This window comes from Microtus oregoni, unplaced genomic scaffold (assembly GCF_018167655.1).
Source record: "Microtus oregoni isolate MIOR12 unplaced genomic scaffold, Mior012 000064F_ref0000363, whole genome shotgun sequence".
In the NCBI taxonomy this organism is placed as follows: Eukaryota; Metazoa; Chordata; class Mammalia; order Rodentia; family Cricetidae; genus Microtus; species Microtus oregoni.
This window is the reverse complement of record NW_024543874.1, coordinates 8156600-8300778: the sequence shown is the minus strand read 5'-3', so window position 1 is coordinate 8300778 and position 144179 is coordinate 8156600. Positions and strand designations below refer to the sequence as shown.

The 144179-nt window shown below is 42.6% G+C and overlaps 2 protein-coding genes and 1 long non-coding RNA gene across 7 annotated transcripts in view; 1 reads left to right on the top strand and 2 right to left on the bottom strand.

The window, feature by feature from the left end:
* The window catches only part of Shh (sonic hedgehog signaling molecule), a 9125-nt gene extending 7313 nt beyond the window's left edge, over nucleotides 1-1812 (top strand). The window contains exon 3 of the mRNA XM_041640773.1: nucleotides 1049-1812. Within this exon, the coding sequence (XP_041496707.1) occupies nucleotides 1049-1812 (764 nt within the window). The remainder of the gene's footprint in view (nucleotides 1-1048) is intronic.
* Nucleotides 349-1336, bottom strand: LOC121440055. Its single transcript, XR_005973322.1, has 3 exons — nucleotides 1206-1336; nucleotides 999-1104; nucleotides 349-691 (listed from the first exon to the last, which is right to left on the bottom strand). It is a non-coding gene; the product is annotated as an uncharacterized LOC121440055 (long non-coding RNA).
* Nucleotides 1813-23067: 21255 nt separating the features above from the next.
* Nucleotides 23068-133551, bottom strand: Rbm33 (RNA binding motif protein 33). 5 transcript variants are annotated; one of them, XM_041640538.1, is made up of 19 exons: nucleotides 133008-133550; nucleotides 119782-119860; nucleotides 114277-114325; nucleotides 108051-108127; nucleotides 105648-105960; nucleotides 102408-102527; nucleotides 94985-95156; nucleotides 89344-89552; nucleotides 86190-86472; nucleotides 78861-78919; nucleotides 59954-60086; nucleotides 59276-59616; nucleotides 57373-57687; nucleotides 55713-56000; nucleotides 52327-53001; nucleotides 35853-36062; nucleotides 33400-33588; nucleotides 28978-29066; nucleotides 23068-28723 (listed from the first exon to the last, which is right to left on the bottom strand). In XM_041640538.1, the coding sequence occupies exons 1-19, from the start codon at nucleotides 133048-133050 to the stop codon at nucleotides 28675-28677; spliced, it is 3693 nt and encodes a 1230-aa protein (XP_041496472.1). In that variant the 5' UTR covers nucleotides 133051-133550; the 3' UTR covers nucleotides 23068-28674. The 5 variants fall into 5 exon arrangements, with proteins under 5 accessions (XP_041496472.1, XP_041496473.1, XP_041496475.1 ...); XM_041640539.1 differs by having other exon boundaries at nucleotides 35853-36059; XM_041640541.1 differs by lacking the exon at nucleotides 35853-36062 and having other exon boundaries at nucleotides 133008-133551.
* Between the last annotated feature and the right edge of the window lie 10628 nt (nucleotides 133552-144179).

Below are 144179 nucleotides of genomic sequence, written 5' to 3'. Positions count from 1 at the left end.
GTGAGCCTCCAAGAGCTACAGAGGGCTGGGTAAAGCGGGTAGTCAAGGGGCCTTGAGAACCCGCGCTTCCAGCGCTCTGAGCAGGCCTGGCCATTTAAAATTCAAATATACATCTCGAGTGCTTGGAAGAGAGGCCGGGCTGTGCAAATAGTGCCTTGTGAGGCCCGGGCTTCTGGAGAGTCCCTGTGTGTGAACTGCACGAGGGGGAGGAAGGTTGCACCTGAGCAAATAGGGAGGGGGCGGCCAGCGAGCTGGAGAGTGAGCTGAGAATGGGGAGGAGGGAGAAATGGAAGTGTCCCCTTTTCCCATTTATCCCACAAATCACAATGACAATACCAGGCTCTTTATTGGATTTTAATTAGAAAATCCACACAAGTCTTGGGCTTTCACACCTCGGGCAAACCTCTGGAATGTTTGTCCAGTTGCTACAACGACTATAGCTATTTTTCGCTTCCCACCCCCTGGCCATCCACTGGCCAACGCCAAGGCCTTCACTGGTGAAGCGGGAGGCGGGGGTGGTCTGGGTTCCCCGGGCGCAGCCTCCTCACACCGCACACTGGGAGGCGCCGCGCCCTACTGTCCGGGCGCGAGAGAGGAGGGTGCGCCCGGCGCCCGCGCGGGCTCAAGGAGGCTTCCTGAGGAATCCAAGTGGAGAGTAAATATCCTTCTGGGTTCGCGGCGAGGCTGGGTGCTAGAGAGGGGGATGGGACCAGAGGCAGGAGGAAGGTTGGGAGTGTCCCCCGCCTCCTGCAGGAGATGCCAGCTAACTTTTCTTGGTGCGGGTGCAATCTTGAAGGGTCGTTTAGGAATGTGCCTGCCTCTGAATTCACTTACTGGGGCGCTGGCGCAGGGCGGTCTGCGCTAGACCAGTCTGGATCGGCAACAATCACCCTCCACCACGCCAGCTCCCCAGTCTCTCTCGCCCCTGGTCCGACCCAGTGGGGCCCGAACGTGAACCGTCAGGCACGCACGCACGCACGTAAACACCCCGGGCGTACCTGTCTCCTTTGGCACTCAACACCCCGTCTCTCTTCTCTCTTCCCGGCAGAGAACTCCGTGGCTGCCAAATCCGGGGGCTGCTTCCCGGGATCCGCCACAGTGCACCTGGAACAGGGTGGCACCAAGCTGGTGAAGGACCTGCGTCCAGGAGACCGCGTGTTGGCGGCTGACGACCAGGGCCGGCTGCTGTACAGCGACTTCCTCACCTTCCTGGACCGCGACGAAGGCGCCAAGAAGGTCTTCTACGTTATTGAGACGCGGGAGCCGCGCGAACGCCTGCTGCTCACCGCCGCGCACCTGCTCTTCGTGGCACCGAACAACGACTCGGGAGCCGCGGGGCCCGCACCGGGATCGGGACCGAGCGCGCTCTTCGCCAGCCGCGTGCGCCCCGGCCAGCGTGTGTACGTGGTGGCCGAACGCAACGGGGACCGCCGGCTGCTGCCAGCCGCGGTGCACAGCGTGACCCTGCGTGAGGAGGCCGCGGGCGCGTACGCACCGCTCACGGCGCACGGCACCATCCTCATCAACCGGGTGCTGGCCTCGTGCTACGCCGTCATCGAGGAGCACGGCTGGGCGCACCGGGCCTTCGCGCCCTTTCGCTTGGCACACGCGCTCCTGGCCGCGTTGGCACCCACCCGCACGGACGCCGGGAGTGGGGGCAGCGTCCCGGCACCCCAACCCGCAGTGGAGGCGAGGGGCTCAGGTCCGGCCTCGGGCATCCACTGGTACTCGCAGCTGCTCTACCAAATTGGCACCTGGCTGTTGGACAGCGAGACCTTGCATCCCTTGGGAATGGCGGTCAAATCCAGCTGAAGTCGGAGGGGACTGGGTAGGGGGTGTGGGGGCGGGCGGGGCGGGGAGCGACTGCGAGATAAGCAACCGACGCGGGAAAGCGCACGGAAGGAGACTTTTAATTATAAGAATAATTAATAATAATAATAATAATAAGTAGGACAGTCCAAAGTAGGCTATAAGAAAGCAAAGACCCCGGGAAGTTCTGTTGTTGTGTTTAGTTTATATATTTTTTTGAATTTTTTTCGTTATTGTCTTATTTGGGTTATTTTTTTCTCCTCTCCTGGCTATTTATTTGTTTGCTATGAATAGATGTTTTAAATAATATGAACGGACCTTCAAGAGCCTTAACTAGTTTGTGTCTTGGATAATTTATTATCGTGTGAACTGTTCTCACAGGGGGGGGAAAGATTATTTTGTGAGGCCAAGCAACCTGCTGAGAATCTATTTTTCTACACTCCCTCGCCCTGCGCATCAGAAGGCAAAACTCCGCATCCCTCGTCTGCTAGGCTCCTGCTTTGCGGCTAGCATAAACTAAAACATGCTCCATGGGGGTCCACAAATTATATTTTTATACACAGAATTGTAAATTAGATTTTTGAGAGATCAATACTTAACTGAATGACATTTCATTTTTTGAAATAGTGTAAAATATGAAAATATATTATTTTAATTTAACTATTTTCCAATGTAACAGCTGTCTTCTGTACTGCCTTCATGGTTTGTATTTGCTTTGTATCCGCCACTTTGGTCACGTTCTTGGAAACCAAGACTGTTAACGCACACATAACACACTTTTTTTTTTTGACAAACTGGAAGAACTCTGTTATTTTTAACTTCAAAGAATTTATTAGAAAATAATATTTTTTAAAAACGCACATAGCGGTCAGCCCATGAGGATGGAGCCTGTAGTTTGTACAGAGAAAAAAGGATGTTTTTGCATTAATAAACTGAGAAATAACTGCTGTAAATTTACTAAAATGTATTTTTGAATATTTTGTAATAGTTTTATAGAAATAAAGTGTGCCACGCACCCAGTGGTTAGTAGATATTTCCTGAGAATTCCTGTTGCCGCCCTTTTTGTTTTCTTTTTTGGCTTCATTTTCTGGGAAATCTGGAGCCCCAGTATTCTGTGGAATTGTAGTGCTTCTACTATGAATTCAAACCCTCTGGCTTAGGAAACCAAAGTCAACAGAACAAATCCACTGTCTGCTCCCTGCCATGGAGAGACCTCAGTCCTGTACTTGCCATGCAAAGCTCTGTCCACACTCCCCAGAGCTGGTGGTGTTTGGGGGACAGTCTTACCCCAACCCCATCTCTTCACCAGCAAAGCCTTCTTTGTAGGCAGAGAGGAGATGCCCAGCATCCACATACTCCTTTGCGTGGTAACCGGGAGCCTTTCTCTAGCCTTTTGGTCTCCCATCTACATGTAGGGAACAGGCTTAAGATGCTGTGTCCTTTCCAGGCAGGGTCCCACAGGAGCTTAGCTCTTTCAGCCCTCCTAGCATGGCCCATCTGGGCCTGGTAAGCTACCTGCTAGAGGGTGGATGTTGCCAGGGACCTCGGGCCTCTTTAGTATGGCGGGTCCATGTCTATCTGTAACAATGGCAAAGCCTGTAGTTTATTCTCAGGGCTCAGTGTTAGCTAGGTCTGATGGGAGGATCCCTTCCCGTTTACTGAAGCCCAGCCTTGTGTTCAAGAGGACTCTGCCCTTAACCAGGGCAGGGTCCAGGCCTCGGATCACTCCTGGTTCTTTAGTTTACCAAAATAAGTCCTACCGTGTGACTTGGAGAGGACTATCTGAAAAAGCTTTGACCAGATGGAGAGGTCTCTGGGCAGATGGAACCAGAGCAGGAGCTGGCCCTGGTTTAAGAAACTGTACTCAGTGAAGCTTCTAAGCGCCTGGCCAGCCTGACTCCCTGAGGAGAGGCCTTCATGGGTGCCTACAGCCCTGAGGAGCTTCTTGATGAGAGCCTAACCTCAGAGGTTTGCCCTGGAGACTGTGCCCACTATGGTAGCCTGGGGCCAGGGGTTTGTCCTCTGCCTGCATTCACAAGACCAACCAACCCCCTGGGCAGCAGCAAGCCTTGGTTTCGCTCCACAGAAGATTTTTCTTTGGTCTCATAGGTGGTAAACAGTTTCAAGGCTGGTGTTCACAGTGCCTCTTGGACTTGGATGTTGCTCTTCTTTTGTCCTTTCTGATTAGTCCATCAAAGGCAAACCAGAATGACTGTGCACACCAACCACCCTGACTCTGCCAAGCAACCTGACCAAACTACCCAGGTAGCAATCAGTCAGAGGCAGGAGCTGGACATCCACCCAGCCCAACAAGTTGCCATGACCTAAGAGGAATTCTGCAAACAAGGGCACCATGGACTATTAAACTCCCATCAGTGCCCACGCCTGGAGGGTCCAGGTGGCACAGTCCTGCTGCCCACCTCCCAAGTTCCCTCAGTCCTGAACCTGAAAGATCTTTCTATAGGCATGAAAGAAAGACATCACACAGGGATGACAAGTTGAGGTCCTGAAGAAAGTACAGGCCACCCCACCCTGGCCGTGCACCATGTCTCTCTTCAGGATTGGTGGTGTCAAGAATTTGTGCAAAATGCATTGTGGAGCTTATTGCCATCCCCTGACGCAAGTGCTCATCTGTTCTTACAGAAAAACAACATCAGGATGTTCTCAGAACTGGCATCTTTGTGCTATATGGTTTGAATAATTGGAGAAATCATAGAGACTTCCTCGCACTGTTGTTATGTGTCGGAATTCCTGCCCCATGCTGTCAGTCACATTCCTCACGTCCCTCCACGGGAGCAGGCTGCAAATGTGAAAGAAAAATCCCATTGAGAAGGTGGGTGTCACTCTCTCAATGGGTGGATTGAGTCAAGCTGTGGGGATTTCTCCTGCGCAGGAAGGCGTGTGAATGAGCTACTGGTAGAGGGGGACAGAGTGGTCCTCCCCAGTGGGAAATGCTGGGCACACGTGCCAAGAATGCTGGTTAGCTGCAGGGTTTGGCCAGAAAGCCCAAAGTACCTGCCAGGGACTCAAGCTGACACAAGGAAGCTGACCTGTACTCAGCCTTCTGTGCTTCCTAAGGCCCAGGAAAGCTTGGCCACCCTTCCCTGTGGTTGTCCAGGGATGTGGCCGGCACATCATGAGTCCGTAGGAACAAATCACAAGCTGCTTCTCAGGTCTTGGCTTGGTTCAAGCACTCTGCTGGGAATACATTCAAAGACAGAGGTAGCAAGCTGTGGCTCTGAGACAGATCTAGTCCACGGCCTACTTCTGCATAATTCATGAGCTTAAATTGTTTTTAGCACCTTGAAATGCCTGAAACAGAGACTCTAAAGGATGATATTTCATGGCGCCTGAAAACTACATGAAACTCAGCCCATCAGTACAGTTTCACTGGGACACACCAGGCATGCGCACAGCACACAGCCCAGGGCCTCCTCCCTGCCTGTGTGACAGAGCTTCTGGATACAGCAGAGATCATGATGCCAGTGGAGCCCTGGGTATGTACTGCTCCAGACAAGGCTGTTCCTAGTTCTCTTTGTGGGTTCCACACCAGGGTTGAGACTGTGGTTTGGTCAGTGAAGTGCTTATGGGACAAACTTGAGGAACCAAGTATGATCCCAGCTTTGCCCACTCTTTCCTGTGATTGCAGCCCTGGTGCAATGAAGACAGGAGAATCCAGGGGTTTGCCGGCCAGCTAACATGGCCAAAGGGTGAGCTTCAGCTTTAACTGAAAAAAAAAAAAATTGGGACTGGAGAGATGGCTCAGTCATTAAGAGCAGTGGTTACCCTTCCAGAGAACCTGAGTTCAATTCCCAGCACCCACATGGTGGCTCACAACTGTCTGTAACTCCAGTTCCAGGGAATCCCACACCTTCACACTAATGCACATAAAATAAACTAAAATAAAATCGTTTTTAAAAATTTGGCTTGGGGGCTAGGGACCAGGCTGCAGAGGCCTGCTGTCATCAGAAGTAGGGGTATCTTTCACTAGAATCCACAGGATACATGATACCTTCCTCCCTGAGAGCAAGAGAGGACCTCAGCGGGTGTGTGTGGGTGCAGGGCAGTGAGCAGCCACCCCACCTGGTGGTGAGACAGCAAAACTAAATGCCAACCAAAGGTGGGCTTGGTCAGAGAGAACAGCCCAGGCCCAGAGGCACCACTCCCCCAATCACCCCAAAACAGGAGGCACCACTCCCCCAAAGAAACTTCCCAAATCACCCCAAAACAGGAGCCTGGTATTAGGAAGGAAATACCTGTTTTCCCTAGAGCTTGATCCTCAAGTTAAGAAAATGTTTCACCAACACACATTTTTACCACATTAAAAGTGCTGGGCCTATTGGAAGGAGGCGTGTCTCCGACATGGAGTTCGCCGTCATTGTCCACTCTGGTGTTCAGCAGGGCAGCCATGCCTCCAGATGGGAAGCTGGATTGACCTTAGCAGGCCGAGGAGTCCATAGAGGGAGAAACGATAACACAACATAAATTACAGAAAAAAACCTGCCCCACCCAAAACTGATTTCTTAATGGAGTCTTGTGTGCAAGGTGAGGACCGGTGTGTGGCTTCTCCAGAGAAATGACACTCTTTCTCCTGACTCAGCCCCATTCCAGCCAGAATTGCTTCCAGCTAGCCCAGTAGTTCAAGGACTGGCTTTTAGGTCCCCGTGGCCTAAAAGGCTAACCCACATCCTTGAGAGGAGCGTCAGGGCCCAGACCCATGTTGATGTCTGCCTACCAAGTCCATGGGGCTCCAGCTGACAACTCCTGCGGCCACCCATCTCTGACTAAGAGGGCAGATGAGGCAGTGGGGCAAGGGAATGGGACCCAAGAGATTGACAGCAACCATCTGAGCTGTTCACATCACTAGAACAAATAGACTCAGAGGTTCCTAAAAGACATGAATGGAAAATAAACAGGAAGATATCTGGTGTACCGTTTCCCATACACACACACACACACACACACACACACACACACACACACACACACATGACTGTCCACTGCTCTGGACCAAAACCCCTTTGAGGTCCTTTCTTGTTCTCCGGGAGGAAGGCATTGCATGCAGCCCTGTGAATTCAAGTAAAAGATACTCCTACTTCTGATGGTAGCCAGCCCCTGAAGTCCAGGCCCCGTCTCCAGCTCCCAAAGCCAATTTTTGCTTTTAGTGAATTGACTAATCTATTTATTTTGAGTATGTGGCAAATGTGTATCTATATGTTTGTTTCTGTGTTCACTGTGTATGGGGGTGTGTGTGCATGTGAAGGCCAAGGTCAAGATCAGGTATCTTGCTCTATCTGCTCTTCATCTGCCTTCTAGGAATCTCCAAGTCTGCCAGGTCAAACTGCACGGTCAGCTGCAAGTAGCCCTACTAATACCACCAACGCCTGCGGAGACAGGCTGTCCAAAGGCAGCCTTGGAGGGGATTGCAGGAGGTTCCGTTTCTCCTTGTAAGTTCACAAAGCTGACTTTCTGGGTGCTCCAGCCACCCTCCTTCAGACATAAGTGTAGAAGATGCTCGTTGCGGAAGAATTGGCGCTGGGTCTTTTGCTCACATATATCTAGATCATCTTCCTTTTCTGACTCTCATTTGTCCCAGGAGCATAAAGCATGGGTGAGGGTGTGCTCTTCATTTTCTAGGTGCTGTGAATTCCCTGCTGTCCAGTCTTGCCTATAGCTAGGAGGGAAAGGAGACCCAAATTAAGACAGTACTTTCCTGCGTGGAGGCCGCGCGCCCTCTGCTGGCCAAGTTAGGGGAAAGTCTTATGGACAGCGGCATGGCCAGGCACTGAGCAGATATATACTTAGTTACACATAAGTAAAAAATGTAAAAAAAAAAAAGCCAAATTAGGAGCACTGTACTGACCCTTCTCTGTGACAGTGGACATGCGGGTCCTTGTCTGTCCAGCCATATGGGTTCAGCATTGGCTGAGATAAGCTGGGCTGCCAATGACTTCAGACCAGGTAGGGGAGAGTAAGGTACCACTTCTGCACGGGACTCGAAAGTCTTGAAGGGACCCTCACTATTTCAGTTTCTATTCGGAAGCTCTGACCAAAAGCAACTCGGGAGAAACGGGTTTATTTCAACTCACAGCTTACAGCCCATCATCGAGGGAAGTCGGAGCAGAAACTTGAAGCAAAACCCACAGAGAATGCTATTGCTGGCTTTCTCATTGGCTCATGCTGTCCTGGCTTCTACATGCAGCCCAAGACTATGTTCCCAAGAACAGTGTTGCCCACAGTGGACTGGGCCCCTGAGGAAGGAATATGGAAAGGTCCAAGGTCATGCTAGCCATGAAGACAAGCAAGGAGGAAAGGCGCAATCTAGACATGGAAGCCACCTACTGACCAAGGGTGGAGGACAGAGATGCCCACACAGCTGTAACATATAGAGGCATTCACAGAGGGCAGAGGTGCCCACAGAGCTGTAACATATACAGGCATTCACGGAGGGCAGAGATGCCCACACAGCTGTAACATATACAGGCATTCACAGAGGGCAGAGGTGCCCACACAGCTGTAACATATAGAGGCATTCACGGAGGGCAGAGATGCCCACACAGCTGTAACATATACAGGCATTCACGGAGGGCAGAGATGCCCACACAGCTGTAACATATACAGGCATTCACGGAGGGCAGAGGTGCCCACACAGCTGTAACATATACAGGCATTCACGGAGGGCAGCGATGCCCACACAGCTGTAACATATAGAGGCATTCACAGAGGGCAGAGGTGCCCACACAGCTGTAACATATACAGGCATTCACGGAGGGTAGAGGTGCCCACACAGCTGTAACATAGAGGCATTCACAGAGGGCAGAAGTGCCCACACAGCTGTAACATATACAGGCATTCACAGAGGGTAGAGGTGCCCACACAGCTGTAACATATACAGGCATTCACAGAGGGCAGAGATGCCCACACAGCTGTAACACATACAGGCATTCACGGAGGGCAGCGATGCCCACACAGCTGTAACACATACAGGCATTCACAGAGGGCAGCGATGCCCACACAGCTGTAACATATAGAGGCATTCACAGAGGGCAGAGGTGCCCACACAGCTGTAACATATAGAGGCATTCACGGAGGACAGAGGTGCCCACACAGCTGTAACATATAGAGGCATTCACGGAGGGCAGAGGTGCCCACACAGTTGTAACATATACAGGCATTCACGGAGGGCCCAAGCTACTGTACCTGTCAACCCTCGCACTCTATTGCAGCTCCTCCGCACACCCGTGAGCACAAGACCCTTGTTTTTATGCCAATAGAAAACCATATGGGTACAAGTGTGCAGAGTCACGTGGAAGGCATGGGAAAGACATGCTCAAACACCACAGGTGAGGCCCACACCTCTCCTGCCCACTGGAAATCTCCCAGCCACATCAGAACCAGTGCCTACCTTCAGCACCAAGTCACCAGAGTGGAGCTAAGAGCGCTCAGGACCCACCAAGTGAGAGCAGTCACTTGTGTGGGTGGCAAGTGCTGTCAACAGGGCTGGGAGGAAGAGAGTAAGGGACAGACTGCCCTCTTAATCTCTCCAGCTCTTGCAGAAGCAGTTTTGAGAGTCAGGAGAGACCAGATGAAGAAATGGAGGAAAGCCAGGAGCCTGAGCTACTGGACCCAGAACGCTATCCTACCACATAAGATGGGCCATTGAGGAGGCCCAGCCCTGATTGGGTAGCAACCTGAGACCCACCCCAGGAAAGACCTAGTCCTAAGCAGCAGGACTTTCTGTCCCTAGGTAGTCAGGACCTCCTGACACATTCCACAGTGGCAGACACTCTCTGTGACACCAGCATGTCAGCCCATCTTTTATGTCCTGGAAATAAAGAATCAGCCTCCTTTCCTTGTTTGTGTTTGTTGTTTCCATGTTTGGGATTGTTCCTGCATGCATGCAGTGTCTGAAGAGACCAGAAGAGGGCATCAGATCCCCTAAACCTTGAGTTACAGACAATTGTGAGCCTCTTCTGGGTGCTGGGCATTGAACCTGAACACCCTTGGAGCAGCAGTCTGTGCTCTTAAAGGTTCAGCCGTCTCTCAAACCCTCCTCCCTTTCTTTTAAATGAACATTTATTGTCTCTGTCTCCTTTCATCACCTGATGAAGGTTAATATTCAGGAGGATGCATATATTTTTGTCTTTGGATTCACCTTATTTGGCTTCTCTAGGATCGCAAATTATAGGCTCAATGTCCTTTATTTATGGCTAGAAACCAAATATGAGTGAGTACATCCCATGTTCCTCTTTTTGGGTCTGGCTTACCTCACTCAGGATAGTGTTTTCTATTTCCGTCCATTTGTATGCAAAGTTCAAGGAGTCCTTGTTTTTTACTGCTGAGTAGTACTCTAATATGTATATATTCCATACTTTCTTCATCCATTCTTCCATTGAAGGGCATCTAGGTTGTTTCCAGGTCTGGCTATTACAAACAATGCTGCTATGAACATAGTTGAGCATATACTTTTGTTGTATGATAGGGCCTCTCTTGGGTATATTCCCAAGAGTGGTATTGCTGGATCCAGGGGTAGGTTGATCCCGAATTTCCTGAGAAACCGCCACACTGCTTTCCAGAGTGGTTGCACAAGTTTGCATTCCCACCAGCAATGGGTGAGTGTACCCCTTTCTCCACAACCTCTCCAGCAAAGGCTATCATTGGTGTTTTTTATTTTAGCCATTCTGACAGGTGTAAGATGGTATCTTAAAGTTGTCTTGATTTGCATTTCCCTGATCACTAAGGATGTTGAACATAAGGTGATGAAAGGAGACAGAGACCCACAATGGAGCACCGGACTGAAATCTCAAGGTCCAAATCAGTAGCAGAAGGAAAGAGAGCACGAGCAAGGAACTCAGGACCGCGAGGGGTGCACCCACACACTGAGACAACGGGAAGGTTCTATCGGGAACCCACTAAGGCCAGCTGGCCTGGGTCTGAAAAAGCCTGGGATAAAACCAGACTCACTGAACATAGCGGACAATGAGGACTACTGAGAACTCAAGAACAATGGCAATGGGTTTTTGATCCTACTGCACGTACTGGCTTTGGGGGAGCCTAGGCAGTTTGTATGCTCACCTTACTAGACCTGGATGGAGGTGGGTGGTCCTTGGACTTCCCACAGGTCAGGGAACCCTGATTGCTCTTCGAGCTGATGAGGGAGGGGGACTTGATCGGGGGAGGGGGAGGGAAATAGGAGGCAGTGGCGGGGAGGAGGCAGAAATCTTTAATAAATAAATTAATTAATTAATTAATTAAAAAAATGAACATTTATTGAAGGGAGACAACAGAACAGGGCATTGGTGCCCCCTTTCTGCTAGAATCTGACACAAGTGTTGCCACCAAGCCTCATGCAGTTCCATCCTTCCAGGCTGGCACCTGTACACATGACCCAAGACCAAGCATGCGTATGCCCAGCTCCCCTGGCTCTGGCTTTCTCTCAGCTCTCTCCCTTGGGTGACGGTCTTCAGGACCTGCTCGTGGACTGTGGGAACTGCCTTCTTCACACTTTTTATTTTGAAACAGAATTTCAGTTATCTCCTTTGGCCTTGAGTTTACTCTGTAAGGCAGGTAGGCCTTGAACCTGGCAATGTTCCTGCTGCAGCCACTTCAGCTAGGTTTACAGGCCTGTACTGCCAGGCCCTGTTCCTCAAGTCCTATTAGACGTGTAGTGCCTTATGTAGTCAGACACACACACACACACACACACACGACTGTAGATGGCTGCTGACTGATCAGGGTGGTGGCTGTGGAAGGCTGAGATGGACAACGTGACTTTTTATCTTATTGAGATAGTGGCGTGTACCACGTCTGCTCACGCCTCCCACCAAGGCACTCCCTGCAGATTGTGACACATTTCTCTCAATACTGGAGCAGTCCTCTCCAGCCCTGTTGCCACTTTTTAAGTAAGTTATGGGATACTGTGACTCATCTTTTGTCACCTTGTCACAGGGGTGGATTTCTTCTCAAGAAGCCTCCTTCCTGGAGGCTGAGGAGGTGACTCCTCAGTAAGGCAGTTGCCACAAAAGTGGGAAGACCCCAAGTCTGGATTCCCAGAAACCATGTGAAGAGTCAAACTTGGGCTGGGGAGACGGTTCAGTGGATAAAACATTTGCCCTGAAAGTGTGACAATGAGGATTCAAATGCCCAGCACTTAGATAAAAAAACAGACGCGGGCAGCAACTACCTATAAGTCCAGCACTCAGGAGGCAGAGACAGTATATTTCCCGGGCACACTAACCACACTGGCCCAACAAGCTCCAGGTTCAGCAGGAGTTCCTGCCTCAATAAAAAGTGGAGAATGCTGGAGAAAGACACCTGATAGCAACATTTAGCCTCCATGTGTGTTTGTGTATGCACATAAACACACACACACACACACACACACACACACACGAACACCAATAAACCCACATACACATGGAAAAAATGAGCTTGCGTGATGGAGTGCCCTTGACCCCAGTGATGGCATGCTATGAGACAAAAACAGGTAGATGCCTGCAGTAAATGACCAGCCAATCAACTCAGCATTCTGGAGGGTGGAGGCTGGGGCCCTGGCCATTGAGAGACCCTGTCTCAAACAAAAGAGAAAGAGACCCCGAGGAATGATGTCTGAGGTTGTCCTCTGACCTCAATATGCATATGGACATGCAATTGCTTTCTGTTTTAGCTTGCTTTCTATTGCTATTATAAAACATTATTACCAAAGCAACTTGGGGAGAAAAGGGTTCATTCAGTTTATACTTCTACATCACAGTCCAACACTGAAGGAAGTCAGTACAGGAACTCCAGGCAGGAAGCTGGAGACAGGAACTGATGCAGAGGGCATGGAGGAGCACGGCTTACTGGCTTGCTCTCTACCTGCCCAACATGGCACCACCCATAGTGGGTTCGATCCTCCCACAGCAATACTGGTCGAGAAGGTGCCCCCCAGATGTGCCTACAGGTCAGTCTGAAGGAGGCGGTTCCTCCGTTGTGGTTCCTTGTTCCCCGGTGACTCTCGCGGGCCAAGCTGACACATGAACAGAACAACTAACACTCACACAGAAAGAAACTACTCCCTTGTTGACAAGGGCCAGAAAAAGGTAGTGGGGCAGGGTTTGTTCTTACAAATGACATGAGTGTATGAAAATCTCATAAGGAAACCCATTATTTTGAATACTAACTGGAAAATTAATTACAAAAATAAAGTACAGGAGCTGCAGAGCTGGCTCAGCGGTTAAGAGTACTTGGGTCCTCTTCTTCGGGACTCAAGTTCAATCCCCTGCACCTTTATCAGGCAACTTCCAACCATCTGGAACTCCAGCTCCAGGAGACCCGAAACCTCCATTCTCTATGGACACCTGCATTCTTGTGCACATAACCACATACAGACACACATTCTTTTCAAACGTGCATAAGGCTCTTGCAAGAACCTGAATTCAGTTTCCAGAACCCATGTTCAGCAACTCACACCCCCCCTATAACTATAGCTCCAGGGGGTGTCTGACGCCACTCATGAAGTCATAAGGAAACCCAGTGAGTGTACACACACACATACACACAAACACACACACATCTGTGTACATACATAAATGTGCACACATAATTTTTTTTAAAAAGTCTTTTAAGAAGTAAAGTACATACAGGATTTATATAATTTTTTAAATTTTTAAAAGAAAGAAGTACCCTCTTGTGGTCAGCCCTAAGCCCAGCTCCTCAGCTATCTACAGGCAATCCAGACTTTGGCCCCAGGTCAAGTCAAGCCTGCCTGCTGTTCCAAGAACTGTAGCCTCCTCCTCCCCTGTGGGCTACAACTGCCTTCCAAATGTCTGCCAGTGCAGAGACTCTGTCCTTCCAGGAATCGGAAACATTCTAAATGGTGTCTAGAAGGGCAGGTTCCTTCCAGAAGGCGGTCGACTCCCTTTGCTCAGATCTATCAAGGGAGCCTCTGCCCACCAGAGAGACATCCCTGCAAATGGGCTTCTCATCAGACCAGAGTCGCGATTCTTCCCTATTCTGTGGGCTGCATGTGACCACAGACATGGAAACACGACCTGTGTGCCTCTACCTATGATAGTGTCAGTATTTTATTATTTATCCATTCTGAATTTTGCTTTACCCAAAGACACTTATACTCAAGAATATTTTGTAGGTTGAACAGATTCCCCCATTTTGTTCCACTCTCTTCTTTCTCACCCCTCCTGTTTGTCCCCCTAGGTGGTTTCACTTCTGTTTTTCCATCATAAATACACACAACATGGGTAGATAATCTCGGAGTGAGACATATTTGTCTTTCTGTGGCTGACTTAATTCACTCATGTGATAGTCTCCATTTGTGTCCATTCTCCTGCAGATAACATACCTTCATTCTTCTTTGTGAAAAAACAATATCCATTGTGTATGACATTCTTTTTGTACATTTTAAATTTTATTTATTCTTAATTTAGTTTTGTTTTGGGTGGCACACGCTTGTCCAGGGGGCATGTGTGAGAATCAGAAGTCACATTTGGGAGTTGGTTCTCTCCTTCCACCATGTGGGTGGGTTCCAGGGATTGGCTTGGCTGCAAAGCCATTTAGCTGGTCCTCATAGTAACACATTCCCATTCCTCTGTTGCTGATGTAGGAGTGTCTTCTATCTATCTGTTGCTTTCATTGGTTAATTAATAAAGAAAACTGCTTGGCCTGATAGGTCAGAACATAGGTAGGTAGGGGAAGACAGAACAGAATGCTGAAAAGAAGGCAATGAGGCTGATGCCATAGCTCTCCTCTCCAAGATGGACGCAAGTTAGAATCTTCCCAGTAAGCCACCACCTCATGGTGCTACACAGATTATTAGAAATGGGTTAATCAAGATGTGAGAGTTAGCCAATAAGAAGCCAGAACTAACAGGCCAGGCAGTGTTTAAATGAATACAGTTTCCGTGTAATTATTTCAGGTAAAGCTAGCCGGGAGCCAGGCCACAGCTCGCCGCTCCTATCACTACATGTTGTTGGACACTTTACTGCTTAGCTATTGAGAGTGGTGTGGAAATCTCAATGTGCCAAGGGGAGCCTTTTGTCTGAGCAGTAGTCATATTAGTCACATGGTTAGCAGAGGTGGGCGTGGTCCTTCTGGCTTTGCTGTTATTCTGCTGTTCTCTCCTGTTCTATCAGAGAACAGGCCGTCCATCCATGATTCCTAAGAACCATGGCAGCTCCTGTCAAGTGTTTGTCTCTCCTTCTCCAGGCACTGGCTTCTCTCCAGCCTTGAATGTCCTCAGGAGAAGCTTTATCCAACAAAAGACGGTTTACTCTACACTGGCAGCGTGTCATTGAATGTCACCTCTTCAGCTGCTCTCCGTGAGCCTCTGCAGCTTCACCACATCTCTGACCTAGACCGAGAGCATCGGAACGCTCTCCAGGTCATGCAGTGACCGGAGGGAAAGCCGAGGCTGGATTGACCTCTCCATTGTGACTCCTCATCGGCAACATGGCTGCTCCACTTTCTTATCACTAGTGTGCTCAATGGAGCTGCACTTCAATTGCCTTCCAGGTTTCCTCAGCACTAAGAACTTGGCTATCCACTCGGGTGCAAGAGGCCTTGCTTTAGGCTGACCTTAGCCCTCTTGGCTAAGCCCAATCATCTCAGCTTTTTATTTAACCTGAAAGGCTCATGCTTGCACTTGGATATTTAGATGCTAATAATCACACAGTGATTAACTGGTCTGATTTCAATATTATTATCTCAGAAAATACAAGGTGAAGATCAGAGAGATGCCTTTGACAGGTAAGCCAGATGACCTGAATTCAACTACCAGAAACCACATGGGAGGAGAAAATAGCCTCCCATCCCCAAGTTGTCCTCTGACCTCCACAGGCATGCTATGGTATGGACATTCAAACACACACACACACACACACACACACACACACACACAAATATGTTCGATTTTAAAAGATTTAAATACAGGAATAACAAAGGCTGCTTATTACAGACCACCATAATGGACAGAATAACGAAAGAGCAGTGGTAATGGACTCCTGCATGCAGGATGTCACACACCCTACAGACAGCCCAGCACCTGTAAGGCACACTTTGAGGTGGAGGGTATAGAGGACTCTGCTCTTTCTGCCCGGTCCTCCTGGCTTCAAGCAAGGAGTTCCTTGGGACAAAAAGAATAGACTTACTTTGGTCTGGGGAGATGGCTCAGTCAGTAAAGTGCTTTCTATGCAAACATAAGGACCCGAGTTCAATCCCTGATACCCCCATGAAAGTGGCATGTACCAGAAATCCCAGTCCTGGGGAGGCAGAGACAGAAGGATTGCTGGGCCTCACTGACCAGTTAGCTTAGCTGAATCAGCGATCTTCAGGCCACTGAAAGACTTTGTCTCAAAAAACAAGGTGGAGAATGATTGAGAAAGACACCCAGCCTCCACACATGTATATATCTACACACACACACACACACACACACACACACACACACACACACACACGGAAGGAAAGGAACTACTTCAAAGTGTACAGAGTTCAGCACCCAAGCCATCCCACATGTGGTAGCTCTGGGTCCTGCCCACACCTCATTTTGAAATCCCCAGACTCCTTGCAAGTCCCTGCACTGTGAAGTGTGTCTTGGATACACCTCTGGGCTTGCTCAAAAGAATGTAAAACCCAGAACCATCTCACTCTGTCCAGTTCTGGAGTTCAAGGCAGGGTGGCTCTGGTTTGTCAGGCTGCAGCAGCCTTGGCTTCATGCCCTCCATCTTCATTCTAAGATATTTATAGACAGTCGTCCCTAGTCAGTCTTCCAAGACAAAGTATTCAATCAAAAACATCCTTTTTAGGTCAGGGAAATGAGTTTTAAAATGCTTTGGCCTGTCTACAATGTGTCAGATGGAGGGTGGGGGATGGGGAGACTTTCTGTCACTTCCCTACCACAGAGCTTCCACTAACTGGCCACTGTTGTCACAAACACCACAACTGCTACATTCTGGGGCAGAGTCCCCAGAAGTCTTCCGGTACCTTTTGTGGTCTGTGACCTCTACACTCATGAAGGCCAGGAAGCCCTTGACCTTAGAGGTTCTCCAGCGGTGACTTCGGCTAGGCTGTTTTCTCCCTATTACAGAGAACGTGGGCTTGCTGGTGACCACACGGGCTTTGGCTGATGTGAGAGGGAACTGTGTTGTGGGAGGTCCTCCCACTCCTCCAGCCTATCACCGCTGAGATACCAGCCCATTGGGGCGTGGTCTCTCTCCCTTTAAAAAAGCGGCCACTTCCCTCTCCTCTCTCTCTCTTCACTTCCTGGTCCGCCCGGCGACTAGACTCCTTTCCTGGTTGCGTAGAGGGCTGTTGCCTGGGACAGTGATCTGTAAGTTTTTTCCCCTTTAAATAAATACCACCCTAATAATCATAACCCCAAATTGGTGTGGCATTGTTTGTGACTTACGCCTTCAGAACTGTGTAAGTATGTTCTTACTTATCACCTGGTGTGCAAAAGTGCTTGAACATGGATGTGTGTAGAGAAGTGGGACCATGTTTGTATGTGCCTTTGAATATGTGCTGTTTGCATGTGGGTCTCTTCATGTGCTACATGCCACAGTGAGCTCATGTGCAAATACTGGATAGAGGTGGGGCAAGGTGTGAGCGTGCCAACAGAGGCCATCACTCACAACCCAATCCTCCCTGGGCAGTGATTCTGCGTGGTGCTGGCCATGGAGGGTGTGGAACCTAGCAGTTGGGGGCAGGGGTTAATAACAGTTAATAACAGCTGGGACCAGATGCAGTGAGCATCCTCTCCCCCCATTGCTGGGAGGGCCCTTTGGGAGTTCCCACTCTCCCCTCCAGCTTCTTTTTAAAAATTTTTTTCTAAGATTTGTTTACTTATTTTATGTATACAAGCACTCTATCTGCATGTATGCCTGCACACCAGAAGAGGGCACCAGATCTCATTACAGATGGTTGTGAGCCACCATGTGGTTGCTGGAAATTGAACTCAGGACCTCTGGAAGAGCAGTCAGTGCTCTTAACCTCGGCCATCTCTCCAGCCCCCACTCCAACTTCTTAATGTTTCCGAGGCAGCCACATGGTAAGCAGGAAAGAGGCCATGTCTGCTTTGGACCTTTCACCCCATCACTAGAGAAAGGCCTTGTGTCAGCTGCTGGCACTACAGGCAGCCACCAGAGCCTTGGGCCAGAGCAACCCAGATAGTGGCCATAGGTGAAAGGAGCCTAGATGGGAACATTCTAGAGCAGTGGTTCTCAACCCTTGGGGTCGCATACCCCTTGGCAGTTGAATGAGTCTTGGTGGTCGGGGGCTTGATGCTGTGAAGAGGTGGGATCTGAGGCCACTACGCTGTGGCTTTGAAAGGCCCCATCTAAGGTTCTTAGGAGTGTGGAGCTGCCACCTGACACCTTTGGTAAGTAATTGCTCTCTGGAGGGAGTTGCCCTCCACGGTGAATTATCCTATTCTGATAGCATTGTTGGGGAGTGGTAGAAATGAGGATGTTGGGCCTTGATGAAGGGAGGAGGTTACTGGGTGCTGTCCTTGGAGCCACATATTTTCCAGTGCTCCTCGTTGCCTTGGCTTCCTGGCTGTCACAAGGGAGGTGACTTTTCCCTGACCACAGCCTTCAGCCATGATGCTCTGCCACACAGGCTGCCAACCAGGGTCTAAAACCCTAAGATCGTGAGCTCAAATCCTGCCTCTGTCACAGTGGAAGGGACAGCCTAGCCAAGAGCGCTGACTTTGTTAATGAGTTACCCCAATAATGAATTAATACTGAGCAGGAGGTGGGACCTGGTTTCAGGAAACAATCATTAGGGAAATGCCTCTGAAGGGTGTTTCCCATCCCAGCTAGCCCGGTCTCCTCTTGCTCCCTCCCTCCCCACACATATATACACGCAATAAGGATGACTGAGACTCAGACTGGCTGAGCTCCCTGGAAGAAGCAGAGACCAGCTGAGCTGACTGGAAGAGGCTCAGACCAACTGAGTCACCTGGAAGGGACACCCGCCAACCTGTTGAGCTGTCTTCAGGCTGTGCAGTGAACCCGAAGTTCCCACCCATGCTGGGGAGGGGGCTTCTGGTGATGCAATTGTCTTTGAGTCATTTCTGGCCCTGTATGTAACCCCTCACCCACCCATATTCCTGTAAGTAACCCAATAAAACTCATTGCTTTATCAACTGGACTTCAATAGTGTCTTAGCTTGCTTTCTATTGCTTTGCTAAAATTCCACAATCAAAAGCAACTTGAGAAGAAAGGGTTTACTTGGCTTGCAGGTTACAGTCCATCATCAGGGGACACCAGGACAGGAACCTAGAGGCAGGAATTGAAGCAGAGACCATGGAAGAGCACTGCTAACCAGCTTGCTCAGCTGGCTTGCTTATACAATCCAGGACCACCAGCCCAGGGGTGGCACGACCCGGAGGCTGGGCTCTCCATCATCAACCATTAATCAACAAAACATCCCACAGACTTGCCTGTAGGCAATCTGAGGCAGGCATTTTCTCACTTGAGGTTCCTCTTCCCAGATCACACCAGCTTGTGTTGGGCTGATAAAAACAACAGATCCCTAGGTAGGACAGGTGGGATCTGTATTTTGGTCTGTTTCCAGTAACCTATCGGATGGTCAGATGTTTAGTATGTCTCTCTGGAACATTGACACACAACACCCTCTCTCATCATTCTAAGATACTTTGATCTCAGATGTCCAGCCTTCAGGATTAGGAGACAGTTAGTTTCTGATGAAGCCCCAGGCTACAGTGGGGCCCCAGGCTTCTTCTTAGCAGTTCTAGGATGCTGCGGTGACTGGTGTGCGCTGTCAGCTTGACTGGACTGAGACATATCCAGTCATGTCTGTGAGAATGTCCCAGACAAGCTTAACTGAGGAAGGAAGACCCACCCTGAAGGTGGGCAGCACTGTCCCTGGGCACCAACCCCAGACAGTAAGGACAGAAGCCTTCTCTCTGCTTCTCGAAGGCATTGGGAGGTAACCAGCAAGTAGCCCCATGTTGTGGGAGCTCTGTTTACGCAATGACATCTGGGGGTGACTTTGCCATGGGTGTGATTTTCTCTGGATAAGGGTCATGCATCCTCTTGTGGGTGGTTGGTCCTCATCTCCCCTGGGAGAGCAACGGGACAGCAGCAGCTAGACCAGAAGCGTCTTTCTTGTTCTGTATTCATGAGTTTGCTTTTCATTGCACCCCTTAATAAATTGTTAAATGGATTTTTGTGTCTCACTTCAGCCCCATGGTCCCATTGCCCAGCTAGCTCAGCTCTTGCCAGCATGGTCCTCCTCATGGACCACACTCTCAAACTGGGAGCCTCTTCTTACCTTAAGTCACTTTTATCAGATATTGTGCCGCAGCAATTAGAAAAATGACACAAGGAGCACAGCTTGCCCCCCCCCCCCCCCCACTACCCACACAGTTGATGCTCTTCCCTAGTGGGCCCCATGTGCATGCACTGCCCTTCTCTCTGGGCTGTGGCTACAGCTGTCATGGCATCGCTACCATGAGGACATTCTGTGACTGCAGTGTACCCTTCCTCCACGAGTAAGAAGCTATAGGAAAAATCTAAGTGGCTTTGGGAGCCACAAAGGACACTCTGCGAGCTTTATCACCAGCACTCACATGCCCACGAGAACCATGGGGTTTCCAAATGTGTTCCACGAGGATCTTTGTTTTCCAAATGTGTTCAGTTTCCCCAGCGTGAGCAACGAACTTCCTATCATTTGTTTCCTGCAGTTAGTTACTCGCTCTGACACATGGGTTGGCGACTAGGCCCAGGGATCAGAAAGCCTGCTCTGCAGGCCTCCACACACGGCTGGGTCTGCTCCCAGGCATTCCAGTTTGTCTGCCAGAGGCTTCAACTAGTTTCCAGGGGAAGGCTTCAAAGTCCAGGCAATGGGGGCCAATGCATGAAACTGTGAGGCTGTGATGCCCAATCCAGACTGCTCGAAGATTCCAGGACTCTGTAAAAATCTGCTTTGAAAAGCAGACTCACCTATCTCTACCTCCCCCACCACTGGGATTACAGATGTATGCCTTCACAGTCAGCTTTTTATGTCTATGCTGGGAACCCAAACACAGGTCCTCATGCTTGAACAAAAAATACTTTACTAAGTCAGTCATCTCTCCCAGTCCAGTATCGTACTTCTCAATGTAGTATTTGGTCTCGGGTACTTTCTTTAGGGTTTCTGTTGTACTGATAACCAGAATAGTGATGGGTTGATTTGTGTGGACACGGCTGCATCTCCATTATGTCATCATGCTGCTGCTCCCATAGAGAACAGTTCAAGCTAGATGTCCACTGTGACCTCTTAATAAACTGGAAAATGTCTGTATCATCCATATTTGTATTTGCACAGATCTGCAAAGCTGGCTTTGATGACTTTATTCCTAACACAAATGGCCATGAGCACAAAAGGGTATTCAGCTTCATCAGAATGCAAATCAAAACTACCAACATCACTGCCTACCTGACAGGACCAGCTGTCTGTAAAACATGCTGGCGAGAAGCGGGTGGGAGTGCCAGACACCACTGATGGGACTGTAAGATGATGAAGTCTCTACAGAGACCAAGACAGTGGCGCCTCAAAACTTTAACAGAGTTACCATGTGATCCACCATTCATTGCTGGATGCACAGCCAAAATTACTGAATATAGGATTTACAGACATCTAAATGCTCATGTTCATGTCTTCACAGTAACAAAGTATAAGCTACCCGGAAGCAAGGTGTGGCTAACTAGAGACTACAAAGGAATTCCTAAAATGATCTGCATGAATAGACCTTGAGGACAAAAATGTCACAAAAGAAAAAATTCTGCATGATTCCTTAGCCATGAAATCCTTACAGCGCAGAATAGTAACAGCTGGGAGTCAGGTGTTGAGTGGGGACAGAACCAAGTTGACCAAGGATGAAAAGGGTTCTGCACCATGGGAGGGCTGCAGAGGTGTGAAGCGATACCTCCGAGGACAGAACACACGATCACAACCACACACAAACCTAAGGATACTCTCTACTGCGTCACCAGTAACCTGTCATGCTTCCTCTTTTTTTTTCTTAGCATACTTTGACTTTTTGAGAAACAGGGTTTTATTTTTACTTTATTAAAATGTTTTCTTCTTGACCAAGTCCAAGGGTTTCTGCACTTGTTAGTAAAAGAAAATGCAGCCAAATCAAACTACCATTCTCAGCAATGACTAGAAGCTGAGAACACCCAGGCTCTCTGCAGAACATGGTGGATCTCCACTCCAAGTGCTTCCTTTGAGTCATCTGCCCTGAGGGCAAAGGGAACATTTTTGCAGCTGGCTCACCAGCATGACTAGAATGGGCACACTTCAGAAACATGTTTGGAATGGGTCTCTGGTCCTGTCCTCTGGCTGACGCTTGGATATATAGCCCTTTATGAACCCCGGGCTATTTTGCTAGCCAAAATTTAAAATATGACCCACAACTCGGCTATGTGGGATGTAAGGCTGGACAGGGTTTTCTTCCTGCTTAGATAACTGGAGCTTGGCCCCAAGTCCCCTCCTATTGACTGCCAACACATAGCCTTGGCCTGACAGACAAGGCATGGCTGCATGTGTACCGCCTGTCTTATCCTCACTCACAGCCACTGACCGATGAAGGTCTGTCTGGGTCAGGTGCAACGTGTACTCCTTCTCAAGAAAGTCAAGGAGCAGGTATGAGTACTTCTGTGCAGAAGAGCAGCTAGCCCAGACAAGGGGAGAGCTACACAGGGTAACGGGAGAAGGGAGATGGCCTGGGCCAGGATGAAGCCTAGCCCCATGGCACAGCACTGTCTGACTACTCTTTGAATCCATACCCAGCAGCAGTGTAGCTTTATAAGGCTTCATTCTCAAAACAGATTGGGAATACAAGATCTGCATGGAACAAAGCTAGCAACTGCAAGGAGGGGTGGGACAACGTGGTGCTGTGGCTGATGTCTCCATGTCTCGGCTCTTGAGAGCACTGCGACAAAATATGCATTTCTTGCAAGCTGTACAATTACATATGAATGTATTACTAGTTCTAAGGAGAGATGAACTCCCCAACTTGCCCAGCAAGGTCCTGTCATCGTTTGGTCAGTTCCAAGTCCTGCAAAACAGGACAGTGGAGAGCAGTTACCTGATTTCATGGTTCCACTAAGGAAACACCTATGATGCAGCTTTGGGCTGTGCTGAGAGGCACCTCTCCCCAATCCCACCCACCCCAGGACAAGTCAGTGCCCAGAACATGGTGTGGGGCCCGACAGACGCAAGAGGAAGTAAATTCTTCAGTCAGGAGAACCTCTTAATATTTTATTGACAGACTTTTTGGTTACAGTACAGTTCAAACACATTGTTTGCTATGAAACCACACAAATGATACACAAACAATACATTTTCTTTTCACCTATGTCACTACTATTTTTCACATATACAGCCTGCAAGAGTTCCCAAGTGGTTAATGCCAAGGAAAACCGAAGTAAAGCACAGCAGTGTCACTCATATGGGAAGAGCACGTGACTGGCAGAAACAGTGAGGCCAGAAGAAAGCAAGGCGGTGTCTCGTGGTTTCTAAGCAGCCAGCGCACTTCCAGCAACATAGCCCGCACTCCAAGCTGCCTGCACAGCAGGGAGGCGCACACACATTACACGACGACGAGGGCCATATCAGCAAGGGCAGTGTAACGGCCACACGGCCACCACTTCCAAGCGAATGAGAGCACGCTACCACTAACACTGACCCACGCCCTGGGTCCTGCAAAGGTAGAGGAGTAAAAACAGAGAGGGCTGGTTAATAACATGCAGACCACAGCTGAGAGGCACTGGCATCTTTAGGCCCAGAGTCAAACTGCAAAATAACAAGCAAAAGTCAGGCTCTCCAATTCAGGTTCTGGAGGAGCAAATCCCAAGGAAAGACCTGTTGAGGCAAAAGGGTTAGAGAAACTGGAGATGTGGCCCTGGTGCAGACATCCACAATGTTCCCTCCTGCCAGAGGGAACCTGACTCAATTATCAGTGGCCACTGCAAGCGTGGAAACCATGGAAGTGGAGGGAGAGAGCATGCAAACAGGAGAATCACTGGGAGGGGAAACAGTGACAGTACCTCAGGTGTGAAGAGGGAAGAAAGCAGAAGGTGAGGAGGGAGCCAGAGCCCTTGCCAGGGCAGGGGAGTAGAGCCAAGAGTGGAGAAGAGAACACAACATCAGACACTCTTAAAGCAAAAGGAAACCACTCTCCATCACTGCTGCACCTGCAAATTAAACAGCAAAATTAAAGCCTAGGAGGGAAGTCCTCACAGAGGACACAGCTCTGGATCCCACACCTGTGAAATGTAAAGAATGAGTGGTTATGTGCTCCTCAGGGGCCAGTCAGTGTGGTCTGGGTGCAACATGCTGTCTACAGTGTGTTTGTTCTAAGACAACAGTGCAGAATGCAAAAGGTGTTAGTCCCCAAACCAGCCTCCGCTGCACGTGTCCTTAAAATAAAAAGCAGTTTAGCAGGAAGTCATGTAAGAAGGTCAAGAGGTCTACTGTCTAGAGCACACTAAACTTCCAAACACAGAACACAATAACATGCACCTGCCCATCCCACCTGTGGGACTTGTGAGACAAAAATTATACAGGTTCTCTCTAAATCGCCTGCCTTTCCCCACAAACCTTTTCAAATCAGTAAACTGAACCAGGGAGAACACTTAGAACCTCTCCCTACGGTAGGTCTAAGGGACAAGGAGAGAGCTGCTCAGTGAAAATGCCTGTCCTTTCAACTGTCCTACCATCACACAACAGAAAGAGTAGATGATCAGCAGTCTCTAGGGAAGTCAGGCGAGGTGCGTTAACAAGTGCCCCTTCCTGACACTTGATACCAACAGAAGGTATACCTGGGATCCAATATGAATCAGTGGATTACTCTGGTTCCAGTACACAAAGCCATGGGTTTGTGTACCTAAGAAGTTAGGCATTTCAAATGACAAAACTAAATAGGTTGCAAAAAACCTTACAGAAAATCCTTAGGATTTAATAAGTCAAGGCTAACTGCCTTTCAAAGTTTATACTTAAGAATATAAAAATAACACTTGACAAATTTTAAAATTCCTAAACCATCATGGCAGTATTATTAAACATGGTAAAGTATCTAAAGACTCTCCCATAACTGAGCTAAGCTTCTAATGGCTTCCCCTGTGGGGAGGGGTCTTGTTCTTGCCCACCCTGTGCCCCATTAGTTAGTTCCTTTGCAGAGTGCCTCAAGATACAGTCTCAGATGGCCAACACCTTCCCCACTAGCTCTCCCAGGCCTTTTCTTCCTCTCTGAGAAACAAAAATAAGTGGGCAGGAGATTAAGGATGCAAAGTCAAAGCTGGGTCGAACAAGTAAGAGGCAGGAATTAAAGCTGATTCCCAGGAAGGGAAACAGCAAGCAACGGAGCCGCCCTTTGTGGCCCAAAGCCTGGCACAGGGATGTGCTTACTGACTCGTTCATTTTGTCTTGGGTCAAAGGACACAGAGAAAAGAGCCTCGGAACACCCAATAATGACCAAGAACAATACTTAGCTACTGCATAGACCTCTTGTGCTAGTGCCTTTACATCACTAGGACCTATCTTCGACTAGCATCGAAGCCAATGGTCTATATCAAGCTTACCTTCCCAATATTGCCACAAGGAGATAAAAGACAAACAAAACAAAAACCAAAAGACAGAAGACAGGTATAGTCTTTAAGCCTAGTCCTCCAAGAAAGACCCTTCAACTGGCCTATGTCACTCCAAAAATTCCCTCACATGCTCATCTGTAGGGCTCTTCGCCTTACTGAAGGACCACCCTTGGGGTCCCATCGGAGGTGTACATCACTGACATTCCCATCCTTAAGACTCGATCCTCGCCGACCAAACCATTGTCCAGTCCTCCCTCCCATGCCTTTTAGGTTCCCTGACAGCTTCCGTGAGCAGCAAAATCTTCTTCTACCTGCTTCAGGCAGAATGTTGCTTGGGGGGGGCGGGGGGGGAGACACACCCCTGGGTGCAGGACCTAAGCTCCATCCTGATTCAGACAACCATTCCGGACCTTTGCACATCACATGAGAGCTATCCAGATGAAAATGGTCATGGAAAACCCACCTCCCACCCCATTCACCACACTCCTCCACGGCAAGGTATGGGCACAGGACCTGCATAAGAAGCTGCCTATTTGGATGGGGGTGGGGGCAGGGTGGAAGTTTACCTCAGAATCTCTTTTGAAAAAGAAAAGTTAAGATTTTCCCCCTCAAGAAGAGTTTCAAAATAAGGATTTAACAAATGTGGCCAAGCCAAGGGCAACACAAGGTTATGTTGAGGTAAGCAGCTAAGTGAACTCACAATCATTACAGCACAAAATAAACAAGGCAAAGAGGGAAAGTTATTTGTCCCCTCCCCCTACTCTCCACCTAAGGACAGATGCGAGATCATTCCTTCAACCTTCTGGAACTTGTGAACAAATAATACACAGATGAGGGTTAATGTATTGACTTACTACCATCTTTATGAAAATCGAATGTACACAACAACAATTATGAAAGTGTCTCCATTAAACTTTGATAAGACAACAAAAAAAAGAACTAACAAATAGCTAAGATGTTGCTGTTTGAGTTGAAAGCATCTCCAAGAACACTTTAATCTTAAAGGTCCATATTTACACAGTATGCTAATGCTTTTCCTTCTCATTTTAAATGCATGATAAAGAAAGAACAGAGATAATGGTTGCAGCAGATCTTCCACGGGTTGAGTTCGGGTGGTGGTTTGACTTCACTGTGAGAAGTGCACTGCAAGTGGGGAACGTTCTTTCTAATTCTGCTTCTTTCACTTTCTGTGGTTTCCTTCACAGAAGTTTAAGCCTTTAAGGCTGGCCCTCCTGGTCTGACAGTCCACACCAGGTGGATGTGTACCAAGGCCAGAGTGAGCAGCTGTTCTAAGCAGTACTTGGAGCTGGTCTCTCAGGACACTGCAATATAGAGAAAGCTAGCTCATGTGTGTAGACTGTTAAGGGACACACATGCTCCTGGATACCTCATCGCACACAAAGTGGCCCTGGGGCCTGAGGTGAAGAGTGCTGCTGATGAGGTTGTTTCCTTAAATGACTTCAAAGCGTCAGTGCCTACGTTTCAGACAAATAAAAAAAAAAATGTAGATTTGGGTTTTAAAGGCCCAGCATTCAAAACTATTTCAGAAAGAAGCAAACATCTTGAACTTCTTTTTCTGTGTCCTAATCCTCAATCTCCTACATGGCCTCTAACTTGTCCAAATAGAGCTAACATATTATCAAACTCACCAATTTAGTGAAATATCTTAATGACCCCTGTGTCTAAGAGAAATGAGTGGGAGAGACAGTGGGGTGACCAGATAGCACTTGGATGGACTGGGCAAGCTTGGTAAAGGCCCAGTGGGGCTGGCCCTCAATGCACCTGCCAGGGCTGAGGCAGAGGCATTGTGGTCAGAGGTGGCACCATAGCCACAAGGTCTTCTAGGACATCTTATAAATGCCTCACCTCAATTGCCTGGAACCCAAGTAACTACTATATTGCCCCCAGTGCTCCTTGCTAGCATATAATATCATCTCACAATTGGCCCTATGAAGTTTCACAGGGCCTGGAATACCATTTTCCGGTTGTTAACACTGGCAACTTAATTGAGAACGTAATGTAAAACCTCAGCTGTGGAAGCCAGCTACTTCACATCCTACACCTACTCCTCATTACCCAGCGACAGTAAATGACAACAGACTTCTATTTCCCTCAGTCCTATTAAGATATGAAAGATAAAATTACAGGTATAAAATACAACTAAAAAGTCCTGAGTGTGTCCTAGTGTCATTGCCCATTTTAGAGTATGTCCCAAACACTGAAGCGTTCATGAGGGAAACGTAATAAGGCACTGTATTCAGTGTCTGCCCAGCATGGACTTCCATGGGATGTTTTTTAAGAAAGTGAGTCTCGCCTGGTAGAACTGACCAAAATGACTAATGTGGACAGACACACTTATCTTGGGCAGCATCAGCCCTGCTGAGAAATCCATCCCTCCACATGTGATAGAAGGGCAACCCAAAGGAAACTCAGAGCCCTGGAGGACAGTGAGGTAATCAAAGCAATGACAGCACACACTACAGAGCTAGGGCATTTAAAGAGCAGAGGCCCAAGTAGGTCTGACCACCTTTCAAGCTGTGCCTCAACCTGTGCCAAGAAACTAGGCCAAGAGGGCTGCCTGTGAGGGTGACAGAGCCACTGGACCTGGAACTCCCTGCGCTTGCTTAGCTAGCACTGTGCCCACCTGAGAGTTTCTGCTGAAACAGGCAGCACTTTGGAGGTATTTACAAGAAGCAGAATTGCCACTTCCATGGCACCATTCCCAGCCACCCATCTCACACCCTGGCTTTCCAGGGCAGGTGAGTGCAATCATAATCACTCGAATTTTTACCTTTGTTTTACCAGAGCCTGTGAGGGCTTTCTGAGATCACTCCAGTTAAGCCTGGTTGAGAACTCTTTTCTAGCCTGTACTGAAGATAAGTGCAACCATTATCAAATATTCTTTACTGTGGAAAAATCCTTGGAATTTGAGCTGGTAACATTCTTTCCTGAATCTAATACTGTGACCAATCACATAGTAGGATCATGAAGAACAAGGTCTACATGCATTGTAAGCACTTGGAAACAAAAGAACACGAGGACAGAGTTCTGTGGACGACAGAATTCAAAGCGATCTAACACCAGACTCCAATCCCATGTCCACCAGTTTAACTCGCTTCTGGAATCACCCTGTGGCTGGTTGGCGTGCAGACAAGATGGCAAACTGCAGACTGGAGAGACCTACACTTCTGGAGATCCTGTGCCAACCTATAGCTTCCTTGAAGAAATTCCACAGTGTGTGCAGCATGAGGTCAGGTTTTCCCATTCAAGATCACTCCACTATCAGGGCCACATTTATGTGGGACAGATCAATCATGTGCCTGTGGAAATTTGAAAAAACAGTTAACACAAACTCTTGATGACAGCAATTCACCAACGTGCACAGAAGTGAAGTAGAACCTAATGAGAAAAACCCAAGGTATATGAAAGCAGAATGGGCCTTCTCCAGACAACAAAAGTAGATTACAGGAAAGATATGTAGCCATGGTCTGCACCTCTATACAGTACAGCACTCCCCTCATCCCATCGTCCCCCTCCTCCTCTGCAGTTACCAACTACAGAACACAGAGGCTACCTGTGGAATTTCTGCTGAAATGCTAGTGCGTGGGCTGGCTCCTTGAACTTTGCTATGGCTTTCCGCTGCTGAGGAAGCATCTGTAAACTCTATGGGAAGAAAACAAAGACAATTAATGCCAATTGTGACATACAATATGAGCAATTACATATTTTAAGTTTCTATACAAAGCAGCAGGCGAGGTTGTCACCTGAAACATGAAAACAAGCTACCTGTCCTTCGTTGCCTCCCTGGGCACCTGTGCAAAGCAATGCTGCTGATTAGCTGGGGAGTAGCACGTCTACCCTCTCCACTCTGAGACTGACACAGGTACCCATGGGTAAAAACTCTTTCCCTATGCCTTCTGATGGTGTCCTCATCTGTCTAAAGAATGACTCGTGTCCCTGGTTTACCACAGGGTAAATGGGTTATGGCCACATGGCACTGGATACATAATCAAGTGTCCACTCTGGGTGAGGGACTCTATGCATGGATGGCACATTGTACCCCCAGAGCTTTGGATTTTTTTCAGCTCTACATTTCTACAGATGTAGCAAACCTGGCTTGCAAGTGAGAATGCTGACAAAAGCTGCACACTGAGAAATGGCAAAACGGGATCTTAGGTCAATGCAGGCCCCAGAGCCTGTTATCTCACTGCTTTGGCTAGCTACCTTTCCAATAGTCAATATGGCAGTGAGAAACAAACTCACAAGGCTGGGCATTTCAATCTAGTCCACAGAACTACTAGAACAAACAAACAAACATGCTAACACAAAAAATGAAAATCTGGCCAGAGGCAGGAATCAGATGCCAGTTATCACTACATTATGGCTCAAACCCAGTACTTGCCTTGAAGTCATTGTCACTGAGCCACATGGGAAGGAGTGACTTTTTGTTCTCAGATACCTCAGGTTCATGGGATAAAAACTTAATTTTCTTCTTAAAACAATTTCAGGCAAAACCTAGCAAACAGATTTCTTCAAGCAGAGGGGCCTTGAAATTACAATGAACTTATTTTCTTGGCTCTAAGCTTTAACCTGGCTCTGCTCTCAAAACAGAGTGACTTCTGACTCACAGGTCTCAACTAGCTGCATCCTCTCCATCTGAAACTTAAACATCAGGAGCCTTACACCTCATCTATCTCTTGCTCAACCTTTCACCAGTCTCCTTTGGTCTAGAAGAGCTGGGAGAATGTTAGGCAGTAGCATGCTAATGGAGAGCAGTAGTTTCTATGGAATCACTGCCTGACCAAACACAATTCTCAGTTCTGACAGGTACTCAAGTATGGTTTACCATCACTCTCTCAAGTAAACGGCTTGAAAGAACAGGTATCCTCTTGGCCAACACCAGTTCTAAGAAAGTGAGCACTAGGTGGTGCCATACCCAAAGCACATCGACCCTACATTTCATTTTGAAATATAATTCCCCAAAGAGAAAAAACACACTGCTTCTTCTCAAAGAAAGGCAACAGTGCTGGATGGAGATCTATCTAATTCTACCACTTAACACCATTTCTTTGATATCTGTATTTAAACCTGTCAAAGTAATCAAGCACTCTTGAAATCACATTTCTATCACTTAAAAAAATTATTAAAAATTGAGTGTGTGTGTATGTGCCCAAGAAAGTCAGATGTATCAAATGTTTACCTATGAGTTACCTAATGTGGGTGCTGGGAATTGAATTCTAGTCCTCTTTAAGAACAATATAAACTCTTAACTGCTGAGCCATTAAAAGTGCTCAGTCACTTCTTTACCCATTAAATACTACGAGACCTTGTTTTGCTTAGTTGCTATACGCCTTTAATCCAGAACTTGGGAGGCAGAGGCAGTTGGATCTCTGGGTTCAGACCAGGCTGGTGTATAGAGTGAGTTCTAAGACAACCAGGGTCACACAGAGAAACCCTGTCCTGAAAAGCCAAACGAAAGAAGGGAAGAGAGGGGAGGGGAGGGGAGGGAAGGGGAGGGGGTGGAAGGAGAAGGGAGGAAGAAGAAGAGGAGGGGGGAGGGGGAGGAGGGGGAGGAGAAGGAGGAGGAGGAGGAGGAGGAGGAGGAGGAGGAAGAGGAGGAGGAGGAGAAGGAGGAAGAAAAGAAGTAATTTACAGATGCTGAGAAAATCCACACAATCCTACTCAAAACCATCCCACTGACCTAAGACCAGAAGGAGTCAAACTGCTCTGCTTCCAGGGTGAATAGGCCTTGGCCCATCAGTTCCTCAGGGACTCCCTGGGTGTCACACAGCACTGAAGCTTCTAACTCATCTAAAGGGTAGGCATGGGTGGTGTAACCTAGAAAACTCTCCATTGGCTCTCAGGCCTTCCTCTCTAACACATGCCATTTATCAACAGCAGCATCTCTTATGCTTGGGACTGGGGAGGGCCACAATCAACTTCATTTAAAACACAATTATTCTGATTGTTTTCTGATGGAGGAAGGTCATTGGCTAATAAAGGAACTGCCCTGGCCCATTTTATTGGTTAGGACATAGGTAGGTGGAGTAAACAGAACAAAACGCTGGGAGGAAGAGGAAGTGAGGTCAGACTCCACAGCTCTGCTCTCCTCCTGGGAGCAGACGCCTGAGAGAGACGCCATGCTCCCGGCTCCTGGGCAGACACACGCCATGAAGCAAGCCGCCAGGTTAGACATGCTGAACCTTTCCCGGTAAGACCGGTGCTCACAGATTATTAGAGATGGGTTGATCGGGATGTGAGAATTAGCCTGTAAGTGCTAGAGCTAAAGGGCCAAGCAGTGCTTAAAAGAATACAGTGTCTGTGTAATTATTTTGGGGCATAAGCTAGCCGAGCAGGCGGCCGGGGTGCTGGGAACGCAGCCCCGCCGCCCCTATTACCACAGTTTTCAGAACACACACACACAAAGTGGCAAATAAAAGGAGGAGAAAGCCACTTAAGAGGTTTATATTAATCAAAGTACAAAACTTATTGTATGAGACAAGTAAGACAGAGGTCACATTGTTTCAACTATTTATCTCCAGGCAGCCTGTGAGTCCCACTGGACCATCTGCTGGGGATAACCAGAGTAAAGAGAATACCCAGGATTGCTTATGGTGAAGCCAGGGCACATGGCAACAGTGCTACAGCTGCCCTCACACTTAGGGCATAAATTCTGGAAAGTGAGAATAAACACAAGACCCATTTAGCAAGCCTTCATTTAGCAAGCATCTGAAGCCATGGTGCAGGCTCTAGTGTTGGAATCTGGGCTATTACGTGAACCAGAATTTTCAATTATTATTTTGTCTGACATGTTAATACATCTACAATTCTCTACTATTAATTCTGTTTCTACAAATAAACGATGCTACAATCAACTACTCAGAAAGCATCTATCCCCCCTTTTAGACAGTCTCAATATGTACCCCCAGATGGCCTCAAACTTGTGCTCCTTCTGTGTGAGTTTCTCAGTGCTGAGATTACAGGTGTGCACCACTACAGTGGCTAAAACCACCTATCCTTAAAGACAAAGCGTTACCAACATCTGCTACACGTGGGAGCCAAAGTCTGCAGGTTAACTTCTCAATAATAAATATTAAATTAAATCTAACCGCCTCTCAAGAATCCCATAATGAAGATGGCTATCATTAAACTCAAATACCTAAACACTAGGCTCAGTTTTAGAAGGCTTTCTCTGAGAAATCTATTCACTTTAAGACCTCATAATAGTTAACAGGAAACATATCTGTTTGAGACAGGATCTTTCTTGCTATATAATCCTAGCCCAGAACCTGTTATGTAGAATAGGCTGGGCTCAAACTCACAGAGGTCCTCCTGCCTCTGCCTCCCAAATGCTGGGATTAAAGGCCTGAGCCACTACACCTATATGTAAATGGAGGTCGGAAACACCTTAGTCAAGAACTAAAGTAAAAGTAGGACCTTCATTCTGCTCAGAAATGTAACATTCTCTGGGTAACTTGCATTTTTCACTGGCCAGGCATGACTCTGAAGACCACCTGCATAAGAGAATGCAGTGTAAACTTGCCTATAGCAGACATGGGATGATGTCTGTCTCCATCCTTCACACCACTGGTAACAAGCTCAGACCTGAAGCATCAGACTCTGTCATTTGAAAGGACATGACAACAAAGTACAGGTAACTGCTCCATGTGTCCTGTAGATACTAAAATGAGCATCAGAATTGTGACTATGTGAGAGAGCTTCAGAAACATAAGACAAAGTAGCTAATTATTTGAAATTCTGAGAAATTATCACAAGTAAAATGTGATTTGAGAAAAAGGATAGGTATGTGTACACATGTGAACTTCAGAGACAGATTTCAAAGGATAATATGTTCTACCAGAGCACTACTTCTTTCTTCTCCAGTACCATCTTAATACAATGTAACCCACAAGGGCCCACTGTGCTCACGTATGACATAGCAGTTTTATCAGGAGAGATGACTCACTGGCGTCGTCACCACCTGCAGGAAACCCACCTGGATTGGCCCCACAGACATCAGCAGGCTCTTCAGCTGGGCATCAGTGGTGGATGAGGAGAGTCCTTCCACGGACACCACACAGGGCTGTGGTTTGCATTCCACCACTCGAAGGTTCTGCTTATTTGGCATTAGGCGCCCTCGGCCCATGGGACCTGCTACTCCTCGGCCTCGTCCATGCATGATGGCCTGGTAATGACAAAGAAGATGTATTCTGATACCCGAGTGGATTCTTCCTGTAGTAGCTAATAAAGTACAAAGCAAGCATGTGCCCAGGGTCCAGGAGGACATGCTATGAGTCACAGAATCTTCTGTGTGTTAATCAAACCTTAGAGGGTGGCCTAATAGCTAACTGAAGCAACACCAGCAAGTACAATGAGGCTAAGATGGAAGCCCAGCAGAGTTCTGCAGCTATAATTGGGAGGGATTCTGGTGTTACTTTCATTCATGATACAAACACTGTAAGGATACAGGCACTGGCTGCCATTAGCACACAGAACCCATCTTAACTGCCCCAAGCACACAATTCTTCCCACCATGGCAAAGGCTAATGGACGCATGGTATACACAGTGCTAGCTCGCTAACATCAGTAATGTGTCACACACGACAAGTTATATTCACTCTTTGAAACAGGACTTCACCTGGTCTTCTGTGACAATCACCTCCAGAGCTCTTACATAATCATATACCAAAAAGGGGTAAAAGAACCTCAAAAGCATCATTTTTCAAAGCCACCCAAGTGTCGGAACTACAATGAAGAGCCTTTAAAAAGGGATATCTGGCATTTCCAGTATTTTCAACTAGTACAACAATTAAAAAGAGATGGCCTAATTCTGCAGTTATCTAACTAGGAATGCAAAGACAGTGGAACTGAAGCACACTGGACCTCACCCATGTCCTACCCTAATTCTGTACCAGCATTTGGTTAAAAGGAACAATTCAGCAAATGCTGCCACCTCATAAGAAAAGGTAGAAAGCCATAGCTGATGCCTAGGATATGCAATGCTACCACAAGTATGGGGCTCTAGAGGAACACAACTAGAGGCTCACCTACAGAAGGCCACCACTACTGCTGTGAGACAAGCTGTGGAGAAGTGGAGACTGCTCCAGGACTCACGCAGGAGACAACTCAAAAGTGAATGAACCAGCCTTCTGCTTTCATTACAGGAAGTCACAATATAAACACTCGTACAAATTTCAACCAGATAGTAGGTTTTGCCATAATTATCTTATAAAAGCCTCACAATAGCTCTAACAAGTGAGAAACACCACTAGCCTCTTAAAGGAGAGCTAAGAGGGCTGAGGGTGGGTGAAGCATCTCTAGTATACCCGCATGTAATTTTCTAAAGCTATGTTCTTAATGCAGCCAGGGGTTAGGTCTGAAATGCAGCCTGGAACAGGCTGTGAGATCAACCATTTTATTGCTGGATTTATCACTAATATGTGCACATCTGGCCTGCTGTAGCAGCAGAGTCATCTACTGACAGGACACACAAGGTGAAATGGAACACTGCATGAGCAGACCCCACATCTGAAGAGGGGCAGCGCCAGCACCAGGCTCCCTCTGCCTGGCCTCACCTGTTCCTTAGACATGGATGACTTTGTATCCATCTGCTTTGGAAAAGTAGAAGGTTGCCTTTCCCCCAGAAACTGAGGAAGAGTACACTGTCACTTCGCTGCCTGCAACATGACTAGACTGGCCTCCTCAAGAAGGGTAAGGAGTCCACAGATAGGCTGGGCCCAGAGGAAATGACCTTCATTCACCTTCACACCTCCACAGGATTTTGTCTCTATTCTTTTTTTTTTTTTTTTTTTTTGGTTTTTCGAGACAGGGTTTCTCTATGGCTATGGAGCCTGTCCTGGAACTAGCTCTGTAGACCAGGCTGGTCTCGAATTCACAGAGATCCGCCTGCCTCTGCCTCCCGAGTGCTGGGATTAAATGTCTCTATTCTTTTAAAGATTTATTTATTATTATGTATACAACATTCCTTCCATGTATGCTTGCATGCCGGAAGAGGGCACCAGATCTCATTATAGTTGCTGGGAATTGAACTCAGGACCTCTGGAAGAACAGTCAGTGCTCTTAACCTCTGAGTCATCTCTCCAGCCCCCTTTGTCTGTATTCTTGAGCTGATGGGTAATTGCAGGCAGGAAGGGCATAGTCCTAGTTCTCTATTAGGGACATCTCTGGGGTCAAGTGGGTAGAAGGAACACAGGAGCCCAGTACTGTCTGTACAGTACAGTGGTATTCAGATGTACAGGACAGCCACATTCTCTAGTTGTACCACTGAGGAAATGACTGGAGGGAAGGCTTTCTAAACCAGGACTAAGAAAACAATGGCTCATTTACCAATGTGAACATTAGCAAATGCCAGAAAAACCACCTTACTCCAATTTCTTTCAGCCAGTGACCAGGAAACTTATAGGAGGCAGGACCCTTCCACTTCAGTACCTTCTTGGCTGGGTGAATCCCTTGGATGCTTTTGATCCCTGGAGATATAGCCGGGTACATGTGGGGCCCCACAGGCAGGTGCTGGGGCTGCTGAGGACCCCCCTTGGTCAGCGTCACCTTGCGAGCAGGCTGCTGTCTCATGTCCGGAGGCTGGGGAAGCCGCTGGGGCTGGCTCTCTGTGTGAGAAAAGCCATCGCTCTCTCCTCCCTGCTGAAATCAACAAGGTAGCAGGAGGATCAGTGTCTGCTCACCATTCTGGCCATGCACTGGCGCCCACTGCGATTGCTGACCGAAACAGAACCTTTCAGACATAAATAATACCAAAGCTGTGTTTTCCCTGGAGCCAGTAGGGAAACTTCTCATTGGGCAGTGGTTAAGGTTTTAAATACAGTATTTTTGAAATTTAAAACGTTAAGTTTTCTATTAACGAATATATCTATTTAAATGAGCTGCAATGAACACAGGTACTACCTAATTTGTACTGGTTAAATTGTAAAACTACCTCATTTTTTATTACCAAGAACACTTTTGTTGAAAACTGATAGTGTGTACAGGTAGTGGTCTTAAAACTTTGTAGATGCTGCTCAAACCCACCACAATGGGGAAGCTGCCTGGCTCCAGTGTCTGTTGCAGGAGACTCCCATTTGAGGATATATACCACCAGCAGGTTTCATAGTGGGTGAATGTCAGAGAAGTAGCATAAGTGCTGGGCTAAGAGCTTTGGAAACATTCACAACCTGTTTTCTGTTCCTCCTACTCCCAATCTCAATTGCTCCTGACTATGAAGACCATGAGGAATGTCTATGAGGCATGCCCACATCAAGCTGGCATCTGAATCTACTGTACTACCAAGCAGCCTGTGGGCGAGACCTATGGGCAATCTGCAGTTTTCAGCATGTTTCAAAGAATGACTGGTGGGCGGGACAGAAAGAATAGATGAAAAGAATTCTGCCCTGTTACAATGCAATCTTAGTAGAAATGAATGCTGGGCCTTGAGAAGCGGCACTAAACTTGTACTCCTCCTGACCTGAAGAGGCATATATCAGCTAGTGGTTGATAACCTTTCCACACAGGTTGCACAGTCATGAAAGTAATGGGTGGTGACTTAGCAAATGATTTCAAAAGAAGTACATGTCTATATACATCTCCAATTCCCACTCTGCTGTAGGTGGATTGTAGTTTATCCCCACCAAAACCATGCTGAAGTTTAATTGTCAGTGCAGGCCTCACTCCAAGGTGTTTTGGTCAAAGGGGCTGCACCCTTATGAACTGATTGATGTGATTCTGTGCGAATGGATTAGATATGCCACTAGCTATCAAAAAGCACCTGGCTTCTTATATCCTCCTCTCTTCTGCAAGCACTTGTCTGACTTTCCTCCATGAGGCCCTCATCAGAATTTGGATCCTGGTACCATGCTCTGAAATTTCCCAACCCGGAGAATCAAGAATCAAAATTAACCTCTTTTCTATATCCAGCATCTGGTATTTTATTATAACCAAGACTTAGAAAACCTCCAGATTTATCTTTTAGAAACAAGCTAATGGACAAACGGGCTTTCAAGGAAAAGCAACTAATGTGGTGTTGGAAGTCCTTCTGCCTATGTGTTGCATTTATTGGTTAATGAATAAAGAGAAGCTGCTTCGGCCTGTGATAGGGCAAAATACAACTAGGCGGAGAAAACTAAACTGAATGCTGGGAGAAAGAAGGCGGAGTCAAGTGAAACACCACATAGCCACCCGAAAGGGAAAGACAGGAGCTGTAGGCAGTACAGTAGGCAACAAACCTCATGGCAAATATAAATAATGGAATGGGTTAATTCTAGATGTTAAGAGCTAGCTAGCAATACGCTTAAGTGACTGGCCAAGCAGTGATTTAAATAATATAGTTTCTATGTGATTATTTCTGGAGTCTGGGCAGCCAGGAAACAAACAAGCGGCCTCCTACTACACCAATGTAATTATAACCCAAGAAAAAAAATAAGCTTTAAACTGTTACAAGGAGACAGAGCTTTGGCTCACTGCAGCATGCAGAAACTGCCAAGTCTGGTCTCTCCAAAACTTCACAGATTTGCTAAACAATCATTTGGGGGCAATGGAATCAACACTGAAACAGGTGACAGAGTACTGCTTTCCAGGACTGCACGTGTGTGCGCTGCTGCCGCCTTTCTTCCCTCGACCCATGGACCCACAAGCTTCTAGGGCTGTGGTCCTGTCTGAAGGCTGAAAAAGTCAGATTCCAGGCACTTTCCTCAACATGCCTGTAGGCTGGGGGAGACAGTTGATCTGAAGGGCTGTGCTAAGCTAAAAAGTACCCATCTAGCACTAAGGAAGTCATGCTAAGAACCAATAATTAAAAAGAAAACATGTAAAGCAGATATATATAATACATCAAAATTCAGGGATTCAAATACTACAGTTATAACAAAAAGAAGGGGAAAAGACCTAAGATCAAGTTGAAACTTTAAGAGAAACCAGTTCCACTTCCAAACAAAGCAGGAAGAGACAATGAAGCTCATACTCAAGAGTGGGAACAGAGAAGCCTCTTCTCCATCAGTACCAAAGGCTGCTCTGAGAACAAACTCCACACTCCTTTGATTATCCTGAACAAGAAAAATGGGCAAAAGACAAATATTCCAAACTGGTAAACAGAGGGACCATAACGATGTCCTCAAGCAGTGAAAGGAATATTTGACCATGACACCATCGTGTCATGAAATGCGCCAACCGCACAAAACACATATAGACCCAAACAGAGTCGGCAGACAGTGATGACAGAGTGCCAAGGAGCAAGGATGTGCAGCTAATGAAAAGACAATTCTTACAAAGAAAGACTCCCCTTCCGCCCAGGGGATTTTACCACAGAGCTAAAGTAAAATTGTTAGCTACTTCAGTCTCCTTCAGGTAAAAAGGGAGGATGGGAGGCCCATGTTCTGGTTCATTCTCCAAGTCAGTTAACATACGGAACACAAAGCCACCGACATCACAAAGAAAAGATACCAAGACACCTATTAAAGAACATCCCTCAGAAACATACACATGAATAAACAAAGCACCTTCAAGATATTAGCTGTCAGAAAAAGCACCTCATACTATGGCCGAGTATAAGTTAAGTCTTTAATAACTAGTGAACCATAACATGATCCTCCTGAGGACAGCTAGGCCCCAGCCTGAGGGGCACAACAGTCTACTCCTTCCCCCCAGAGAGGGCAGGCAGGTCATTTAAAACATTTTACCATGGAAATTCTTCAGTATGTATAAAAAGAGATAGTCCAATCACTTCTTAAATATAGAATGTAAGCATCTCCTTCTGTGGCTCGGGCTGGCCTGAAACCTTGTGGTGATCCTCCTATGTCAGCCTTCCACTGCTAAGCTTATATACCTTTCTCTCAACTAGACTATTCTAATTAAGTCATCATAATGCTGTACTTTAACTTTTTATGAAACTCATTCTAAGCACTCAAAGCTTAAATAGAAACAATCTATTTCCTTTTTTTTAAAGATTTATTTATTTATTATGTATACAACGTTGTGCCTCAATGTACGCCCGCACGCCAGATCTCAGTACAGATGGCTGTGAGCCACCATGTGGTTGCTGGGAATTGAACTCAGGACCTCTGGAAGAGCAGCCAGTGCTCTTAACCTCTGAGCCATCTCTCCAGCCCCCTATTTCCTTTTGAAAAAAAGAAAAGAAGCCAGGCAGTGGTGGCGCATGCCTTTAATCCCAGCACTCGGGAGGCAGAGGCAGGCGGATCTCTGGGAGTTCGAGGCCAGCCTGATCTACAAGAGCTAGTTCCAGGAAAGGCTCCAAAGCTACAGAGAAACCCTGTCTCGAAAAACCAAAAAAAAAAAAAAAAAAAATAATAATAATAAAAGAAAAGAAAAAAAGAAAAGAAACATTTTTTTTTCCCAATTGAGAGAACAAATACTATATTTGTCCAAAGAAAAGCTGATTTTTTTTTTACTCTGGATTACCACTAGAAAATGCTCACTGGGTAAGCTAACAGACCATGTTCAGGAATACATTTCTATATCCATAGTAATGCACAGAGACAAGTCAAACTAAATAGACCCTACATTGGCCTGTACAATCAGTTCCAGCACTGAAAAGAGAACTGTAATTATTAGTCTGAAGTTACACACGGTTTAAAATACTTCAAATATTTTGAAGGTACTGCTTCAAATAGGCATCTCAGAAATCTGCTGCTGAGATGTATGCAAGCCAGTGTCCTCGAGTGATGGCAGATTACATTCCAATGCAGAAGCAAGTCTTCAGGACGAGCAGTCTCCTAGGTATCATGGGGCATGCTGTGACTTCTGGCACAAGAGTTTCTCTAAAGCAGATAAGGGGAAGAAGGTGTACCCATGTAGAAACATACTGCTGAATTGCTCTAAAATGATTGCCCTTTAATGAATACAATAAAAATGTCTCTTTAGACTAGTATTTGGTTTTTAAAATACCCATCTGAATTAAGTAAGCCCAGGGAATACTTTTTATCAGCTTAATCTTACCAAAAAATGAGGTTTGTGGCCATCAACATTAGCAGGACAAATTTATTTATAACAAATGGTTTAAATGTACAGATAAAAATGCTTACTGATACTGTCAGAGCTTCTTGCAATTTGACAGATCAAATCTTATTTTTATTCTTCAAAGCCCATGAAGAGGCGGTATCGCTGAGTTGCATTCACTAGCAGGCAAATTGATTAATCCCTCTCCATAGAACCTCAGCCCTTGATTATACCTATCAGGCGTTAAGCAGCATTATTCTGGAGTGACAACACTTGACAAATTCCCCAATCATTTTCCTCAGCCTTTGTGGCCCTGCTAGCTTGTATTAACCCTGATGAAAAATTAATTTTCCTTATCTTCTTCTAAACCCCAAAATCCAAATCCACCAAACTGGCAACTCTTTCTGTAAAGGTATTATAAAAACCTCTAAAAGATTAATTGCATGTCTTCAGGTGACATTAAATTAATTTCTGTACTCATGACAGACATTTGATACTCAGCACTGAAAGGACAGATAACATTGTCAGGACACACAGAAGGACAGTGGCGTGGTGTCCCAGGGCAGCCTCTTATGAATTCTCCTTCTGATAAGGCCACACTTCACTGTCACCAGCAATGTAGATGATGATGCAGCCACAGCCCTTGTCACACAGGTTTCTATTAAGGACAACAATACAAGCCTATCCCAGCAATCTCTGGGAGGCTTGTTCAGAACAGCACAATAAATGATATGCAAGCTATGTGAAGTTTCCAAGCACAAATATGTGTAGAATTCTATTTTCTCTCTATAGACTGCTGGACTACAGGAGAGACAGGGCAGAAACAAGCCAACCCTAACCTCCTTGCCCCAGGTGCTGTGTGGGGTGTTAGAACATCTTACATTTGCAGTCTGTCCCCCCCCTCCCCCCGTCATCAGGCATGCTTACAAACCTACAAACCAGCAAGCAAGCACACTGGGGACAGAAATCTGGAATATTTCTTCAGGTAATGGGTCCAGAGGGCAACTACAAACCAAATCTGAAAGGCCAAAGCCACTTGACTAGCCACATCTAACTACTGAACTTCACTTCGTTGAGGGGTGTGAATGTGTCCCACTCTACCATATGAGAACCTGGCAGCTATTTGTAAGTGCTTACCCATGTAATAATCTTCCATTCTGAGACTAGGTATGTATGAAGAAAGCTTTAAAGAGAAGAATTAGCTTGTCTTTAAAGGAAATCAAAACCAAAAAACACCAAAAACACCACCAAAGCCTTGAACTTCTGAGGAGAAACAAGGTCCAGGGGCAGCTGGCACAAACTTAGCAGCTGAAAATGAAAATGTACCAGAAGTAAGGCTCTGCTCTGTACAATACCGAGGCTGCTCAGGCAGTGGGGCTGTAAGCTGGTTTTTTCAGAGGTGAGGCTGCAGGTGCCTTCCCAGTACAAGCCTGTTACCTGCTGCCCACCCATGTCAACAACCATCTCCCTGGAACTCTATCCATGGTCCTGTCCTTTAGACCTGCAAAGACTACGGTCCCAGTCAATTCTACCTCGACTTTTACCTCCCTCCACCTGAGCCACCTATACTGCCATACTGCCTACAAAGCTAGCTTCTCCAGAACCAGGCAGGGCAGAGCCGTGTCCCCTAAATAACAATTTCAAACTAGCAAATGTGACAGATTGACTACTTCAAAGTTCCAAACAGAAAGCTGACAAGATGGTTCTGTGGGTAGGGGTGTATGATGCCAAGCCTGATGACCTAAATTCTATGCCTGGGAACCACATGATGGAAAGAGCCAACTCCCACAAGTCTTCTGACCTTCACATGTAAACCGTGGCACAACCTATCACCAGAATAAATAATTACGAGCATTTTTAAAGCTCAAAAGTAGCAAACAGACCTTACAACGCAATCCTATTCTGCAAACCAAATGAAAAAGGGATTTGGGGGGAAAAGCAGAAGGTGGCTGAAAGGATTAACAGTAAAGATCAATGTTATCCTGGACCCTGCCCCTGTTTTGCTCATTTCCTGGTATTACCGACAAGGCTAGGGAACAACTGCCCTGCTCATTCTCAGACACCCAGAGAGATACTGTGTCCACTTCACTTCTGCTCTGAAACAAGAAATCCAACTATGCAGAAATTTTTAGTTTCATATTAAGTTTCTTAAGTATTTTTAATATCCTTTATACTGGCTGGTTTTATGTGTCAACTTAACACAAGTTAGAGCCTCAGCTGAGGAAATGGAGCTCTCCTTGAGATCATTTTCTCATTTAGTGATCAATGTGGTACCATCTTGGGATGATGGTCCTAGATTCTATAAAAAGGTAGACTAAGCAAGCAAGCCATTGGGAGGCAAGCCAGTAAGCAGGACCCCTCCATGGCCTCTGCATCAGGTCTGGCTTCCGGGGTCCTGCCCTATTTGAGTTCCTGTCCTGACTTCCTCCAGTGATGAACAGCAATGCTGAAGTGCAAGCCAAATAAACCCTTTCCTCCCCAACTTGACTTTTGGTCGTGGTGTTTCGTTGTAGCAATGGAAACCTTACTTAAGACACCCTTGAAACTGTCCTTGGTTCTAGTGACAAATATGGAACAGAAGGCAGACAGCCCTTCAAGAAGGAGCAGGGGTCAGGGGCTGGAGCTAGAGCTCTAAAGGATGGGAAGCTCTGGGTGGCAGGCAGGGCAGAGCACATGTAGCAGCATCGGAAGAACCCACAACAGCAAGTCCTGAGCAATACAGAGGCTTGAGACATGGCGTCTCTAGACAACAAGAAAGGGTGTGGCAAATTCTACATTAGTCTGTGGCCATGGAGAGGTGTTTAACTCTCTGTCAGACTGGTACTTCCCAAAGTGACAAAGATTTGAGGGATAAAATGAACGTTTCTGTTCATCTCAACCCTAATACTCAGGTAATTAGTTATGTCTTATATCGTCTTGTGTATAATGTTTAAAATAGAACTCAACCCCAAATCTGCCAGTTTTATATTTTTCTAGTTTTTTCCCCCTAAGCCAGCAAAACAGAGTGAGAATATCAGCTCACCAGAACTTTCAAGTGGCTCTCACTGCTCTATAAATTAAGACCCAAACAGCTTATGCAAGGCCCATCTCCAAACTCACTCACTCTCTGTACTCAACCCAGTGCCCTTCCTTCAGCTAGAAACTGCCACAGTTACACATACCCCACCCTCCCCACACACATACCTAGAAGACTCACTCCTTTACCCTGCTTTCTTCTCCACTCAGAAGCCATTTCTTCGGGTCTCCCTGTTATGTTACTCATCCCACTTCACTTCTGCTTGTGATGTGGGATTCTCCTCTGTATGCTGTTAACATGTTTTACAACCATTGGTTAATAAAAGAATCTGCTTTGTCCTATAGCGGGGCAGAATATAGTCAGGCTGGAAGGGATATAACGAGAAAGTAGATGGAGTCAGACAGACACCAAACAGAACCTTACAGGTAGGCCACAACCATGTGACAATACACAGATTAATAGGAAAGGGTTAATTTAAGATGTAAGAGCTAGCCAGAAATATGCATAAGCTAATAGGCCAAACAGTATTACAACTACTACAGTTTTCAGTGTAATTATTTTGAGTCTGGGTGGCCAGGAAACGAACAAGCAGCCTCCGATAACATGCTTATACCTACTGTTACGCACAGGGTCCACAGAGTGCTCAGCTCACTGTAAAGCTCCACAAAGGCAGGCCTAGTGCTGTGACAACAGAGACCACAGCTGCTCTGCTGACACCATTACCACATATTTCCTCCCTGAGTAACTGGGGAAGCCAGAAGGCCTCACCAATACACACAAACACCAGAATCCAATAACCTTCCCACAAAAGGTTAAGTCCCAAACAGCCTTTCCTCCCATCAGGTGTCCTGTCTCCTGGCTAGTACACAGGGGCATGTCTTGGCGAGTCCCTTGAGGTACTGAATTTAAACATGCTAAGTGAGAGAGGTGTGAACTTTTAATCCTGACACTTGGAAGGCAGAGGCAGGTGGATTTGAGTTTGAGGGAAGCCTGGTCTACAAAGTGAGTTCCAGGACAGCCAGGACTACACAGAGAAACCCTGTCTTGAAAAACCAAAACAAACAAACCTTAAATATATTCAATTTCTCTTTTTAATACAAAACAACTATAACAAAATGTAGTAAAAAAAATACATGCATATCTATACATTGCCTGCTAATACTCTTTCAAGAAATATGCACCCTCAGCAAAACCCAGCAGGTATAGCAGTGCCTAGTTCTCTTTGCAACCCCCAGAGGAAGGCACAGATATGCATTAAGGGCAATGATGTACTAATCCCTGAAGGTCATGGTCTTACATGACCTCCAAAGGCCATGGTTAAATGTATGCTTTGTTCCCAATCTGGTGTTTCTGTAAGGTGACAGGTCATTGGAAAGTGCCCTAGTTATATGGTACTTCTCTCTCCAAACATAATGAGGCTATCTTGGGTGTAGAGAATACTGTGGCATAGTAGGAAGAACCACTAAAAGCAAAGCAACACAGCGGTAGCCAGGTCAATACGATGGTAATGGAGGAGGGGGTCATAAGAGTCTTTTCTGACATTCCTGTCTTGACTACTTCCTGCTCTCCGACAGCTGCAAGTCATCTTGGGAATGCTAGAGATACAAAACATAGAAGGTTCACTCAAAGTGGAACCCACGATGCATCTTCCATCTATCATTGTCTATGATAGAGTGGGACTTAGTAGTGATAAAACTATTCGGGGGTCACTCATATCACTGTAAGTTCCTTTCCCCTATGCTCTGTAAACTCACTGGTTCATCAAGCTGAACTTTGATCTGCCATTAGGATCCATGGGACAAATATGTCTCCCCAGGAGATTAATGCAGTATTAATGCAACAGCTCATGAGATTTTAGGGACCTCTGCTCTTTTCTTTGTTTGCCTCTCTATCCAGCTGCTGGGAGACAGCCAGGCCTTCTCTGCCATGATGTGTCAAACAGCCTTGAAGAGGTGGAACTTGGAGAAACTGTGGACCAAAACCTCTGACCTGGTGAGACAAGGTAAACATCTTCCTCCTTCAAACCTCACCTTATCACAGCAATGGAAAGCTGATGATCACAGCAGCCTCTGGCACCTGTGCTCCAAGGAACTGAAGCCTTATAAAGATAGGACCTACCCCAGAGCCATACAGAAAAAGGCCAAGACACGTCAGACAAGCTTGAGTACAGGAAGTAGGCATATGTTTAGAGAACAATGGAGAGTTCTCAATGGACACAGAAGCCAGCAGGAAGAGGCTCTCTCTGGTCAATCAGGACTAGATCTAGCATCAAAGTAATAACAGCAGTGACAGTTCATTGAAAAAAATCAAAGCCCACACCTTATTTGATGTTAGATTAAAAAAAAAGTAAATGAGGATGAAGACGAGGCTTAGAGTATGACAGCTGAGAAATAAACAAGGCATGCTGGAATCGGCCACCGCACTGCTGGCTGGTGGGGAGAAGCAAGTATAAGAAGTGGAGCTCCTTCCCAACTACAACTTACAGAAACAACCAGGGGAGGCCAGCTACAGGAAAGACTTGGGAAACATTAGCTGGCCCAAGTCACCAAAGCTAAGCTCAGCAATATAGGCTAAGTCTGCACAGTTACACCAAGGACAGGCTACTTTCTGTAAGCAGCCTGCCAAACATAAACAACCTCAAACTTATCAGGAGAAAGCAAAAGATAAATGCAAATTACAGCATAAGCCACAAAATCACTGGTTTTGCCCTTTAAAATGCCAACATCAAGGAACACAAGGGTCAAGGGACTGCTTAAGATTAAAAGACCAGAAACCAAACATGTGATTCTGGGTGAAAACCCAGGTGAGGCTGATGTACGATAGTATGCAGCTGTAGTCTCTAGTATCTCTGGCCTAAGTCAACACCCTCTGCCTCCAACCTTCTCATAAACCATCTGAAAAAGACAAAGTGATCAATGATGAATGGACATTAAAAGACAACTTATGCTGGAGAGGTTGTGGGGTAAAGGGAACACTCCTGCAATGCTGGTGGGAGTGCAAGCTGGTACAGGCCCTTTGGATGTCAGTATGGTGATTTCTCAGAAAATTAGGAAAACAACCTTCATCAAGACCCAATCATACCACTTTTGGGTATATACCCAAAGAATGCTCAATCGTGGCACAAGGACCTGTGCTCAACTATGTTCATAACAGCTTTGTTTGTCATAGCCAGAACCTGGAAACAACCTAAATACCCCTCGACGGAAGAATGGATAAGGAAAATGTGGTACATTTATACAATGAAGTACTACACAGCAGAAAAAAATTGACATCTTAAATTTTGCAGGCAAATAGATGAAGCTAGAAAACATCATTTTGAGTGAGGTAACCCAGACACAGAAAGACAATTATCACATGAACTCACTCATAGGTGGTTTTTAAACATAAAGCAAAGAAAAACCAGTCCATAAATCACAATCCCAGAGAACCTAGACAGTAATGAGGACCCTAAAACATACATAAATCTAATCTACATAGGAAGAAGAAAAAGACAAGATCTCCTGTGTAAATTGGGAGCATGGGGACCTTGGGAGAGGGTTGAAGGGGAGGGGAAAGGCAGGGAGGGTAGCAGAGAAAAATGTAGAGCTCAGTTAAAAAAAAAAGACAAAGAGGCAGAGTGGGGTGAGGTGGGGGAGCAAACGTAGTGAGATATAAGCACTTGGTGAAAGCAGTAAAGGGGCAAGGCCTCAGAACTTCTTTCACTGAAGGTGTAACAAAACAAAGTTCTTCCATGGCCCACAAAGAGAGGGACCCATGCACTGCCTCTCTACTTCTAAAGGAAGCCTAGTAATGACAATAGGATGGGGAAAGAGATGGACAAATTCACCCAATTTTCCAACGCAAGCACCCACAGGACAACTGGGACCTTCCAAAAGCAGTATTCTGACATCCTTTAAACGTAATACAAAAGAGCCATAGCCAAACAGCAGGCTGTCCTGCTTGGGTCCTGCATTTCTCCCATTTCTCTATGTGCCCATAGAACCAACAACTGTTTTCTTTATTTACTGCCAAATTTCTAAAATTTTCATAAACTGGGTCAGGATAAAATCTGCCTGCTTTCCTGATACTAAACAGTTCTTTGTTTCTTCAACTAAAGGATGGTGTTGCAATGTTTACTGAGCAATGACCATAGCCTAAAAAATGCACTTCATTCTCGTCCAACCTCTCATTTAATGATAGGCAAAGGAGGTCAATCAATCCAAGTCACTGAGGTCACTCAGAGATGAACTGGATGCCATCTCCCACGAACCAGATGAGGCTGTGGGGCTTTTCCCCAAACATACACTTATTTTAATTGTTTGTTTCTGTGCTTAATAAGAAAGAACGATTAATGACTCCAGCAGTTCACAGTATATAAATTTTTATATTTTCTACCTTAGCTTTAATAATTAAACAGGCCAAGACTCAGAATTAAATCCAGCTTTTGTCTGGACCTACTGCTTTGTTGTGTGGCACCAGGTGGGTCACATAATCTCCCTGAGACTCAGTTTACTTCCCTGTGAAATGAGAATGCCACTCTGCCTGCCTCATGGACTGTGGGCATGCTCAACCCTGGACAAACAGTAGACACTACAAATGCCAGCAAGAAGCACAGACCTCTTCAGGGCCTCGTGAACCATCTCCATCTGCCAGCACTTTTCTTTTAGAACTCCTCCCAGCATCCAGATTAAGCCCATTCATAGGTAGGAAATTCAGATTCAGAAGGGGAAAAAAAAAAGATTGTTTTGTGTGACAGAAGCAGTCGAGACAGGCAACTACCCAAACATGGATTTTCTGCACACAAAGCTGGAAAACTTCTATGTGTCACAGTGTCACTAGAGAAGGAGCGCTCCAAGCTCTGTGCCATGATGTCAGTTTCAGAGCAGCCAATGCCAGACACAATGCCAACGACAAGCCCTGTACAAAATGGACCTTTTCCTTCAACCATCAAAAACTACACAAGACACAGTATCAAAAAACCATTCTTATAAAATCTTTAGGAATGTTTCCTGCCACCACAATGCAATAGTTTTAATAAAGAAGACCCAAATAGTTTCAATAAAGATGATTGACATACAACAACTAGAAATTGCCTTAGGATAAATGGAAACAGGTCTTAAAGGTAACATAATTAAAGAAAAGACAGGCCGAGAACTTACTGTCTTAAACCCAGGTCTCCATCTTTAACAAAAAACAAGTTTAAAAAAAAAAATCCTAAGAAAGCCAGGTATGGTGGCTTTAATTTGAGCATCTGGTGGCACAGGCAAGAACATCATGAATGCAAACTACATAGCAAGTTCAGGGCTACATGAGACTGTCTCAAAAGACAAAACAAAACGTGAAGATGATCTGATTTTTAAAGGAGCTATGGAAGATAAGAGACATCCACTGTGATTCACAGCACTCTCACAGGTTGTATGTCACTCAGAGAAGCCCGAAGAAGTTAAGACATCCCCACTTGGTATGAGGTATAAGAACAGCTGACACAGGCAAGCAGAGACAATATTGAGCAGTCTGATCATGGAGCACATACCCTGGCTAGAGAATGGCACCAGAAAGGAGACACTACTAGACACTTTAGATTTAATTACATAAATTCTAGGTTGAACAATAAAAGAGGTAGCTCTAAGGAAGCCTGTGCTCAATTCTGACATAAAAAAAAAAAAAAAGTTCTCCAATGGCCAGCCCTAAAAAATACAAGTAACATTATACAGGCTGAGCAAATTGCAGTTATTTATTTAGGAAAACACACAAAAACTAAAACAGTGGGTTCTCGACCTGTGGGTCCCAACCTTTTCATAGGGGTAGCCTAAAACTAAAAGAAAACACAGACAGATACATTACGATTCATAACAGTAGCAAAATTATAGTTATGAAGAAGCAACAAAAATAATTTTATGGTTGGGAGTCATCACAACATGAGGAACTATACTAAAGGGTCGCAACACTGGGAAGATCGAGAAACACTGAACTAAAGAAAAAGAGGCCATGAATTTGAAATACAGCAAGTTAGGGGTACTACAAGGGAGGGTTTGGAAGCAGCAAAGGGAAGGGGGAAATGATATAAGTATGTTAATCTTAAACAATGAAATATATATATACTGAAATACACATACATATGTACATATATCCACACACACATATATTATACATGTATAGATATAGATGTATCTTTCCAACAGGATATGTGGTGTATGCCTGCAATCATCCAAAGGAAGTGGTGCTATGAGGAGGTGTGGCGTTGATGGAGAAGGCAAGGCCTTGTCAAAGGAAACATGTTACTGTGGGGGCACGCTTTGAGGTCTCATATATGCTGTAGCACATGCTCCCCAGCATATGCAGCACTGGGGAGGCAGAGGCAGGAGGATCTCTGTGAGTTCAAGGACAGCCTGGTCTACAGAGTGAGTTCCAGGACAGGCTCCAAAGCTACAGAGAAACCATGTCTCGAAAAACCAAAAGGGGAATAATAATAATAATAATAATTTAAAAAAACCCGGCTCCTTCTCTAGCACTATGTCTACCTGAATGCTGCCTTGCTTCCCACCATGAGGATAACAGACTAAACCAGAACAGTAAGTGAGCCACCACAATTAAGTACCTTCCTGTGGTCACAGTGTCTCTTCACAGCAATAGAAAACTTAACTAAGACAGGTGCCATGTTACAAGCTTGTCTTCCCCACACTCCCAGGTAGCCCAATTGTTACACCTGGCTCTGTGCAGACTCCTAACAAGATTCTTAGAGGCGGAGCATAAGCACAGGCCTAAGCCCTTGGGGGATTCCAGTGCACAGAAGAAGACAACTGTGACTGATGCCTAGCAGCAACGAAGGGCAATAACAAAATTAAAAGTCAAGAAAATGTGGTGGCACTTGATGCTGGAACATGCAACTGCTTACTTTTTGTAGTCTCCTAATTAGGCACACGCTGCAACTAACTCACAATTATGTGTTCTCTTAAAAATAGTTTCTATCCACTGAGGGAGGGACGGCATGGCATTAGGAAAACACGATTTACCCAAGAGAAAAGTGAACCCCAACAGGTTAGCCAAAGTTGCCAACACAGAATTAAAAGAGCTGCTGTGCTGTGGAATAATTCTTCTGTACACTGTGAATATTTGTCAATCAAACTGGGTTAATAAAAAGCTGATTGGCGAATAGCCAGGCAAGGAAGTATAGGCAGGGTGCCCAAACTAAGGATGCTGCGGTGCATAAGAGCGTAGTCAGAGGAGTCACTGGCAGAGGCAGAGAAAGAAGACGGGCATGCCATACTGAGAAAAGGTACCAATCCATGTGGCAAAGCATAGATAAGAAATATGGGTTAATTTAAGGTAGGAATTAGCTATTAACAAGACTGAGCTATTGGCCAAGCATTTATATTCATATTCAGCCTCTGAGTTGATTATTTGGGAACTGGCAGTGGGGACAGGAAAACTCCACCAACACTGTTAGAAATGCTTGTCAGTACTTAAGAGTGAAAAAGACAGGTTAGAACCAGTTCCAAAGCACTTGACTGGTGGCTATGTAAGTGGAAAAGTCCAAAGACTGTCTTTCCTATTTATTTGTTGTTCAATTAGGCAGCATGATTAGATACCTAATCTCTACTGCCAACTTTCAGGGGACAGAGGTTGGCAGTAGAGGGTAGGTATCTTATATACAGCTCTTTCTACTAGTGTGGAAAGTTCTATTTCCATCAGTGACTATCTTCTCTTGAGCTTTTAACTAAATGAGACAGACTAACTTCTCAAGTATTAAATAAGGCCCAAAGCTAAGAACAAACACGTGAGCATTTACTGTGCCAACGAACACAGCAGCTTTGTATGTTAAATGTGACAGCTCATCTGCTGATCAGCATCTGAATCACAAAAACATGAGGAAAACATTCAGATAAAACAGAATTATTGACACTGAGTATTCTACATATGTAACTTTACTCAGTATTATTCTATAGAAGTGTCCTTACACCATGTGGGAGAAATTCTGTTTTCTGTCTCCATGCACTCAGCTAACTGACAAGCAAACCACATGGCACTGCACGTTCTTCAGGGCACTGCCTTCTTCCATAGGTGGAAGTGTGTGTGGTCAGAGGGGAAGGGATCCACTTTCTTGTGTACAAATTTTGTGCCTTTAATCAATTGCTACAGTTGGTTTATTCTAAAACCTCATGTTCACAGGGTTCCTATTTTCCCAATTTACAATGGAAAATGTATATAGTAAGTATCATTTTCATAGAGCACAACAAACATATGGACAATGGCATTTGCTTTAGAAGCCACTGTAATCAATGCAATGGATATGGATTATGCACTGCAACAAAGTTCTTACAACTGGAAGAAATCAAGTATCCAGTACCCTCTTCATGAAGACTATGTGCAGGAGCTTGCTATTTAGAGCACTGAACCTGTCCTGATCACAGTGCAAACTGTACTTCCGGTGTCTCATTGAAAACCACCATAATGGAGTGCTACACTTTTGAAATGACATGGTAAGGTGACATGTTTTCAAAGTAGAATTTCTCTTCAAAATGTAACAGGGAAAAGGGTCTTGAGCACAGGTTTAATAATAGTCCATGCTGTTTGAAAGTGGATCCCTTCCCCTCTGACCACACACGCTCAGTGACCCCATAGCTATAAACAACTATCATGTGTATAGGAAATTTTACTTCTATGACAAACTTGAAGTTCAAGTTTGTTGGATTATGAGAAATCTGTTTAGTACACTGTTATTTACAAAAGAAACTAAAACTCAGAAAGGTGTAGCTGCAGGACATCACAACGGCTGTTCACTATGCTCAAGACAGCTGATATAACAGACCCAGACAGAGGCAGATTTTGCATGACAGTCCTCATACCAACCTTGAGGTTTGGCTAATCTACCTGACTCTACCAAAGGCCAAACTCAATTCTTTTGTGGAGACTAAAACTCTCTAAGGCAAACAAATTTACAGTGAAATGCATAAAATTTTGTCAACTTACCCCTCCAGACAACTTAATCACCCTGACCTTGGAGCTGACATGTGGCCCATCTCCACCACCTCCACTGTTGGCCCTGTGCATGACAGTCCTCTTCACCCCTGGCTTGGTGTCCTGAGGCCGGCCCTGGAGGGACGTCACTCTAGCTGCCTGTGGGGAGTGGGGGGCCTCCTCCATGTCCATAGGCTTGACTTGGAGGACTTTGTGTGGCAGCTGTCGAAGATGTTTCAGTGGTCTCACATGCTGTCCTTGATGCTGCATGTTAGCACCAGGCGGGACAAAGTTTACTGCCTTGGGCTGAACATTAGCAATGGTGACATCTTGGTTTTTAACAAGAAGTCTGGTTTTCACATTCTGCCTGCACTGTGTCCCTGGAAAAGGCAACAGTGGGTTACCATTTGTGGGTGATGGTGTAGCTGCCAGCTCCTCTTGCTCTGCAGGGTTCTGTGGACCATAGATCTGTTGTTGCTGTTGTTGTTGTTGCTGCTGCTGCTGCTGCTGCTGCTGCTGCTGCTGCTGCTGCTGCTGTTGTGCAAGTCTTTCTAGTAACTCCTTCTTTCTGGCACCAGCCTGCTGCTGCCTTCGTAACTCCTTCTGTTTCAGGATTTCTTCTCTCAGGCGTTTCTGCTCCTCTATCTTTAAACGATATAGCCTTGTCTCCTCATCTTCATCAGGGAACTGAAATGGAAAACAAGGTTCACTTTGCTTTATAGGGCAGGGTGGCCATTTCAAACAAATGAATTTCCCCTAAACCTTTCAATTCAGTATTTGAAAGAAGACATTCAAAAATCAGCTTAACAAGATATATAACTCCTCTAGGGAGGAGAAAAATTATACAGCTAAACCTAATTTGGAAAGATCTTATCAGAATATTAAAAATGAAATAATGTAAATTTCCACTCATTTACAAGTTTGAAACCAATTAAACTATTCATTTAAGATATCAAAATATATTTCAAATGGGAATGGCAACAGCCATGAGTCCCCGCTGTCACAGGGGTTTTATCTGGCTCTTCCCTGACAAACCAACAAAAGGTGGGGTGTAAATGACCTGAAAGGCCCTGATTAGAACTATTGATTTTTTCGTACAGAATTTTCAGCCTGATCTCAAACTCATTTGTCACAGAATAATTGGTTATAATGAACAGCACAAGTCAATCTTTCTGACCTTGAACTCACACACCCTCCTCAGAATCAAAATGCTGCCAATTGCAGTATTGGAATATTAATGGTAAGTGAATCCCCTGAATATCCCAGACCCAAATTATACTAAAAGTCAATACAGAGAATTCCTTTCAAAAGTCCAGTAAATTTTTTTACTAAAAAATCCAATGAAGAAAGTTTATAACTTAAAAATAATGTGGTTTTTTTTTTTTTTTTTTTTTTTTTTATGATCACCTCTCCATAGTCTTTACAGAAGAATGAGATTCAACCTATCTGGGATTCACCTAATTACAAATCTTGCCTATCTTGTGTAAATCTCAAGAATTAGAAATGTAAAACAAGCACAGAGCTGGAGAGTTGAGTAGGTACTCCATGGACTTCTTGGCGTGGGCTGACCTGCTTCTTGTCCTAGGACAAAGTCATGGGCACATTTCAAACAAAACTAAAGGTAGGAGAGTGAGAGATTGTTACTCAGCAGGCCTGAGTAAGAAACCTGCAGTCCAACAGCAAACGATGCAGGAGCAGGATCCAGATGCACTATTTCCTAACACAGCAGTAATTTGTCAACATTTGTTTCACAAGGGGTCAAAAAAGAGTTAAAGCAGGTTCAGAGATATAGATAAAAATACTTAAGATTTATTCCTTTCTAAGCCAATACCAACTAAATGAATCAGAGTTATTAAGCTACCCATAGCTAAGCAAAATAAATGTATTTCTCCAGAAGAAGAAAATACAAGCCTGGTTCCACTTATGTGTACAAAAAACTAAACTAAAATAAATTAAGGCATTCAACCTATACCAATGCAACCTCTCAACTTTCTATTTTACCTTTATAAATTATCTGCCTGTGGTAACTTTACAGAAGAATTTGTGGTTAAGTCTAAAATGAAATAAAAAACCAAGGCTGATTCTTCCTTTCCTTGTGCTATTTAGCCATTGCTATCATGCAAGAAATGTGTATGTGAACCAGACTGAACACATATACAAGTTCTAACCTAGCTATATAAACAAACCAAAGGCACTATCAAATTTTTAGCAAAGAACCACTTTTTATTATTTGGAGTGTGTCTAATAATACCTCTTTATTACCCCCCCACCTTTAAAAAAAAGTTTGAGAAGGATCTAAGTTGTCCAGACTGGCCTTGAACTAGTGATTTTCCTGCCTCAGCCTTCAGAGTGGCTAAGATTATAAGACTGCAACCCAAGACCTAGCTCACAAAGAATTTTTTACAAACCACTCCATTCCAGTCAGTAGTTTCATAGTTTTCTTTCATACACTGATTATGAAACCCACAATCTTCCTTTTAATGACAGTTTATTAAAAGACATCCAAACATCTGACTTCATAATTTTTCTGTGATACAATTAAAACCATCATAGTAATTTATCAGAAGACTTAAATGACAAAAACCTAATTAAAAGATTAAAACAGTATAAGCTGGATTTTAGAAAGAATGAATGAATTCCTTAAATTCTTACTTAAGGAAATGCTCCATGCTATCATCACACTGAACACTGTAATGATCAGCTAACTGGTTAACTGCTTTGTTACATTCAGCATGGATTTCACTGGTGCTCACATAACTCCCTGCACTTGTCTGTGCCCAGCTCCCAGGTATACCCTATTTTGTTTCATCCTCATTCAACAGGTAAGAAAGTTGAGGCTTGTGAGAAACTAAGGACTTTAAAATCGAAGACCACATAAAATACTGATCCACAAAAAGTCTACACCTATTTTAAATTACCAAATATAAGTAAGGCCACAGAACCAGCTGGTTTTGTGAGTAGAGTTTGTTGGTACAGATCACATCTGTGCCTGTAAGAACTATTTATAAACCGCCTTGAACCACAATGGCAGAGCTGAATGATTATGCTGATCTAGAACATTTATAAAATCTGGGATCCTTTAAAGAAAATATCTGCTAAACCTGGGTATATATTGATTTTATATAATAAGATAATAATTATACAAATAGACCAGTGAGAATGTCAGAGTACTCACACATACACCAAGGACTGAAAATGCAAGCTGCTTAAGGTGCTCTGTCACTGAGCTACATCCCACAGCGGTAAGAGTATTTTTTATGAACATGTCTTTTAGGTTAAAAGAAGTATCTACTTGGAGGGAATAAGTGGACAGTTTCTGGATAAGCCAACTAAGCAGAACATACTGACAGTCAGGCTCCCTATTTCAGAACAAACAAGTCCCAGGAAAGAGGTCCTACCTCTGGTTCTGCTTTTGTTTCTTCCTTAGGTTGAGCCCCAGGGCTAAGTGGCTTGACTTTTGCATCAGATTTTCCCTGGGAGCTCCTAGAAGCCACCACAGCCCTGGAGGGTGGAGATGTGTTGACAATGGGCTTCACCTGAGCTGCAGGTGTGGAGGAAGAGCGATTACCACTCATTTCTAAAACGTGTGACGGTGCTATGGGGAGTTCACGCAGATTACTGTTTCTGGGAGCGGTGGGTTGCATCTGCTGCATGGGCCGTTTGCTTATACTCTGAGATGCTGCATTCTGTCACAAAAAGAAACACAAGCTTATTAGTGAGTAAAAACATGAGGGATCGCTGTCATCAATAGCTGCCTTGTCTTGTGAGGGGTAGATCCCTTACTTTGGCAAATACAAATGTTGCTGTGTGCCCTGATGCTTAGGACTTGGTTCCATAAAGATATAGTTTTCATTTGTAAAGGTCAAACCCAGTCATTTTTTCAGTATATAAACCAACATTTTTAACAGAAGAATGGGCTAAAATAACAACAAAAAAACCCATCAAGGACCCAAATATAATCAATGTTATTCCTATTTCACCTAAGTTTAAAATTGAGCAGGAGAACCTGACGCCATGTTTCAATATTATAAAAAGCTTTCCGAAGGAGAAAGGTGCAGCAAAGTTCTATCACAAGGGAAGTCTTGGTTATCTTCCCCCTGGACATGCCTGGGAAAGAACCCATAAATCAAGAGATAGAGGTAATTGAGTCAGGCCATTACCTTAAAAAGGAAATCTAGTCTCACATGCCTTTCCTCTACCTAGAAATCCCCTTGATGTTTTCATCTAAGTCATATTAAGATATTGCCGGTGGAGACGCATGCCTTTAATCCCAGCACTCGGGAGGCAGAGATAGGTGGATCTCTGGGAGTTAGAGGCCAGCCTGGTCTACAGAGCTATTTTCAGGACAGGAACCAAAGCTACAGAGAAATCCTGTCTCGAAAAACCAACCAATCAAATAAAAAAAGCAAAACAAACAAACACACATGCGCATACACACACACACAAAGAGGCGGGGTTAGGAAAATAGACTCAAAGCAGTTTGGTGACCTGCTCAAACTATGAGGATAAAAGTACAGAACTAAAAAGAAGACTTATAGACAGGAACAGTAAGCAATATTATGTTTTGTCCTGGAAGAGACAGTAATGTCAGTTACTAATGGACAAGGCAATGGCAGCTACATTTTACTGTCACAGCAACCTGTCACCTTCCAGTTCCTTTCGATGCATGACAAGAGCCACATTTGCTGACTACGTAAAATGTACCACCACAAACAAACGCAAGTTAACTTCCCACAACTGAATGTAAGCTTTTATTCAGAACCCCCAGAGGCCGATAACCTAGAAAGGCTAAGCTGCTTGCACTGGTGGAATGACTACCACCCAACAGTACTGTCTAATCACTACAGAAAACCCAAATACAAGAACTAAGTAAATATTAACATAGCCTTTAAGGCTCAAAAGGATAACTTAGTATCTATAGTTTAAAATCTTCCCCAAAGTGCTATTAAAAAATTACAGTTTCACTTTGGAAAATATATGGCAAATTTATTAATTAAGAAAACGGCTGGAAAATGATCTACCACAGGAATTTTAAGTTGAGCCACATGTAGTACTCACATGCCGTAGGCCCTGACGTGAGGTGCACTGCATCCGACTGCTGTTGGGCTGAGGCTGAGCAGTCTGCACATGTGGTCTGAACTGCGGCTGAGACATGGGCATCAGAGGAGGCGGAGGAGCAGAAAGGTGGTGGTGATGCTGGTGCTGCTGTGGCTGATGCTGAGGGGGAGGCTGATGTTGTGGAGGAGGCTGATGTGGAGGCTGGAGGGGGGGCTGAAGAGGTGGCTGGTGCTGGTGATGCTGGGGCTGCTGCTGGGGCTGCTGAGGCTGGGGCTGTGGTTGATGAGGTGGCGGCAACGGAGGATGCAAGGGTCCCTTCCATTCCCAAAGAAAGAGAAACAACAGCTTACAAACAGTGCTAGGCAGATTTCATTCCAATGTTTTCCTTATAAATCTCGGCACAAGAAGATGCATGGTGAGAACAGCGTCATAAATGCAGCTATCAGCTGGTGGCACTACCTTTGTATGCCTAAAACATATGCACCATCATAAAAGGCAACTTTCTACAGCAAGTTTAGATGGTATACACCAAAGGCAGTCCACTAGACGAGAAAGACCACAGTGACTAAATTACCTAAAGATAAAAGTACATAGACAAGGACACACTGCTTTCCTACCAAAAAAAAAAAAAAGACACACCCACATGGTCATGGCAAGAGCTGCTCGGTAATGGGATGATATAATTTCTTTAAACTCACCTATATTCTAATGTTTCTATAACAGAAGTTCCATTTTTTAGATAAAATTCAAAATATTTAATAACCTCTTTGAACACTGAAAATAGTTATTTTCTCTTTTCAGCTTTAATATTTTTTTAATTTCCTTTACTTATTGCTCTACTGGCTGTGTGTATATGTGAGTATATGTGCACCAACACAAACATGTGCCACAATATACACATGGAGGCCAGGGGACAACTTGCTAAAGTCAGTTCTAATCCTTCCACCTAGGGGTCAAACTGGGGTGCTCAGATTTGTTAACAGGTGCTTTCACCTACTAAGTTATCTCTGCATCCCTAGATATACTATTTAGTAACTGATTTATGTGTACGGTTATTTTAGGTGAATGAATGTCTATACACCATGGACACGTCTGGTGCCTACCGCAGCCAGAGGAAGGCTGGGATCGTGTGGGACTGGAATTATAGATGGTTGTGAGTCACCATGTGGGTGCTGGGGATTGAATCCCATCCTCTAGAAAAGCAGCAATGGCTCTTTATGACTTAAAGATCTCTCCAGCCCCTAGGTACACACTCTTATATATTTTCTATGTATCTAAACAGTTGAGTCAAGTGTACTATTACACCAACTCTCTCTCCCCCTTTTTTGGGTAGACAACATCTCCCAAATGCTGGGATTAAGGAATGCCACCACACCTTGCTCAATCTCTATGCATCTTGTAGGTTAAAAAAATGAAGAAAATATACCAGGTAGGGAAAATGTCACAAACACGTGTACTGGCCAGTAATTACCAACCAGCAGAGGGCGCACAAGCCTGTCACATACAGAGTGAGAAGCTGTAGTGTTCTTCCCCACCAAGGCCTTTCCCTTCCTAGCAGGAAGGTGTGGTGGGAAAATACTACCCCAGATGAGCAAACACAGCATCAGGGCATACTGTAACATTAGGTTCAGTAGTCTAATGGTAAAGTCACTCTTTAAAATTCCAAGGATGACAAAGCTCAGCTCCAAGAAAATGAGAACCACTTTTTTCATATTCCCTAGTACTTAAGAAATACTGTTATGAAGGCTGGCTGTAACAAACAGTATACTTAAGACTAGTACTCATACCCTTTACATAATGTTAAGTTGGCAGAAACAACCAAAACCTGAAACTTTCCTTTCATGAATCACAAAGGATCAGCACCACACAGATAGTTTACCTCAAGGCTGGCTCATGTGCATACCTGGAGGTTAGGCTGTGCATGTGTAGGCAGAAATGGCTGTCCTGGGCTGGGTAGGAACGGCTGTCTAGGAGGAATGAAAGGCCTGGCAGTTGCTGACCCTGGCTGGCTAAAGTGCAGGATCCCCACTGGGCCTGGGGGCTGTAAGGCTGGTCTTACAGGCCTCTCTCTAGGGAAAACTGGCTGCTGTCCTTGCTGATTAAATGCTGGTCCAGGCGGAGTGAATGGTAAGGGACTCTGAGTCGGGACAGGATGGCTGCTGTTCAGGAGCGTGGGAGGGGGAGGCGGTGGAGGACTTCGCTGTTCCAAGAAAAGATGGCTGGGGAACCTTGGTTCACCTGAAACTGAACAGTAACACAACATTATTAGAAAGACAATCATTTTCAGGAACTACCTCACCATTCCCAAATGTTAGGAGCATATTTTATAAAGAATTCTAGATTTTAGCTATCTTGGAATGGTTTTGTGGGTCGTTTTCTATAAACATTTCCCTCTTTGTATAAGAGTATCAGATTTCAGATTCAATTACTGTCAAATTTTAGCCACTGAAAAGATTGGCAGAATCATTATGACATATTTCCTAGTGGAAGATAAATTCTGTTTTAGCAGTAGCTGCACAGGTCCACCATTCAATGTAGCTTCTGTCACTCCACCTTGGGTGGATCATGCCCCTTCAAGTACCTCCCAAGAAGAAAGGGTCTCGTTCCTGAGGTGGTGGTGGGGCTCTCCACTGATCCTGGAGAGGAAGTCGTGGTGGTTGGTTAAAACTGTTGGGAACAGGTCCGGGTGTGTGCTGTGGAAATTCTGGAGGGCCCTAAAGAACAATGAAACAAGAAAAAAAAAATCATGTAGTTTTCAGAATATACATATAATCCTAAGCTTAACAATATCATAACTCATTTCTTATGGTCAGCCTACTTCTTTCTATTGTCTCTACGCATGAACATAAATGAATATAAATACCTATGTGCAAATCTAAATGAATTTACATAAAAGTGATTTTTGCCATAATAAAACAGTCCAGAAACAGTCAAAACTCAAAATGCAACATCAAAAAATTAATTCAGAATTTTAACATTACTAGAAAGCTGTCGTGGAATATTACCTCAATTGTGTAAAGGTGTGTTACATTGTTTCACCTTGCCTGCCTAAGGCACCTGATTGGTCTAATAAAAAGTTGAATGGCCAGTAGCTAGGAAGGAAAGAGATAGGTAGGGTTGGCAGGCACAGAGAATATGTAAGAGGAGAAATCTAGGCAAGAAAAAGGGCAGGCGGGGGTGGTGGTGAGATGAGAACAAGGGAGAAAGTGAGGGCCACACCTGGGGTCAGAAGCCAGGCAGCAGCCAGCCAGAAACAAGCAGCAGGAAAGTAGGAAAGAAGGGTAAAAAGCCCGAGGCAAAACAAAGATGAAGAGAAACAGGTGAAGTTAGAAGAGCTAGTGGGACAAACAAAATAAGGCTGAGCATTTCATAATAAAAGGTCTCTGTGTCCTGATTTGGGAGCTGGTGTGCTTCACTGAGATAGTTAAACTACAATGCCAGTACCTAAGAAAATGCTACCCATTTTGTAATATCAGAAATACTTTTTCTGTTGCCTTTAAAAGTTTGTTCTGGGGACAGCAAAATGACACAGTAAGTGAAAAATGTTTCACACAAAACCTGATGAGTTTGATTCCCAGAAGCTACATCGTGGAGGAAAAAACTGACTCCTGCAAATTGTCCTCTGACCTCCACGCGTGCACCCATACATACAAGCACATAGAAATAATAAACCAATGTAAAGGTCTACTTTGGAGCTGGGAAGATGTCTCAGTGATATTTGTATAAGCATCAAGACCTGAGTTCTGATCCTCTGCACTCAAATAAACACAGGATGTGGCTGCACAGACCTCAAAGGCCAGCATTGGGGAAAAGAAACAGTATTCCTAGAGCTTACTGGCTAGCCAGTCTAGCTAAAATAGTTCCAGATTTAGTGGCAAACTATCAAAAGTAAGGTGGAAAACTGACTGAGGAAGACATCTACCAACAATTTCTGGCCTCTACATGTGTAACCATACACAAGACACATACACACATACCCCACATAAACACACCCAGACACAGAGTGAAAAAGACAGAAGAGAGAAGAGGGGAGAGAGAGGAAGAGAGGGAGAAAGGGAGGGATGGGGGGGGGAGAGAGAGAGAGAGAGAGAGAGAACCTCAGAGCACAGTAAAAATACTGACAGCCAGGCAAGGGTGGTGCACACCTTTAATCCCAGCACTAACGAGGCAGTGGCAGGCGGATCGAGGCCAGCATGGTCTACAGAGCAAGTTCCAAGACAGCAAGAGCTACACAGAGAAACCCTACCTTAAAAAAACAAAACAAAACTGCCAAAGAAATGTTCCCATTTACCACAAAATTGTAAGCCAGTTAGCTAAAATGGCAATAAAATGAGGTTTGAAATGCAAAGATTACATCTTTCTAAAAAAACAAAACATTGTGATTTCTTGAAAAAGACAGAAATCCCAAAGCTTACATTCTTTTTAGCTGTCACTTGCTACTTCAAGGGAGACTGAGGCAACCCTCACCATAATGAAGTCTAAAGAGCACTGCTTCTTGCTACCACATCGAGCGAGATACCTCACCCTCAAAGCACAGCCAACAATGAGAAACTTGAGATACATATCATACCTGTCCATCCTCAGAAAGACTTTCTCTTTAACTGAACAAGCACAAAATGGTGCTAGCTAGAGATATCACAACCCTGATGCTTTGAGAGTATTCTTTAACATCTTCACTTTGATAACATGCAGAAAAGCTTTTTCTATCAAAACAGTTAGCAAGTTTATACTTAATAAATCTACAAGAGGGGTTTTAATGGGCATGCCTATTCTGCTATGAAGTCAATGAAACATCACGTGCATTGTACCTCATATTCTTTATGTGTAAAAGCACACTGTGAGCACTCCAGCTTCAGCTTCACATATCAGCATATTCTGGCATATACAACTTCAGCATCCTTAGTATGAAAAACCGGTAACTCTCTAAGTCACTCACACTCAAAAGTTTCACACTGCAGATTTCAATTTTGGCTTAAGGTTACTCAATGGGCAAAATCCAGGGTATGCATCCCCAAAACTAGAAAACTCTGAAATCTGAAATACTCTGGTCCTGACCATTTCAGAACTTACGTTTCAAAACTCCCTGAATGATAAATTAGCAAACATACTTATGCAGCAACTGATAAGGGGGAGAGAAGGGAGGAAAAAGGAATGAATGAATGAATGAGAACCAATTTACATACCTTTGGTATGTGAAGAGATCTAACTTATCATGTGGCTTCTAATAAAGGGTTTCTATTATTGTGATAAAACACCATGAAAAATAAACTTGGGGGAGGAATGGCCTTATTTCATCTCTACCTGCTTTCTTATGCCATCCAGGACTGTATCAGCCCAGGGTAGCACCACCCCACAATGTGCTGGGCCCCCCACATCAATCATCAATCAGAAAATGCCCTGAAGGCTTATCCACAGGCATGGTAGGAACATTTTTCTCAGGGCTCACTCTTCCAAAATGACTCTAGCTTGTGCCAAGCTGACATAAAACTCGCCAGCACACCAAGCAAATCAGCAATTCTGATCTTTTCCAATTAGACAGTTGTCCTCAAAAGATGTGTAGAATTGCCACCTGAGGAGCAGTCTAAAATGGAAAATCAGAAACAGTGGGCCACTTGGATACACTGTTGGTTGTCTGGTTATACGGTTAGTCTTAAGGTCAGGGGAGTTGGGAGAATGGGTCTGAATGAAAGATCATACTCTCTACCTTACAGTGATTCTCACAGAATTTTAATAACTACCATAAGAATCCAACAAGAACCAGTCAGAATTTAGGCTTTATAATCATCTATTTCATACTCATTTGCTGAGGACCAGAGATGCTCTGATCAAAGACAGTGCCATCACCATTGGCAGGACAGGCTCCAAAACTACTGCGAAAAAAAAACAAAACAAAAAACAAACTTCTACACTGCATCTAATTCTCTGGAAACTTTCATGTTTTTGTTTTAGACAAAAATACAAAATCCCCCTGGGAACAACTTCTCTGGTAGAAATGGAACTCTCTGCCATCCTTCCTCATTCCAGACAGGCCCTGACTAACTCTAACTCTACTCTTTAAGATTTGTTTCAGAAACCCACCCTGGCGCAGACCATGGATGATGACCTACATTCTCACTTCCCGCCTACTGATGTGAAGGCCCATTACAGCAGATTAGAATCACCAAGTGTGTATTTAATTTTAAATGGTCCATAATGACTGGGCAGTCTTTCTCCTATTCCTAGTCAGCTCCTTTCCCCCTGCCCGGGTCACTTTCCAATTGATCATCTTTTGGTTCTGATCTGCAACACAGCTGCTCCCATGTCTGCAACAGTCTGGGCAGCCTCACTGCATCCAAATATCGTCTACAGTCACTAGTAACAAATGTGCTAATTTTTAGCAGCAGCCAATTTAAGATAATCTAAGTTTTCATTTTATTACTGCATTTAGTCATTTTTTCATAAAAACAAACAGTATACTAAATTACAACAAGCACTGAAAGCATAAATTTTTAGCTATGTTAACAAGCTGACAAAAAGCAGATGTAGGAAGAAATGAAGAGAGAATGTATCACCTACACAACACTAGTACTGATAGCTGGAAATCAGCAACACTCAGTGTACAAACTCTTACCAACTTACAGCTGTCACCAATTTTGATGAAGAGTGCAACAAGCCTAATTTATTTACCATTCATCATCACACGCTGCAACTGCAGCTGCCACTGCCACCAGTGCACTGCTGCTTTCCCCACCCGACTCAACCCCACCTATCTCCTTTTTAGAACCAGAGTGACTACATTACAGAGTGCACCTGGCTGAATGCACCTATCTCCTTCCAGAAACAGAGTGACCTGCTGCAGGATGCACTTGGCTTTCTAGATACGACCCTCTGCAGTTGCCCTTTCTGTTCAGATCTCAGGGAGAAGCAAGCTCCAGTTTCCCTTTATTCTGATTTCCTCACACAGACTTTACATCTGAGTGTAATTAAGCCCAGCATTCCTGTCTGTTTCTGTTACTGGACACACAGAACTAGAAAGTGTGTTGCTTCCCATGTGAAATCTGCAGTCACACGTGCACTGAGTCTGGGCACAGGGCTTTTTATAACTTTTTGTTTTCCCTCTCTCCAAACAGTTTTGAGTCATCCATGGAAAGGTTTTCTTATAGGTAACGCCAATGGAACTGGAAGAGAAGACTGGCTTCCACACTGAGGAGTGAAGGTATGATGAGTTCTACTGTCACAGAGAGATCAGAGCATTGCTCTCTTCTTAACCCATATCCCTGTCCCAACTAGTGGTCAGTCAGGACACCAAGGAGACCAGCACACAGTTTCCAACAAGAACTTCAAGCTATGGCAAACTAGATATACTGCTTCTCGGTGATCACGCATGTGTGTGAAGGTGTATATGGTCACTGGAGTCCAACTGCAGCTCTCACTCCCCTCGTCAGGTAGTATACACCCATTTTCTGAGACAGGTCTCTGGCCAAGTAAGCCAGGCTGGTTGCTCAGCAAATCCCAAGGATCCTCCTGTCTGCTTCACCAGAGTTGTGATTTCAAACAAACCACCACATCCAGCTTTGCTAAGTGTGCTTGGTACTGAATTGAGATCATCATTCTTGCATGGCAAGAACTTTGCCAACTGAGCTATGCCCCTGTCCCCAGGAATCTCTATCCAGACTCCACAGAATATTTTAAATCTTTAGAACTTCTAAAGACGCCTTTTATATTAACTGAAATTATTCTGGAATTTCAAATTTTGCCTCCCCAGAATGTTAATGCTGTTTTTTTTTCTTTTCTAAGTACCCATATGCGGCTTGGATGAATATTTACAAGCATTAGAATGTGTGGGGTATGCAGCAAAGCCTCCAGATTCTCACACGATAGTTCTCTGGTTTAGCAGAACATAAATGCTTTTTAAGATTCATAGTAAAGCAAAGTATTCTGGCTTCAGGATGAACCTATAAGGGCCCAGTTGAAAACAGAGGTTCACAATCACAATAACTGTAGCACTTGCTCCAATGAAGAGTAGAAGAACCCAGTGCTAAATGACAGTCGCCTCAACCCTGCCTTCTCCCCAGTCACTTCCCAGCTGCCACCCAGAGCAGGTGACCACAGATTTAAGGACAAAAGAAAATTAAGAAAAGCACACAAGATTTTCTGAGATAAGCATAGAATCTGTCTCCTCAATTCTTAGAGACATCTTTTCTGTGAAGAGTCAGTTATTTGAACAGTCTGGTCTCCCAAGACTCCTGCCAGCCTCCCTTGCTCTGCTACAGATTGAACTGAGACTTAAACACCTCTAAGACACACAAAGTCCTGCCCTAATCATTTACCATACACACATTAGCAAGTATTTTTCAGAGTTAGACCCAAATATAAAAGCAGATCAATAAATTAGAAACACCCTCCTTAAGGCAGAAGTTTATCAAAAAATAAGAAGATAACAGGAAGGAGGAGTCTGCTCCATGGCAGACTTATTCATCCATTACAGTGTTTATGCAAGTAATTTCCTGAATTTGTCTGAGTGCTAGACAACAATTTTGTCCGTGGATGGCAGTTAACAGAAAAAATAAAAAATATCCTGTTGCTAATAAAATACCAGTGTACACCAGTGCCATCTGCTTTACACAAATCTGAGTCTCACTACTCTAAAGACAGCTAGCTGCTAGAGTTCCCCAAGTGTGTCTGTCATCTTTTGGAAACCAGCAAGGTTCAGATATGGAGCCTTTCCTGAAGGCCATGTGGTCAGAGAACATATACAATGAATAAAATCTCTAACCCAAAAAGCTAAACTTCCCATAAATTATTTTTGTTCTTTTCCCAGATGCCTGCAAATGTAGAGGGCTCACCACAATCAGATATACAAACCAAGAGGTAAGCACACCTGGTAGTTCCACCTGTGAAGTCAGCCCACTCCAATGTGTGCTCCTGTAAAGGGCACTTTGAAGTCATCTAGGTATCAAAAACCACATCTGCAGATGTCTCAAACATCACCCAGGCTCACTGCTTTTCTGAAGCTGGCCTAACAGCAAGAGGGAGAGCCCTTACCCATACATGCTGATTACAGCTGGGAGTCAAGATCCTGAATTAAGTAACAGGTTGGGGCTCAGGACTCTTAGCTGGAACCACAACTCAGCCTTGTTTCATATCCTTTCTGTCCTGCTTTCCTCTGCCCAGGCAGGCTGTGTTTCTGTTACCCTCAGATTCAGCCCCCATGGCCATCACTCCAATCCAGGATTCCAGAAGACCACAGCAACAATGCTATCTATTTCCTTTAATCCCAGGGTGCTTCAGCTAGCATGCAGCATCAACCCAGCCTTAGTCTGGAAAGTAGGCACACATATTCAGGTAGCAATTGAGCAGAAAAGTAATTAAAGTCCCCAAAACATCATTGAACTGTCATTAACCCAAACTTTCACTTTCTTACTCCTTAAAATTACCAACTGAGATCTGCTGTATTGCTCACACCCTGACCAACACACATCAGGTACAATATTCACCTAGCATACAGACAATCTAGAGAATCGGTGCAAGAAGCAACTACTCCTTAATAGTATGGGAAGACTACCATAGATGAATGGCAGCTCAGAACAAAACCCCACACATGAGATTCTTTCTATCTACCTCAGCTCAATGCTTAAGCCACAGAAGACACAATTCTGAGTTCTGACTCACCAAGTCATTCCTGTGGTGACTCCTACCACTGCAGGGTATAAAGGTTAACAGATTACTAGCTCCCGCCACCAAATGTAGAATTCTTTTACAACTGTGCTGTTATGGAACTTTGAGTGTTAAAGCACTTCTACCATTGGAAAGAAAAGACTAGTCTAATCCATTCAAACTGCTGTTTTGCTTTTCTTTCTATCCCTTTAAAAATCCAAGATAAGAGATTATCATCCTCTCATAATTCCTATATATGTGCTTTCATTTTTTTGCATCTCTTGTTAATTACATGACATTATCTATATTAATCCTATTCAGAAAGAACTGATAACTTCAGTTACAAAAAGAAAAGATGGAAACTTTGCATAAATTGCTTAGCAAAAACTTAATCGTATAAAGGCAAGAATAAAACGGCTTCAACTGCTATTATGCCACTTATCAGCTTCTCTAAAAGGGTCAGTTGGTATGTTTTAATAAGACTAATTAAATACTTTAACAATGTTACTGAAATTTCGTGGCTCTTTCAATAAATTTCAACCTTCCTGTATAACATGTTTTCATTTATTAATCTCACTTAAAATGCAAAGAACTGTATAAGAAACCAATTGACACTTAGGAATACCTCTTGGTTAATTCTGATTAAGTGGGTTAAAAGCAAAGAATAAAGACCACCAGTGACCCCTGACATAATTAAAATTACAACCTTCTATCACAACGTGTTAATCCTCTTATCTGAGCATTTTCCATGGTTTTTTTTTAACATGTGACTTGTTTAAATATATTGATTTTCCTAGAAGGTATTTTTATATTTATAGATACAAGTTGAACATTCCAAAGAAAGAAATGTAAATTTTATGTTCAGGAACACTGAGTGAATTTATGCAAGGCACTTTTGGTTCAAGTAGTAAACTAGAACAGTGACTGTTAGCTTAAAACTTCTGTCTAAATACTACTTTTGAAGAAAACAAACAAAAAAACCCTGCATTCTGTCACAAAATAAGGCAATGCACTAGTCCTGCACTCGCTTTTGTCACAGCCATGCGAACCAGCAAGGTCCCTCTAGCAAATCCTCTATGAGCATACCAAGGACTGTTACAGTCTTGCAGAACTGGTTCAGGTTCTTGGGTTTCAAGCTCTTTCTTAAAAAGTAAAGTTTATTACAGTACATGTTGAGACCTAGTGTGACAGGTGAGTGGGTAAGGGTCACTTGTGCTGCCAAGCCTCACAGCCTGAGTTTGAGTCCCTGAATTCACATGGTAGAAAGAGAGAACTGAGCCTCATAAGCTGTCCCCTGAACTCCACACATGTACAAGCACATACACATACAATAATAAAATCAATGCATGTTGATATATAAGGACAAGTCAGCATAAATATGAAAAGAAGGGTGCTGGGCATGGACTACCCTTGATTCAAATGCTACATCTGCATTGCTATGTAAACTTAAGCAATTAATTCTCCCAATACTCAGCCTCCCAGTTTGTAAAACAGAGAAAATAGTAACATCTCTGCTTCCTAAGGTTGCTGGACATAAGCTATGAGAAAAATCTAAAATGTAGTAATCTACCAGTAACATTTCATCTTTAACAATAACACTGTTAAGACTTTTTTTTTTAAAGAAAAAAGAAGCAATTAAAAAGTAAAGACATAGCCACATGATGGTGGCATACATCCTTAAACACAGGACTTGGGAGTAATGCCAGTCTCGTCTATAGAGCGAGAACAGCCTGTACTGAGGACACTGCTCCAGGACAGCCAGGGTTAACCAAAAAAAAAAAAAAAAAAAAAAAAAACGGTCTCAAAAACAAACAACAAAAAACCAACTACATGGAGGAAAAATGTAGCGCCCATAAATTCCCATCTGTGAACACATTTCTGACAAGCTAAAGATAAGCACATGCTTCCAGCAACACTGTAGTGAATAAACTAACTCCAGCACTGGAATACTACATAGCAATGAGTTACCAGCTGGTGCAACAAAACCAGTGAATCTCAGGTGCCTTATGCCCCAGGAAAGGAGCCAGACTCCACACAGACACATTTAAGAGCTGGCAGGGACAACACAGACCCTGTTTGATGGCACTATCCTTTGCTATCATAATAAAGAGCTCACAGACTATTATAACAAAAATACTATTTTAAGTGGGAGAAAAAATTCTAATCACTGGGAAGAAATGCATTTCAATGTGTATTAGGACATCTTTCCAAGTTTATCTTTAAAATGTATCAAGGACTGGCAGAATGGCTCAGGGGAAAAAATGTTACACAAGCCTGTCAATCTGAGTTCCATCCCCAGAACCCATATGATAGGAGAAAATCAACTCATACTACTTGTCTTCTGACCTCTGCACATACGTTGTGGCACTTGTGCCCTACCCCTCACAATGATGATAAAATTTCTTTTAAAAAATGTACCTGAACTTATTTAGGAGTGTCTTAAAAACTCCTGGGGAAATAAATGCTAAGGACTAGGAAGATGGGTCAGTTGGAAAGTGCCTACTAGGTAAGTCTGAGAACCTGAGTTTGGTCCTGGGTACCCAGGAAAAAAGTCAGGTATGGTGGCATACATGTAATCCTAGTCCTGGGGAAGTAAATACAGGAATGGATCCAATGGCTCACTAGGCAGCCATCCTGGCATAAAAAACCCACAAACCCCAGATCCCAGTGATTAATCCTGCTACAAAATAAATAAAGCGATCCTGAAGAATAATCGCTAATAACCTAGGTATGGGCATGTGTACTCTCTCAAACATAATAAAAAAAATAATTGGAGAGCACACTACGATTAAAGATAAAACATGAAGAGATTTTCTTAGTGTAGAGGGCAATTCCATGGTTTTAACTTTCTATCACTGTCCAGCATGTATGGCTGCACACTAAACTGCAACACTGATGACTGCATGACTAAACTGCAACACTGATGACTGCATGACTAAACTGCAACACTGATGACTGCATGACTAAACTGCAACACTGGTGGGCTACATTACTATATTGTAACTACAACACTGGTGGGCTACATTACTATATTGTAACTACAACACTGGTGGGCTACATTACTATATTGTAACTACAACACTGGTGGGCTACATTACTATATTGTAACTACAACACTGGTGGGCTACATTACTATATTGTAACTACAACACTGGTGGGCTACATTACTATATTGTAACTACAACACTGGTGGGCTACATTACTATATTGTAACTACAACACTGGTGGGCTACATTACTATATTGTAACTACAACACTGGTGGGCTACATTACTATATTGTAACTACAACACTGGTGGGCTACATTACTATATTGTAACTACAACACTGGTGGGCTACATTACTATATTGTAACTACAACACTGGTGGGCTACATTACTATATTGTAACTGCAACACTGGTGGGCTACATTACTATATTGTAACTACAACACTGGTGGGCTACATTACTATATTGTAACTACAACACTGGTGGGCTACATTACTATATTGTAACTACAACACTGGTGGGCTACATTACTATATTGTAACTGCAACACTGGTGGGCTACATTACTATATTGTAACTGCAACACTGGTGGGCTACATTACTATATTGTAACTACAACACTGGTGGGCTACATTACTATATTGTAACTGCAACACTGGTGGGCTACATTACTATATTGTAACTGCAACACTGGTGGGCTACATTACTATATTGTAACTGCAACACTGGTGGGCTACATTACTATATTGTAACTACAACACTGGTGGGCTACATTACTATATTGTAACTACAACACTGGTGGGCTACATTACTATATTGTAACTGCAACACTGGTGGGCTACATTACTATATTGTAACTGCAACACTGGTGGGCTACATTACTATATTGTAGATGGAAAATTATACTCAGGAGTTAGGTCTAGGGATAGGAAAGTGGCTCACTGGGAAAAAGGCTTTTGCTGCCAAGCCTGAATACCTGAGAACCCTCATGGTAGAAGGAGAGTACCAACTCTAAAAAGCTGTTCTCTGAACTATGTAAGAATGCCAAGGCATGCATAGGTGTACACATAAAAGCATGCGTGTGCGCACACACATGCACCTCAAATGTAAAAAAGATACAAGTCCACTTGTATGGCACTGCACAATTCAGGATGATGTGCTATTGCCAATTTAATACTTTTACCCAAAGCAGACAAATAGTTTATTTTATAATGTAGTTTTTACAGAATATTGCAATGATTCTGATTACTGCACAAAAAAATCAGTACGAAACAATTTCAATGGCTATTTCCTAGCCTTTGGGTTATTAGTGTGGCCTTTAACCCAGTCCTACCTCTAGTCCTGTGTATAAGGCATGCCAACACTGCAGAGTCAAGCTAATGGGTTATTGAATCTGATAAACCATCTCTTCCTTTAATGGCTGTTTCCACTGTGTTTAGCTGCTCTTGTTACTGCTGCAGATGGGCATTCATTGATATGATTAAATTTGATGGTATGATAATGTATGGTAATCATGATTAATCAGAAACCCAGAAGCAAGTGGAGGATGCTGGGTATTATGTCACCTGCATTTTAAACTGCATTCTCTGCTTGCAAGCCTGACAATATCTGACAGCTGGAAGGATCTCCTACCACATTCTCCTGCTACTACTCAAAGATCTGATAAGAGGAAATGTCCATCATCCCTTCCCTATCTTAAGTGGTAATAATTATAAGGCAATGCAGCCATGTTGTAAAAACTGTAAGCACTCAAAAGCAAGACTTTCCTTCCTGGAGAGCATAGTCTTGATTCTCATCAGTGAGGCTATAATCAGAAAAGAAATGGGATTTGCTGCAGCAGTCTCTCAAACATGATTTGCATGAAATAGCACTCAGGACCCAGCCAGCAAGCCCCGATCATCAGCACCTGATACCACGAACCACAGTATGCCCAGAGCCCTGCTGCATATCAGCCTCATTTGCCAGGTCAGGCCAAGCAATACAGCCACTGCTAAAGACTAATTCCAACTTAAAAGTACACACATTTTCATCCTGAATTTAAACAAAGAACAAGAAATCATTCGACACTGGCATGAAGAAAGGAAAGTGGACACAAAGTCCCACCCCTAACCAAGAAGCTATTTGCAAGTGATACCTGCTGGGAGAGGAAAAATCAATTTTCTTCAATGAAGTGTAACTGGGTATATCAACCACACTCCAGGTCAAGCCCCTTACCCAGGAGACGCTATGGTTTTGTGGCGTGTGTGTGTGTGTGTGTGTGTGTGTGTGTGTCTGTCTGTCTCTTACTGAGTTTTTGTTTGACATCTGGTTTTACTGTTTTGTGTGTGTGCTTTAATAGAGAGAACATGAAGTTGGGTGAGTAGGAAGATGGGGAGGATATAGGGGAGGGGAAAGAATATAAAAATATACTGTACGAAAAAAATTTAATAAAGAAAAATTTCCACAGCCTACCCGTATGTTGTTGGTCACCAGAAACATCATCAGCCTAATACATCAGTGCAAATTCGAAGGACTGAAACAGCTTTATTATTCTGTAAGGAAGCTTTAAATCAGTGCTTCCCAATCTTCCTAAAGCTGTGACCCTTTAATTCAGCTCCTCATATTGTGGTGACCCCAACCATAAAATTATTTTTGTTGCTACTTTATAACTGTAGTTTTGCTGTTATGAATCATAATGTAAATAACTGTGTTTTCTGATGGTCTTAGACAATCCTGGTGAGAGGGTCATTTGATCCTCCCAAGAGGTTGAGACCCAAAGGCTGAGAACTGCTTTAAATGGAGATTTATATATAAAACAGCAATGGGACTCAAAATGAAAGTTATCAAAGTAAGATTTACTACAATTGACATTTTAGCATTGCTGTGAGCAAGCAATGTCTTTTCTAGAACAAACAACTAAAAAACTATACTTAAAAGACTCACAACCAACCATGGTAATGGCATACAAAATAGGGCGTGCTGTCTCTGTGTAGTGAAACCAGAAAGATTTTTAACATGAAAACAGAAACACAAGTTGAAAGTAGAATTCAAACAGAAACAAAGATAGAAAAAAAGACAGGACATGTATATAAGGTAAACTAGTTCTTCCTCTTATAAAAACAAGACACAAATGTGCTGTGAATTGACACTGACAAGTTCTGGTCCACGCAGTGAGCACTGTCTGCAGTGGTGGTTACTAAAAGGCACAATGGAGACCCTATGACCCCTGCCTTTGATGCTACTTGTTCTTCTACTAGGGCCTGTGGGCATCTATTACTTAAATAATAGGTGTACATTATATTCAAAAGACTAACAGTGACTCAAGATAAAGGAGAAACATAGCTGTTCTCTGATCAGTAACAACTGAGATATAATTTATATTTGTAAGACATTCTTAAGTCTGGTCTGGAAATTAAAAAAGGAAATCCAGTGCATAGACCTAATTTTTAGCCTGAAGCTTAAATCACAAAGTACTAAGGAATACTGTACATGTGTGGATGGGGTTAGAAACCATATCCATGTGTGAAGACAAACATGACGCATAAACCATGACCCAAGTGCCTCTATAGCAGTTCTCAAAACTAAGTACTTAAAACAGGACCTGCTTAGAGCATTTCTCACCTCGACAACTAAGAGTTTGTTCTAATTACCTAATAGTCACTGTCAATCTTACACCAACCGCCTACAATACATTAAGAGTGAATATCTAAAATAATTCTAAGTCATTGCATGCAAATGGACTGTTAGGCTGATTGGCAGGCTGTGCATCTATGTAATGGAGGCAAGGCTGAGAGTAATCTGGGCTCAAGCCCCAGCACCACTCAAAACACAACAACAAAAACCGTATTACACCAGCAAATCTAGAGGAAACTCTGTCACTAAGAAAATTTTCCATCTACTAGTTTGTTTTTACCCAAATCTCCATCATTTGATTTTACCAATAAAGACTGGAACTAGATGCTGGAATGAAAGCCTGCTAGCTCAGGGAGGAAGAGAAAACACATAGCTGACCTTCCTCCTCTGCCCTTGTTCCAGAAGCCTCTCTTCTCCTACCATAACAAACAAGTCTCTTCAAACCCAATGTCCCTCCCTTCTACTTACTGTGTGTCTATCTGTCCTCCTGACTCCCTTTTACTTTCTATGGTTTTTTCTTTTTCATTTTTTCAAGATTTATTTATTAATTATGTATACAGTGTTCTGTCCGCATGTCTGGTGCAGGACAGAAGAGGGCACCAGATCTCATTACAGATGGCTGTGAGCCACCATGTGGTTACTGGAAATTGAACTCAGGACCTCGGGAAGAGCAGTCAGTGCTTTTTATCTCTGAGCCATCTCTCCAGCCTCTATGGTTTTTTCTTAAAAATTTTATATTCACCTCTTGTCAACATGGTTATCTGCCCTGCCTCTTGACCTATGACTGATTTTATTTAATCCTGTTTACAATATTCAAGTAGAACATTCTTGGATTAAAGGTGTGTGCCAGGGCTGAGCTATACCACAATGAGAAACAGGTTCTTCCAGTAAATAACGCAATCTGGGGGTTCACAGTGTGATCAAACATCCTGCAATACGCTAGTTCATAGTCATTTCTGAAGTCTTCATAAAATAGCCAGTAAAAATGGCCTTTTAAGCTAGTGCTGTTACCTCTAGTGGGGAAGAGAAAACTTGCTCAGGCTGAGTGGTAAATGCATGCATGCACCACCGTCCTTTCCAGACCTGGAGCTGGGGCCACCCTTACCCATGTCTGTCCTGTCTGCTTCCCAGTGAGTGAGGAAAAGAGAAGAATTGTTTTTAGTTCAGTATGTACCTCCTAATCCTCTGATACAAGTTCAATGTACCACTGAAGTTTACAAAGCAAGAAATATAAAAACTTAAACATACTTTCTTCTCTACACTACTCACTTTCACAAGTACCAGTAAACTCTCAACTCAAATGTTGTGTAAGTTTCCTCAAGTTGAAACATTCCATTGTGCAGGAAGCTCCTTAAATCAAAGGGAAGCAACTCAAAATAGCTTCACAAAGTTTCTGAAACTGACCAGATTCAGTAGGCCCGTCCCTGCCAGAGTAAGCAATAAATACTGAGAGTCCCCTCACAAGGAACTGAGCTTCAAGGAAGACTCAGGAGAAAAGCTGCAAGGAAGACTCTGAGACCAGACCAGCTGCCTGCAAGAAGCAGAAAGCAGCAGAGCTACCTGGAAGAGGTTTAGACTAACTGAGGCATCTGAAAAAGGAACTCTCCAATTTGTTGAGCCACCTGCAGGCTGTGCAGTGTGCTCCAGGCTCCCAGATTTTTGTGAGATGGCACACATAATGGGGTGGACTTTAGTCAAGCAGCCATCTTTGATTCATTTCTGATCCAGTAAGTGATCCCTGACCCATATTTTTTTTTTAAAGATTTTATTTATTTATTATGTATACAACATTCTGCCTCCATGTATGCCTGCAGACCAGAAGAGGGCACCAGATCTCATTACAGATAGTTGTGAGCCACCATGTGGTTGCTGGGAATTAAACTCAGAACCTCTGGAAGAGCAGCCAGTGCTCTTAACTACTGAGCCATCTCTCCAGCCCCTGACCCATATTTTTTAAGTAACCCCAATAAACTCACTGTTTCACCAAAGCTGAAATTAATGGTATCCACACCTTGGTCTGTGTGGAATTCATATTTGGGGTGAGTAGACATATGTATTCCATCTCCCCAGGAAACATTTTGTCACACAACTCTACTAACTAACAGAAGAAGCAGCTATGCATTGTGTGTGCAGCATTGCCCAAGATAACATCTATCCTCAGGGAGACGAGAATGCATATATAGAAGAGATCCACTTGGGAAAGATGAACAAAATAAATTTGACTTTAGTTAAGTTCTAATTCTATTTAAACTGGTACAAAGACTTCCCAAAAATCTAATTTTACGCACCACGGAAAAACAGTGAATCCACTACACCAAGAAAGTCTAAATTTGGGTTCTTAACTAGTTTATCATTTCTGTGTAGTCTTTGTGCGCATGTGTATGTGACTTGATGCTAAAGACAGAACTCAATACTTTGAACAGCATTCTACTACTGAGCTATAATCTCCAGCCCCTCCTCCTTTTTTTTTTTTTTTTTGAAGCAAGGTCTTGCTATCTAGGCCCAGGCTAGCACCTACCTCAGGATTCTCTTACCTCAGTCTCCCAAGTGCTAGGATTATAGGCATGTGCCACTGTAAAGAGATTATGGGTCATTTTATAAAGCAAGAGTCTGTGTAATAAACACTGTCTCTCAATTTTTAAGGAAGGCTGGATTTGATCTGCAGTGCATATGGCCAGCAGAAATAAATGGTCAAAGGCTTTATTAGGCCACAATATTGTTTTTGTTGTTTTTAATCATTGTACTCAGGTATTAAGGAAAGATCCAACTTGGGCTTCATTTAATTCTTCTTGGTTCGTAATAGTTGTAAACTGCCATAAAACAGATCCTTGTCTAATATTTATAATATCAAGTTTATATTCATGGCAATCAAGCTTAAAATAGTGGTAGAGGGGGAAAAAAGCCTTTTTGGTTGTTGTTTTAAAGTTCCAGTTTAAATAAATGTCAGAAGACAGCCCTGAGTTTATCTCCCTTCCAAACATGTTCTGAAGGAAAAAAAAAAAAACATGGTATCTCTGCTATACTTGAAAAAACAAACCCCATATTGATTTCTCTGAAAGACTAAAAGAGTAGCTGAAGCCCTGCATATTTTCAATTAGCTCACCATGACTTAGCTTTTTTATCTAGTCGCTAGGCCATGTCACATAAAGTAGACATTTATTAAGACAGTGACCAACAAAGACCTGCAGGGTTTCTTTAGTTATACACACAGCCAACATCTAGCCCAACTACTTTCCAGTACAGGCTGCAACCTTCTCAAATGGAAGGAAGGTTCAGAAATCTTAATGCCACCTTCAGAGTAGTCTTTAGATCTTAAAAAAAATAAAGTGTGTGTGTGTGTGTGTGTAAAGGTAGTTCAGGAGTTAAGAGCACTAATGTCTCTTCCAAGGGACCTGAGTTTAATTCCCAACACCCATATGGCAGCTCACAACTGTCTGTAACTCAGAATCAACACACTCAACAGACATATATACAGACAGACAAAACACCAATTTAAAAAAAAAATACAAAAGAGCAAATGCTTAACACTATTAAATGAATAAATTTAGAGATCAGGGAGAAGGCTCAGAGGATATGGTGATTTAAATGAGAATTAATCCCATAGGCATATATATTTGAATGCTCAGTCACCTGTGAGTGAAACTGTTTGAAAAGGATTAGGAGGTGTCAGCCTTGTTGGTGGAAGTGTTTCTTTTGGGTGAGCTTTGAGATTTCAAAAGCCCACCCCACCCCAGGCCAGGTCAAGTCTCCGCCTATCTCTCTCATCAGGATGTAAAGCTCTCAGCTACTGCTCCAGTACCATGCCTGAATACTTCCCACAATGATGATCAGGGACTTACCCTGTAGGCAAGCCCCCAATTAAATATTTTCTTTTGTAAGTTTTCTTGGTCATGGTGTCTCTTCACAGCAACAGAACAGTAACTAAGGCAGAGAGTAAAGATGCTGGCCACTAAGTCTTACAACTGGAGTTCCAACCTAGAACCGACATAGTAGGAGGAGAGAAGCAATTTTTCTTCAAGCTGTCCTCTTACCTCTAAGTGCTAAGCGTTCATTTACTCTAGTAATATCCTTAAAACATGAGGTTCCCCCCTTCTAATATCATATAAAATTCTATTTGTACAATTGAAAAATAAAAGTGAAAATTGTAAATTACTAATTTCATATTGATAAGCACATTGTTTCATAAAAATATTAAAATACATGCATTTCTGAAAACCAGAATTGCATTTTTACATCAAATTCTAGCACCATGATGTGAATTAAACATGAAAACAAGACCAATAGCAAATTTCACATAGGCCTGAGGAAAAGGAAGCAAGATTTCCTTAGAAGTACATGGAATGATACCATGGCAGCCTGGAGGACACAGTCATTCACAAATATGTTCTGAATAGCGATTGGTAACCAAAAACAACTAATCAAAAACTAAATTTATGCAATGTAAACAGCAATCTAAGAAAAAAAACTTAGCTAAATATGAGAACAAGGCCAGAAAGAACCAGTTTCAGATGGTATCACAAATAATAGCTACAAAGCAAGAGTGTCTAAAAATTACTCCAAACCGTAGGCAGGCTCTCCATCTAACCTGTCTGGGGCTACCAGACATCCATTTATTGCTCACCATCAATAGGCCACACACACACATACTCACTTCCCTTTTCCTATCCAAATGACATTAGAATTTCATTGTCTGAACTAATTCCCCACGGTTCTTAAGAAGAACAATATTCAGGGTTTTAATAAACAAAGAATTCAAAGAAAGTAAAATACATTTATTTACGCAAATAATGGACATTTTTCTTTCAGTTACAGATAAATGACAAGAAGCACGTAAGTGTGTACTTTGGTTCATATCTAAATTTTTTATTTAAGAACAAGAAACCTGTTGCTCAGGAGTACTCCCAGCTCTTTAATAACTAAGCACATCATTCTTATTTCCTGGAATCTGACATAAACTCACAGATGTCCCATGCCTGTAAGATGTGCCCTCAACACAACCGTGACAAAATCAGAATTCATATTCTTTAAGATGAGAGAAATTCTGCTGCGAGTCTTGATTCAGCAATTGTATAGTTAAAACTAATTTCACTCTCAAACATCCACTGACCTTAAGGTTTTAAAAAATATTTTCCACTGCAGAGACTGCAGTCAACATTCACCAATGCCCACACTGTATCTGGCTGGGCAAGTGCAGTACCAGTATCTCTCAGTAAGCATGTACTTCCCCCCTGCCAGAAAAACGGCTGCTACTCACTGGGAATCTTTGGGGTCCCACGGCAGGCCTCGGCTGGCTTGGAACTGGCAGCAAGGGCACTGTAAGAAAATACCTTGCATTACAATCACTTAGCATCAGACTGGATGGGAGGAAGACAACACATGAGATCTCACACAAAACATATACTACATATACTGGGCACACAGTAACATTAAGTTTAGACTATACCTACACACACTTGGTACTTTTGATAATTTCATAAGAGGAGAGGGGAGGGTATTTTTGGCCCCAGAATAAAACAGCCCAATATGAAGCTTAAGTTCTAACAGAGAATTACTTTAGAATTAAAATATTTTTACAACAAAAGAAGATAACCTTTTTTTGAAATTAAAAGACCCTAGTTTCAGTGAGATGTGACATGGTAGGGTACTCTTATAACCCTACCATTCATGAAGTCTGAAGAAGGAAGACTGTTACAAGTTTGAGGCCAGTCTGGGTTACATAGTGAGCATAAGACCAGTCTGGCTTACTTAGTAAGCCCTGCCCAGTTATACAAATTGAAATGTGAATCCTATAGAATCAGAAGAGAGGGAGAAAGAGGAAGAAAAAGAGGCAGGAAGAGGAAGGGTGAAATGATGCTTGTGTACCCTTACAGAGAATGACAAGGAAGTAAATTACCATGCTGAAACTTGCAGGTTGGTTTTATTTTCAAAGTGGTCAAATTCTCACCAGTCTACTAGATCAAGAAGTCCAATTGTTTTAAGAGGATATATCATGGTAGCAAAAAGTAAGGGCTAAGTCCTTAGGACAAAAGCATGTGCTGCCCTCTTTGAAATGTGCTGCACATTATACTGATCTCACTGACCAGGATTTGGAAGAACTCATCACTGTTGTGGTATAGGAAGGAGCTTACAGTCAAACATGGTGCTAGATGCACCCAGAAACCTCTCATAGGATCACCTAAAATGTGATACATTTGGAGAGGTCTTTAAAGAGGTCAGAATGATGAGCACTAATCCAACCTAACTAGCATCCTAGAGAAAAGGAGAAATGCAAACACATGCTCACAGAGACACCATGTGAGAACATGGGGAAGTCATCTGCAACCCAAGAATTGAGCCCAGGGGAATCAGCCTGCCCATGCCTACACCCCTTGGTAGTGCTTGTTACAGCAACCTCAGTAAACTATTAATTAAAGTTTTAATACAGCACAACTTTAATAAGAGGACTCTGGGAAATGAGAAATACTGGCACAAAAATACACCTGAAGAATAAGCCAAATCACTTTAAAATAGTGACACACCAAACTTTTATTTTCTACAGTTACAAAATGAATCCCATACATTGAACTGTATCAAGAATAGTATAATTAACATCACACTTTACAGGCTCAATGTTAACTGATTGTGTGGGCCATCTCACTATCTGATCAAAGCAAATGTAACTGAAACTTCCTCTTACAGAATGTCAAACTAGCAGAAGTCCAAACCTCCCTGAGAGTCTATTCCAACACAAGACTTACTGTAAGAAGACACATAGAAGTTAGGCATCAAAAGGGAAAGAACATGCTATTGAATAAGGAAAAAAAAGAGTATTCTCATCTCAGAAGATAATGAAGGTGAAGAAAAGAATGACACATTTAACAACAGACAGACAATATTTTTAAATCAAGCACCACATATAAAACACCGAGCTCCGCTACCAAACCATTTATAGGAACTAAACAACTCCAACACAGCCCAGTAAGAAATCAGGAGACGAGAGCTGATTCTAATGAATGGGTTTATTAACATGACCTCTGAGGAGCTGGCAACACTGACAAAGTCTCTGCCCTCTTTCTTCAAGAAATAAATAGTATACAGAACTCACAGAGGAAGAGCAAGGCATGGAAGCAGGTGTTTCAGCCCAATCCAGAGAGCAATAGGATCAAGACCCAACCCCTCGCCAGGTACCACATGGAACAGAAGGAAACTTAAAACTTCTGATGTTTACACCAGTCTAGTTAAACCTTGTACCTAAAAATTTGGTATTTATTATTTATGTAGCATCTTATGTATATAACAGGAGACATTTTCAGTTTATTACAATTGTAAGGATGGATATCAGAAGAACAACTTAAGTGTCCATCAAACTGGCTTAATTATATTACAATGGAGCAGTCTTTTACCCTCAGAAAGAAAACAGACTAATTTATAAAAAGACATGCAAGGGCTGGGGAGCCTATCTTAGTGGAAAAGCACTTATCTAGCACCCAGCATTGGGTAGGCTCTGACTTCCAGCACCACGTATATACACACATGCAAACATATTCATATAATTACTCAGCTTATATGCTAATAATGAAAAGATTTTCAGCGAGAATGTAGAGATAATTCAGTGGTTAAGAGTGCATGCTGCTCTTGCAGAGAACTCATCCTATTCATAGCCCCATATTGGACAGCTCACAACCACCTGTAATTCCAGCTCAAGCCATCCAATACCTCTGGGCCTTCATGGACAATGCATACACATGCACACACCTCTACACAGATACATATATACAAATAATTAAAAATAAATTTATCTAGGCATAGGGATACACGCCTTTAGTTCTAGGCATGTATAAATCCATAAATCAGAGGCAGGCAGCTCTCTATAAATTTGAGGCCAGCCTGGCCTGATACAGTTTGTTCCAGGCCAACCAAGGCTACATACTGAGACCCTGGATTGATGATGGATGGATGGAAATATTCTTTTTTATTGTTTGTCTTGAGACAGGGTCTTACTATGTACCTCTAGCTGTCCTGAAACGATATAGAATAGGCTGGCCCCAAACTCACAGAGATCCACCTGCCTTTGCCTCCCAATTGCTGAGATTAAAGCCGTACGCTTTAAAAAGTTTTTTAAGTGTACTTAGCTATTAACACAGAGAAGTGCTAGTTTAATCTGTACTTTGCATATAAAGGCACTCAGCCTCTCCCAAGAATTGGGGCTTCAATTTAAGCTAATTTACAAAGTACTAAATCAAATATTGCTAGGACCTCATATGTGCCCAGCAAGAATAAGGTTTTCTTCTCTCCAGCATCAGGTACATGAAACACAGGGATCAAGTAGCATCAAAGCTCCTGGATTCATGGTGACCTTAAATAGCTTCAAATGGACTCACCATTTACTGAGTCCATCAAGCTCCTTGATGAGGGATCTGCATTTATTACTTTCCAGCCTAATAACTTCTAGCAAGTGACACCATTTAGTCTACAGAACATTCCAGAACCTTTTTACAGCTTTATTATTTTCCAATACTATCATACTTCTAATAGGCTGAAAATCTATGCATCTTACCAGCCATAAGTTTTCCACTGAAATTTACAAGGAACTATCTAAGTAACTGATGCTGGTACAGGGCAACTATTGAGTTCAATTTAGGAAACAGAGAAGACATGGTGGGGGCTGGAGGGACATCTCAGAAGTCAAAGTATGGAAACTAAAGTTTAGATCCCTAGCACCTGCAGATGTTACATGGGTATATAACCTACCTGCAATCCCAGCATTGGGAAGGCAAAGATGGAGAATGTCCAGAAAAAGTTAGCAACTTGACTAGCCAAACTGGTGAGCTCTTGGTTTGGCAAGGGACCCTGTGCTTTCTCTCTCAACTTATGAAATTCCTTTACCTCCTGAGCTCACCAGAAAGAATCAGCAACACTGTTCCTTCCTCAGGAGCCCCTAAGTGACAACGATTCCTCCCATTCTTCCAGACAGGTGGTCTCCTTTCCAATTCCACTGCAGTCCCAAACCCAGACCTCAGGGCACCTAAAGCTCTTCCTTTACTTTGTAAAATCAGTTCCTGAGTCGTTGCCACCATCTTCCTAGCTCTCTACCCCAAGCTCACTGTCACTGCATGAAGACGCCATCCTTTCCATGCAGCTCTCAGCACTCTACCTCCGTCTTCCTCCAGGACCAGTTTCAATAATTACCTCTTCCTCTGGGGTTTTCTCTTCACATGACTCATCAATTTCAGGACTGGCGTATCCACTATTCTGTGAACACAGCTGTTCATAACACACCCAGAATAACAAGCACAGCCAGTGACACACAATATTGTGCCAATTCTCGCCTTCAGTCATTCCTTCCAAATGTGGGGCTCCCAGAACATGGCTTCAAGACTTCTCTCTTCAGACTTTCCCACATATTCTACCCCCAATTTGCTCACTAAGAAAACTTATGCCATCATAAGAACTTATCTAAGATTCTGCATCCTACAACCATGCACACAAGGCCACCTTCTGCACTCACACTGCTGTCCCTGGCCCCAAGCCTGTAAATTCCCCATGCCTACTCCTGGCACACAGGCTCCTGCCAGGATAAGCCTTCAGTCTCACCTAGATCAGTGATGTTTCCCCCTGTGCAGCTAGCCCTTCCCTAAGTGTGGGATGTGACTCTCCCTGCTTGAACCTTTCTCAAGCCTTCTTCCCCTTCCCCAACAACAAACATAGTGTTTTAGAGAACACAATGGAAAGAAAGTCTGTCAGCACACATCAGAACCTTCCCATTCTGAGGACAATTTAGTCAGGCTCCTTCCTACCACTTTCATTTCACAAGCCACTAGCAGAACTGAGGTCTTTCTACAGTCCAGGGCAATCAACAGCCTGCCCAACAATGCTTCTTCAGCTCCCGAATCTGCCCCCAGCAGCTCTGCCAGATTCTCCTGCTCTGATTCATACCTCTTCTCTATATCCCTGCACCTCTGCTAGAGTTCTAGACCAGTGGATCTCAACCTCCTAATGCTGAAACCCTATAATATGCTCCTGTTGTGGTGACCCCCCACCATAAAAATTATTTTTGTTGTTACTTCATAACTGTAATTTTGCTACTGTTATGAATCTTAATACAAATATCTGGTAACAGGCAACCCCTGTGAAAGGGCTGTTTGACTACTCTCCATAGGAGTCAGGATTCAAACTGAGAACCACTATTCTAGACCCTCTATACACTAGCAATGCCCAATTTGAATCATTAGCCCAGGTCATTTGAAATGGCTCAGTTGCTCATTAGTCACCAGCACCCTCCCAGATTCTCAGCCTCCCTCCCCTATTCATCCAATCCACCTGTATCACATGCAGCCTCTCACTGCCTTTTCTGCACTCTCCTATGACCCCCAGCAAGCTGGACACACACTTCTCCCTAGGTGTTCCACAGTCTTCCCTTAAACACCATATTGGTGCAAAAGGCCCTGTAGATCCTGAAAATGAATTCTAAGTCATCATAAATAGGCTCACATGCATCCTTAGTAATCAAAATTGGGACTACCATTATCAACACATTTTTTTTTGCAATAAAAAGTGTGTATATTCCCATATGCTTCAGGATCACTTTCTATAGCTTGCAGATTATAGAAAAAAAAATTTCCTGCAAAAAGTCACTGAGATGCTCAAAGAGTATCAGTCAGTTGGGGTGAAGTCAGGAGAACATGGCAGATAACTCAAAAAAGAGTATCAGTCAGTTGGGGTGAAGTCAGGAGAACATGGCAGATAACTCAAAACATCATAGGTTAATTTATTCAACGTTGGAAGCACAGGTTGTGCAGTATAAAATCATTATGGTAAAGAACTGGGCTTTCCCACTGCATTTTTGTTTTTGTTTTGATTGTTCTCTGTCTAGCCCTGGCTGTCCTGGAACTCACTCTGTAGACCAGGCTAACCTTGAACTCACAGAGAGATTCACCTGCCTCTGCCTCTGCCTCCCAGGTGCTGGGATTATAGGTGTGCACCACCACTGCCTGGCAGACATTGCACTGTCAGTGCATCTCCTCATTTGCTGACACATGTCTCAGGTAAAATGGCTACACTGAGGCTCACAAGTTATAAAGGAGCAGATGGCCGCAGACAGAGAGCAAACAATGATTATAACCTTTTTGCTGGAGAGTACTCTACTGCACCCTCCCGGTCCAACCACTGAGCTCATTTTCATGCACTATCATGTACTATGCACCTTTCACCACATCATAATCTAATCAAGAAATAGTTTGTTGTTGTTGTTGAATAGAATTGAGACAAAATGAAGTTTGTTTGTTTGTTTGTTTGTTTTTTTCAGTCAGCTCATGAGGAACCCACCTATGGAGCCTTTATACCTTTCCAGTTTGCTCAAATGCTAAGTGACTATTGAACAGCACACTGAGCTCTAAGAGTACCCGTTTCAACAACTGCTCTGTCATCACTGTAACTTCTGATGTCTTATGCCGTGCTCTTTCTTGATCCACCACTATACTGTACAGTCACTAGACTAGTGGCTTTGGGACCAAATGTGTTGTTGATGTTTCCAGTTGTCTCCACAGTGGCCCATTTCTTACTCAGGCAAGAGAATCACTACAGGTTTTTTATGGCCTAACATCTTTTCCATAGTATAAGGATCAAATAAGTAGTAAGAAATCATTAGTAAAAAAAAGAGCAAAAAAAAAAAAAAGCATTAGAAGGATGCATAAACAGAAGCACAGAAAAATGCATTCTACTGGCAAAGGGCCAGTTTCAGCTATGTGAGAACCACAATTCTTTTTTACTCCAGCTTCACATACTATTACCCAGGCACTCCTCCCAGTAAAAAATAAGTCCTTACAGTGGTCCAGACAAGCAGGACCCTATGCACTTCCCTCCTTTTGTCACCCCACAAAGTGTTGATCGTGTCTCTCTTAATTACTTCAAATGCAAGACTTGTGCTCACTACCAACAACAGCCAGTCCTAGTAATGTATACCTCTCCAAGATGTGTGGCCATCTTCCCTCATCTGTATCCACTCCCCTCCTGAACTCTACTCTATTCTTCCTCTTCATCTGGATCTAGATGCCCCTCAAGCCCTATTTACCAACCCTGGGTGCTGATGGACTGCCTCTGCCCACAAAGAAGCAAGAACATGAACAGAACTCTTGCCTGCTCTGTTCTCCAACAAAGCCAAGGTGCCTGGAACAGGTGGGACAGACACAGGGGCAACTGTTTCAGAGAAGCTGCTCCCAGCTCCAGTACCTTTTCTGTCATAGCAATACAGTTAACAAATGGAAGCTAGGCTGGTCTTTCTTTTCCAGATAACATAAACTAATGAGACACACCAAGGACCTAAGAAGAATACTCATCACTTCCAACATTCTTGCCACGAGACATATAAAGTAAGCATTTAGACCCTTTAACAACTACCTCCAGGTGGGCCTCACACTGACAATGGCACAGTATTTCCATCCAATCACAAAGTAAGAGACAGACATTCTGAAGAAAGGCAATTATAAGCCAAGCTAAATTGTTTCTATGCATCCTTACAGACCTGATTGTGAATCTGCTGCTACTGTGGTGGCTTTGTAAATCTGCTACCAAAGTCCTTCAACACATACCAGGAAAGAACACGCACCTTGAACAGGGGTCACCACTGTCCCCTTGAAGTGTGGATTGATATGGATGTTCTTGGGCTGCTGAGGAGTCACTGGGGGAGGTGTCAGCATCATCCTTGGAGTCTCAATCTGGGGGGGCATGTGCACTCCCTGAGGTGGGGAGGGGTGATGCGGGTGCTGTAAGGGGAGTAGAGGCTGCAGCTGCTGCTGCTGGAAAAGGCTTCTGATTGGCTGCTGCTGAGGTGGTGGCGGTGGTGGAGGAGGCTGTGGCTGTGGAGGAGGGATTAATCTTGGAGAGTGAGCCTGAAAATCACCAAAAGAGAAAAAGTAAAAAATCAACATTTAGAAGAAAACTGAAGTAATGCTGATGTGTTACCACGCTTATACCCATTAACTTCTTAGAAATAAGCTTACATTAACAACCTGTACATAAATTGTGCACACAGAATAAGCTGTGCGGCACAACCAGTCCTTGGCGAGGAGAGAAAAAAAATGACAGCCCAAAGCACACAGCATAAATTCTGAAAAATAAAATTCAGCCCAGAAACGCCCGGCTAGCTCAGTCGGTAGAGCATGAGACTCTTAAAATTCAGCCCAGAAAACAAAACTGCCCCTAACAAGCAAAGCTACCCATAGTTTCTAAGCACAGCTAGCCCTGCCCTTCCTTGAGGATACAGGGGACAGACAGGAGAGAACTCCAAAAGCCTGTCTTTAAGAAAGGGTCAGGGCTACAGAAAGCTATTCCAAGAAGCGGCTTTGAGCAAGTGTTATGTGGGCCAAGCCTCCATTGCAGAAAGGAATGTATTGTACAGAGAGAACAACAAACAAACCACAAATGGAGAAAACCAGGAGAAAGGCCGTCCCATTTGGTCAAAAAGCAGGAGAGAGGGGTATAGAATGTAAAAGCAGATGCTAAGAGGACTGGAACCAAAAATAAACAAATAAATGAAAGCATAAAAGTGGCTCCAACCTGCTACAGCCCCTATCTCAAGTCTCCACTGGAAGCCTGGACAGGAAGTAGCAGTCTACTCCTGACAATGCCAGAAAGTTGGATTCAGACGATCTGACTTCAAGAGTTTTACTTCTATCCACAAATCAAATCAGCTATGCTGCCAATTAGTAGTCAAAATATTCATAATTCAGCTGTCTAATTAGACATTTTTCTGGGGATGAAGCCCAATTATAGAGGACCTCTGTGTTCCAAATGAAAACTACAACACACATGGCGAGGAAGCTCCAATGAAGCCTTCTCTAATAAAGTGAATGCTCATCATGGCAGATGAAAAAGATCAACACAGGTCATGGCAAAAGGCAAATAGAAGAAACAGCCCCAGTCTGATGAAGGACAAGGAGAGACTTCAGTGGAAAAAGAAGATTATAAAGTTAAATTGTATATGCCCATTGGTGGGCTGTCTTTCCTCAGAAAGGATGTTCCTCAAGATACAGGAACCAATAAACCTGAATTCTCCTATTCTCAGAATCAAGGACACACCTTTCTGCCTTTATGCACACAAGTGTGTAGTGCACAAAATTGGGAAATTGTTGTGTTGCTGAGCTCACTGAGAGGCTGCCACTGAAACTGGAGGGTGCCTCTTCCCCATTTCAGATCCTAGTATGTTTGTTGCCCTCTAACTTTCTGACAAAGAGGGAAGAGAACAGCAAACTGCCCAAGACTAAAAACATCATGTTACTGAGATATATAATAGCTAGCAGGTAAACCATTTCTAACAGATCTTACCATTGTTATCCTATGATATAAAATATAAAATATAAAATAACTAAAATACCCACAGTGTAAAGGACAGATAGGAATTTTAGACGTGGGGCGCGCATCAATCAAGAAAGAGTTAAATTGGAAACGCTACGTAATTTCCTTGGCTAGTTTCTGCTGGATGCTGTGAGCCCAATTTAAATGCACGGCTGCTGGTCAGACTCAGTCTAGCAGCTGTTTGGTGGCCATGCAACCCACGAGGTGGTCAGTCACACCAGGAGCCTAAGGCACAGCTACTGTATTAGGATGCGGGTTACCTTTGCTTTCTGACTGTCTGTCAATATTACCTCCAACCCTCCCTCCACTCACCTCCCTCACCTGTAAATTGAAAAAAGAGTTCTGTAGCACTTGTGATGATACAAAACCAGGCTGGATAACTTATATACCCTGATGGAAAACCGACCAACTGTGTGCAAAAGAGCTATGTACTGATGTCACAAAACTTTCAAGTGCTATCATTTTCTTCTTCCCTTGAGGTACATTAAAACTAGATTCATACAAGACCAACAATCACCCTTTCTACTGCATCATCTCAACAATTGATGGTACCCGAAGCATTGTTAACAAAGGCCAAGTGTAGGCAGCAAGCCTCAGAAGGGTATGTGGTATACACTAGGGACACATCTTGCATTATGTTTCTTCATAACACTGACTTCCAAAGGAGAAAGCCATGAAGTTTACCTCTAGCTGACAAAAGGACAACAAACACTATGACTCCTATCTTTGCTTCTGAGACATCCCAGAAGACATTTATCCAAATTTAACTACATAATTCAGTCTCAAGTCATGAACAGCTTTATAAGATACAATAATTAAGAAACACTGATACTAAAGGGAAAATCTATATATATATAAAAACCACTTTATGAGTATGGCCTAGAGTCTATCTGTATTAACATCAGCATATCAAAAACTTGAGAGGGTGTCACTGATATAAAGGAGAACAGCAGGGTTCCATTGCAGCCACACAAGCCACCAATGGAAGTTCAATGAAAGCACTGAGGTGAATTTTTTTCTAATTTATTTTTATTTCATGTTCATTGGTGTTTTGCCTACCTGTATGTCTGTGTGAGGGTATCAGGAGCCCTGGAACTGGAGTTACAAACAGGTGAGAGCTGCCATGGGGTGCTGGAAATTGAATCCAGGTCCTCTGGAAGTGCAGCAAGTGCTCTTAACCACTGAGTCATCTCTCCAGCCCTGAGGTGGATTTTTTAACTACCCAATAATAGAAGGAGTAAATCTTTAAATTACAAATCATACCATAAACCAAAACCCGGAACTTCAACCACTGCTTCTGCTGCTCCAGTGTCATTTCAGAAAAGGTGAGTGTGAATTGTGTGACTCACAGGAGTGTTTTTATTGCTCCAAAACTGTTAAATAAAGCAATAAAACCCCATACTTACCACAACAGGAGGCTGTGTAGGAAGTAGGGCGGGCCTATGCTCCTTCATCCTTCCCCTCTCACTGTTCTCTCGCCTCTGGTCTCCCATTCCACGGCACATCAGAGAGCCTCCTCGCCTTCCTCCCCGCCGGGAACCATAACGTCCCTGCTTATGCTGTCGCTCTCTTTCTTCAAATTCAAGCAATGCAGCTTTGGCTTCTGCTGAAAGCTCTATGTAAAAAGATGAACAGGTGTTAAATGAAGCCCATACTACATATATCTGTTGAAAAAGAACAGTAAGAACCAAGTAGCAATCTCTCGAAACATGAATCATCTATCAATCTTAAAATGCTTTCACTTTCACAGTGTGCCAAGTGAATATAAAAAGCAGCCAATATTTACAGAGCAGTACAGTTAGAAACTCTCCTCCTCTACTACTGGGATACAATTAGACCAGTAAGAAAATGCCGCTAGCCAGGCATGGGAGAACATACCTTTCTTTAGTCCCAGCACCTGGGAGGCAAAGGTAGGCAGATCTAGATTGAATTCGAGGCCAGCCTGGTCTACAGAGTGAGCTCCAGGGCAGTCAGGGCAACCCAGAGAAACCTTGTCTACAAAAACAACAACAACAACAACAACGGAAGGAAGGAAGGAAGGAAGGAAGGAAGGAAGGAAGGAAGGAAACAGAAAAGAAAATGCTACTAATGAGCAATGGCACAGAATCAGGAAAAAATACTCTGAGTGTTCTGATGTAAATCAAAGCCACTACTGACCTTCTAAAGCAAAATTATTAAAGATAATTCCTAAAGAATGAACATTTCATTCACTTTAAACTTTTATATTCATTAGTATATATGTCAGGCTATAAAAAGACCATTGTGTGTCCACACAGTTAGATATGGATACCATGTCAAAAGAGAAGAAAAGCCATGCAAAGAAAAGCTGGCTACTTTAAACACTGCAGGAACCTTCACATAGCCACTTGTGTCTCTCCCATGCTTCAGGGAACAATAAACACGACCCTAAGAACCTTCCAATAGCACATTATTCTAAGCCCCTAAGGGGGAAGAGCCCTTTGATCCAAACAGGGTCCCTTTCTTTTAAAAGACACTCTTTCAGTAGTGTCTAAATGTGGCAATACATGTTTTAATAGTAAATGTGTATTTTGTCAAAACATCACTAAACACTACTGGAAGCCTTTCTTCTCTACTGGGGAGAGATTTTAATAATCTGTAAGTTATGATTCATTTTCTTGAAAATGTTGATATGGTATCCCGTCTCTTTCAAATGAATATGAACCTACTAGAAAGAAAACGTAATAATCTCGCTGTAACTAGCAGAGATTTTTATTTTAATCTTGACTACATGATTGTTTCACACACACATTTTACGCAGTGAATCAGCAATTATTTTTCTAGTGGTTCTGAGTGTCAAGATTAATTTTACTATCCTCAGTAATAAAATGGTTTCAAATGACATCTTTAATCAGCAAGGAAAAATGCTCTCCTCCAATTGAGACAAGCTGTCACAAAAGGTCACCAAAATATGACAGGACAGAAATTACATTTGTAACTTCAACTGAAATGTTAATTTCCCCACAAGTGTTTTCTGAACTATGTCCAGATCTTAGAGTAAAGAGATATATCATAAAGTAACTATAATTATACTATCCTATCCCTTTCTTAACTAGTAACATATTTGCTTCCAAATACTAGAGTAGCTAGAAATGGATAGATACTTATGGAATACAGTTGGGCAAATCAAAATGGCAAATCTCAAAAGATAACTGAACCCCCCAAAACTTTTAAAATCAACAAAAAACAAGGACTATAGTATTAACAGGTGAGTATGTGGCTAGTAGCATTAACAACTCCCACTGCCACTAGATCAAAGGTTCTTCCCAAAGGTCTTTGGTCATCAATGAAGGCAGCCAGGGTGTTAGTTCAAACATAACTAGATGTAAGGATTGCCAAGCAGTTCTTTAAGCTAAAGCAATGCTCTTTACTTCCAGGTTCAGCCTAGAGAAAAAATGGCCAAAGTGTCCATGTGTAGAGCACACCCTGGCATTTTCATACACAATGAACAAACCCTTCACACACTTGGTCTACAATCTTGCTCAACTGGGCTCTACCAGAGTATTACCACTGACACCAGTGACATCATCTGCACAGAATAATTTATGTTCTGAATTCACAGTTGGCGTCATCCTTGGTAAAACAGAAAAAAGTATTTTTTAACTAGTTTTCTGTAAGGTTAACTTATAGAATCCTGACTGAGAAAAAGGATAATCAATTAAGTAATACTAACTTAAATGAAAGCCCCAAAGTATACTTTTAACCCAGCCGGAAGCAAATACCCCAATCAAAAACTGACATACATGACATACAGCTCGTGGAGAGAGTCATGTGTGTGAATTAGTGCTCTTCACACGAGGGGACATTGTGTTTGAAAGTGACCAAACTCCCTTCTAGATCTCAAAAAGAACTCATCACTTCACACACATGCTTTCAGAGTCAGAAATGGGCGGTACCATGGCAGCATCTGATTATTCTTTAAAGAACAAAAGATTCTCAACATTAATAAAGGCTATCTATCACTAAGGTAGTAAGCTGTTATTTGTGGGCTGCAGAGATGGATCAGGAGTTAAGAACACTCACTGGCTGCTCTTCAAGAGCACTGGGGTTCAAACCCAGCAACCACTTGGTGGCTTATCATCATCTCCAACTCCAATTCCAGAGGACCTGGGTTCAATTCCCAGCGCCCACATGGCCACTCATAAGCACCCCAATTCCAGTGGATCCTGCCCCCTTTTCTAAGCTCCAGAAGCACTAACAAAATATGATACACGTACATACATTCAGGCAAACACTCAAAACACAAAAAACAAAATAAATAAATCTAATTTTTAAAAGTTTTTATTTGTAAACAAAATGACAAAAATAAATAAATCAACTGTCCAAAAACTATATATCACCAGAGAATACAGGGTCTCTAGTAGAAACACACTTTTATCTCAGTATAAAAGCAGGCAAACTGCTTTACAATTCAATAAACTCCATATTGGGACTGTGGACACAAGCTAACAGGTCCAGCTCTCTTTCTCATCAAGTTATGTATACACCTACTCTATCTGGGAAAGTGCGAGCCCTAACAGGAAGCTCTTTCTTTCAGGAAACCAGTCTTCTGATGGGTGGTGATATCTCTGCATATTGAGAATGACCCCAACTTTGAAGTTATTGGTAAACAGGGTCTCACTGTGTTAGGCCTGGCTGTCCTGGAACTCACTATGAAGACCAAGTTGGCCTCGAACTCACAAAAATTTGCCTGTCTCTACCTCCAAAGTGCTAGTATTAAATGCATGTTCCACCACCACTCAGTGAAACAAAACTTTTCTTTGTCTAATTACCTAGCCAAATTACTACATTCTACAAAAATACTCCTAGTACTTTTTAGAAGGACGGTAAACAATCCGATTATTTGTAAGGGTTCCAAGCCCTCTCCTCCCGAGAGTTCCAAGGGTGTAACTTGTCTACAACAAAACAACACCCCAAGCCTTTGTCTCTGAAGACAACTAGTTAACAGGTGTCAGGTAACTTGAAAAGAAAGCAGACTTGATAGATTTCTGAATAAAGAAAAGTATAAATAACTCAGAAAAGAAAGGAAGAAGGCAAAGATGCTGAAAAAGGGATGTACCAAACAAAAGTACGAATACAGACAAATGGACTGTTTCAGGACAACCATACTCACATCCTCGGAAGGAAATAAAATGAATACTAACAACTATGACAATGAATTGGAACTATATTAGTGGATGAGGGCAGCTTAGTGTTCACCCAGAGAATTTGTATGTGCCCCTGAAACATGCTGCTTGCTCCTATTTAGTGGCAAAAAACAACCATGTTGTGTTTTGAATGAAAATGGCCCTTATAGGTTAAGTAGTGGAGGAAGCCCCAAGTGAATCAATTCCTGAGAGAGTTGAGATGCACATGACCATTTCAAGGACTCCAGGGCCAACTGACCCAGGGAAAGTTGGCAAAAATCATTACGCCCATGTGGGCTTGGCTCAAGAGAAATGGCAAAACTTTCCTTTGAGTCAGAGTCCAAGTATGAACAACTGATCTGTGTAGGCAAAGGCTATCAGCTTCCTCCTCCCAGATATTTATAGCCTGAGACTGCTCCCCTACACAGATTTCCTACCAAGACTAGCTAGCCCCTTCCCCTGTGTTCAACATAACGAAAAAGTTGAGGTTCCAAGTAGCTGGAGGTAGCTCAAGGTAATGTTAGAACCTCACCTGATCCCAGCTTCACTGTATGTGTGTCTGTCTTTTCTTCATTCCCTAACTGTTCCTAGCTTTGAAAGACAAGGCACATAAGCTCAGATATTTGAATGCTTGATCCCAGTTGGTGGAACTGTTTGGGAAGGATTAGGAGATGTGGCCTTGTTGGACAGGTGTGTCACTAGGAGTAGGATCTGAGGTGTCCGATGACTCACACCATACTAATGTCTGTGCTGCTCTCTCTGGCTCCTATCTATGGATCAGGACTTGAGCTCTTAGCTGTTCCTGCCACCATGTCTTTGCTTTGCCATCATGAGTTCAAACCCTCTAAAACTGTAAGTCCAACAACATTTTTTGTAAGTTGCTCTGACCATAGAATTGTCACAGCAATAGAAAATAACTATTACAAACTAATACACAAACACACACACATACATATACAGAAAGGCAAAGACAGAGAAAGACAGACAGACAGTCAAGACACAGACACATATCATCAAGGTAATGATGAGGCCTTGATCTTGATTTTTACTCTGACCCAAATAGGAAGGCAGGTAGACCCTGCTGTCCTGTGAGCCTTGCCTTCCTCCTTAGAAAGTCAAACCCTGGTACTCCTGTTCTTAAAAAGTCCAAGCAGCACACTGAAAATGCAATCTTCCTAGGCACTGCCTGGGTCTAAAGACTCAAAATGGCTACTTTCAAAAACCCAAGTGTCTATAAGACAAATGCTTCTACCACTAAGCAACATTTCCAGGCCATGGGGTGACTGTGGCACTCCAATCAAACCCAATGATCAAGTGGAAAATGACACAAACTGTAGGTGGGGTAGGGTCACTGCTATCACCTAGCAACAGTCTGAGGAAGGTCTTCAACAGCAGACTCTTAACATCCAGTTAATGATCTCCATAAGTTAATCACTGAACACTCAGGAACAAGAGACAAAGAGAACCCAAAAAGATGACTACAAGGATTTTACAAGTGCAAAATAAAATCAATTTAGCACTGGCTACCTGAGGGACAGCCTAGTAGATAACAGCCAGTATCCCTGCCAAGGGTAAGGATCCCCATGCCACACCCCAGTACAGTCAGGAACAGAGGGCATGAAAAAGAGTCGCTTTAGGTCATATACTCCCAAAGAAAACTACTAAAAAAATACTTTTAAATATTTCACTCAAACACTCATAACACAGAAGTGGTTGTGTGGCAGAATGACGAACACAGCACATCTGAGCACCAGCCTCCCATATATCACACACCCTCAACAACAATCACAGGAAGATACAGAGGTATCTGCAGTAGAAACGAAGATGGGGGAAACAGGCCAGAAAAAAAGGAGCAGGGGGAAGAAAAGAAAAAAATTACCCACAGGTCAAAACCAAAAATTACCCAAAGTTTCTGGAATGTTCCTTCTTTCTCTAGTTACATCTGAGAGCCTAATAATTGTTCCTTCTTTCCTTTCAGTTTTGAAACGCAATCTTCCAGATTCTTCATCGTCGTCATCTTCTTCATCTGACTCTTCTTTTATGTCTTTCTGGAGTTCTAAGGTTTCCATTCCTCCCTATAAGCAGACAGGAAAAACAGGGAGAGGTAAGTCCATAGCCACATAAAATATAAGTATACTTCAAAGATTCTAGAAAAAGGCTACGTGAAACATGAAGCCAACTCCAGTGGGAGGAAAACTTCAAATATTAAAAGAAATTTACTTTTAGAAAACCCTCAAATTCCTGCCTGTGATCAACACATGAGGACCTACCTCCGCACTGCTGCTACTCATACTTGCCAGAACACAGACACTGGTTAAATATCCCTGCTGCCTTACATCTAATCCAGACCACAGCAGAATTCCCACACAGCTTAACGTGCATATGACTACAGTGTAAGCTAACATCTGTAACACTAGAGTTAGCAGCACAGAATCCATCTTATAGCTGCAATGGCTACTTTCAGCCATGTAAGCTGAACAGTTTACAGTCCCTAACCACATACTTTGACCTTTCGTCAGCAGTCCCTGTCAGTTTTGGAGTTTGTGGCTGCTTGCTACTGTTCTAGCCTTCACAACACTTCTTCATCACGAACCCTCCCCAACCCTCCCCTTCCTATTTACTTCATGCTTGTTGTTTAGTGTTAACTTACCACACACTTAGTGCTGAGACCAGTAAAAGACAAAATCATTTCTTCTTCCATTTCTCTATACTAAATAAAACCAAGTTGTATTTTAGCAGAGTCCCTTACAAAAACTCCCTCCAGTGCCAACCTAAACTAAAGCACATTTTTCATACAATTTTTCCTTCTGAGCTCCTGAGCACTATCACCTCCCTCTTAGGTCAGTCTCAGTAGCACACTGGCAGATGAAGACAAGCATGCACCGACCGAGTACAGGGTTCATTTAAACACTCTCTACCAGTGTAATAAAAAAAAAAAACACACAGCTTGCCTTTTCATTGTCATGAATGAATGATTCTTTATTCTTAAAAGAAACAAAGACACACTATTAGAAAATATATAAGAAGTTAAACCTACAGACAATCACTGTAAATTTCCTTTCCCATACATTCTCAATGTGAAAAGCTAACTATAAAAATAGTACAGTTGGTTCTGGGAATACAAATGCCACTTTCAGTATGACTATGACTTTTCAGTGCTGTGAGGAACAACATGCTGGAAAATTCTGCAGCCCCAGAATTTCACATTCTTGTTAGTGTAACACTACCTTTCCTGCATCACTGTATAAAATCTGAAAATAGAGTAAGTCAGAACTATGATGAGTCCTCAAGGCACCAAGGCCACAATGTCCCTGTTGTACCTCTGCTTAGGCAGGACTGCTCTCTGTTAGCATGTACCCCAGTGACTGGAAATCCCGTTCAGAAGCAGATTCAGACCTGGGAGGTCTAGAGTGGGACCTGAGAGTCCACATTCCTCACAAGCTCCCAGGGAGGCCAACTCTTGGATACACAGACCACATTCAGTAATATGCCACAGCAAAGAAATCATATCCACCAAAGCAAAAACTTTATTGTGGCAATTATATTAACCATATGATTACAATATATATAAAGAAGGGATTACTAAAATTTGGTATTAATTAGAAGATCACCACCAGCAAACTAGAATCAAAAAGAACATCTTCAATCTGAGAACAAAACTTAAGCTAGCACTTAGTGTCTTGGCTCCCAGCACTAAATATACAGCAGGAAAGTCTGCTTTGAAGCTAGTCTTCTGCTGTAAGTAGCACTTGCACCGAGTCAGTAAGGTAGAGGAAATAAAAGGATTCTAATTACAGTGAAAGAAGTAAAATGTTTTTATTAACAGGTAAAATTATTAAAATGAAAATAACCTATGGGCTGAAGAGACGTCTCAGTGGTTAAGAGTACATACTGTTCTATCAAAGGAACTAAACCGAGTTTTCAGCACCCACATCAGGTGACTTACAAACACCAGTAATTCCAGCACGGACAGACCATACACACTCTTCTGGTATCCCTTGGGCACATGCACTCATGTACATAACCAAACACACACACACACACACACACACACACACACACACACACACGGAGCAGTATAAAAATAAAGCCTTTAAAAATTAAAATAAACTTAAAATAATGAACCTGTTTATTTTGATCTAAAGACACATGGCCATCTCTATGAAAACCCTAGCAGGACTTCTAGCAGATACTGACAAATACAATACACAAAAGAATCTTAGAAAAGAATAAAGTTGGTGGGTTTGCACTACCTGGTTTCATGTTCCATTATTCCAACCTGCTGTACTGTTAACATACAGACTTTATAAAAACAAATTAATGGAGTAGAAGCGCCTAAGGGTAAAAAGTCAGTTGACAACACAAAAACTACATTGGATGAGAAGGAAAGCCTTCACACCAGTTGAAGAACTGGAAAAACCTTTTTTATTTAAAAACAATGGATTGCTCTCATACTTCAAATGCTATTAGACAAGGCAGTCTCTAGCTCTAAACTAACAGTAGCTAATGACACAAAGCTTCCACAGGAAAAGAGCAAGCCAATTTTATAGTCTTGGGTAGTTAAAATTTTCTTAGGGAAAAAAAAACCCACTTGATCATCATTTAACTTATTTTCTACTTAAAAAAAATAAATTTGAAGACTGGGGAGATGACTCAACAGAAGACCCGGGAGGTCTGATGTCCTCTCTTTTGACCTCCAAAGGCACTGCACACACATGGCACACCTGCATGTATTAGACAAAACTCCCAGATAATAAAGACATTTTTAAAAACTTAAATTTGTTTACAGCCACATCACCCTGAATACACCTTATCTTATTTAAAAAACTTAAAATTAAGAAAATTAAACATAATTTGGAGGTTCAGAAAAAATTTCACAGTCTGCCAATGGACTTGATATCTAGAATATATACACACTATCTATTAATGTATTATCTCAATTATAGGCACTAAGAAAATAAACACAAATTATATTGTCTATGTAGAGTACAAATATATAAGCAATTTATTTTGAAGACCTTATACATTTTGTAGCTTATATAAATAAGAGATAACCTACTTTAAAGAAAAGGCAGCTAAAGCCAAACCAATGGACTATATAAAGTCGAAAAGAATATATGAACAGTACTCAATATCATTAGCCATCAAAGAAATGCAAACAAAACCCATAATGATGCAGTCATTGAAGGGCTGAAGGAAAAAACTGATACCAAATAAGAAGGAACAATGAGAACTCTCACCAGATGAAGGGTATAAAATGGCACAATCGCTTCTGGAAAACAATTTGGTAATTACCTTAAAATAGATTAGATAGATAGATAGATAGATAGATAGATAGATAGATAGACAGACAAGCACCATGCTAGTCAGATAGATAGATAGATAGATAGATAGATAGATAGATAGATAGATAAGCACCATGCTAGTCAGATAGATAGATAGATAGATAGATAGATAGATAGACAAGCACCATGCTAGATAGATAGATAGATAGATAGATAGATAGATAGATAGATAGATAGATAGATAGACAAGCACCATGCTAGTCTAGCTCAGTAATTCTACCAATACCTAACAACAAAACAAAAATGTATATCCACAAAATGTGAGCATTCATCCATAACACACAAAAAAAACTAGAAACAATCCAAATATCTAACAAGAGGAAAAGAAACAATAAGGCATATCAATAAACAGAATAATTATTGCTACATGTAAGTATTTGAATTAATTCAAAACTATGTTAAGCAAAAACAGCTACGTGAGGTGAGGTTATGGGTATAGCTCAGTGGCATAGCCCTTGTTTAACATGCTTGAGATTCTATGTTCAATCCCAATATCACAAAAACAAAGGGGGGGGGAGCAGGTAAACACTAAGGTGAACTTCTAGTATAATTAGATCAAGTAGGGTGGAGATACAATAGTATTAGCCTCTGTAAAGCCAAGACTTTAAGAAAAAAGCCCAGTGTTTCCTAGCTTAAGACATTTATTTGCACTGGGTGCCAATATCAGGGCTTTAAGACTCCTCTCACCTTACCTCTGAGCCTTTCCTTAAGTTGAATATGACTTTTTGTACTTTGTGTCTCACTATCACTCTTTGAAATAAATTAAAACTTAGGGGGAAAAATGAGATCAGTGTAAGACTCTTCACCCCAACTGTGCAGTTATTGAAGAATGTGTCTTACTGGGTGCTAATATCAGGGCTCTAAAGGACTACTCAGATCTTTTTCTTTTTGAGTTTGTCCGTGTTCCTTCCCCAGATATTTTATGAGAATCTCCTAATAAACACCACTATTAACTTTAGTTTACAATGAAAACATTCTAACTCAATTAGAAATTCCTATGACCTCATTAACTGAAATCCTATCAAAGCACTTCAGGAAGCTCCCTACAATCTTATTTAAACTTCTCAGCATCCTGAAATATCCTCCCGTGTCTTTACAGATACAGGCCTCTTATAAAGACATGTAATACAGTGTGACTAATGCTAGAAGGGGTTCCTATCTTTTCCCTAGAAGTCTTTCTTTTAATTCCATGCAATCTGTCTGTCTCTATGAACACCAACTCTGCTTCATACTTGTTTATCCTGAAATTCTTTCTTGTGGTGAGGTCAAGAATCCCAGTTTCACCTAACTAGAAGGAAGTCTCAGAAAAGAAACTAGGCTGCTGTAGGTGGTTGTGCAGAGCTGTGTTCCTGACTTGCACCCCACCACTGCTGACGAGATGGTAAGATGGGTATATGCATGAATAAAAACTTATAATCAGTTGATATCTATATGACTGACTCACTGAATATAAACTATTACTCTGCATGCATGTGTGGGAGTGTGTGGGAAGGGGTGGCATGCACATACACACACATATGCCAGAGGAGGTCTCTGGGTGTCTTCTATCAATCTCTCCCTTAACCCCATAGACAGGGTCTTCTATCTTACTAGAGAACTCTGAGGATCCACTTTTCTATATAACACTCCAATAATGGCATAACAGAAAGCTCTGGTCATGACTAAATAATCCCACAGTCTAAAAGCAAACACTATGGTTACTTTATCTTCATCCAGACTTTTGACTATTTGTTTTTAGAATTACAAGAAATTTAGATACAGAAGAGTATGGCAAAGCTGAGAGCAAAACATATTGCCTAGCACTTTTTACTTAATTAGACATATATTCCCATGCTGGACAGCAAAAGGAAGATATGAGTTCCTCTCTTACGGGGCCACTATGGTAACTTAATGGAATGTTTACACTGCCAACACAAACATGTACTAGGGCTTTGAATCCATCTTAGATTATCCCTTTAAATAAATTCACTAAAGTAGAAGTGTTGAGTCAAAGGACAACATACTTCTGGGTTGTTGAGTCTGTCAAGGACAGCGAGGGTGTTGAAAACTAGCAAAGTGGTCTAACACAGACTCGTGGAAGACATGGAAAGACCAAGACTTGGTGGAACTGGGCTGAATCATGAGTCACCTCCCCAGCAACAGCACTTCCCTGAGGCCCTGCTGCAGGGCCCTGTGATCACATCCAGAGGGATCAATGCTTAAGGATGAACTCAACGTGGGACCTCTATTCTGACCTAAACAGACCTGCCCTGGAAGATCCTTTCTTTCAAGGTCACTGGATACAGGAACACACCTGGACAGAGACTGATTCTACAACAAAGACCAAGTAGTTACCTGCTCACAAATATGCAGATTCCAGAGAAATGGGTTTGTGACATTTCTAGCACACATTTCCCAACAAAGACTACCTTTCCCAATAATCTCAGGTTCTGCCAATATTAAAATATTAATTAAATTAAATATTTTATTATTAAAATTTATTATTTTATTATTAAAATTCAAAATATTAAAATTAAAATAGATTTAATCCTTACCTTACTAAATATATTTTCATGTGCTTATAGCTCATTTGTTTATCCTACAGAGACACGTGTGTCATATGTACCAAACTTCTCCTTTCTAACTTTTGACCACCCAAAGACTTCCTTGGCAGCTTTTCAGCTGCTCTGAAACCTGTCAGATATTGATTTCTATCTCAAGCATTCCTGTAGGCCTGAGCAAACTGGGTAAACAGTGTGCTGGGGAGAAAGATACTGGAAGCTATGAGGCAACCAGGCTGCCTGTCCTGTGTCTCCCATTTTGCCATGGGACCGTGGATTAGACACCTTTTTCTACAACTACACAATCAGGGTGAAGTCTCTTCCACTAGTCTTAGTTTGTTCTCTAGGTTTTAATTTATTTCTAAGAGTGAGAATAAGATACAAAGTACAAAAGAAAAAGTCCAAATTCTGCTTAAGGGAAAGGTTCCTGTTTTATACCTAGCACTCAGGAGGTAAGGTTGGGAGGAGTCTTTTAAAGCCCTAATATTAACACCCAATGCAAATAAAATGGCTTAAGCCAGGAAACACTGGCTTTTGCTTATCTTTTCTCTGGCAGGCAGGAAAAAACATTAAGGAAATTATTGAAGGAAACAAAAGTTAACTTCTAAGAAAGTTCCCAGGGCTAAGAAGATTTCATAACCTGTTACAGACCAAACCACAGTGCCTACCAGTTCTCAGAAGAGAACAGCTCAGACCAACCAGAGGCCCACTGTTCTTTTAAGAGTACTTCAGGGGTCATTTCTTCAATTCAGCCTCAGCCATAGACCCTCCTCAACAAGCCCCTTCCATACTCCTGGGATCTGTCACTTTTTGCTGTGCATAATGGTAATTTTTAACAACTTCTTCCTATGGGGGGTGGGGGTAGAAACCCAGGATTGTCACTGTTTCTTCAACACCTAAGACAAAAGCTAAAACAGAAAATCTTGCATTGTTTCTTGAATAATGGTCCAAATAAGCTAATATAAACTAATTAAAATAATTACAGCACTGATTTCAAGGCACTGATAACAAAAGTCAGCCCTAAAAATCACTTTCAACACTACCACTTGGGCCAGCTGCTATACTCAGCAGGTGAAGCACTTGTTGTAAAGGCCTGACCCTTCAAAAACCCAAAAAATGGTAAAAGGAGAGAAGAGACTCCACAAGCTGTCCTCTGACTGTCTGACCACATGTGTGCCATGAAGAGACACTTACAGGCACACACACACACACACACACACACACACACACACAATAAAAACAAGCATTTAAAAAGACAAGCATTGTTGATTCAGGGTACATACTTCTCACAGGCACCAGGCACCACAACTCACCTCTCTAGGTACAGACTTGGGTTTCTACTACAATGCACAGTTCACACATGCATCACCTTTGCACTAATACTTAAGAAAAAAATTCTTGTTTTAAATCTGGAAGGAAACTGTAGAAGTTGAACAAGTACCTCGTGGGTCTCAGAAGGAACCTGGGAATCAGTAATCTCATCTAAGTCATCTTCAGCCTCACAGTCTTCCCGCACTTGCAGCCCTTGTTGCCCACCATAAGCCTGCAAGTATTCTTCATCCTAACGGCCATTAAAGAGAAAAAACATTTTTCTCACAAAGCTTTTGGGTGTTTTCAACCACTTTTCATGTACGATTCATGTGGAGTTATTCTAACACACTCTACTGTGGTGATGGCCTGACCGAGCATACAGCATAGGAGCTTCTTCTGCAAGGTCATGCAAACCAAGCGTACATGGTGGTCCAGAAATGTGGAGAATAACAATGGCTCAGCTTCATAACCAAGCCCCTGCTGCACCCAAATGAGAAAAGCCTTACAAAAACCAGGCTTGTATGCTCACTGAGAAGCTTGGAAGCAGCAGGTGGTCACCTATGCTCCTCGACAACTTAAGGTCAACAGAAACATTAGGAGCAGGGCAATTTGACAGAGCAAAGTGCTTTTCAGGCATCACACTACAGTGGACTATTCATCAGGCCTTTCTTCCCTTGGGTGAAAGGATGATTCCATGTTTTTCATGAAATGGAAAGGGCTTATCAGTAGGCAAGTTTGTCCCTTTTGGGCTGAGGCAATGTAAGCAGGCAAGGTGACTGGAGATCACCACACTGGCAAGAAAGCAGACTGTTGCTGGCATTACCAACAAGTAATGAGGTAGGGAAAACTGACCCACCTGCTTCTCAAGACGATCCTAACACTGCAATCCACTTTGCACAAAAACTATTAGCATCCCATCAAAAAGAAGTGGAGATGCTAATCAACATTTCAGTCAAATAACACAATGGAATAGTCTGCTACTCTCTACACAAATGGTAAATTTAAACTCGATTTTACAAAACAATGTTTTATGAAATCTCATTTGGTGCTGACGTCACAGTGAATACACCCTCATGTCACCAACAAATACTATTCTGTTGGCTACTGAGCAATACAGTTCTTGCTGTATTGCTACCAGAGTACAAATTGTAAGATGAAATTATGTTCATCAACAATAATGCCTGCAAAATTCACTTAACACAACAGAACAGCTATGCCAACCAGTCTTCTAACATCTCTGGGATCTCCCTTTCTTCAAAGGTGACACAATCCCTTCTAGTTACAAAGTCTGTGGTCTTAAGGATTTAACAAATGCATGGTTTTATAGGTGGGCTCTCACAAGAAAGCACATGCTTGTGAGGGTCACATTTCAGAGTTAAGTCTGGCTTTAGAGAAGAGGCTGACAAATTCTGACTAGGACAAGGAACCAGTTTAAACCACTCGACAAACTCCATACCCCTAGGGTAAATGGGGACACGATCTATAGCATCTTTACTGATAAAATGACAATACGCACCTCAGAGACGGTCTGAGACAAGGCCTGGCTGTTGGACAAGAGCAAAGCATTCCACAGCTTAATTCTGATCTCTTCCCACCCAGGGCAGTCACTTCAGACACTACCACTGTGGTATCCATGAATTAAAAAAATGATAGCTGTGGCTCTAATACCAAATAGTAAGGTAGGCTGCCACTGTTCACTGAACACTCAGCTGTGAAATACTAGCAAACTCAGAATTTCTAAATGACATATTAAAGTTTTTGAGTTTTTAAATATTGAAAAAATTCGTTTTAATGCAAAAGAGTTTTTTAAATGTTTGAATTGGAATATTTTATTCTTTTCAATACCTGAATCTTGGACCACAGGATGCTGAATTGCATAGGTAGATTTTGTATTATTCTTGGGACTTTATGTGGTCCTAAATTGGACAACAAAATATTTAAGAAGAAAATTTTTCACTGATTTTAAGTTTACAAGACAACAAGCACCACAAAAGTGGCTGAGTAAACTCCCCTGCACACACTTTCCATACTTTTTATGGTTAGTAAAGATGTGCTGACTATTTAAAGAGTAAAAGACCCAAGAAATGAACAGCTAATGTCACAAATGAATAGCAAACAGTCAAATACAAGAAAACAGCAACATTTTCAAAAGACCTTGGTTAATTCAACAAGCATGTTAAACTGCAGTGTCTCACATAAGCAAGCACACCAGTATCAGAAGACACTGTCCATCTACTGAAAGACGGATTACTAAATTACATCATTATAGGACCACAGACAGCAGGCTCCATGATACTGTTTCATGACTCTACTGACCACAAACTACAGATACTTTCTGAAGAATAAGCCTCTACCTCCTGAGACATCAAAGCACAGTCATGACTGAACCAAATATTTGCAGGCTCTTTATCATCAACCACTTGTAAAGCAGACTGCTATACACATAAAAGACCACAATTCATTAACTGTTGGCTGCAGTCCTCAAATGCAAGCACGTGCTAAACGAAGACTCCAAATGTGAGAGCACTGCTCCTACCAACAAGAGTTCTTTTTATAGGTCCTGATCCTACACCTCTCGAACGCATCTCAGCAGCCTCATCTCTACTCTGCCTTCATAGGACCCCAGTGAAAGGAAACCCTTAGGCATCACACAATGCAGCAATAACATCTTTCCAGCATGAATGTCATTAGGTGATTTTTTTAAAAACACAAACATCTTCTGGTAATGTACCATTATGATACATGGCCAATCTTATACCAGTACCTCTTCCTTTCCTGGTGTTTAATAAAAATAAACACTACCTACCAAAACCATCATTCTGAAATAAAGACCAGCACCACCTTACCTTGCTGATTACAGATAACAAATTATGTGTGACATTTTCTAAACTAACCTCAACCTCTTTATTCAGGTTTAGACAGTTCTTAGTAAGAAAGGGATGAATGAAAACAGGACATCAATCACTGTGGAATATTAGCACCTTAAAGATGTCTTTAGCAGGTCAATAATCTTTTCACCTTAGAAGGACTTTATCAGATCTTGTCTAAAGCCTGGATAAAAGCTCTGCATTAAGTACTTCTAACATTGACAGTGTGCTTCTACCACACAAAGCTGTTTTCTTCCTTAGGGTGCAGTCCTCAAGGTCACAATTCTTTGCAGCCTTCCAGAATGACAAAGGAGCATTAATGCTGGCCAAACAAGCTGTCAACACCAACTTTGTTATAGCTCTGATAAAGAAACTGGCAGACAGTGATAATAAGGTCTAATTTCTCTCCTTCCCATGGGAGGTAAATAGATTTCAAATCAGTCTAGAAACCTATGTGCAGGAAGCCATGTTATCTTTGGCCATTCAAAAGAGAAAAGACTCACTGTAAATTCATCTAAAGGCTCATTGATTTCAATGTCCAGCACTTCATCATTGTAGAGCTGCTCCTCCTCTGGCTCATCCCCATATTCTATTTGGTCTTCTGTCAACTCAGGATCATGGCCTTCATATTGTCCTTCCTCTGGGTACTCTTGAGTATATAGTTCTTGTTCCTCGGGTTTATGGTAGGCTAGCTCATCTTCTCCTTGTTCATACTCAGATTCCTGCTCCCCGGATTGGTCGTTGGTATTGTCAGACATTTCAAATGATGTAACTATGCCAGAGGGGGTCTTCAGACTGATGGTGACACCCTGAGAACTAGAAGACAAACACAGTGAAAGAAATATTGGGGGGAAAAAAAAAGACATATAGAGAGGAAGCACAAAGCTGCATCATTACATAATTGAGTTGTGATGCTCAAACAACCACTGGTTACAAGTAATCCCAATGGGTGAGTACACTCTTAACAATCCATGAAAATGCAGCTGCATTAGATTCGAAATGGCCCAAGGCCACTGCCCCACAATGCAGACAGTATCTCCATTTGTCAGCTCTGCTTTCTGACCAAAAGAATGAAGTCAGCCTGATGAAGAAGCTGGTCTAGTTGTCAAACATCCAAGACAAGAGCCTAAACATTTTGAACCTTTGTCTACATTTAATTTTTCTTCTTCTTCTTTTTTTTTTTTTTTTGGAGACAGGGTTTCCTTATGTAGCTCTGGCTGCCCAGGAACTCTGACTCTGTAGACTAGGTTGGCCTCAAACTCAGCAATCTGTGCCTCTGCCATTTGAATGCTGGTAATTAAAGGTATCTACTTTTATAGAATGAAACAGATGAAACCTGGATGGTATGACTGTCAACAGAAAACATGAGTACTACTCAATGATCAGAAAATCATAGGATTATTCTTAAGGCTTATTTAAATTTCTTTATTGTATGATTGCCTGCATGTAGTATTTGCACTGCATATAGCCTGGTGCCCAGAGATCACAAGAGAGTATAGGATCCCCTGGAATTATAGGGGATTGCAGGTAGCCTGATTTAGGAGCTGGAAACAAATCCAGATTCCTCTGCAGGAGCAGTAAGTATTCTTAACTGCTGAGTCATTTCTCCAGCACCCACCATTAGAATGTTGAGAAAAATTTAGTTTCCTTTTAAAAAGATTATGCAAATTGTAAGGTCTTCTCTAATAAAACCAAAACATAAAACTCAGTATCAAAGTACATCTCAACATTCAAATAAATGTATACTAATCACAACTGCATTAAAAAAAATAAATAAATGATACACCACCAGCTGTAGTGGCTCATGTCTATTACCCCAGCACTCAGGAGGCTGAGGAAGAAGGACTGGCATGAGTTACAGAACACGACCATATGACCCTTGTCTCAAAAACTAAACCAAACAAATTGGCAATTTCTTCATAACACAGGAAAAGGTCTTAAAGCCACAAAACCCACTAACTCCTAAAGGGCAAACATTTCAAGATAAGAGTACAAATGCAGGAGCTGCAGATATGGCTCAGCTGTTAAGAACACTGGCTTGTTCTTCCAGAGGACTCAGTCTCTATTCCCAGCATCCACATGGTGGCTCACAAGCATTGGTACTTCCATTTTCAGAGGATCTGATGCCCTCTTCTGACTTCAGAGGGCAGACAAGTAGTAAAAAGACATGCATTCAGGCAAAACACTATGAGGAAAAAAATTTTTTTAATTAAACAAAAATATTAAAAAAAAAAAAAGGCAGCCTATACAGCAACACAGAGCATACCATAGACTTCAAGTTTCTGGCCAAACTCCAAAGATACATTTTAAGGCTAACTTCATTCAAAAGATCAAAATATAGTTCATGATATCAAAGAAGAGAATTGGCAAATGCATCTCACTGGTAAAATAATTTAAAACTATACTTTTAGCCACAAACCATGTGAGAAAACAAGTTTCAAATCTATGGCCTTTTTCATATGTTTTGCAATCATATTTATAACCCAAAAAGGTGTGTGTATTTTTCTCATGTTTCTTCCTACAACTTGGAAATTTTTCTGAGTATTTCCAAGTACCTTTCCAGAATGGCATCAATAAAAACTGTCTGAAAGGAAAATAAAGAGAGCAACATCAAACTGCAGTCGCCTGCATGAAGTGAGAGACCACTACACTCCATGCACATAAAGCACTGAGCCTTCACAAACTGCTCTAACATAAGTAACTTTAAGCCACTGACCTATTTATGGAAACAATCTATATATGATTTCCATATCAGAATACACCAATATCTCACTCAGAATGTAATGTATGTTAGAAGTCCAATACCACATTATTCAATTACTCATTATAGTTATAAAGTTTATAAACAGGTCAATCAATTTACTTAAATATGGCCCAGTTTTCATGAATTAATTAATATTGAGCACCTGAAATTTTCTTCATCTTCATTATCACTCTGTAGAAGATCATCGTTCAGCTCTTCATCTGACAAATCCGACTGATTCTAATTAAAACAAGAAATCTAATAAATGTGTGTCACTTCCATAAAAAGATCTGTTATCAAGCACAAGCTTACCATGAGAGGGTTGTTTCTAACCTCTTGCTGCTTGACCTCTCGACACCCAGTAGGTTTGTATTGTCTGGCATTGCCATAGAGAATCCAAAGAGCCCATATACAGACTACTTGCTAATCCCTGAGCAATTTTTAAATGCCACAGGCAAGTAAGTATCAAGGAGTAAGTATAATGGTCAAATTTATTCTAATTCTAACATAAAAGAAAAAGATTAAGTAATACATACCTAGAAGGGTATCTGCTAAACAATTTTCCCACCAAAACACCCAGAAGAATAGCCATAAAATGACTAACAATGACAAAAATAAAATTCTGAAGTTTTCAAATAATGCAAGAGATACAATTCCTATAAAAGCTGCTTTTAAGGACTGGAAATTAAACCAATTAAAAAATATCTTTGGCTTCCCTATATAGATGACATGAAAATACAAGTAACAGCTCAGCTCTTTCAATTCAATGTTGTCACACACCTAATTAATATGCAAAGACAGTAAAGTGATTTGCTAGAGTTCTAAATTCCAGCCTGGGTTAAATATGTCTCAATATTAGACTGGGGAGTGGGTCAACTTCCATCCTCTACTAAAAGCCTTCCTAAGTCTAAATGGGGCATACCCTTCCAAAGGGTAGTCAAGTAATATCTCTCTCTCTCTCTCTCTCTTCCCCCTCCCTCCCTCCCTCCCTCTCTCTCTCTCTCTCTCTCTCTCTCTCTCTCTTTCAGGAGGGGAAAGGAGAAGAAACTGACTTGATTTTCTGCTCCTTAACTGAACAATCAGTCTGGCATCTGCATCTTGCAGAATAAGTTAAACTTGACTGTGTATTTTTTATTACAGTACTTTTGATAGTCAAAAATAATTCTAAGAAAATTTATTAGTTCAAAAGGCCTCATCTACTTCTGAAGTTAAATAAGCTACCCAAAGCCATGCTTCCAACACAGCAGGATGGATTTGTATGAGAAAACACAATAACTCACAGATCCAAAAGAAATTTGCTGTTTGTTAGTGATACAACCACCCATCCAAAAGGGCCAGTTCTGAGAGTGAAGCAGATACTACACAGTAATCATGCCTGCTATGGACAAACCTAAGTTTACTCTCCATCTCAGCAAATAAAACCTTAGGAAATGCTTAAAAATTAGTAATTCGGTGCACTTCAAGAAAGGCTGCTTCAGTGTGTGTCAAACATTTGTATGTTTGCCTGTGTGTATGCTGTATGTTTAAACTGCAGGAGTCATTTCTGGGTATATGCGAGTGTGTGCATGCATGCGTGTGTGTGTGTGTGCATGCGTGCGCGCGCGTATGCGCGCGCGCGCGGGCGCTCATGCAAAGGAACACACGTATTTAAACTTCAAGGAAATTCTTTGTGTGTATGCATTTGTGTTTAACTCCTAACTACCAGTTTCAAAATCATTCAAGTAGTAATTATCAAACAAGTGAACAAATAAGTAAAAAAATGAAATGAAATATATATTATGATAGGTCCCAGTAGTTGTCAAACCTCAGTTCTGAGGATTGAGCTTTTCTGTCCACTTCCCTGGAAAAGCTTTAATCCTCAAAGGGAAACACTAAAGCAGCAACTCAGAGATGGCTTTCAGCAAATCCCACTGAACTGGAGCGAACTAATTTTCAGGCAAGCAGAAAGGTTGAGAGAATTCTGCTCAAAATGTCAAGAAGAAAACAATACTTGCAGGTATAAAGAAGGACAAAGAATGGCAGTGAGTGCTTGTGAAATCCTTTGCCTCACCTTCCCAAGAAGATAGAAAAACATTCCCTCCAAAACTCCCAAGAATAAGGACTTTCCATGGGGTATCAGGGGTTTAAAGATGGGTACAAAATGGTCCTCAAACATTCTCCAACATTGGCACTTATGACAGAGACTCCTGTCTGGACATGAAGGTGACGCCAGAGTAAAACAGAAGAAAGGATTTACAAACTAGCACCCTAGCTCCACCTCAGTCATCCTATCCTCTTCCTCAGTTTGCAGCCTTGCCTTTTCAACACAATTAAAACCCAGCCCTAGACACTCTCCACTGTCACGAGGGCCTACATATCACTACAAAGACATACCTCTTTCCACCTGTTCCAGTGGAAAGCAGATTACAGGCACCCAGTGTCATCACAAACAAGAGCAATAAACTTGCAAAACAAATACATTGAGAAAGGTCCAATCTTTACTAGAAATCAAATAATTATGAATTAAACAACAAGCAATCATTAAGATCAGTCACACTGACAAAGATTCTTTCTTAAAAGCAGTATCAGACCTGTGCGAAAGAAGGTGGTAGATACCAAGACACACTGTTATTAGGAACAAAAGCTAATCAAACATTTCCAGGAAGCAACTTGGCAATATAGTCTTGAAATGCCAAACCCTGAGACCAGAACTACCACAACAGAATGCCAAAGAAGATCCTTAAGCACATTGAGAGTTATACATTAAAACAACATATCTGAAGTACTCTTCAAATTAAGTCAGGAAGGAGTGAGCGAGTAACTTTGAAGCAAGACCACCTCTCGCTAAAATCTGATGACGCTGGGTAAAGCCCCACCAGAATCAACTATACCATTCTCTCTTCTTCCTTGAGTTTCCACTCAAGTTTAATGTGAGTACATATCCTGGAGTAGCCAGAGAAACCAGCAAAGAAAAAGGGATCAGATGAGGGGACAGTGCTAGAGAGATAGTAGACACAAGTGCTATGAAGGGGAAAATGGGAATGGGGGACAACTTTATCTACAAAGGGAGAAAAAGAGGACAATATTGAAAAGGGAGGAAAGAGGGAGAATACAAAAGCCAGAGAGAAACACATTATTTTATGCTTACCTAAAAACACACATGTATTGCTGGGTATGTTGGAAACAGACAGGCTCTTTGAGTTAGAAGCCAGCCTAGTCTACATAGTAAGTTCTACAACAGTCAGGACCTATATAGAGAGACTCTGTCTCCAAAAAAACCCATACAAACAAAAACAAAAAAAAAATCCATATATAGCAAGTAAACATATACATATATAAATAATTTGAATGAAATTACTCCACTAGGGGTAATAATGCTCCTCCAAGAGCCATGAAATCTAATATTGCCAGTCATGAGAAACCTGGGGATCCAAAGAGACTCGCCAAACAATATATGCTGCTGTTATCACCCTTGGTTGCCTCTCAAAACTTAATGATAAGATCCCATTGCTGAAAACATTATATACTTCCAAGAGAAAACTTGAAGGAATCAAGCTAGGACTGACCTTGGAAAACCCCTCCCTGAGGAATAGTTCTTCCAGTATCTAATAGGTGCTATATAAACTGCCAATGGAGAAAAGTAATTAAAAATTCTACCTTAGCCTACAAATTACAATAATGACTAGCACAGCAAGATAAACCCAAGGGCACAAAAATGGCACTTATACCTCAAAAGTAACCAACAACCACTTAATTAGACTTAAGGCCTACTCAACAAGAGGAAACACACAGGTGAAAACTGTGCACTTAGACAACTAATCTGCAGCTGGTGAGGTCATGGACCTAGAAGGACCTACTACTGCCAAAACCAGTGTGTCTTAGCTAGGGTTACTATTGCTGTGATGAAACACCACAGCCAAAAAGCAAGTTGGGGAAGAAAGGGTTTATTTGGTTTTGCACTTTCACATGATAGTTCACCATTAAATACAATCAAGGGCCATGGAGGAGAGCTGCTTACTGGTTTGCTCCCCATGGCTTGCTCAGCCTGCTTTCTTATAGAGCCCAGGGCCACTAATCCAGGGATGGCACCAACCACCATGGGCTGGGCACTCTCCCATCAATCACTAACTAAGAAAATAAAATGTCTTACAACTGGATCTTATGGACGTATTGGAGGTTCCATTTTTTTCTGATAACTCTAGTTTGTATTAAGTTAACACAAGACCACACAGCACACGGTATAAATCTCAACTTCATTCCAAAAACCTATTTTTATATTCACAAGCAAAAGCAACTCTCATCTCAGAAAGAATGATTCTTTTAGCAGCTTAAAAAGACCATTACAGAAATCTACAACTGGTCAAAATGCAGAAAACTGAAATTGTTGTTTTCTGAAAGACTGTGGAATGCCCTTCTCCAACTGATACATCTACAACACAACGACTAGACAGACTGAAGGTTCAGGAACAACTGGGAAGAGAAGGGTAAAAAGACTGTAAGAGCCAGAGGACCAGGAAATTAGCAATCAGACAGCACCTTCCTTATATGTCAGGAAGCTGCACCTATAAATTCTTAACAATATGGTCATCTAAATAAGACCCACACAATGATAACCAGCTGGCATCCCAACATGGATGAGGGATATCTCACAAGGCCCCATCCTAGAAAAACAAAGAAGGGCAATGGCTGCTGAAGAGAAAGAATCACAGGACAAGCTCTCCTGATAGGTTATTTAATCCCAAGTGGTCAGCCTTAAACATATATACATATATAAGCTATATAAACTCAGCAGGTCATATATATGTGTGTTTGTATTTACCAATACATAAAAGAAAGGATCTCATTGAGGGAAATACCAGAGAAGTTGGAAAGGGTGGAGTGGGAATACTATATACATAGTTAGTACTCATGTATTAAAAAAAAATTTAAAAGAACACTTGTTGGTGTTTCTAAAGCTGCTATGATTTAGACACAGCTTAACTATTTCCCAGGATTCATGTGTTGAAATGGAGAAGACTGCTATCAAAACCAGGGGACACATAGGCTAATGATCAACAGAAGCAGAACACAGTGGGGAAATCTGACTGAGGAAGAACCCTAAGTCACATTCAGTTACTAGAGAAACTGCTGATGAGGCCTAAGAGTTAACAGTTAGAGAGACAGCAGGACAGGGATAGATTCCCCAATCCAAGTCTACTATACTGTCTGAAATAGTCTTAACTGCAAATGTAGTAAGTTTCAGTTTAGTTCTTGAGAACGTGAGTCCTAACAATTTTAAGACTTGAAAATGAAGTATAAAGAATTATGTTGAGGACCTGGGGAGAAGGCTCAAAGTGCTCTCCACACAAGCATAAAGACCCGAGTTTAGTTCCCAGCACTATGTGAAAGTCAGGTGTAGAAGCAGCATGAACCTACATTCCACCACTAGAGAGGTCAAGACAGATGATCCCTTGGGCTCCCTAACTAGCCAGCCAGTCTAACTAAAATGGTAATCTCCAGGTTCAGTGAGAAAACCTGCCTCAAAAAATAAGGTGGCAAGCAACTGAACAAGACATGCAGCAGCAATCTTTGGCCTCCACACGCATACATGTACATAAGTACATACAAGTATATGTATAACCTCTTTCTCACACATAAACATTGTACACGTTCATAAACACCATTTTCAAATAATTATGTGAATATTAAGTGAAAACAGAAAATGTTCTGAAACTATTTAGTGAATCAAAAACTGTTCATTTACTTTAGGGTATCTTGGGAGGCACTTCAGCAATTGCCAATCAAGTGCAAGGGTTGTAGTTCAGAACCCCAGAACACAAGCAAAAACTGCGTGTGCACAATGGTCCACCTATAACCCAACAGCTTGGCAGATGGGGAAAGCTGACTAGCTAGACTAGCTGAATCAGCTAGTTTAAGACTCAGCAAGAGACCTAGCTTCATTAAAAAGAAGAGTAACTAAGAGATGAAGAGTGTCAACTTCTGACCGCCCCCCAGATACACGTATATACAAGTATTCCCAACCATGTAAGCCCCCACACACATACACAAAAATAAATCTCTCACTTTCAGCCCTTGTTTCCCATTTCTAGGCACATCTTTTATGCTACTGTTATCCCAATTCTGATACCTGCTAGAGTGCACTGGACACAGCAGGAACTAAAATGCCTGCTCCCCATGGTAATATCCACAGCACCTACTAATGAGCAGCCATTCTGCTGAGCTGGAGGAGTAACTCCAGGACAGAATGCATGCTGAGCATCTGTGAGGTGCTAAGGCAATTTTGATAGAGCAACAAAACAATCACTCCATTTACAAACTTCTGGTCCATGCTCAGGTTTCTAGAAATTCATCCCATGTACAAGTGATGGTGTTTACAATAAATAATTCTTTTAAGCAACCTTAATTCTTACCTTTTTGCCAGAGAGTAAGTCTTCTCCAAGCAAATCATCTTCTAGTTCACTGGGTAAAGAGAAATGCAAAGTGTCATTCCTAACAGCATAGAAAAGGAGAAGCCACTCAGAAATCCAGTAACTGTTCCAGGGTGTTTGAACTTTCAGGTTGCTACACTACACTTCCTTTTCTCTACAGGATGAATAAAGACATTCTTCAAGGACACAAGACAAGTCTTTTCACCTAAGGCCAGGTTCAACACAGAAGGTGGCTTACTAGACTTCAGCTGAAGCTTAGCAGCATAGTAGAGTATTTTAATCCCTCTGTACCTACTTAATAATCTGCAAAATATGAAATATATACAAAGGATCACCTAATCTTTCTCCTAATCTTTAAAAACTTATGATATAAAGGAAAAAGTGTTCAATATCATTAATCAGGAAAAAAACACACACAAGAAATCATCCGATACTCATCAAACTAGCAGAAACCAAAAGCAATTTAAAACAATTGAGTTGAAGCAGTAGCTCAGCAGTTCATAGCACTTCCTGATTTTGCAGAGTTATGTCAGACAGTTCACAATCACTTTCACTTCCAGCTCTAGGAGATCAAACACTCCCTTTTGGCCTCCAATGGCACTACACTCTCATGGCACACACACATAAAAATTTTAAGTCTTTTAAAGAAATAAATTTTAAATTATGTTATAAAATTATAAGCAGTATCTAAGGAGTGTGATATGGAAATCACAGTGGTCACCTGCCAGGTTTCCCAGCATGCTCTTGTGCTGAAGTGACTAGGCCCAGGTTTTCCTCAGGCCTCAGAGGATGCCTTTACCATATCAAGATGCTTAAAATACCTTCTATTGCATTTTTTAAATTTTTTTTATTATTCAGGGTTTATATAGAGCCATTTTCATTCAGGTATATAATGTATTCCCATTTCCATTTGTACTCTTTGTTCCCAAAGCAGTTCTGTTTCTACATTCTAAGCACCAGTACATATTGTGATAGTATGTATATATAGCATCTAGGCCCCAAAGCAGTGAAAAAATGTCAAAACAATATTTTTGAGATTAACACCAGCACTAATTTACTATTTTAGCGTATTGAACAACACTGGGAGCTCTAAGGATTCTGAGATGGAGCTGTAAGAGAAAAGGCCTTTCAGAACTAGAAACACCATGACAAACCATTCAGTTCACATGCTAGGCTCTGAGTTACTGTAAGTTACCCTGTAGTTAGTCTCATACCCTCACTTCACAAACAGAAATATGGACAAGACCTTAAATAACCTGCCAAAGGTCACACAAAAGAGAGAGAGGCAGGGAGTTAAAAATCCACCTTTCTGGCTGGATGGGGTGGCACACACCTTTAATCCCAGCACTGTGAAGCAGTGGCAGGTGGATCTCTAAACTCAAGGTCAGCCTGATCTACAAAGAGAGTTGCAGGATATCCAGGACTACACAAAGAAACACTGTCTTGAAAACAAACTAACAAACAAAATCCACCTTTCTGACTTCTTCACAGGTCCTTCCAACATTTTAAAGCCAGTAACATCTAGGGTTTATTTTTTGTATTCCATTCCTCCTATGAAGGCAGGAAGAAAGGCTGCCAGCCAATGCCCTAAATGAGAACCTGATTCTACATGACCAAAATACACAAGTACCTCTTTGAAAATGAATATTCCTCCATGCCATAGCTTGTAATGGAAAATAGAAGGTGATACCATGTTCCCAGGTCACACTAATTGGGACGGTAATAAGAGGTGTTCAAAATTACATTAAAAAAAATTACAAAGAATATACAACTTTTGCTAACACGTAAAAGAATTTGAAAATTAGAAACCAATTTTTTTTATTGTTTTTATTGAAGTACATATTTTTCTCTGCTCCCCTCCCTTCCTCTCCCCTCCTCTTCTACCCTCCCCCAATTTACTCAGATCTTGCCTTCTACATCTCATATACATTAGATCCATGTATGTCTCTCTTCGGGTCCTCTGGGATTGTAAATTGTAGGCTGGTTTTTCTTTATGTCTAAAAGCCACTTTTATGAGTGAGTACATACGATAATTGTCTTTCTGGATCTGGGGTACCTCATTCAATATATTTTCTAGATCTATCTACTTGCCTGCAAATTTTAAGGTGTCATTATTTTTTCTGCTGTATAGTATTCCACTGTATAAATGTATCACATTTTCCTTATCCATTCTTCAGTCGAGAGACATTTAGGTTGTTTCCAGGTTCTGGTTATAATAAACAATGCTGTTATGAGCATAGTTGAGCATATGTTCTTGTGATACGGCTGAGCATCCTTTGGGTATATACCAATAGTGGTATTTCCGGGTCTTGAGGAAGGTTGTTTCCTAATTTTCTGAGAAACCACCATACTGATATCCAAAGGAATATCATTTCATTCCCACCAGCAATAGAGGAGTGTTCCCTTTACCTCACATCCTCTCCAGCAAAGTTGTTATCAGTGTTTTTTATCTCAGCCATTCTTATAGGTGTAAAATGGAATCTCAGCGTTGAAGAAACCAAATCTTAATGACTGTATATTTATTTAGTTGTCAGTCACCTGGCTACATATGACAGTATGGCCATTGCTTGAAAACCCAGTCTCCTGCCCTCCTGGCTCCTGCCCACATTCTAGACTATATCCTCCAGGAATGGTTCACAAAAGCTGTCCCCACCTCTTGCTTCTAAATTCATTCAAACTAATGGAAAGGACCTAGGGAAATGTCATCAATCGTAAGATAGAAATCAGCTCCCCTCCAACACCACCAATCCAAGGGAGTATAAGGAAAGCCCCCCAACACCAGTACAGCTTTCCTGGCTGCTCAGATGTACCTTTCCCTGGGGCCTGGGTAGGAGCTACTTATGATCTGGGTGTCCTCCTCATTCTCTAAGCCTGCTCCCCAAATAAACATTCATTAAATTTTCAGTTAAGACCTTCTCAGTGTGCTCCTGCCTTGCTTGAACTTAGATGCTGAGCCAGCATCACAGTACCCTCTTACACATCTCCACTGATACTTGAGAGCAGGCTTTCATAATAATCACTCTTCCAAACTTCTTCTGCATTATGCAAGCAAACAGACGGTGTTTTATGCTTGAACAGTTATCAAAAACATGTATAACACAGAACCTTGAATATTCAAACATCCTACTGCAGACCACGTGGGAACAGAAGCTGGTTCACAGAGACAACTGCTGTGGGAGCTCCTTCCGCTCCTTCAGCCAATAGCCGCTGAGATACCAGCCCACTGGGATGTGGTCTCTCTCTTTAAAAAAGCAGTGGCAGCCCTCTTTTCTCTCTCTCTCTTGCTTCCGGCTCCACTTCAGGCTACTAGACTCCTTTCCTGATTGCGAAGAGGGCTCTTGTCTGGGATGGTGATCTGTAAGTTTTTTTCCCTTTAAATAAATAACCATTCTATTAATCATAATTCCAAACTGGTGTGGGATTGTTTGTGACTTACACCTTCAGACAACTGCTACCCACACTGACAAGAGTAATAAAACCAGGCTGCCTCACACCATGACAAACCAGCACAATAGGAAGGAAGGAAACTGCCAAAAACTACAAATCCTAACATCAGACAAACTCAGGAGCCAACCAGGATAAATTCTGACTGAGGGAATATTAGGACAATGTGACCACCACTAAGAGAATAACTACGGCAGATAAAACACAAATGACATAAGAGTCTATGACTTAAAAGTATTCTAAAACAATGCTCAGGAGTGGAAGATGTTACAGGTAATTACTTTGGAAATGGGCAAGTGAAAATCTCCTGTCTAATCTGTGCCTTGGAAAAACTTCCTAGTTAATAGACACATTACAGGAAAAAAACCACTGTGACTACTTTAAATTCTCCAGAAGTGTGGGTACATACAGACTCAAGAGACATCCACACACCTTTACTCACTATACTAAGAATTCAATGTGAACAAATATGCATTTACATAAAACACAAGGGGTTAGGCTATCTAAAAATAAGCCGTCAATCAGAAATCCTAGAAAATATATCACTTTGTCTCTCACAAAGAACTAAAGGCTTCAGTTTTGATATATGGTCTCCAAAGGCCATGACTCAGTTAAAGACATGGTCTCCAGGGTGGTGCTGGGGAGACTCAGAGGAGACAGTGCCTAGTGTGAGGTCCCTGGAAGGTTCACAGAGGATGGTGGGATATGGGTATGATCCTGGCTCATAATATGAATAGTTTTTCTTGGCATGTGCCGCTTCCTTATCAGAGGCCCAAAGCTAATGGGCCTGAACTGGAGCCCCTAAAACTATGAGCCAAAACACAAAACTTACTATGTTAACTGTCCAAGCACTTCACTATAGTAACAGAAAACACAAATGGAAAAAACCTACACTTTAAAATACAGACCTTTATCTGGATATAAATTCAAACTATAGAAAAGTCATGTACCTGCACTGTATTAAAATACACTGACACAGGCACAAATGCAAACATAAAAGGTAATGGGAAATATGAACATTAGCTAGGCATGTATAGTCAGGGATTTCTCTTGGACTCAGTATGTCTGTATGTGTAAACACTATGTATTTTAAGAAATAATTCAAGTGCTTCCAGGTGAAACTACTGATTTGATGGGTTAGCAGACTGTACAGATTAAAAACTGATAATCTCTCAAGTTGGGTGTCAGTACAGTGGGTTCAATGTACTATATATTATACTTTCACGTGTGCCTGTAAGTCTGAATAAGTTAAATATCAACTGATGTAATCAATTTCAGGCAACTGTATTGTTAAAAACTTAACTTTGTCAGAACCATACAATACATACATACCCACCCCCATCAACCTCATAAATAAGATACATCTCTTCCACACCCTAACAGTCCTTTCTTTAGAATCCAGACTGATGCACTGAATGAGTCAGGAAAGGGTAGCCAACCTTATGTTGATCATGAAAGACTCCACTGTAAACCATTCTGTAAACTTCTATAGGTACGTGCTCTTAAACAAAATTAGTACATAACCCTAGTATATTTTTTGTTCACTGGCCTCAGGACCCAACACAGCCAGCCTGTGCATCTCCTGTACTCCTCTAAAAGTAGAGATTCCCCCCCAGGGAGTCGCCACAATGAGCTGACACCAACTGTTTGCAAATGTGTGTGCAAGAGTGGACTACTAAGCAACTACGTTCACCGACACTATTAGTAGAAAAACAAAATTAAAAATCAATACATATTGAAATGGCAAAAAATTTAAAGTCACTAACTACTGGATAGGATATACAGCAAAAGGTACTGAGACATCCAAATGGTTGTGGTGTTGTCCTATAAACAGAGAGGAAAGCAAGTTCATGCTCCTCAGTTACCTACAACACAAGCTTGGACCAGGCACTTGTGAAGCCTGAAGAGAACTCCCATCAGCCCAGAAGGCATAAAACAAGGCATGAAAGGACCAGCACACTATCTTTGGTAAAGATCTCTGTATCCCTCATATGATCACAGGCATCACAATGACACCCTAGGGCAGTCCAAGTGTGCACACACCTGTCCCAGTCCTCATCTGCAGCTCTTCTTCTCCAGGACCGTTCTGCACCAGGCTTGTCAAATTGGTCAAAGTCATCATCTGTGAAAAAGAGTCCACTCAAATCAGTTTTGTTAAATCAAGACAATCAATTAAGATACTAGCTTCCTTAGGAATCCAGCTTAACTCTCCAGATATGAAGTTCTATATATAGCAATTATAAATCCTCAGCCATGCTGAAGCATTAGTTTTTTTAAAATAAAAACAATCCAAAAATTTGTTGAATACTAGGTATGAAAATTTGGTGAAAACAGCAATTTTTAAATTATAACTTTTACTTCACAAAAGGAATAAATGATTTATTAAAAAATTAAACTCCTATAATAATTTCTCAGCCTTCACATTTTTCTAAATAACAGAAGTAGAATACAAACTATGTAAAAAGATTTCTATTTATTAGCCACATTTTATAAAAAGTAAAAACTGTCAAACCATAAGGGGCAAAATTTTAATTGTATTGTTTTTTACTGGTATATCCAAAGTTTGACTGCTAAGGCATGGACTCACAACAGAAGGCAGCAGTGGGTGTTTTGCTTCATATGAAGTCCTAAGTGCAAATTTTACACACAGAGCACAGCTCACATCTCTACATGGCAAGAGGCCACCAGATAGCTCAGAAGAACAACAGAAATAGAGCCCTTCTTTTTTCTTTTCTTGTAAAAAACAAACAAACAAAAACAACAACAACAACCTATTCTTTACCTCACAAATTTGCTACAAGTTTAAATTTGACAATATATTTTTATAATAGGAGAGGCACTTGGTAGTTATTTTTATTGTTAGGAAACACTAAGAACTGAAATTTAAGTTGGGGACAGGGTGCAAAGAAAGAGGCAGCAGTTGGTTTGTTCGCAGTCCATCCAAGTCCAGAACACTTGGATAGGTGACACAAATTCCTATTGCCTAGAGCATTTCTCTGGTTCAGACCGGAAAATCAACTACTAAGGTTCTAACAAAACCATCAATCATATCAACCATCACCTGACTGGACTCCTGAGAGAAACTGATTAAAAACTGTTTTTAGCTGGTGTAGTGGTGCACACTTTTAATCCCAGAATTTGGGAGGCAAAGGCAGGTGGATCTTTATGAAGTCAGCCTGGTCTACAAAGTGTGAATTCCACAATAGGCAAGGCTATATAGTGAGACCATGTCTCAAAAAAAAAAAAAACCTGTTATAAATATGACTATGTGCCAGGTGGTAGGGGCACATGCCTTTAATCCCAGCACTCAAGAGGCAGAGACAGGTGGATCTCTGTGAGTTTGAGGGCAGCCTGGTCTACAGAGCAAGTTCCAGGACAGACTCCAAAGACTATGTAAAATCTCTGAGATGATTCTAAGAACAAGTACCTATGAAAGACATATTACAGAAATTCACTACATGTTTGTTCATAGTTATGGCAGACTCACTGTTCCTCCAAAATCAGAGCTTCTTGTTCCTGGTTCTCTCACTGGGGGATAGAACTTCTGGTACCTTTCATCCCACCCCAATCTACCTGCTGCTGAGGGGGATATCAGTGAGGAAGGAACCTTTCTCCCACACCAAGCCCCACCTGTGGGACATTCAACCCAGATATCCCTCCTGAAGAGGGAAACAGAAGCTTTCAACAACTGGTAGGTGATAGGCAGTCAGCAAAGGAATCAACAAGCAAAGAACAGTAAGAAACCCAGAGAGACGGAGAAGGGAAACCAGCACCCACAGTCACTCCAAGGTATTATCTCAAATGTCAAATATCCATCATCAGCCGGGGGGGGGGGGGGGGGGGGTCACAACACAAGACATTGCTGCATAGCAGTTTCCTCAAAATCGAAATGAAATAGTTCATCCTGTTGAAAAATCCTTAAGCCAAAGCTAAGTAATTCAAAATAGCTTCAGAAAGTCCCTAAAACTAACCAGATTCACCAGGCCCCTCCCTCCTAAGAGTAAACAATAAAGACTGCTGAAAGTCACTCAGACAATCAGACTAGTCAAGCTGAAAAGACCAGACCAGCTACACAGAAAAGGTTTAGACCAACTGAGTCACTTGGAAAAGGCACTTTCCAACACAATAAGCTGCCTGCAAACTGTACAGTGAGCTCCAGGCTCTTCAGTTTTTGGGAACTGTCACCCAGGCTGGGGTGGGCTTTAGTGATACAGCTGTCTTTGAGTCATTTTCTGCTTCTGTAAGAAACCTCTCACCCACATTCCTTTAATTAACCCCTATAAAACTCAGTGGTTCACCAAGCTAGACTTTGGTGGTGGTATCTGTACCTTGGTCTGTTATGAGTTTCTTATCTGGGGTAAGTAGGCAAGTAGTTTGGTGTGTGTGTGTGTGTATGTGTGTGTCTTTCTTCTCCCCAGGAAAAGTCTTATGACACAGCAGACATCAAAAAAAAAAAAAAACAAAAAGGTATAACCCTTCATGTATGGGATGGGAGGAAGCAGGCAACAGAAACTACTTGTGAGAGGTTCATAAAAACATTTAAGTAGCCATCACATATATTTCTTCATTGAACTAAATGAAACCAGAAGAATAAAAAAGTAAGGTAGCAATAGCATAGCAAAGGACAAATAAAGAAGCAAACCAGCACAAGACCAAATAAATCTTGAAATTAAAAATAATAATGAGGGCTGGCAAAATGGCTCAGCAAGGGTAAAGGTGCTTGTCACTGGGCCGCAGAAGAAGACACATAAAGGTGAAGGTAAAGAACCAACTCTCGCAAATTATTCTCTGGCCTGCGGGTACATATGTGAGCATATATGTACATGCGCGCACACGTGCACGCATGCACGTAACCAGTAACCAGGCATGGTAGCACATATGTAATACTAGTACTGACTTGAGAAACTGAGGCAGATAAATTGCCATAAATTTGAGGCTACCCAAAAATATGAAGTTCTAGGACAGCCAGGATTACACTGTAAGACTCTGCCTCAAAAAAAAAAAAAATCATTTACAGGGATCATAAAAAAAGATTCAAGCTGGCAAAATAGAAAATAACATCAAATAACCACTACTGAAGAAAATTTGGACCATCACTATCCAATGAATAGACACACAAAAGAAATACCAGAAAGAGGGTACAAAGGAGCAGGAAAAATATCTAAATATATAATTTAAATTTACCAAATTTAATTTTTTTAAAAAAAAATCAGTTTTCATATCTAGAAAAGCACAACAAATTTACCACACAATCAAAAGAGATACACATACCAGTTAAAATGTCCCAAAGCCAAAAGCAATGAGAAAATCTGGAAAGCAGAAGAGGCCTCATCATTGTAAGGTAACCACGAATATGAGGCTCATCATCAGAACTAGGAGCTGGGGTTGCAGTGGGATAACAGAACTGGGAGTGCCTATGTTCTGTAAAGCTATCCTTCACAGAAATGAGAATAACATGCACAGAAAACCACAAGCAAGATCTCTGTAGCTAGCAGATCCACAGTAATTGAATTATGTGCTACAAAAAGGTGTGTGAAAATGACTCCCTGTCACTGTTTTTTGAAACAAGATGAAAATGATTTCAAGTGAAGATAATACCGGACATTAAGAGAATGCTAAATCAATGGCTGGTGTCCTTGTTAAGAGATTTGTAGATAAGACATAAACAAGAGAAAGGACGTGTAAGGCCAAATACAAGTACCGTGGAAAACTGTTGGAAAACTATAAGGGTATGGTATCCAGATTCCCTAGGGACCTTCTAGTCTCCTGACTATAAATCAGTTCCCACCAAGCTACCCAACTTTGTGCTATTTAGATATGCAGATTTATATCTTCCATCTGAATCTGGGAGGTACTTAGCCTTTGACTGCCATTCTCTGAGCTCTCCTGGGTGTGTGCAGGTGTTCAGGAACATACACTTCATGATATCCCACAGATCCTCCAGGCTTTTCCCCCTTCGCCATTAACTGGATATTCTCCACATTTGCTCCTTCTCCTACTGAACTACCTAAAGATTATTTCAGAGATTACACTTTTCAACTCTATAACTGTCCCTTGCTTTCTCTTTGTAATTTATTGCTCTGTCCCATTTCTGAGCACACTGTTCTCCAAATTCTTTTAGTGCATGCTTGTTCATTTGTTCTGGTTTCTGCTTTTGTGGCCTAGGGTTTCTTAAAGAGATCTGAGTGTCTAAAACAGTTACTTCAAAGTGTTTCTGGGCCTTCTAGTGGGTGGTTCCTGTTTCCTTTCCTCCTGTATGTCATACTTTCCTGGGTTCTTTGTACAAACTGATTTTTTTTTCGTTTAAAACTATGTGTCTTAAATACTGCAGCAGAATAACAATTCATCTCTCCCATTACTCATGAAAGCTGTCGTCCATTAAATGACTTCCAAACCATTTCTGCAAAGACTATTTATTCTATCCCTTCTTTAATGTGGGTACTGAAATCCCTACTCCCGGTGACCCAACAAACTTATCTTTAAATACCTCAATACAAGGGAAGACTCACCAACAATGCATGGCCATGATAAAAATTAAACAAAGTGAATCTGAATAAATACTCTGCAAAAGCAGGAAAAGAAAATCTTTGTTCTTGTGCTAGGCAAAGATTTGCTTATGTAACAGCAAAACCAAAACCAATGGAAGATCTGACAAACTGGACACCATCAGAACCTACAGCATCTACTCCTCCAAAGTCACGATCCAGTGAATGAAAAGAAGCCCGACAGAGCTCTTTCTATGTGAACCATTCCACTAAACTGCAAACCTGAGTCTGCCCGAGCATCACAGTGGATACCCTGGACTCATTTACCATCTTCAGCAGAAGCGTACTGTGTGTGGAATGGAGTCCTAACTCTGGGGTTGTCAAAATTAAAGGGAAGTAGTGATGTTACAAAGTGACTGTTTAAATTATCACAATTTACAAGTCAAGCTATCTTTTAATTTTACAAAGACAACTGAGTGAGGAGTTAGTTAGTGAAGAGCCAGAGTATGCCACCCTCCTATTCACTGATGTGTCCACCATAAGCGCATGACTGGGATTGCATTCCTGGGAGGTTAGGAGTTGAAGCTGAAAGTCCTAACTCCTTAAACACACATGGTTAGTTTTGCAAACAACCAACTCCCATTTCCACAGCTATAAAACCCCTCTCCACTCACTTCATTAGCATAAAAAGATAAAAAAATTCCAAGATCTTTAAGAATTTCATGAATAGGAACCAGAAACAATGTCTAAGATTTCCTTCCGTCATACAACAATTAGTGCCCATCAAAAAATCTTCATCACTAGGACCTCAGAATGTGTCCTTATTTAGAAACAGCAAAGAATTTGCAAATATAACTAGTTCAGATAAAGTCATTTTATTAGAATGGGCTCCAAAACCAGTAACTGGTGTGACAACTCATATACCTGAAAGAAACAATACAGGGCTTGAAGTTATTTGTGCATCAGTGCTCATAACAGTATCTTTATAGTAACAAAAGATGGAAAATCAAGTACAGTCAGGGGAAAAAACGTTTGCCTTTTTAATGTGTTTTATACACACAGCAGAGGATCATATAATTATTTAAAAGGAAGGAAATTCTGTAACTAGGGAGATGGCTCAGGGTATAAAGTACTTGCCATATAAGCATAAGGGCCTGATTTTTTGATCTCCAGCATCTGACATAAAAAGCTAGACCCAGCAGCATCCATCCTGTTAAATCCCTAGAGCTTGAGAGTCAGCCAGTCTAGTCAAGCAAAGAGCTCCAACTTCAGTGAGAGGCTCTGTCCAATAAAGGTGGAGAGTAACTAAGGCATTGAAATTGACCTCTAGCCTCCACACACATGTATACATGCACACATGTTGGGGGGGATGATTCTGTCCTGTGCTATAACATGGACATCTTGAATGTGTTGTATTCAGTGGAAGAATTATAACTCAAAATCTTTAGAGGCAAACTAAGTGCCCTGAAACCTGTCTCTGTTCTTTTTTCTCCACTCATTTTCCATTTCTTCAGGTTACAGATAAAATTCTTTTTAAAGTTCCAGTTTGTATCAGCCATGCCAGTTTATACCAGTTATGAAGAACACAAATAAAGAAAGACAACTCGGCTTAAACCATGTTAAAAGAACAGGGAGTGTCCAATAAAACAAAAGGGGACACTATCTTCCCCGTTTTGATGCTCTTGTCTAAATCCTGCACTAGCTATTCGTTCAACGAGGGACCACCCTTCCTCCTCAGCAAACCTGAATGCCCCTTGCTGGGAGGTTTCTACCATATGATAACTGGCACCTACAATGAGCACACTTTTACCTACTCTTCTCATTAATTCCTCCTTGTTTTTTAGACCACTGGGTTAGCTTGAGGCAGGGGGTCTAGTAATTGTCAATCTACAAATCAGCGAACTTTGGCCATGGGACAAGTAGCATCTGATACATGTTTATATAAATTTAGCGAAAGCCCATTTTGTAAGCAAATATTTACCAGAATGCAGCACTATTGTCTAGGACAGCAGTCCAATTACAAGGCCAGAGCTGATCTGTAATCACACAACCGAGAAAGTACCCTTTAAAATAGCTTACATGTTCACAGGATTACCTTCTAAGGTGGTCATTTTCCATATCTATCTGAAAAACTATACTCAAGAACTGGGAAGATGTCTCAGATGATGAAGTCTGCCACACAAACATAAAGACTTTGTTCAGATCCCTGGTACCCACATAAAACTGGACCAGAAGCTTTTGAATCTGTAACCCCAATGCTAGGGGATTGGATGGGGCATAGACAGGAAAATCCCTCAAGCTCTAGCTAGCTCAGTCAAGTGGATGAGTTCCATGTTCAGTGAGATTCTGTCTCAAAAAAGGTGGCGAGTGATGCATGAAACAGTGTCCTCCACACACATGCACACAAGTATACACTCACATGAATACATATATAACACACATGGGGGAGTGACAAACACACCTTATAGTCACTGTAAAAAGGGAAGGAGGGGGGACTTGGGGAATCAGGAGAATTGGGATAAAGGAAAGGTGGATAGGGGAGCACGGAACCACAATTCTTAGTTAAGGGAACCACTTTAGGGTGAGCAAGAGATTTGACCCTAGAGGGGCTCCCAAGTGCCCAACATGAGGTTCCCAGTTAGTTCCTTGGGTAGCTGAGGATTGGGAACCTGAAATGACCCTATCCGAGAGCAATACTGACGAATATCTTGCATATCATCATAGAACCTTCATCTGGTGATGGATGGAGACAGAGACAGAGACCCACACTGGAGCACTGGACTGAGCTCCCAAGGTCCCAATGAGGAGCAGAAGGAGGGAGAACATGAGCAAAGAAGTCGGGACCACGAGGCGTGCACCCACCCACTGAGACAGTGGAGCTGATCTACTGGGAGCTCACCAAGGCCAGCTGGACTGTGACCGAAAAAGCATGGGATAAAACCGGACTCTCTGAACATGGCGAACAATGAGGGCTGATGAGACGCCAAGGACAATGGCACGGGGTTTTGATCCTACTTAATGTGCTGGCTTTGTGGAAGCCTAGCCAGTTTGGATGTTCACCTTCCTAGATATGGACGGAGGGGGGAGGACCTAGGACTTACCACAGGGCAGGGAACCTGGACTGCTCTGTGGACTGGAGAGGGAGGGGGAGAGGAGTGGGGGGAGGGGTAGAAGGGTGGGAGGAGGGGGAGAAGGGTGGGAGGAGGGGGAGGGAAATGGGAGGCTGGGAGGAGGTGGAAACTTGTTTTTTGTTTATGTTTTTTTTCTTCTTTTCTTAATAAAAAAAATTATTAAAAAAAAAAAAATTCTTCTAACTTGCTAAAGACAGTGCTGAACCTGTCTGGCCAATGATGCAACATTAAACTTACAAAAACTACAAACTGCCAGAATCAACCTTCCTTGAACCTTGGAATCTTATTTTAAAAATAAAAAAAAAATAAAATAAAATAAAAAACTTGCAAAAACTTGGGAGATTAAAAAAAGAAAACAGCTGCTAAGCTGCAGCACAGAGTGCTGTGAATTCCCTCACCAGAACAGCAAACCCATTCCCCAGTCCAGCAGCAACAGGGTACACAATGTCCCAAGGGCTTCCTAAGGCTAAGAGTGCCTGGTTCACACCCTCAAAGCATCTGACTATGCACTGAGACCTGCCCATTGGATCTCTGGGGTAAACGGAGAGGCTGCCTTTGTTTTACCCTCTTGGAGCTCAGAGCTAAAGTAGCAATCTAGGCAGTAGTGGTCCAAAGCAACTGTGACCAACTGTAGACAAAAGAAACAGTGCACACACCAAAACACCTGGAAAACAGGAGGTGGAGGGTAAGGAAAAGGTTTCAAAGAGCACCTCATGTGTGTCCAGGTCCAGATACACTCTCAGATAACACCTGAGAGAATCCAGATTTACATCTCTCGCTGCTGACTGGGCTCTGGGTAAGCAGGAGGTGGAGTAAGGCAGAGTCCTAGATGGCCTAATGAACACTGAATTATTTCAGCCAATTTAAAAATCCAGGGTGGGCTTTTTATTATTTTAGTTTCCAGGAATATAAGAAAATGTCAGTTCGCTGGCTGAACACTAAGATGGCAGGTGGAGACTTAAGTAACTACATAAAAAGAGCAGTCTCTGTGAAATCAGTTTGGAAAAGTTATTTAAAAACCAGACAAATCACAAGTAATAAGCAGCCAGGGGAACAGATACATCCTAAAATTCCCCAGACTACTACATTATAACATTCAATATGACCTGTTTTCAGTCCCAAAACTGAGTCATAAAAAAGTACTAAAATTATAGTCTAAAGGAAAAATAATTATTAAAATAAAACTTAAGAAAGACTAAGAGAACCTAAAAACACCATCCAGAGTATCAGAACATGCACTGAAGAATGACAGAGAAGACAAAGGAAAAAAGATCTGAAGAAATGGCCCCAAATTTCCAAATTTGATGAAAGATATGAGCCTACACACCCTAGGAACTCAGTGAACTCCAACAGTAACTTAAGAGATCCATACCAACAATCATATACATTAAGACCAAACTCTCTCAAAACCAAAGCCAAAGAAGGATCTGAAATCCTCATGAAATGACTCCTCACATACAATTGATCCTTGATTATATTTGTCTATTTCTAATCAGAAACCAAAGCTCAGAATGCAGTTAAGATGAAATATTTAACGTGCAGAAAAAAAAAAGAGGAAAGACTGCAAAGCAGAAATTCTGCATCTGATAAACTATCCTTCAAAAGCTAATTAGGCTGGAGGGGCTGAAGAGATGGTTTAGCAGTTAAGAGTTCATTGCTCATGCAGAGGAGTGGAATTTGATTCTCACTACCCACACTGGGCAGCCTGCAATCACCTGTAATTTGTGCTCCAGGGGGATCCAAAACTTCTGGCCTTCATTGACACCTACAGTTCCATGCATACGCGCACACACAAGTGTGCACACACATACAAACACAATTAAAAAGCAATCTTAAAAATAACTGGGCATGATGACACACATGCCTTTAATGCCAGCACCTGGAAGGCAGAGGCAGGCAGACCTCTGAATTCAAGAGGCCAGGCAGAGCTACACAATATACTGTCTCATAAATAAATAAAATTTAAAATTTCCAAAGTTTATATCAGAGAAACAAACCTGAAGATCCTTTTCCACTAGCAGGCCTACACAACAAGAACACTATAGAGTCCTCTCCACTCACCAATTTTTGATGAAACATTTTAAAAGGGAGCTAAAGAGATGACTCAGCAATTAAGGGCTGCTCTTCTAGAAAATCCAGGTTCAGTTGATAGCACTTACATGGTGGCTCACATAAATCTGTCCATAACTGCAGTTCTAGGGAGTCTGATGCCCTAGGGCTTCAAGACTCCTCACAAATGCAGGCAAAACATCCATACACATAAAAAAATTAATCTTTAAAAAAGGGGGTTTAAAAATGCTGAAAATTAAGCTATCACACACCACCTAACAATCGGCACACAGAAATTAATGTATTCCACAGACTTCCTACCCAAAGGGAGCATGGTCAAAAACTATGAATTCTCAGCATCTCTCAGGCTAATACTGTCAATACTGCTTTCTGAGCACATTTACAGTTAGCTAGGCTGTTTCAGAAGTTAGATGCTTAAATTCACTTTCTAAGTTTACTTCTTTATTGTGGGTGCATGACACCACACACATGAGGAAGTCACAGAACAACTAGGGAGTCAGTTCTCTCCTTCCACCAGGTGAGTTCCGGGAGTGGAACTCATATTGTTAGAGTTGGCATCAAGTGCCTTTGCCCAGTGAACCATCTTGACAACCCATTAAATTCAATTTTGAGCCATATTTGGTACTGGGACATATGTAAGTCATAGATCGAGCACTTAAAGGCAGAGGCAGAGATCTCTGTTGAGTTCAAGGTGAGTATGCTCTATATAATGAGGACACATATAGAGGACAGCCAGGGCTATACAGAAAAACTGCCAAAAAAACAATAAAAAAAAAGTAAGTTCTGTTGAGTCAAAGAACATCAAAATGTTGATGCTGGGCTCATTATTCTACTACTAGTAGTTATGTCTGAAAATTCCTAATTCAATCTTTTTCTTCAGTAAGATCAACCCAAGAAAAAAAATTTACAAGCACATTTCATTTTCCTCACCTACAGAATTAGTATATTTAAGGTCCAAGAATACTGTCACATTGTGAGACAAGACACTGATTCTAACGTTCATGAACTATTTTATGAACTGTTAGGTCTTAACATACAAATCAGCTGGAAGGAATGTTGCTAAAATTTATGTTCCAACTTTTCATTTTGATTTTGTATTTTATACTACAAAGTAAGCACTAGATCTTGAAATGTATTATTTGCTCTACAATATGTGCCCTTAAAGCCTACTTCTGCATTCATGCTAACCTCCAATGTCCAATATTCTCTTTACCAGTAAGGTATATTGTCTTTAACAGCAAGGCCCTCGTGCTTATCCCACCCTTACTTGCAACAGCAAATATCTTTACAGAAGTACTAAAGTTAAGAGCATTCTGTATACCTATAAGCACCCAAGTTTCACACCGACATAACTGCACTTCTGTCATTATCTATTTTGGCCACCTAGAGATTCTATTAGTTTCTGGCTCCATTATAAACACTGAAAATATCACCATCACCACCCCCACCAACTGGCCCCCAAAAACATCAACTACTTACAATACACAAAATGATTTTTAACTGACAATTCTGGAATATTTAATGGATTTAGTTTAATAACGAAGTCAGATTACGCTACAACCAGATTTTGTTGAGGGAGAGGGCAAAGAAAGAGTCTCACTATGCAATCCAGGCTGGACTCAAACTCACATCTCCACCTCGATTTTCCATGTGTTGGAATTAAAAGCCCAAACCAGGTACACAACCTTTTAATGTAATGAAACAGAAACTGAGAGCTTGGCACATAGTGCCCACTAGAACTAGCCATCAAGTTTGCACAAGTACTATATCACGATGTCAATGGCAATGTGAGCTGTAACTAGAAAAAGCCAGAAAGCCACTACGCTAGGTAATATGCTAATTTAGAAGTATAAAGTAAGCAATCTAGATATAAAGATACTATCTACAATGCAAATATTTCCAATGTAATGGTTTTGTTGGTTATACAGCAAACATGGATCTGATGGACAAAAGTAAGGACACAGAAATTTTTTTCCAGATTTACTAAGGAAACATTTCAATCTCTAATTCATTTGTCAGGTATTTGTTGAACACATGCTATGGGCCAGGAACTTGGGGTGCCTGCAATGCAGGCAGACATGTTTCTCACAGGTCTTATAAGTTATTCAAAAGGAGGAAAATTGAAAATTACAGATTAATATAAATGTTCAAGGGAAAACACAAGTACTATTAGATGGAAAGGGAGGCTCAGAGATGGGAAAAAATATAAGTCAAGGATTTCTCCAGTAAGGTCTTCTCCCTTAGGAGCCTGAACCTGCTGAATCAGGACACAGCCCTATAAGCAGAGCACATGGGAGTGAGGAGCACAGGTAGTTCCAGGACTGCAGGGCTGGTGAGTACCAGGGACCAACTCATACACAACTGCCTCGGTCTAAGCAATGCCAACGCTAGCTCCATTAAAAAAAAAAAAAATGAAAGAAAAATCCCAAACTTCCGGAACACCTACCTAGCCCTCTCAAATTACAACCCTTAAAGTTTCTGGCCTAAAACTTAATATATAGCCCCAAAATCTTGTTTATATGGCTATTGACCTGTATTTACTATCTTAAAAATTCTTAATGAGAAACTTAAAAGAACATACAAGCACACAGTCCCTAAATATCATCAGTGTCATGTCTTTATATTCCACAAAGCCTCTGGAAGATCTCAATGCACATTAGTTAAAAGCAAATGGAAAATTAAATTCACTAAAAACAGCTTTGACCTAAGGGCTTCCATAACACTGAGACTCACATATAAAACTTTTAATTTTTACCTTCTCTGATCAAGTAAGACAGATAAAATGTATTTAAACATTTAAATAGAAAGCCTCAGATCCATATGATTAAAAAAAAAAAATTATCCATGTAAGCTGACAATGACATAGACCGCCCAACATCCTCCCCACAAACGACATTCTGGCATGTAGCCTCTGCCGTTTTATTTTTGCGTTTATCTTACAAATACGTTGGTATTTGGGCCAGAATCCCTAAGCAGGGTTGGTTTAATATGCCCGCCCACCTGGAAGCATCACAAAACGCCTCTGGAATATGCAGAATAGTTCAAGTATCCAAGGGTCTCCTTTAATCCAAGTCCTGAAACGTCATTTTAAAGTACTGTTCACATTATTCTAAAACACTCTCATTCGACAAAATGTGGCTTTACTTAAAACTCGTTAGTCTTTCCATACCGTTTACGATTGCAAAACGTTTACTCAAGAAACTGGTTCCGTAACTAAACCTCTGTACCCCTGTATTAATCCCTTTCAATCACACAGCCAAGCACTCATGCGTTTTCCTCAGATGATAATGGGTTTATTTAAAGCACTCTAATAAGCCGCGGAATGTCTCCTGCATTCTGACTGGGCTGCTTGCCGCTGCCCAGGGAGAATCTTGCACGAAGACTGGAAATGGCCAGGGCCGCCCGACCCCCGACCCCGTCCCGGGCCTGCCGCCGACCTCACGGCGCCGCCGCGGGCCTAACGCTCTGAGCTCCAGGCCCGATCGGCACAGACAGGCCCAGGACGGCTCCGGCTGGGACGGGGCGACCCAAAGGCCCTACACAAAGGCTGCCCGGCCCACTGCGCCAGCCGCGGCCCACGTACCTCCAGCGCCTGCTCCTCCGCCCGCGCCCAAGGCGGCCGCCATGGTGGTCCCCGGGCCCGGCCTTCAGCCGTCCCCCGAGCCTCTGGCGGGCCGACGGCGCTGGTGCGGGCCGGGGAGGCGGGGGAGCGGCGAGGGCCGGCGCCCGCGAGGGAGCAGAGGCGAGGCCCGCGCGTCTCGGTTCGCAGCGGCCCCTCGCCTCCGCAGAAAGAAAACAACACTACGGCAACATGGCCGCGCCGCGGTGCACGCCGGGAGGAAGGCGGGCGGAAGAGCCGGCTGGCGGCGGGCGGCCGCCCAGGTCCCGGGAGCCCGGCCGCCCGGGAGAGCGCGGCGGCGCGCGCTAAGGGAGACGGCTTCCGCCGGGCGAGAAACGCAAGGATCTCAGCTGGAGGAATGGGGACGGCTGCACGCCGTAAGTCAAACCGGAGGCTGACTTAAGTCTCCTTGCAGCAGTCGGCACGGCGGCGCTTTACGACGGCCGGGCCGCCGTCGCAAGTGGAGCCAAAGCGCTGTCCCCGGCAGTAACGGACGAGCCTGGCTTTCGCGCGATCAGGGATGGGGCGCGGGAACGCCGGCGGCGCGCACGCGCACTCACGTTAACGCGAGCCAGCTGAGACGGTGAACGTGTGGAGCGTAGGGAAAGGGGCTGAGGTGTGTTGCGGTGTGGGGACCTGGGGCGCCACTAGCTAGGTGTCATAGCCTCCCATCCCAGGAAGCGCCCAGGCCTGACGCCTTAGAAGAGGAGGTTTCGGGGCAGACGGTAGCCAACAAGGCCGAGGGGCAGCTTAGGTGCCCTCCTGGAGAGGCCGGGATGGAGGCCGGTCACTTGAGCATTGCAGACCCGGAGAGGCAAGTGTCACTCGAAGTCATGGGGGCTGAAAGAATGTGCCCTATAAAATTCAACTTAAGTTTTTCCTCATAAAATATTGGAGATGATAAATAAATTTATAAGCAGTTGATAAATGATGTTCTTTTAAGAAACAAGATCAGGGTGGTGACGGCACACGCCTTTAATCCCAGCACTCAAGAGACAGAGGCAGGCGGATCTCTGAGTTTGAGACCAGCCTGGTCTACAAGAGCTAGTTCCAGGACAGGCTCCATAGCTACAGAGAAACCTTGTCTCGAAAAACAAACAAAAAGCCCCAGAAGAAAACAATTTTTAAAAAAAACACCTTAATTTAACCTCATGAAGTCTTTGCCCAATAAAAGTAAGCCTAACCAGTCGCCTCATTGAATAACTAGGTTTCTGTCAGAAATCACGTTAATAAATTCATATCTAAACAGCTTGAACCCCTTGTTACCTGTCACTAATTGCACTGTGCAAGATGGGATGCTCAACTCGGGTTTTTTCAAGATGGTTTCAGTGGCGATCTTGAGAAAGACGTCTTTAAAAAGATTCACAATGGGGGGGGGGGGGCAGAGTAATGGCCCACTCCTTTAATCCCAGCACTCAGACAGAGTTTACAATTGGGAAAAAGTGCCATTCCCTTGATCCAAGAGAGTCTAGGTTTCAAAGCAACCAAGTAACTGTCTTGGGTTAGAGACACCTGTGTAAGCAGAAACTATTTGTTCCTTTCCCACGCAGACCCGAAATAATTACACAGAAACTATATTAATTACAGCACTTCTTGGCCAGTACCTTAGGCTTATTTACTAACTCCTACATCTTAAATTAACCCATAATACTTGTCTGTGTTAGCCACATGCCTTGGTACCTTTTATCAGTGAGTCATTCTCATCTTGCTTCCTTTCCATTTGGGTGACAGCTGTAGACTGAGCCTAAGCCTTACCTCTTCCCAGAATTCTCCTGTTCTGGTTGCCCCGCCTATACTTCCTGCCTGGCTACTGACCAATCAGCATTTTATTAACCAATACAAGTGACAAATCTTTACAGGGTACAAGAAAACTGTCCCACAGTACTTCCCCTTTCTTTTCAAAACTAGAACTCTAAATCTAATCTCCTTTGTTTAGCTTTTTTTCTGATCATTATGCATAACAACTTGTAACCAACACTCTAAAAAAAAAAAAAAAAAGACAAACATCCATAATGCAGTTTTGGGAATGTTGGCATAGTTTTCTAGGATACCTCCTGCTGATTGGGAGCACTGATAATCTTATAGGGACCTAAAGAAAAATTAGGATTATTGTCAGTTCCCGACTGGAATATTCTGTAAGGCCTGATCATCTCAGCCAACATATTTTGGGTTGGGAGTGGGGAGTGGGGCTGGAAACAAACAAACAGTCTCATCTACAAATCTCACCAACACGGGCAACTACATCCACATAAAACCTGAGAGAACTTGGGAAGTAATTCTAGACACAAAAGAACAGAGTTAAACATGATTTCTTGGTAGCAGCATTTTCTCGGGTGGGCTCTGTTTGCTAAAGGAAAGCATGTTTCATTTAAGAGACTCAGCTTTAGCTGCAAAAACCTTGCAGCTCGTTTAAGAGGCCCTGCCACAAATCACTTATATGGTGTTGATAAATAGCAGACATCATGCTTCTTAGTGGTGACAGAGCCTTGAAACTCCATAGAATTGTAACAGTATCCATGGCTCCTGGCAGTACCTCTGCCATGAAGCTAGACTCTCACAAAACTAAAGAATCCTAGCCCTATTGTTTAGCAAATTAAAGACTCATGTGATCAGAAAAAAAGAAAGATATACAGTAAAGATAGATTCAGACAAAAAAAAACCTCTAAATGGTTTACAGTGTGTTTAAAAATATATGTAGGCTTGAAAGAGAAAAGAAAAAGGAAAGAGTCCGAGAGAGAGAGAGAGAGAGAGAGAGAGAGTAGTTGGGTGTGGTGGCACACACCTTTAATCCCAGCACTTGGGAGGCAGAGGCAGGCAGATCTCCTTGAGTTCAAGGACTGCCTGGTTGGTCTACAGAGTGAATGTCAGGATAGCCAAAGATACACAAAGAAAACCCTGTCTCAAAAAACCAAAAATTGAAAATAAAAATAAATAGAGTTTAAAATAAAGTCACGTAAAGATAAACAGAGAATCTGAGTACTGTATGTTATTGTGATTGCGTTGTCTTTAAATTGTTTGATGGCTGAGGAAAGAGCAATAGTTGCTGTGGATTAATCCAACATCTCTATTTTGAAAATTCCATGACTTCAAAATTTAAGTCAAAAGATATGTTACTTTGGAGAACAGGTTTTGCTTTTGTTTCCACAGGAAATGGGGGGCTGTAGATTCATTCTGAGCTAATAAAAATTAGGTTTGATTAAGGAAGACCCCCTAAAAAATCTCTGATAGGAGCGGATAGCCCAGATGATCCAACAATTCAGAGGACCTCTGTTGGAGTTTCCTCTGAGTTCTACATCGAGAACAGCCTCAAGACTGCTGCCTGAGATGATCAAGCCTGGCCATCACCAGTGGACTTCCCCTCTCCCCTCTTCCTCCATGGAAATTACAAATGTCAAGTGGTAAAGGGCTAGGGGTATGACTCAGTGATAAAGCACTGGTCTAGCATGTGTGAGGCTGTGGCTTCATCCCTACGACCAAAAGAAGACAGATGATTTTTAATCAAGTGTCAAAGACTGGGCATGTGGGCAGGGTGACACACACCTATAATACCAGCCCTTGAGAGGCAGAGGCAGAAGATTGTCAAGTGAATGGCCAGCCTGGTCTATATAGCAAGTTCCAGGCCAGCTAGGAATTTACAGTTAAAACTTGCCTCAAGAAAATAGAAAATTAAGCCGGGCGGTGGTGGCGCACGCCTTTAATCCCAGCACTCGGGAGGCAGAGGCAGGCGGATCTCTGTGAGTTCGAGACCAGGCTGGTCTACAAGTGCTAGTTCCAGGACAGGCTCCAAAACCACAGAGAAACCCTGTCTCGAAAAACCAAAAAAAGAAAAAAGAAAATAGAAAATTAGAAGGAAAAGCCTAGTGCAAGTAACTGATGAATTCAGGTGGAAGTCATGAGAGGCTGATTCTGTCAAGAATGCAGCAGGAAGAAAAGCCAAAACCCAGGTAAAGAGTGGACAAAAGAAATAACTACCAGCAAACCAAAGCACATATCTCATAAACGTTACCACTAGAGAAATTGAGAACCATCTCTGCACAGAAACCAGTACCATAATTTGCATGTGAAATGTGCCCCATGTGTTTAAACACTTGATCCCATCTGAAGGTGCTATTTCAAGGATGTGGAGCCTTTAAAGTTGAAGCCTAGTTGGCAGAAGTAGGACAGTAGGGGTAGGCCTTTGAAGGTCATAGCCCACCCTCATTCAGACCAATCTCTAATTTATAATCAGCCAAGGTATGAGTAAGTTAGGTAGCAAGCTTCCACTGAATCACTCCTGCCATGATGCCCCTGCAACCAGGTTGACCGTACCCACCCCCACAAAGCTGAACCCAAAATAAAGGCTCCTTAAAGTTGCTAATGAACGTAAAAAAATTTATGCAGCTACTTCGGGAAAGCCTGGCAGTTTCTTTAAAAAGTAAAAGTACATTTATCTGACCAGTGAGATGCCCCAGCAAGTAAACGCACTAAACCTGACAACCTGAGTTTAATTCCCAGAACTCACATAGTAGAAAGAAAGAACTGACTTCCACAGCTTATTCTCTGGCCTCCATGCACTGCCAGAGCATACAGACAGCAGATATTTTAAAGTACACTTATTATACAATTCAGAATGCCTCTCCTATTTATTTACCCAAGAAAACTAAAGACTTGTGCTCACAGAAAAACCTGTGTGGGTGTTTATAACTTGCATGTGAGTGCTTGTACCAGGCTGATCTGTATCAGAAATAATAATAATCTTCCATCAGTAGGTGACTAGATGAATTGATACGTTCATGTAATGGACTACAACTCCAGAATGATGAATGAACTGTTGATTCACACAGCAACGTGGATGGATTTTAAATGCATTTTGCTACACCTTCAGAAGGCTGAGCACTTCATAGTTCATATGTGTTCTGGAAAAGTGAGACTGTAGAAGTGGAAAACCAGTCAGTGGTTGTCAGGTGGTGAGGTGATAAGAAACAGATTATAAAGAACTAGCTCTGTGGCCTCCCATACATGACTGTGCATTTCTCAGAGCCTGCAACTATACAAAGGTTTGGGGCTTAGCTAGTCAGTAGATCGCTTAATATGTAAGACCTGGGTTCAGTCCTCAGTATCAGTGAAAAAAAAAATGTAGCTTTAATCTCATCTATTGATGGTTTAAAATGACTGCAAATCCATCCTGAAAAGCCCCACCCCAACCCTCTTGATAACCCCACAAGAATCAACAGCCTGTGGATTATATACCTTTACATGAACACTGGTGTGGCAATAGTCTTGAACAGAGTTTCTCAACCTGGGGGTCATGACCTCTTTTGGGAGCTCAAACAACCTTTTCACTGTGGTTGTCTAAGACCAAAGAAAACACAGATATTTACATGATGATTCACAACAACAAAATTGCAGTTATGAAGTAGCAACAAAAATAATTTTATGGTTGGGAGTCACCAAAACATGAAGAACTGTATTAAAGGGTTGCAGCATTAGGAAGGTTGAGAACTAGTGTTCTAGGAGAAAAATCTTCATGGCATTTGGTTTGACTAAATTTTTTTTTCTTTTTTTTATTATTTAATTATTAAAAATTTCCACCTCCTCCCACTCCCCCCAGTCTCACTTCCCCTCCCTCTCCAGTCCTAAGAGAAGTCAGGGTACCCTGTCCTGTGGGAAGTCCAAGGCCCTCCGCCCTCCATCCAGGTCTAGGAAGGTGTGCATCCAAACAAACTAGTCCCCCAAAAAGCCAGTACATGCAGTAGAATCAAAACCCAGTACCATTAGCATTGGCTTCTCAGTCAGCTCCCATTGTCAGCCACATTCAGAGAGCCCGGTTTGATCACATGCTCATTCAGTCCCAGTCCAGCTGGCCTTGGAGAGCTCCCATCAGATCATTCACACTGTCTCAGTGGGTGGACGCAACCCTCGCTTGACTAAAATTTTTTAATGGAATAAAAAGAAAGTAAACTGTAGAAGAAAATTGAAAAGTAGGTTTTCTAAAAACTTAAAACTTCTGCTCAAAAAGACCGCTATTAATTAAAAAAAAGATATCTAGCCAAGCAAAGGAAGAACTATGTGTGTCACCTAACTAAGAGCCTGCCTCAAAGCACAGAAATAAAGACAAGAAATCGAGCTAAGGAGCTGAAGAGAAGCTTAAACAGTTTTGAGCAGGTATTGCTCTTGCAAATGAATTGTTTGGTTCCCACAACCCATGTTGGTGGCTTACAACTGCCTGGAACTCCAGTTTCAGGATATTGGACACCCTCTTCTGGCCTCTGCAGGCATCTGTACTCATCCACATACACAGAAATATATGCACATACACATTTTTAAAATCTTTTTACAAGAACAGGAGGAGGAGGAAGAAAGTATATTACAAGAACACAAACAATGCACTCTTTTCAAATGGAAAAAGATAAACAGAGCTGGGTATGATGGTGGATATCACTCATTCCAGCACTCAGGAATTAAGGCAGGCTGATCTCTAAGTTTAAGACCAGCCTGTTCTAAATAGAGAAGAAAAAAAAAGATAAAACAGGCACCTCATAGAAGAAGGTATATGGCCAATAAGCACATGAAAATGTATCATTAGTCAATGTGATCAATTAATATCACATTTAAATTCTAATATGCATTCACAAGGATGTTTAAAACTAGGAAGACAAAATTGGCTTTTTGAGTGTAGCCAACTGTAACACATGCACTGATAGCAGATATTAAAGTAGTACAGCTCCTTTGTGAAAAAGTTTAGCCTTTTTCTAAAGTAAAAATAGACTTGCTAGAGATCCATAGCTCAGTTGTAGAACAGTTGCTTAGCATGTGTGTGACACTAGGGTCTATTTCCAGTAAGGTGGTGAGTGTCCTTAACTTGTAATTTACCAATTCTTTTCTTTATCCAAGAGAAATGAAAACATGCACATGAAATATTTTGACAACACTGCCATGTGCAATGGCTTCTATCCAGTGTATTGGCAATCAGTGATTTGTACATATATTAGAGCATCACTTAGCAGTCATTGGACCAAACCACTAATGCACACAGCATAGGTAGAGGTCACAGCTACCATAGCCAAATATCAAAAGAATACATACTACACATCCATTTATGTAAGTCATCCGTGGTGACAGGAAGCAGATCTTGTTTGCTAGGGTCACAAGTGAGGAAGGTTGTTGCAAAGGAATAAAGGGGGAGATGTCATCATGAAACATGTTATTGTCATCAGTCACAAGCGCCTATAAAACTGCCAAGCTCATCCAATCATGATTACATGGAAATGTTCAGCCAGATGTGGTGGTGCATGACTGTAACCTCACACTTAGGAGCTAAGGAAGGAGCATTTCAAGCTCAAGGCTAGCTTGAGCTACGTAGTGAAGCCCATATCACAAACACAAAAATGCACATTTCATTCTATACGAATTGTTCCTCAATAGATTTAAGTATAAGAAATTTTTAGTAGTTAGGGAGAACAATCTGGTCATCTCCTTGTGAAGATAAGTTAAGAAAAGACCTTTTCAGTCACAAAAATAGAAGCCAGAACAGAAAGAGGATCTTTAGAGCTCTTGATGAAAACTGAAAACCCCTTAGTGCTGTCTTCAATCACATAGACACAATAAAGACACACTTGGAGGAACAAAAAATAGCGTTTGCAACCACAAGTCCGGAATAAGAGGCTATAAGGAAGTACTTCAGAGGGAGGAAAGTGGCCCCAGTACAAGAGCTGAGATCATGAACGCCAAGGGAAGCAAAGTTGATGTGAGAGTGGTATTCCTGCACAAAACCAAGTCACTGCTAATGTGGATTTCTGTTTGTGTCCATTTGTGGAACAGTTAAACATGAAGCACCAAGTAAACAGCAACTGGAAGTCAGGAGGCTGTGGCCAGAGTAATTCTACTAAGACCTTACGTTGCTCGCAGGATGAATTCAGCATATTGACTTTCACCTTTTCTTTCATATGCACCATTAAATGCAATGAACAAGAGACGAGAAGAGTTATGCTGAATACATTTCAAATTTTTCTCACCAAAACGGGGAGGGAGGAAAATTGAACAACAGAAAAGTAACGACCACCACCATAAGTAGAAATCACTGAAAGGGAAAACAGTAAAAAGATCAGAGACTGGATTAACATTAAAATGGTAGAAACTGGCTATTAACAGGTTATTACCAGTCATAATGTAAATTGCCTTCAATAAAAAGATTGCTAACAAGTTGGGTTATTTGGAATCCACTTTCAAAGCCAATTGTACAACAAGCCTAAAATTCTAGTATTAGAAAGTCTGAGGCAGGAGAATGGCCATGAGTAGCAAGCCTACTAGGGCTACACAGCAAGACTCTGTCACTAAGAACAACAATAGTAATTAGGGACTGGAGATGTAGTTCAGTTGGTAGATTGCTTGCCTAAATATGCACAAAGCCCCAGAGCCACGTAAATGGAGGATAATGGTACATACCTGTAATCCAAGCACAACTGAATTAACATGGGAAGGCAGAGGAAGGAGAAGACAAAAACCAAAGCAGGATGGAATGAAAGAGTAGATAACCATGCAGTTGCACTGCTGGCAAAGTCCTTTCTCAGAGAGCACAAAGACTTTGTATTTGGGTAGCTTGTGGCTACCTAGAGCTCTCCTTTGGCTGGCCTTATCCTTTTGTTGTCGTTTTTCCTACTATACTTAAACTCTAATCATAAATATAGTGCTCTCTTGAGTTCTATGAGTTATTCCAGGAAATTATCAAACCCAATGGGATTATGGGAAAGCCCAGTATGAACCCTGTTCCTAAAAGTGGCCTGAGAAACCCTCACAAGTACCTTCCACAATGTGTTCTTGTATACATAGGTATCAGGTGTGCAATCCTCCAATGGCAGTTATTGCAAAGAATCTCATGCTCATTCATCCGCTATGGCTCATTTATTATTATTATTATTACTATTATTATTATTGACAAACATGGAAGCTAGAGGAAGGCCAATTAGGAGAGTCAGTTCTTTCCTTCCACTGTTGGTTCTAGAGGCAGAACTGAGGTTGCCAGGCTTGTGCAGCAAAGGCTTTTATCCCTTGAGCCATCTCACTGGCACAACTTGACAGGATTTGGAATCACCTAGGAGGCATTCCTTGGGGGTGGGTCAGAAGGTATTACCTGACCTCAAAGTGAATAACACTGTCCAGAGGACAGGCCAGATATAACGAGGAAAAGTAGTATCTCAGGAACCTGGCTTCTTTCCTAAAAAAAGCACACCAGTCACTGGGGCTGACATGCTGCCCCAGTTCTTACAGTCACCCACTGTGGACTCAATGCCAGACACTCGCAGGGAGCATCCAGACCTTCAGAGATGGATTGAGACTGCTGAGGGATCCAACTTTTTGCAAGATTCTCAGGTGCTCCAGAGTACAGTCATTGTGGGACTATCCAGCCCTTTGTGTCTAATAAAAATCCCTTCACCTGAGCATGGTGGCACATGTCTATAGGAGGGGGAGGAAGGAGGAGCACACACACGTGTACACACACATACACCCTCACACACACTCACTCATACTTAATCATTCTGTAGAAAACCCTGCCTACTGCACCATCCACGTTCCTTTTTACTTCTCAGTTATTACTTTAAATTGTAATGACTCTCTTATTATTCTGATTTTTTCTTAGCTTGGTTATGTCCCCTCATTATTAAGAACAAGTCATTATAAAGCCATTAGAACCACATTATCCTAATGTGGACTGATAGGACTGAAAAACTTCGTATGAACTGGATGATTTCTAAAACATGTCAGTTAAATAATGTGTTTAGAAACTAAAACCGAAATCCACACAGAAATGGCAGGCTCAGTTCTGAACCACCTGCTAAGTTCAGCCCACGGTAAGCTAATACAAGGCCAACATCATGGGCTTCATAACCCCTGAAACAGCAAGTGCATCTCATTGCAAGCAAGGCTGATAATTGGTAAATTAATTAGAGAGAAATGGAAATTCTAGTTATTTTTTAAAAGAGTTATTTTTCTGTTGTATTGGTATAAATTTTTACCTGTGTGTATATCTGTGTATCACACATGTACAGCTCCCAAAGTATCCTGGAGATAGTGTTGAGTCCCCTGGAACTAGAGTCATAGAGGGTTGTGAGCCACCATGCTGGTACTGGGAACTGAGCCTGGGTGCTCTGCAAAAGCAGCAAGTAATCTTAACTACTGAACCACCTCTCCAGACCCCAATTCCAGTCCTTCTAGCACACAAACAACACTCCCCAGCAGAGTCCCATCCAGATGACAGGAGCTAAGACACAGACAAGGCAAAAACACTAGTCGAATTGTATTGGTTTGTGAAACAGGAATGAGGTTCTCTGTCCATGCTGACTTACTGTGTGACACATGATTTGGTACTACTCTGGTAAGATTTTTTTCTAACATCAAAGAGCAGAGCATTAATTTGGATAAGGTATTGTAGGCACTATGAACAGCCTGGATAAACTCCCTAAGCCTTTACTCTTCCTCTGTTGCTGTTTACATGGGAGATCCAGGAGACAAAATTCCAGAGATACTAGGAACAATGATACTAGTTCACCTTTGTACTCTTAGATTTGATTTTTTTTTTCTGAAACAAGGATTCTCTGCATAGCCCTTGCTGTCCTGGAATTCGCGCTGTAGACCAGGCTGGTCTCGAACTCACGGAGATCTGCCTGCCTCTGCCTCCCAAGTGCTGGGATTAAAGGCGTGCGCTACCACCCAGCTGAGAGAGGAATTCTTTTTATCCTTTTATCCTGTGCAGTCGGCTCACTGCACAGCTGCAAGGTTGGGCTGTCTCAGGGTCAGAAGAGACATTTCAATTGCTTTTACACAATTCCTAATGTTAGTATTAATGTCATTCAGTAATTTTATAATAACAAGTTCTCTACAAGAGCTAGTTCTAAGACAGGCTTCAAAACTACAGAGAAACCTTGTCTTGAAAAAAAAAAATTCCTCTCCACATGGGAGTCCTAGCCTTGCATCTGCCTGGAGATCTGGGATGATACCAAAACAGTTGGGTCCTGGGTGAACAGCAAGGTCATGTTCTGAAACATTCTTATTGAAAGAAGCTAATGATTAAAAAAAAAGTCAATATGCTCCACTTAAAAACTGGCACCATCCTTCTAACAGCCATACTGTGAACATCTCAAAAACTGACTGGATACATAA

Coding starts and splice junctions, on each gene's coding strand:
- Rbm33 (XM_041640538.1), bottom strand. CDS start 133,050: ATGGCGGCCGCCTTGGGCGCGGGCGGAGGAGCAGGCGCTGGAG. Junction 56,001..57,372: donor CACGTCAGGGCCTACGGCAT/GTGAGTACTACA, acceptor TTTTTGTGACAG/AATGCAGCATCTCAGAGTAT. Junction 53,002..55,712: donor AAACAAAAGCAGAACCAGAG/GTAGGACCTCTT, acceptor TTTCCATTTCAG/TTCCCTGATGAAGATGAGGA.